This window comes from Emydura macquarii, unplaced genomic scaffold (genome assembly GCF_026122565.2).
Source record: "Emydura macquarii macquarii isolate MOO-44397 ecotype Brisbane River unplaced genomic scaffold, CSIRO-AGI_Emac_v2 contig_2205, whole genome shotgun sequence".
NCBI lineage: Eukaryota > Metazoa > Chordata > Testudines > Chelidae > Emydura > Emydura macquarii.
The window spans coordinates 25660847-25792605 of record NW_027132342.1 but is presented as its reverse complement, the minus strand read 5'-3'; the positions used below and the strand labels follow the sequence as shown (position 1 = coordinate 25792605).

General features: G+C 43.9%; 2 protein-coding genes across 2 annotated transcripts; one reads left to right on the top strand and one right to left on the bottom strand.

Moving 5' to 3' along the window:
- The first annotated feature begins 84040 nt into the window (after positions 1-84040).
- SNRPF (small nuclear ribonucleoprotein polypeptide F) lies at positions 84041-86441 on the top strand. The gene is made up of 4 exons (XM_067559781.1): positions 84041-84174; positions 84354-84479; positions 85439-85503; positions 86335-86441. Exons 1-4 carry the CDS (start codon positions 84172-84174, stop codon positions 86399-86401), a joined length of 261 nt encoding a protein of 86 aa, XP_067415882.1. The 5' UTR covers positions 84041-84171; the 3' UTR covers positions 86402-86441.
- On the bottom strand, positions 86435-131413 carry CCDC38 (coiled-coil domain containing 38). The gene is made up of 15 exons (XM_067559782.1): positions 131325-131413; positions 130920-131011; positions 122297-122471; positions 121632-121699; positions 120514-120677; positions 120336-120416; positions 115952-116193; positions 115380-115505; positions 112097-112190; positions 110751-110814; positions 110235-110386; positions 107798-107933; positions 100034-100239; positions 91221-91314; positions 86435-87299 (listed from the first exon to the last, which is right to left on the bottom strand). The coding sequence occupies exons 1-15, from the start codon at positions 131389-131391 to the stop codon at positions 87189-87191; spliced, it is 1872 nt and encodes a 623-aa protein (XP_067415883.1). The 5' UTR covers positions 131392-131413; the 3' UTR covers positions 86435-87188.
- Positions 131414-131759: the final 346 nt, after the last annotated feature.

Genomic DNA, 131759 nt, shown 5'->3' with positions numbered 1-131759 from the left:
TGTGATAATCCCTGCACTAGAGTGACAACATAAAACAGTGCTCATCAAAATGCACCTATAAATTATTCCCTTCATCCCACTCCTGCAATTCACTTCCCCTTCTGCTAAGTGTGAACTAGAAATCATTAGGATCCTCCGTCTCCTCAGCAGCCACCAGTTGGATGAGACACAGAAGTCTGGATCCAGTCCTCTCAGAGAGGTGACAATCAGTCTGCAGCACAGCACGGGGATTGTCATTCAGTAAACACACAACAGATTAGATTGGTGGGTATGGACAGTGAGTTCCTGTCCAGGCACACATGCATACTGCACACACCTAGCTGGGGGTTAGAGAAAATGATAGTGGTGGAAATGAGAAACCTCCTCCTATGTTATGTAAATCTGCACTGAAAATTAGATATTAAAAAAATATCAGTCTAGTTATATTACAGAAATAGAGATAATTTAATACTTTGGAGAAAATGGTAAATTTCTACAACCAGAATGATAACAGGATTAGATACTTCTCAAAGAGCATTTTGATAACTCATATACATGAGATGATTATAAAACCTATGATCAATGGGGCTGTATATATGAAGCATTTTTTTAATCTGGGTGGAGGAATGCTGAAAGGTGATCTTAATATGAGTGCAGTTGTTTTAAAATAAAGTTATCCAAGTTCAAAGTGCAAAGAAAAAAATCTGAAAAATTTCATAACAGTTGCAACATGCTCACTTTCCAAGTTAGATTCAGTTAAGGAAAAAAAGTGATTGTTCAGAAGCCTTCCATGCTGGTTCTTCTGAGAATGAACATCAGAAATTGCAACCAAAAAGGTAACTATTTGAGAAAAATACATATTTTGTCAAGAGCCAACGCTGGTAGGCTAAAAGAATATTCCCCCATCCTCCACCATAAATGCTGGGCCCAGAAAGCTTCTGTAAAGACTGTAGCTCCCAACATGGCATGCCACAACTGTCCTCTTCCACAACTCCACCCCAAATATCATAATTAATTAATTGTCCATTCTATTTGTGTATTTTCTCTTCAAAGATCTATTCTATTCCAACAATGTTGAAAAACTGGTGGAAAGGGTTCAGAAAAGAGCTACAAGAGTAATTGAAAGTCTGGAAAACATGCCTTATAGTGAGAGATTTAAAAAGCTCAATCTACCTAGTTTATCCAAGAGAAGGTTAAGAAGCAGCTAGTTCATGGTCTGTAAGTACCTGAATGGTGAAGAGATTTCTGATAGTAGATGGCTCTTTAGCAGAAAAAGGCATAACAAGATTAAATGGTTGGAAGCTGAAGATAATTTGCATCTAAATTTGTCTAGCAGTGCCAGTGATTAATCATTGGAACAACTTTCCTAGGGACATGGTGGATTTTCCATCACTATAAGTCTTTAAATCAAGGCTGGAGAGCTTTCTAAATGATATGCTCTACCTTAAACAGAAGTTATACACTTGATTCAGGAGCCAGATGAGGCTCTATATGACCTGTGGTGTACAGGAGGTCAGACTGCATGACCATAATGGTTCCTTCTGATCTTGGAATCTATAAATTATATCATGGCAGATTAGTTCTAGGAAGAAGGGGAAAGCCTTTGAAATTTACAGGTTCTACTGCACAATCTGTCAGAGTAACCAGAAAGGAACCCACCAACCAAGAAACATTTCCAGTGTTTCAGTTACAGTTTCTTGCTTAATTTGGTCACTGGCTAATTTGATCCTCCTTTTAAATTGATCTAAACCTCAGGAATCAAAAAATCACTTCTATATTTAAAAATATAACCTCCACCCTTTTTTGGGTGCTAATGAATGATGTGACTACTAGCTATAGAAAGTTTCCATATGGGGCCTGATCCTGCATGACTGAAGTTAATGGGAGTGTTGCCATTGATGTAGATGGCAGGCCCTTAAGAAATAAGGAAAACCAAAATCCTAAAGAAGTGTTTTCCTGGGTTTTTATTTCATGTGATATTAAGAGAACTACATCTCATGATTTTGTCATTCACACATGGTAATGGACATCATCAGTGGTATCATATGCTAGACAAACTGTGATATGTACCCCGCTGGCCATGTAGGTTTGCACAGAGGTAACTGGAGGGCACTTCCTAAACAATTCTATTGATGATGCAGAAGAAGGATTACTATTTTTACTTTGTTACATTGCAGTAGTGACATTCTGTAACAGCAGACATAGCTGCCGCATCAGAGCAACATTTGTGACATTGTGGTGTCACATCCAGGGGCGGAGATGGGGGGGCATGTAGGGGCATTGCCCCCCGACTGCATCTTTCCACTGCCCTGCCGAATCTGGTCCTTCAGCGCAGCTCCTGGGCACACAGCCCCGTCTAATTGCACTGGAGAGCATGTGTAGGGGACATCTTGGGGAGAGGGTCTGGAAGAGAGGGATTTTGGGGGGAGGGGAGGAGGCTGGGGTTGGGGGAGCAGCAGAGGCACAACTGGAAGGTTTCCTGTGCCCTTCCTCAGCATCTGGCTTGCAGGCAGCAGGGGGGTTGCTATTTTGCAGTGAGGACTATCGGGAACCACTCCCTCCCATGCACTGAGCTGTCCCCTCTTGGTTGCCAGTGGAGGGGTGTGGGTTTGTTGTTTTGCAGTGGGGGGTTGAGGGAGCTCCTTCCCCAGGGCACTGACCTGTCCCCTTCCCCCCTTCTGTCTCCGTTGTCAGTACTAGGAGCCACATCCCCTCCCACACTCCCTCCATTACAGGCAATGCACAGTGCTCTTCCAGCCAGCCATCCCTCGCCAAGGTGGAGCATGAAGCTGCTAGCAGGAGGATCCTCAGCCTGTCTCCAGTAGCTGGGCTTGCTCAGCCATTTTGCCAAGGGGGTCTCCCCTGACAAACCCAGGGTTCCCCTGACCCATTCCCCCCAAACTTGGGGTTGCCAGAATTTCTGGGACTATGTGCTGATCTTGCAATTCTCAGGTGCTGCTTGGTTGCCATTGCTGCAGAACTGCTTGGGCTGTAATGGCACTGATTTTGAAGATGCACCCCCAGAGCCCAAGTGGTGGCTGGGCAGTGCCTCAATGAGTCTTTTGGCACTGGATAGTCTATTCTGTTAAAGAAGAAAACATTTTTCTGAAGCTCGGCTGCAGCCCATATGTGAGTTTACATATCGTTTGTGGTGGCTGACCCACGACTGTGAATTTGGGGGTGTTCTGATGGTCGTGCTTAGGGATATTTTTGCGATTGGCATAGCCAATGACCACCTGGATGAATGGCTACTGGTGGAAGATGCTAGAATGCTAACGTTTGATGCCACAGTTGTTAAGAGTGAAGCATTTGAGAGGGCTTGGGCTGAAAGGGGCTTTAGGTCTCAGAGAGCTGCCACCTTTCTGTCTACACTTAAGTCAGCTGCTCCTTCGACTTCCAGCACCCAGTGTCATGTGATTGTTCCTACCTCTGCTCCATGGCCTCAGCAGTGACAATCGCCAGCACTGCACTATTTCCGCTGTGGCAGAACAGGTCAATTTCCCTGCCTGCCCAGCTAGAGCTGTAAGTGCCCGGCTTGCTGAAAGGAAGCACACTTTAAAGAAGTATGCTGAAGCGCATACTGTGAATGCGAAGCTGCATGAGACAACCTATACCAGGAACCCTACCCTGATGTAGCCTTTAATACAATTGTCTCAGGTGGCAACGTGCTGGCACTGGTATCCTGTATTGTAGAAATTACTAGAACACCACTGAACTGCATGGTCATACGAGTGCTGAAGTTAACCTTCTCCCCTGTGGGTTAGTTCCTAGTCTGGACGTTTGCCTGACTACAGTGGTTATAAGAGCTTGGAATCTATATACTCTACAAAAGGTATAGCCTTGACTATAAAGTTTGACATTGTTAAAAGGTGCTGCTGTGAATGCCGTTCCGTTATTGTCCTACGGTCTGTCCTCACCACTTGGTATTATGCATGAACTTGCACAGGATACGTCATGTGTGGTTATGTTGGCTAGATTAAAAGGGGATACCCAACAGATCATTCAGACACACCAGGATTTGTTTAACGGTGATGGTGTTCGGCCCCTGGGCTACGCATACTCCTCACAGTTGGATTAGAACGCCAAGCCTTTTGCACCACCTGCCTGTCATGTACGTCCTGCACTTGTAGATCCAAGCAGAACTGTAGTGCACAAAAGATCATGGTATCCTTTGGGACATGTAAGAGTCTATGGATTGGACCTGACCAAGGATGATCGGATACAAGAAAAATGGTGACATTCGACTGCACAGATTTTAGGGGCACTTAAATGTGAAATGTGAGCAGTTTCAATTGCCAGCCTTCAAAGAGGTGACATGCTGGTAAGTAACTCCATGAAAAATCTATGCTGGTAAGTGAATCCCTGATTTTCTCTGTTGGATTACCAGTCTGGTTATTGGGAGATAGCTGCCAACTTTCAGCCAAAGCTGTTATTGACTTTCAGTGCACGCACGCACGCACACGCACACGCACACACACAGAGTGCATGTTGCTATTTAGATGACATGCTCGTCTTTGCTAAAATCCTTTCTAAGCATAATGCTATTCTGAACCAAGTGCTAACCCGACTCCAACAAGCTGGCATAAAGCTGCATGCGGCCAAGTGCAGTTTTGCAAAAGATGCTGTAGAGTTTCTAGGCTCTGTCGGCTGATGGCACGAAACTGGCCACCTGAATGGCTACAGGTTGTTGCTGCACTACTGTTACCCACTAATCATACTGATTTATGTTTGTTCCTTGACCCAGTTCAATGCATAGATGGTCATGCTCTGCCCCATTTTAGAACTTTTTTTGCCAAGCCACTGGGGGATTTAAAATAGGGCCAGGGACAGTTGGTTTAGACTAAAGAGGCAAATGAGACTTTTCAAACCTGGTGTCAAGCCCTCTGTCAGATCCAATCCCAGGCTTATTTTGATCCATAGAAGCCTGTAGTGAAGCATGCGATTGAGGTCTGGGCACAGTTCTGCTCCCAGAGGGACAGCATGTTATATTTGTGTCCTGTACTCTCACCCTGATGGAAGCAAAATATTCTCAGATTGAGCTAGAGTTCTTGGCAACGGTTTTTATTATTGCATGCTTCAAAGTCTACTTAGTGGGATGACATTTTACCTTAGAAAGTGATCATTTGCCTATTCTGAGTCTCTTTTGTAAGGCCATTGATCTGCTGAGTGTGAGGCTGCAGCAGTGGATTATTCAGTGGCAGCAGTATGACTAATTTTGCACATATCAAAGGAAGATTTAATTTACTTGTTTATCCTCTTTTGAGAAATTCTGTTGGGTTGGTGACCTCAAATGCAGAATTGGCAGATCACTCCATATGTTTTTTTATGAAAGATGTGCCAAATGACTTAGGGTGGACTGCTGACATCACTCTTCAAGATACTCAACTGTGCAAGGGGATACGTGTTGTGCAGGCAGGTTGGATGGACCCAGTCCTTAAGAGAACTTTGCCTATATTCTACAAAATTCATTCTGAGTTCACAGTGAAGACCTGTGCTGCTCAACATATCTTACGTAGGGGAGCTTGGTTGATTATCCCAGCATCCCAGCAGCATTGCAACAAGCAGTCCTGGTTATGGTTCTTGAAAGATATTTGGGAGTTATGAAGATGAAGGAACTTCTGTGTAGTTATGCTTGTTGGCCAGGGCTGCACTCAGACATTGAGTGTCATGTGAAGGCATGCTTGGCCTGCACAATGCTTAGTCACTGATGCTCCACTGGCCCGTCTGAAACCGGTAGTCATAGACAGATCGTGGCAGAAAACTGCAGTGGATATTACTGGCCCCTAAACTGCACTGCACCGTTGACTGTTATAGACTATCAATCACATTACCCCTTTGCATTCATGATTTCACAAAGCCACCTCAAAGGAGGCCATTTCTTGCCTAACCTCTTTATTTGCAACATGTGGCATACCAAAGAGTCTTGTTTCTGATAACGGGACCCTTTCTGTATCAAGAGAGTTTGAAGACTGACAAGTATTGGTACAGTACATTATAAATCAGCTGTGTACAATCCTGCAAGGAACTGCATGGGACTCTAAAGATGCATGTGGCTTGCATCTTGGAGGAATATCGAGATGCACACTTCCCTGTTGCACTGAATCATGCTTTATATGATATTCAGGGTACACCTCATGAAAGTACTGGCTAAACCCCATTCTATCAGCTCTTCAGCTGACTTACGAGGATCAAGTTGTCTATGCTGATGAAAACAGTTCATCCCATGCTTCCACCATTCTTGAAGGAATAGAACCCACTTCATTTGGTCCTCTGAGACCCAATCCACTTTTGAGCAACTGAAAAAGGCATTCACTTCTGCACCCATCCTCGTCAGAGGTCCCACCAGCCATTTACAGTAGAAGCCAATGCATCAAATTTTGCCATTGGATCTGTTATTGCAACAAACGGAACCCCATAACCAACTCCATCCATGTGACTTTCTTTCCACTGGGGTTAGTTTACAGGACTAAAACTACAATATTAGGTATACAGTAATGATAACAATCAAGACAGCATTTTTACAGTGGCATCATCTCCTTGAGGAGGCCTATTTCAGATCCTTACAGACCACAAGAGCATAGAGTATCTCCATATAGCCAGACACTCAATCAGAACCAGATCCATTAGACCATTGGTCCCTCTTTTTTTGCCCGATTCAACTTCGTGGTGATCTACTGTCCCAGGGCCAGGAATGGAAGGATGGATGTACTGTCCTGCAAGGGTGAATGGGTTGAGCCTAGCACAGAACCATTTTCTACAGTGCTCAAATCATCCAATTTGTAAATAAAACAGTGGTCAGTAGCCTGATGTCCTGTATGCTCCAATGGTCAGTAGCCATTCTGTCTCTATTGCCTCATGATCTGTTTGCCTATCCACGTCCGTCAGACCTTAGGTAATGTGGACACACAGGATGACTCAATTCCAGCTGCCACAAGGAACACATTTATGTCCCAGAAGGACAGCCTACACTCCAGTTTTTAAAACTGTGTCATGACATGCCGCTCGCCAGGCACTTTGGCTAGTGTAAAATATGGGCCTTGATTTCACAGATTTTCTGGTGGTCAGGTCTGAGATCTATGTCAAGAGCTATGTAAAATCTTGTGACCTTTGTGCAAGCACCAAGAACCCATGCTTGAAGCTACCCTGTCTACTCCAACCCTTGCCCCAGCGTTAGTCCCCCATGTCTCTAGATTTCATTGTGGAGCTGCCCTGCTTTCATGGGTGGATGGTGGTGCTATTCATGGTTGATCTCCTGACCAAGATGGCACTCTTTATATCTTGATGCACAATCCCTACTGGCCAGGAAATAGCGTGTCTCTTTTTGGAAAAAAAAAAGTCTTCTGGTTCTACACATTGCCATTTGGTATGTCAGACTGAGGTCCACATTCATCTCCTGCTTTTTGGCATGGATTTTTTAAAAGCTCTTTGGTATAGAGCCATTTATATCACATCAGCATATCAACCTCAGACTAATGGGTGGACAGAATGGATCAATCAGATCCTGAAGCAATATTTCTGGTGCTTCCTGAATTATCATCAAGATGACTGGGTCTCTGCTACCCTACACAGAGTTGCATACAATAAGTTAACCTGCATCTCCACATAGCAGTGCCCATTCTATGCCAGTTATGACTTCCATCCACACTATCAGCAAGCTGTGTGCTCAGTGCGTCCTCAGTACCTGCAGTGGCAGCTCTGGTTAGCCATCTCCAACAAGAACTCAGGGAACATTTACAGACTGCTAAAGAAGCTAATAAGCATCATGCCAACCAGGACTGCCACACCATCCCACACCTCCCCATAAGTCGCAAGGTCTGGCTATCAACCTGGAACCTCAAGTCAACCCACCCATCAGCCAAATCGGATCACAATCTTTTGGCCCATTTCCAATCCTGGAAAAAATCAGCCTGGTAACATTTAAGTTGCAGCTACCCAAGTCACTGAAGATTCAGAACTTGTTCCAATGTACCATCCCCTTCGACCCCCACGGACACGAGGAATACTGGTCTGGCAAATCCTTGACTCCCGGCATATTCAAGGTAAGCTCCAGTACCTGGTGAATTGAGAAGGGCATTGTCCAGAATAGATGACCGAACCTGTGGAGAATATCCATGCACCAGACCTGATTCAGGACTTCCACTGAACTCACCCTGAGAAGCTAGTCCCGAGGGCCTCTAGACCATAGTTTCTCAACCTGTGGTATGTGTACCCCTGTGATATGCGAGACACAGGCAGGGGGTATGCGGCGAAAAACCCAGTGAAGGGATGCAAGCGGCAGCCACTGACTTCTGGGGAAGCCAGGTGGCAGCCACCTGCTTCTCGCTAGGTCCCAGTTCCCAGCTGGGAGGCAGGTGGCAGCTGACGGCTTCCTGCCCTGTCCTATCTCCTAGCTGGGAGATAGATGGCAGCCACCCCAGTCCTGGGAAGCCGGCTTTTTGGGATGCCGGGCGACAGCCGCTGGCTTGGGTAGCAGCCGCTGGCTGTTTGGGAAGCCACCCACGTCCCACCCGGTCCCAGCTCCTAGGTGGGAGCCCAGCAGCAGCCCCCTGCACCTGGGGTTCGCAGCTGGGTGGCTGCCACCAGCGCCCCAGCTCTGAGCCGAGAGACAGCCTCCCGCACCCTGGCTTGAAGATGGGCAGCAGCTGCCTGCCGCCTGCCCACATCCCCAGGTCCCAGCCTGTGCAGAAGCTTTCTCCGCCCCAGCTCGGAGCAGGTGGCAGTCGCCCACCTCCCAGGCTGGCAGCCAGATGGCAGCCGCCTGCAACTTGCCCAGGTGGCAGCTCCCCTCCCCAGCTCAAAGCCCCGTGCCCAGAAAGCCAGGCAGAGAGCCCAGCAGTAGAAGGCAGGCTTACTTGTTAATTTCACTGCTCTAGCTGAGCAGTGAAATTGACAACTATGACAGCCCCAGATTATACCAGTATAGAAATGTTAAGAGAGGCCCACACAGTGTGATTTGCCCCAAGCCCACACCCCCCTAGGGACGGCCATGGGGAGTGCTGCTATCCAATCTGGTGGGCCGCTACTGCCTGCTCATACCTCACAAGTTCCTGCCTGTGTGAGGAGAACACCACCTGACCACGCCATCAAGCCATAGTGATTGGCTGGCGTTGACCTTTGGTCCTATATGGAGGAAGGGGAGAAGGAAGGAGGGGAGAAACAGCAGGGGTTTTGTGATCTGCCACAGCCACACAGCACTGCAGAACTCAGAACTCTCCTGCTTTATGAGAAATACAGTCGTCCAATGGTAAAGGGGAAAAGATTGTATTTCTCGGAGTGGAAAATTGAGTGTTGGGGTACTTATTAACATTTTCAGTAGTTAGGAGGGTACTTGCTACTTAAAAGGTTGAGAAACACTGCTCTAGACAGCAACATTGAGGTGGGGGCTCTGTCAGGAATAAGCACCTGCAGCTGAACCTGAGACGAATTAGCTCAGTCTCCAGGCAGACTAATCAACAGCTGAGCTATAGCAAAATTGCTTGATTGATGGAGGGGAGCTAGCTGGCCTGCTTTTAAGATTAGCAGCAGTAGCAGGTCACTGGCTGCTCTAAGTTTACGTCTGCAGCCGTGATCGCCCCTGTGCCTGCTTTGTCTCCCAGCCTTGCTCCTTTCCTGCTCTGGTCCACTCCAGCCCTACTCCTTGTCTGGGTCCTGACTCCAGCTCCGACCACTAGGTCTGGCCACCACTGCTCCAACACGTAGGCCTGACTGACCACACCCCAGTCACTGATACTCAGGACCCCATTTGTAAACCTTGATGGTCCGTCATGACCCAGTAAATAGCTTTACCACAAAACACACCTGGCTCATTAAATATTTCTTACCCACAATATTCAAATTAACATCATAAATACTAAAGAAGTACCTGGTGTGTACCATAGCAGGAGCTCCTGCAGCGTCTGTCCCACAGGGCTGGCTGGGCTTGGCTCCACTCTCTGCTCCAGGTGTTGCAACCTCCAGGGTCACAAAGCTGCTTGGCTTTGGCTGGCCCCTTGTTAGGGGGACTGAGCCAAATGTGTGTGAATGGTAATAGGCATTATGACCTGGCACGTAGGCTAACAACATTGCTCATTCAAATTTGGCCCAGCCAGACCCCCCCCCATCATGCTGGAGGGGCAGATGAACCAAAGCGAGTGGTGCTGAGACTCCATGTGCCTGGTGTGGGGAGCTGAGCTGAGCCAGTCCCCTGGGACTGGAGCTGCAGGAGCCACTGCTGAAGGATAAGTGAAGGTTTGCCTAATCAAACCTTCCCCCAGGGCCCCTCATCCCCATGGGGGCCAAACATGCCACCTCCTTCGCCCTCCCTCCACCCAGGTCTCCCTTGCAATTCTGACCCATTCTGGCAACCCAAATTTGGACCGAGGAACCCTGCTCTCTCCCCAATGGTGTTGCATTTCACACAATCCATATTTATGCTCCATTACTTTGAGTACAACAATTGTTTCAAATCATTCATATTTGTGTCTTCCTGTTCCATGATTTCAAACAGATAGACTAGCAGAAACTCTGTAGGACCACCTCGCTATGTCCAATACTTCAGAACTGAATAACAGACATACTGGCTCTGACCAGTGATCCATCTAGCCCAGCATCCTGTTTTCTACTAGTGGCCTAATGCCAGATGCTTCAGAGGGAGTGAACAGAACAGGGGAATTATCAAGTGATCCATCCCCTGTCACCCAGTTGCACCTTCTGGCAATTAGTGGCTAGGGAGACACAGAGCATGAAGTTACATCCCTGACCATCTTGGCTAATAGCTATTAGAATCATAGAAATGTAGGACTGGAAGGGACCTCGATAGACCATTTAGTCCAGTTCCCTGCGCTGAGGCAGGACTAAGTATTATCTACACCATCCCTGATAGATGTTTGTCCAAGCTGTTCTTAAAAACCTCCAGTGACAGAGATTCCACACCCTCCCTAGGTAACTTGTTCCAATGCTTAATTACCCTGACAGTTAGGAATGGTTTCCTAATGTCTAACTTAAATCTCCCTTACTGCAATATAAACCCATTACTTCTTGTTCTGTCTTCAGTGGTTAAGGAGAACAATTTATCATTCTCTTCTTTATAAAAACCTTTTATGTACTTGAAAACTCTGTCCCCACTCAGTCTTCCCTTCTTCAGACTAAACAAACCTTTTTTTTTTCTCTTCAATCTTTCCTCATTTTCTAGACCTTTAATCGTTTTAGATTAGCTCTTCTCTGGACTTTCTCCAGTTTGTCCACATCTTTCCTGAAATGTGGTGCCGAAACTGGATACAGTACTCCAGTTGAGCCTTATCAGTGCTGAGTAGAGTGGAAGAATTACTTCTCTTGTCTTGCTTTCAACACTCCTGGTAATACATCCCAGAAGGTTGCTCACATTTTTTTCAGCAGTAATACATTGATGACTCATATTTAGTTTGTGATCCATTAGAGCCATTAGACACCCCCCCCCCCCCCAGATCCTTTTAGGCAGTACTCCTTCCTAGACAATCATTTCCCATTTTGTATTTGTGCAATTGATTATTCCTTCCTAAGTGCTGTACTTTGCATTTGTCCTTATTGAATTTCATCCTCTTTATGTCAGACCATTATTTGCAGTTTGTCAAGGTCATTTTGAATTCTAATCCTGTGCTCCAAAGTGATTGCAATCACTCACAGCTTGGTGCACTCTGCAGACTTTATCAGTGTATTCTCTATGCCATTATCCAAGTCATTTATGAAGATATTGAACAAAACTGGACCAAGGGCAGATCACTGCAGGACCCCACTCAATATGCCCTTTCAGCTCAACCATGAACCATTTAACTACTCTCTCAGTATGGTTTTCCAACCAGTTGTGCACCCACCTTATAGTAGGTTCATCAAGGCTATATTTCCCTACTTCTCATAAGTGAATGTCATGTGAGACAGTATCAAAAGCCTTATTAAACTAGAGATATATCACATGATTACAATGTGGTGGACATAATGGATCTATCCTCCATGCTTGTATTTCTTATACAATAATGGACTTGCAAGAGCAATTACATAATCTGAATATATTTGTTAATGACTTAGGCCTAGATCATCTCCCCCAGTTCCACACAAGAGGGTCTTCTTTGCACATGGGAACGTCTCCTTCCCCCTCCCCCAGGAAGGGGGCTCAGTGACCTTGGCAACAGATGTAGCAAAAGGGTTGGAGAGTCAGCAGGTGGAGGGGCAGGAATGGAAGGGTCTGTCACAAGGCCAGGAGAATACATATTGTCTCCTCTCAAACACGGTGTAAATTAATCAGAAAAAATAATGCAACCTTGTGCTGTGTTGGAGCTTTGGGGCGTGCTGGTGTTTGCCACAGCCAGGGAAAGGCCATGGTAGTAAGGTTGCAATGGAGCTGTGCTGCTAGGTTGTGGTAGGGACCACGAACAAGCAGAACCAGTGCAGGGGCAAAGGGACTCCACACAGATGGCTCTGACCTCTTATGGTTTCTTGGGGATTTCTACAGATTGTAGGGGTTTCTTTCCATGTTTGAGGGTGAGTCCTTCAGCTGTTGCTGGTAGGCCAAATCCTGACCTCCCAATAGGATGAGCTGAGGGAACGCTGAGGGCCTCTTCAAGGACATTTCTTCCCCTTGCGCCAGCTTCCAAGGGCAAGGATGATCTGGGGCTGACATTGTAAAGTACGTATGCTAAGCTAATTTTAGAAAAATTCTTCTCTGAAATACCAAATCTATTGCACTATTAAATCCATTTGAACTGTGTGCATATTTTTGCATAAAATCTCATAAAAAGTGAAAGAGAAGGTTTACTTTTTAACTAGAAGTCTGTTCAAAGATCGCCCGTCTCTGTATTGGCATCTGTATAAGTATGTGTATTCCTGTTATAATTTAACAAAAGGCCTTTGGGCGAGGTGCAGTTTTACAGACATTCTGCTTTAAGTAATCAGATATAAGCACTGTCAGGGGTGTCATTTTGCTTCGGCCAGTGAGTTCACTCCCAGTTCTAGAGAGGAGAATGGTGGGGAGCTCACTATCGTAGCAGAAGGAGTGCTGTTATCCAAAGGGAACATCACTGTCTAGTGCTAGAGAGGGTGGACAAGACATGAACATTCTTTTCCAATGAACATAACTGCAGGATAACTAGTTTTAATATAGATGTTTTCATTGTGATACACAATCTCCTTAGTCCACAAGAATGCCCATGTGTTTTTTTTCTGTCCTACATCTATGCGACATTCATTCCGCTGTAAACAGAAGTATCATTTGGTATAATCAAATTCATTCGTAGATGTTATAGCAGGATGACATACCGCAGTGAAAATGTACTAAATCTTCGGGCCGCACGCTTAGATGGTCTAGATTGACAAAACTCCACAGAAGTCAATGGCATTATGCTGGTTTACAGAAGCTGAGAATCTGACCCAAAAGGTAATCAGATATTGCAGCATCAGGCCATCTGCCACTAAATGGATAATGTCTTATAAAATTTGTCTTAAGCCTCCAAAACCAAAACATTTCCGTCAAAGTCATGCTGATCAGCTCTTTTGCACTATTCCTGAATTTCATTTGCAAAACATGAGGAATCCAGATTCATTCCCTTCACACCCTGTTGTAGATTATTCCATGTTTGCATTCTGACAGAATGAAATTCACCTCAGTGAGGAAGAAGGCCCGCCCACACAGTGCCCTCTGGAATGCTTGAGCACCCCTTAAGACCTGCATTAAGGGCTAAAGTGATGCACAAGGCCTTCTGCACTGGGGTGAATTTCAGCCCTATGCCATGAAAAGCACACCAAAGAGATTTCTGACTCACATTATGACTGTGTTTTTTGTAAATATTTGGTGACTAACATAAAAAGGGTTTTAAATGCTGGGTGTGTGGGTAAGAATGTCAGTGCACAAAGTATTGGGAAATCAAGGGGTTAGGAGCTTCACAATATCCATTCCTTTCAATAATTAGACTGAAATGATGTGTTGCAATATGCAACAAAAGGATCACAAGACTAGAGTTCCTGAACTTGTGAAGTCATGAGGTTGGGGCTCGGTTTATCCTTACACTGAGTGTGCTAGAAGTTGAACACTTGTGGTGTCAGTAAGAAAAGACTACTTAGGACCTCTGAGTGAGGATTCCCACTCATCTACAGATGAACGCTCAAGGGATGAGTAGCAAGGAGGTCCCTAAGGTCTAGTCTACACAGATATATAAAAATGAAGTTTATGACTCCAATTGGTTTTAAAATTGAACCTGGTTAGAACATCTCAGAGAATTGCCCAATGTAGACAGGGCATATGAAACTACATCTTTGTTCCACCTCATATGGGCAAGCAATTCCACTTTGTTCATAGTGGGGTGGTCAGAAGGAAGAGTCTTTCTGGAGAAAATCCCCAAATTTTGGTAGTTGTGGGTCCTGTATAGATGTAAGCCACTGCTGATGTGAGGAGAAGAATATGATCCTCTGACTACAAATTGAGGCTTTTAGAGTCTGTATATAAGTAAGTTATTTTACAGAGAAGTTTGTCACTGGGACTAGAGATTTGCCTATTTTAAGAAAATAAGAACCTGAATCAGATTCCACTGAAGTTTATGGGAGTCTTTCCAGCAGTTACCAGGGGCTTTGGAACAGGCCCTAAATTACCCAGCACTTGTGTCTGATTTGAAAGCCCATCTCTAATCTTTTTTAAAAGCCTTTGGTTCATAACCCTTGGTTTTTTTCATTTTTTGCAAACTAGAAAAGTTGGAAGAATTTCAGTAGAGACAGTAGAAAAAGCACTTTACTGACTCATCCCATTTTGGGACAGTTTCCTCTTCAGTTTCCTGTGAGCAAGTTGGCTAAAGGATAATGCAAAGCAGTGACTGAAGACTCACACTTCCGCCATTAGTTCTTTTTAAAAGCAAAAATGTGTTTTGATATTAGTCAGAAACCTGCTAATAAATGAAGAAAAGCAGAAAGCCTTACTTTTCACTATATCCTGTGATCAGCTTTTTGAGCCAAGTATTTGGCATGCTGGACTAGCATGCATAGCAGAATGAAAGCACATTCATAGGATTTAGTGTAATTGGAAGTCAAGTCACAGTAGCATTATGGCAATGATAGTGCTATTACTAAGAAGTCTGTAGTGAGAATGGAATGCACCCTGTTTCTGCCTGCCACTGAGAAAAATGTAGGGATTCATCGGGAAACATGAAAAGAGAGGGGGAAAAGGAAATCCCAGAGTTTTCCCTTCAAAATCTTAATATACTCTATGTAGAATCGAAGCGGAGGCAGTGTGGGTGTGTGAATTCTTCTTCTACCCATTGCATGGGACTAGAAAAAGGGATGATCCTTTTATCAATCACACACTCACCCACTTCTGAAATGGGCTGCCAAAGCACTATCAGTCCATAGAAGAATCTCCCTATAGCCCCAGGGCTCTCCATTCCCCAAAGGGGGATTCATCTCCTGGGGGGTGGATGCTGGCAGTGTTTCCATCACTGCTCTCCCTCAGTGTTTATGGCAGGGAAGGATAAGGTTAAAGTTTGCAATGGCCTCCATAGGATCCCAACCAGAAGGGATGTGCCATAGCTACAATACCTCCTTGGCCAGCACCGCTAAATGTTTTGTCTATAGTGGCCTCTTACAGGTACCCACTTAAGAAGGGAGGTTTTCCCCACTACTTCCTATATCTCTCCGGCTTCCCAGTAAACTCTCTTTCTACTTCCACCATGTTCTACGCCAGCAGAATCCAGCATGAACTGTGGGTGAATCAGGCCCTGTGTGCCCACGGCTAAAGAAGCAAACTAACCATTTAAACAATGCTCTCTTCTGACGCATGTGAGAATTTAGGCTCCATGTTCATTCTGAGTGTAAGGGTTGACTAGGTATTTTATTTCCCAAACCACAGTGGTTTGAAAACCACACCAATTATTTTTCATGTGCAGCTAGTTCCCTCCCCCCCCCCCCACAACTATAGCTCTAGGCATTTTCCCTCTTTACCACACATTTTGGACAAGCAGGAATAAAGGGGAACCAGCTAATTTGCACATGGATCGGGGGGAAAAGGAACCAAAAAAAGAGAGAAAGTTGTTAGTGGGAAGTAAACATGATTTGCAATAAATCCACAGCTTCTTCACTAAATTATTGCAGTCACCATTTTCTTTGGCTCTCATGTAACTTTACTCCCACTGGCTCCCTTGTTCTTCTGCATTATTGACCTCTAAATATCAAAAAGATTATGAAATGTAGGTGCCAAAACAACCTCTGACACTGAAACTTTTTAATTCACTGCTCTGGTCTCTAGTGCTTACAGTAAATTATTATTGGAATTAACCCATTGGCTCATTACTGAGCCCTGTTACCATCCAGTTTAGCATCCAGCCAGGAGAGGGCTCAATAACCACCCCTACCTGAAGCACAAGAAAGTTCTACTTGAGAACAGAGGAGACCTGGCTCGGGAGAGTTGGAAGCAGCCTTAGAGCCAGTAATAGCAGGCCAGAGACAGCAGTTTAGGTGTTGGCTGTACAGGGAAGTCCAGATAGAGAGCTTGGAAGCATGCAGGATCTTATTTAATTCATAGCGGGCAGTCAGAGCTAGAACTGGAGGGCTTAAGAGCTGGAGAGAGACTCACCCAGTTGGTGGCAGGAGGCCAGGAGTAGCCTCAGCAGGAGGACAAAGGGCTGTGGTGGAGGGGTTACACTGGGATGTCATTCCTCTTTACTGGGCTGCCCTAGGAGCAGGGTTGGCAACTGTAACTTAAGGTCACTGTACCCAAGATCATTGCGTCTTTGATTTCTGGCAGCCTTAATAAAGGAATCCCCCATTATTTCTTGGGCATCTGGGAGCATTTATGGGAAGCTACCCAAGAGCAAGAATCTGAAGGGCCTCAGGCTTGGAGCACCTACAGAGCTTCCCTCCAAGCATATGGTAAACCCTGCATGATGAGCATGTCCACGATACACTGTTGAACTGGGAAATTTTTCTGCTGGGGCTACTCTTTTATGTGAACCAATAAAAAGCCTCCCTACTACACACACTACTCTGCAAAGTCTATCAAAATCCTCTGAAATTACTCATTGCTGTGCAGATGAATTCATTTGTCCACTAGTGAGAGAAAGTGACACCTACTGTCAGCTACGAGTCAAAAACCCTGGCAACATTCATATATTATTGTAGTACTAAATATCACAGCCAGGGATAGGCAGACAACAGGGGAATGCTGGTCACACTCTCTGTGTTGGCGGAGGAAGCAGCAATTTAGGGTCTGCTATTTTGACTCTACCCCACCACAGGGATTCCTCTTGCACTTGGCTGATCTTCATGGGGTCAGATACTTACACTGGCTTTACAGCCAGAACTTGCTGAAGTGTGGTGCAAAGCAGCCAAGGGACTGATCATGTATTGGGACCTCTGAGTTACCTGGAAGATATGTAAGCTCACATCTAGGTGCTGGGGGGCTATTTTGGGGACTGAGAAGTAGAAACGCTGTGCTCAGTTCTAGTCCTAGTCTGCCACTGATTCAGTCTGTGGCCTTGGACAAATCATGTAACCTCTCTGGATCAGATTACTCTCTGGTGTAGCTACCATGATTTCAGTTAATTTAAACCAGGCTTGAATTTGGCTCTGTGTCTGTTTCTCCATCTATGAAAATGATTAATTGGTTAATGTTTGTATAATTCTCTGAAAACATGAAATATTATATATGATAAAGCAGTAGTTACCTACTAGGTAGGCATCTGAGGAGACAGCGTGCATTGATTTATCCCAGGCAATATATGAAATATCTGGCACTGGTGTACTATACCCCCCATATGTTAATTTTAGGCAGGAGTATGTGAATAACTGGTGTGTAGGGCTAAGAGTTCTCTTACTTGATCAAGAGACAACCCGGTCTTCAGAATTTTGAGCACAGGCATGTTAGACATGCTTATGCATCCCAATCCACCTATCCCGGTATCAGTATCCTAGCACAGCTGTTACTTAGGCTATTGGTAGCCTTTCCAGACACACTGTATGTCTTGCTTTTTGATGCTATACAATTGCAGAATCACGCCCTGAGCATTACTGATCTCTGATAAATCTACAGAGGATGGAATTTGAATGATCAAAAAACAGAGATTAATTATCCTTTAATGGAGTAGCATCCAAAGACAGCTATATAGTCAATGATAAAGATTAATCTGGGTTTAAAATTTGATGTGCTAAACCAGTGATACTCAATTAGATCTACCCACTGGCCGATTTGAGAATTTTATGATGAGGCCATTTGAGCAGAAGGCTGACAAAATTAAAAACAAACAAACAAAGAAACCCCCAAAACTTCAACTGCCAATAAATAAAGACCTTGATTACAATATAAGTATTAGCATTTCTTTCTTTTAACAAAGTTTATAAATCAACATTATTACCTGTGTTTGCGGCAATCTCTAATGGGAAAGACATCAACGATCTCTGGCAAACTTTTGTGAAGAGTGGCTTGTAGGATGTCAGGGCAAGGTGCATGCACTGGTGAAGATGCTCATCTGTCAGGTGATTGTGGTGCTGGTTTTTTATAATGTTCATAGTAGAAATCCAAGATTCACAGAGGTACATTGAGCCGAACATCACTAAAAGATAGCCAGAATCTATTTTGAAACTGGTCAGCATATAGAGTCCAGAAATCACAAAGTCCCTGTAACCGGTCAATGCAAGGCCCCCCCTCCCGCTGCTGCTCTGGTCCTCTGCCCCACAAACTACTCGCAAATCTCAGCTTTGTGCTGCCATTGCTGCTCTTTATTCACAGGCTGTTGCCCATCACCATCTATTTGCACACACAGTCCAAGCTTACGGGCCACACAGTTCCAGCCACTAACACAGAGCAGCTCACCTCCAACTGTGGCTTCTCCCTCTCAGGCTGGTCACTCGCTCCCCTCTCCCCCCCTTCTGTGAACCTTTATAGGCCCTGCCTAAGAAGCCTAGCAGCTGCTCCCTACTGGCCCCCTCAACCCCCTTTAATTAGGGCTCCCAGTGGCAGAGGGCTGGCTTAGCCTTAAGTTTTCAGCCAGCACCCTCTCACACACCTCCCTGCTTATGAACCACCAGGTTTGGCCTTCCACACCCCTCCATCCTCTACCCAGAGGATCCGAGCGGGGAAGTGTCAGCCTTTCTTTTGGATGACTCACAGGGGTAACATTTTTAGGTTCCTTCATCCCCCAGCCACAGAAAGTACACTGCTTGGGAGGCAAGTGGCCCCACAAATCTGCTGCTACCCACAGGTCCTCACACCAATCGCTCCTCTGGGGTCCCCTTATGCCCCATATCTTTCAGTGGGGGTCCAGGATCCATCTTGACCTCCCCAAGAACCGCCAGGGTCTTGGGCTTCTTGGGCTCATGCAGGGTGGCCTGGGCTGCCCCTTTCAGGGACTGCATTGGATGGGGCTCTACCGGTCCTCTTCCCCCTTTCACAAGGTCTGCGCTGGCTGTTTCCCCCATCCCTTTCTCCCTGCTCTCCTTTTCCTCTGGGCTCTGTCATCTAGAGTGTTCCCTTTCCTCTCTGGGCTCTGGGGACATCCCTGTCACCTTTTCCCCTTTCTGGGCTCTGGTGTCAGGGATCTCCACCTTCACCAGGGTTCCTTAGCTCCTGAGGCTCCACCCACACCTTCTGGGGGCCTCTCACTTTTCCCATTCCCTTGCTGGGTCCCCATCTCCAGTTTACCTTCCCTCTGGGGAAGGAGTCCCCATCTGTGCCCAAGACCACCGGGTACGATAGTACGATACCCCAACCAGTTTCCAGTCAAATCTGCCCTGTGTCTCCAGGGTCACTTGGGCCACCAGGCAGGACTTTCTATCCCAATGAATACATTTCAGGCTCATCTTTTCCCCTGGGAGTATCCATTGTGGCTTCACCAGCCCCCTTTGGACGAGCGAGCAGGTGGAGGCTGTGTCCACTAGATCCCTCCAGGATTTTCTCCCCATCCTCACGGGGATGGTGGGCAACCTCAGGCCCTTTCCTCACCCTCCGACCTCCGACCAGCCCCTTTTTTTATGCCAGTGTGGACAGCTGGGACAGCAGACCAGCTGCCTAGTTCCACTGACAGCTCCTCAGGGCCCCTCTTTCTTCCTCTCCAGGCCCTTCCTGGGGGTTGGTCCCCTGTGCTTCTTGTCCAGCCCTGGTTCTTTATTTTTTTGGGCAGACTGTGGAAAAATTGCTCCAGGACTAACGCATCCATGATCTCCCCTATAGTGTGGGTCTCAGGTTGCAGCCAGCGCATGCCCCAGTCTATAAGTTTCTGGGCAAACACTCAGGGACGGACAGTCCCTTTCCATCTGGCTGCCCGCAACTTCTGGTGATACTTTTCTGCAGACAGACTGACCCGATCGAGGATGGCTGCCCTTACCGCCTCGTAGACCCTAGCCTGCTCCTCCCTCAAGGCCATGTAGGCCACCTGTGCTTCGCTGGTCAGGTATGGTGCCAACCTTAGGGCCCAGGTTGCTCTGTCCCACCCAGCACCCATGGTTACCCACTCAAATGTCCCGAGAAAAGCATTCGGGTCATCTGCTGGGCCCATTTTACAACAAGCCTAGCAGCTGCTCCCTACTGGCCCACTCAATCCCCCTTTAATTAGGGCTCCAGAGGGCTGACTTAGCCTTAAGTTTTCAGCCAACAGCCTGTCACAGTCCCATTTCTCTGAATTTTGCCTTCAAGACATCTGAGCTCTGGAGCCTCACAATTTCTAATTTAAAGACACTTTCATCAATTGAATCAAGAATGTTCTTTGTTTCAGAAGGGCAAGGTCCATTGACAGAGACAAATGGATCACGAACAAATAAAGCGATTGGAGAATTTTAAAATTCCAAAGGATTTGCAATTTTAAAGTGATCAAATTGCATTTTAAAATTTTTGATCAGATTGTTTAGGAATTCTTTCATCATTTTCAGTGAAGTTTCATCATGTAGCAACAACATGCAAGATGTTAAGTACAAGCTCTTTCTTGTGACGTCTGTCTGAAAGATTTCAAGATTCTTCTAAAGGCACACACTTTTTCAAAGAGATCCCCAACAATGCTTGCATGGCCTTGCAGCTGCAAGTTGAGGGAATTCAAGTGACCAGTAATATCACACAGAAATACCACCTGTAACAGAGGGGATGACATTCATAAATTGCAGGAACTCACAAGCCTTTTTGGTCTTGTGGTTTGAAAGAAATACTATTATTTCTTTTTGAAGCGCACAAAACCTCTCTAACATGCACTCCCTACTTAACCAGCAAATGTCATTGTTCTACAACAGGTCGCTGTTTGTGGCTGAAATGTCTTGTAGAGGAGCTCTAAAGAGACGATGCTGCAAGCTAGAGGTTGAGTGTATGTAGTTCACTAATCTCATCACAATATTCTTTTTTTCCCCCAAGTCCACAGGTAACTTGCCGCACAAGTCTGGTGAATGATGCAGTGAAGTGTATTTAATGAAGGGTGTACTGCTGTCAAAACTGAAGCTTGTCCTTCTCTTTCCCTGTCATGGAGGAACCTCTGTCTGTCACAAGCAAATTTACTTTCTGCAGATCTAAACCACTAAAAAAAAGCCTTTCACCGTTTCAGAAATGATCTCTCCTGTGAGGTAGGTTTCTAATGGTATTAAGCACAAACATTCTTCCTTGAAAATGTCACCATCATAAAATGTAACATACAGCAATAGCTGGGCACGGTCACTTAAATTGCCTGATTCATTCCACTGCAAGAGACACATATTTGGCATTTTTTAAATCGGAAAGCAGTGCTGACAAACAATCCTGTTGCTTTTTCTGTACAGTTGCTGATGTTGTGAAAATGACATTTGAAGTGTGATACAAAGACTTCAAATTTTGTCACATCTTGCAACACTGTCAGGAGGATAGGCCAGGCTGAAGTTACTGTGCTTTGATTCAAAGTGGCGCCTCATGTTGACGATCTTACAGACTGATAAAGTGGCTGGCACATTAAACCCAAAGGTTTTGAGTTTAAATGAAATGAGACAATAAAAAGAAAATCCGCTGTCCAGTTTGGTTAAAATCTGTTTTCACTGATGATTTAGCAATGTTTACTCTCACTTGCATTCATTTTTTTCTCCATTTCCATCACTAATGAAAAAACGGGCCCTAGAGAAAATGGCACCTTGGGAAAACTTGTATTTTGGTGCCCTTTCTTTGAGTTCAGCCCCAGGAATCAAATTTAATTATAAACTTTAAGGTGAGCTGGTAGGCCACACAGAAAGTCTTGAGAGGCCATATTTGGTCCGTAGACTGTCTATTGAGTATCACTGTGCTAAACCATGTCTGAACAAACAGAACCGACATCCATTTTATAGTCCAAGATTTCCTGACCTATATTCAAGTGATGTAAAGGTTAAAGTGTGTATTGTGAGAGACTAAGTATAGTACTTCCTGCAGAGCAGGAGACATGGACCATGATACTGTGATGCACTGGAAGACTTAGCTACAGAGTATAGCTAATCTATTTTGATCTCTCATTGTAGTTAGATCTCATGACACAAGTTATTGAATGTGAGTGTCACTAGGCTAGCAGAATAGTTTCTAGTCTATAATATAACCCACAAGGGGAATTTCTTTTCCCATACATCCAATATATGCATTTAAAAAAATTCTCTGGCAGGTTATGTAGTCAAATAAATCATTTTCTCATACATGGTATCACCATGTGTTAGCTTAAAGCTCCTCACAAAATGCACTGAATCTTTGTTTTGATAGCACATTATTATAAGCCCCATAATGGAGTATAGCTGTGGTTATAAGACATACAATATGGGGCCTGTATGGTAGTGCAGTGACCGTTCATGGTGTTCAACCTTGGATCATTAGATGCTTTCAAATGTGGCATTTTATAGATACTTAAATGTGATGGGCTTGATTCTCCACTGCACCCCAGCTCTACTCAGGTGCAGTGGGGAGGAAGACTGTCAGGGAACCAGACACAGCTCCCTGATTCTCAGCTGCCTTGCCTGGCATAAATTAAAGTTTTAGGGGACTTTATGTCAGTAGAGAATAGGGTGGAGTACAGTCACTCTGCCATTCCTCCATCCCTTATCTTTATATACTCCCATCCACTCCTCCCCATTTCTGGGCCATGCCAAGGGCATTCCAAGCACGCTGTGAAGGTCAAATCTGGGCCCCTAACCTTCCCACTGCAAAGAAAACCCTGCAATCACAACTAAGTACTTCCTAGCTTTCTCTGAAGCTGTCTCATTAATTAGCCCATCCCAGCCTACCTGTAGAAATAACTGTCAGATTGCTTAATCTTTCATGCCCCATGGATGTTCTTAGATAAGCCTTGATTTACTTTAAGTTTGCTGAAACGCCTTTCATTAGCAGTCAGTTACAAGAAGATAGGGGGAAAAAAAAAACAAAAAACAACCCAACCCCAAACAAAAAACCAAAAAGAACCATAGTGCTGTTTCTGTGTTAGGGAAACTTGCATCTAAAAGACCTTTTGTGACCATAGCTAAGGATATGGGAGTCTTTGCATCCAAATCATCCTTAAAGATTTGCTTGCAAAAACTGGCAAAGAGCTCAATCTTGTTCTCAAAATGAAGTTGAGATCCTCAGGGTAGCTGCTTGCTACGTTTCAGGTGTGCCTCTTTAGGTCTTCACTGCTGAAGCTTTTCAGGTTCTCAACAGTCAAAAAAAAGCAATCCTTTCTCTGACTCCCTTGTACTCATGTATCCTGTTGTCCCATTGTGTTAACATTGTGTGTAAGATAGGGTTGAAAACCCTCATATTCAAGTTCTGTTTCAGGATCTGATGACCTTAATCTTTTACAGTTCCATCTGAAATTACTTTCCCCCCTCAAGACAGTTTCTCTCTGAACTGAGCAGTTATTCCTAACATTTTAGCCTGTGAATAAGCAGCTTGCTACATGCAATAAGTCAAAAAGACAGTAATTCTTGATAAAGCATCTCAAAGGCCACCAAGTAAACCACAAACCATTTGAATGTTAAGATCAGGACTCTGCAATTTTTTGCTCAAAATGTTAATTTTTGATAAGACAGTATACCACATCTCGGCCAACACAAGAAACAAAAACTCTGAAACTTTTGTTTGCAAGCTATCACCTTCCAACTTCCAAATTCTGGAATAAGATTGTGTGAAGCTTTGATCTCATCTTAAGCATCCAGAGAACCCTCTACCTGATTTCATAGTACACAGATTGACTCTACCTCTTGCTGTCCATCTTGTGCTTGGCATTTTAATGTAATGCTAATATGCTTATAACACATTCCCATAACTAGTAGAAACCAAAGACGGAATAAAATCTTGGAACAATTCCAAAAACTAGAACTTGGCATGACCATTGCATCAGCTTCACCAACAAGATTCAGTGAGTGGGCAGCACATGGGATGAAAGATGCATACTGATTTACCTGCTGCATTCAATTTTGAACACTTTTATATACTGCAGCCATGTTAGCTCCATTATCACAGCTTTGTTCCTTGCAATCAGCCATACCTAAAGTATCTTATGTCAACTTCTCTAAAATAGCCTCCCTAATACCAAAACAGGAGAGGGTGAGAGATCAATGAAATAGACAAAGCTCTCAACAGCCTTCCCTCCATCTTTTGAAACCTCAACTTCCCTTAACACCAAAGACTTTTTTCAGTTCAGGAGAACTCTGGAGTGCAATCAGACAGAGAAATATTTAGTTATCCTAACCAAGCTTAAACTAGTCTGCCATACTTTTCTGGTGATCCTACTGCTAAATTAATTTTTAATTTGGTTGGAACAAGTTAAACATCACCTGTGTGGTACCGGCCTTAATAGCTTCCATATGATTTTGCAACACTATTATACCTTATAAGCAATTCAAGTAACAACCCCCCCAAAAAGTTACCAGTATGAGGACTGTCTAATTTCTTTTCTGAACTTCATCTCAAAGATAAACATCCCTCATCCAAGTATAGCAAAATAGCCAAGAGACAATGCAAAGGACACATGTCCTTCTGCATCCGATAGCACGTTTCATACCTTTGTCAATTTTTGACCCTTTTCCAACTGTTCTGCAAATTCCATCATGTGAAAGATTACCTCCCCAAGTTCCTTGGAAGGTTCACGTTGGCACACTCACTGCTAATGTGGAAAAAGTTTGTGAACCCAGTCTCGTGGTTTGCAAAGGAAAATGAGGCATTTGGCTGGAAAAGCAAGCAAGCAAAACAGAACAAGGAGGCAAGAATCAAATAGTACATCCCAACGCAGGTGGACAGACCCTGCTAGCTCTGTTTGAGCAAGTGCACTAAAAATAGTGTGACTGTTGCAGGACTAGCCACCTGAATCCAAGCCAGCCTGACCCCCCGAGTGCAAACTCAGATGGCTAGCCTAAGCCAACATCAGTGCCGCAACTTCCACACTACTATTTTTAGCCCGCTAGCTCGTGCTGAGCAAGCACATCTCCCAGTTCTAACCCAAATTCAGCATTTGGGGTCCTAAGTACACCCAAGATCGCTGGTGTAACATCCCATTAGGAGTTGTGACAAAGAACTGCGATTTTAATACTTGCATTCCTTTCCCTTTGCTAGGCGAAAAATCTTGTTCTAAGTTAACAATGGGACCATTTTCTATCCAAAAACAGTTATCAGAATCCATCATGTGTGGCTAAGTTGCTACAATGAATGAATGAGGATAAGGTCAATCAGGGCCATGTGAAGGGAGCAGTTACAGAGATTACTTGGATTCTATGATAGAAGAAAACAGAAAGTTGTAAAAAAGAGAGGGCTTTACATGCCTGGCTCAGTTCCACTAGAACCATGAATCCCCCTTTACACAGCCCTGGCCCCTAACTTTCTCCTGAGGCACATATTCCATGACTCTGACATTATCCCTTATCCTGGTGGTAGAGGAATTTTGGCACAGAGGGTAGCAGAACTGTCCACCCTGCAGGAGACTCTCTAGCCATGGTAAGTGGCGCCAAGTGAACTTCACGGACTAATGTATCTGTCTGTGTGTAACGCCACATCATACAGCAGAGTCTGCAGTATTTTGTGGCATGTACAATACATGACAGTAAAATGATAGGTAGCTCACTGTGCAGCTGAATATGTAAGTACCATTAGATATTCTGCTGATCACATGCTGTTACCAAAGAGACTTGGATGCTGATTCTAGATGTTCTCTTGGGGTGAAAGAGAAAGCAGTTTTGTTTCGTGTTGGCACAACCTTTGCTGAGAGTCATTCCAGACTTGTTGGATGAGTGGACTGAGGAACTAAGTAACCAGCCTTAAAGGGTTCAGTTGCTCCTTCCAGAAACTGAAGGGCAAACTCTCTGTCTCACAGCCTGGAGCACCAGGGGCTGCTATTTACAGCTCTCTTTGCCTAAGGCTTGTCTACACAGGGGGTTCTCAGGAGAGCTAAGGTGAAAGTTATGAAGTTAGTGCACATAAGTTAAAGTGCACATAAACTAATCCCTTTTCCCCCGCTCTCCCCACAATGTGGACACTCATTCAGAAGTAAAATGGCCTTAGTTTGCTGTAATTTAATCCTCCAGTGAAATTATGGAGAACTAAAGCCACTTTATTCCTTAGTGAGAGTTTCCATACAGAGTTTAACACACTTTAATTTATGCATGTTGATTTGGAAGCAAGATAATTTAAGGGATAGGATCTCAGGAAAGGAGGAAGAGTTAGAGCTCAGGTTACATTTATTGTATTAATTCTTGCATTTTTACTTGAATATTAGTTATTTTAATATTCTTACTGTTAATTGTGTTTTTAAGTTTGATTTGGCTTGAATTGTTCTATTTTTGTAAACATCCCAGTAGTAGGAATTTACAGATTAAAGGATTATCTACACCACATCACTGACTCAATGAGGGACAATCCACTATTATGGACATATCTACTCCCTATTAACCGCATCCTATGTAAATCCTGCAATAAGTGATGTTCCAAATTACTGATCGCTTGTTTTTTTTTCAAAACAAACCCTCGACCCCTGTATCCGCGTTACTGCAGATTATGTATTCCTTGCACTTGTTAAAACTTCTTACAGAATTCTGCTCTCGTCAATAATCTGTACACTATACCCGAATGTCCAGCAACTCTTTGTGTAACCTCTGTGAATTGTTTGTACTTTTAAACATTACCTTTAATAAAATGTATTAGATTCTGTAAATAAGCATTATCTATTTACATTTTCCCCAACCTGATAGAGACTTCTTTAGCTTAAAATAGCTGTAATAATCTTAAAACCTCCAAATGAACAGGCTAGCATATAATGAGACTAGCATAGAGAATAAGTGAGAGTGGGATACAGTCTAATGTGACTGCTGTGGCAAAGTGACTCACTAGCCAGAGCACCCACTTGTGGCTTGGGGCGGCATTGCAAGGTTTCATCCTCTAGTCCTGCTGACCAGATCTGTTGGTGATTTCCTTTGCCTTGTGACTCAGTCCTTCGGCTGTATCATCTTTGCTCTCAGCCCTTTTGGGGTAAACCAGGGTTGTGACCAAATAGTCCCAGGACTGATAATCTTTCTGGCTCTTTGTATCTGGGGGCTTCTGGCTAGTCCTCCTGGTGAGGACTCCCTCTAGCCTCAGTCACCAGCCCTGGGATGCTGCAGGCAGTGGTTAAGGTCCATACAGCCACACCCCTTGCCTCATTCCTGTGCTACTTCCTACACTATGTCCACCTTCTCCTTCTCACTCCAGCCCCTAATTTCAGTTCTCAAAGCAACAGAGGAAAAGAAACTAAATTTACACAAATCAGGAACAGCTTCAGTTTCTCTGTCCTACCCAGAACCTCCAACTGTCTGTCCTGCTGCTCTGTGCTCAGTCAACCTAAGGTAGCTGGGTTCTGTGTGGTGCCCCTGCTCTGGAAGCTGAGGAGAAGGCTGCCCCCCTCCCCTGGCTGGGACCTTCTGAACTGAGCTTCTCCCTTTGTAAGTTTCCTCCTCCAGGATTGGCATGCTCTCAGGGGGTCACCTGAGCCCAAAGCTGCTCTTTAACCCCTTCTTGCCTCGTGCACGGTTTGTACGCCCAACCACGCTACCTCAGAGTAGAGTCCTGCATGGATACAAAAATTGTATCTGCATCTGATCCACGACCCGCAAACAGGGGCCCACCAACATCCAGACATGTTCAGGCTTTTGGAACCTACCATATTTGTAAAGGTTTGAACTCTGAAGAAACCTACTCAGCCTGACTTCATTCAATCCTACCTGAATGGACACAGGCAGGAAAATGTTCTTCTCTGAATATTAGACACTTACAGAATAAGCCACGCAGCTCCCTTAGATGCATTTATCGGAGAGGGGAAACGTTTCCCCATGAAATGGTCTGATGAATGTAAATTGAATGCCATGGCACACAGGGAATATGCCTGCCTACATCTATGAGTGGAGGTTTTGTATGGTGAAATCCATACACAGGACCACTTCCATTAGGCAACCCTTTCCTTAAGTGACCACTTTAAAGTAAACCCAATGTTTAGAGACCTGGATGGATACAAAATTTGTATCCTCATCCAATCTGCGATCCACAAACATGGTCCACAAATTTGCAGGGCTCTATCGATGTTCCAGAATAATGTTGTCCACTTGTAATTAAAGGCTACCTCCACTGAGCAACTGACTTTTCTGATCCTTTGGGCTGTTTCTTAAGACCAGTTTCATTGTACATACATTTTTGGTTTGTTAGGGGGAGTGGAGAGAAGAGAAAGAGCACACCAGATGATAATTAGAAGTGACCCGAAAATACCTGGCAGGATGCAACTTCATTTTTAGGCATGACACAATTCTAACATTCTACAAGAATTGCACATAATAGTACATAGGCTATGTTAATCTAGAGAAACTCTTAAAAATGCCTGAGTTTATCTCTGAACAAAGAGGTGTGTGTATATTACCCCCCCCCCCCCACACACACACACACTTCAAATAGAAAATGCCAAGAATTGTTTTGGCTCTCTGTTAGTGTTGTGGTTGACTTGGTTCCCTGACAGTTTTGCTGTTGGGGTAGAGGTGGTATCCATGCCTCTGGTAGCTAGGAAAGCTGTCTCTAAAAGGTATGACTTCTTGATTCTGTAGTTTGGGAGGTACAACTTTCTGATTTATGGAGATTACCGTGCCTGCCAATGGCTTCAGCACTTTCTATGCTACCTGATTTCCAAGTCTTTTGAATTTTTAGTCTCTGAAATCATTGAGAGTGCAGCCTCTTGTACACCACTTCCAGTTGGGTCAGAAATATCTATAACCAAGAGGATGTGATCGGGCTTAACTTACCGGTACAGCTTCCCTAGAGAAATCAAACACTAGTGTACCCCACCTCCACTAAAACAGTCTGTGTGGGCAGGAGAGTAGAAGTGAACAAGCTTTCATCTGTGCGTGTCTTCTTCTCATCATTGTCACTATTTTCCTGGGTCCCAGTCCTTCCTGCCTTTTCTAGGTCTCCCCCTAGGTCCCCCATTTATTTCCCTTCCACCATGTTCTGTATATTTTCCCTCATCCTCTAGCTCCCCAGCTGGTCTCTATCCCTCTGAGTCCCCAGTCTAGCACCACTCTTTCCCTCCTTCTCTCTTTCCCTTCCTTGGGTTCCCCCCTCCACATCTCTTTTGCCAAATTATATTATGAGATTGTGTGGGAGAAATTATCGCCAAAGAATACAAGACAATTAAGTAATAAGGGAGACATTAAAGCATGACAGATTGTACTTTTCTGGGCAATTATTGCATATTCCACTTTGTGCTATAAGGCATGAGTCCAAAAGTCAAATCACTTTAGGCACAAGAAAGTAGAACACTATTTCCCCCTCTCCCCCCCTTTAAAAAGAAAAAAGGAATTTAGCTCTAGTGAAAAGTGCCCTGTGAGAGCTCTGAAATCCTCTATCCTCACAATAGGTACAGCAGTGATAGCGGTAATGCAAGCATCCCATACTGTGCCTCACCCTCAAGTCACTTCTGGAAGGACCACTTTGAAGGGCAAGAGGGCAGTTTAGGCCCCAATCCTGCAAAGACTTACACTCATGTTTAACTTTCGGCACTGTAAAAAGTCCCGTTGAAGCCAATAGAACTATCGCTGTGGGCTAAAGATAAGCACATGCATAAGTCTTACTGGGGCCTAAGACTTCATGCCCAGTTTAGAGCAAACTACTCAGCTAGTTAGTGTACTGGTATGTTTTCACCTTAAAAGGTCCGTCAAAATATAACAAAAAGTAAGGAAAACCATTGACAGCATGCGTAAATACTAGAGAGTTTCACACACAATTTCCCTTCCTGGGAGGGAAAATGAATGAACCATATGTGACAGATGTTAGTCATATCAATTAATGCACTTTGAGAAGGCCCTTACATACCATAGTGAGGGGCACCGTATGAAAACTTGAGTAAAATACAAATAGACTCATGCATTTATTGGCATGAACTGTTTAGAGCTGTCCAGAAAGCTCCAATTGTTTCTGGTATTGTAAAGTCATTTGTAATACAAATTAACTATAGGCCTATAAGAATTTACACACCTCAAGGGCAGACTTCTGAGTTTTAAGGACAATGGGTTGGATTCTCCTCTCAGTTTTACACTGCTGCTCCACACATTTCAATGAAGTCATTCCTGCTTTACCCAGAGTGAGTGCGACGAATCAGGTCCAAAGTGTATGTGCTAGAAACATAGGAATAGAGGAGGTCAATTATTGATGTATCATGCTACACAGAAGCCACTACTCTAAAGACTATAGCTGGGGTGCAGTAGAAGAAGTGAGGAGCAGTGAGCACCTAATCTGAAAGTGGGGAACATGTTTTGCAAACAGTTCTCTGTATCAACAATGTTTATGAATCCTGTTCATCTGCCAGTTGAAATAGAGGAGCTCCTCCACGAAGAGGTGGAACAAGCTTTCAAGGCTTTGAAACTAATGTCTGGTCTACACTACAGACCTGCATCAGTATAACTATGTTTCTTGGTGTTTCACACCCCTGAGTGACATAGTTATACCTACCTAACCCCTCTGGGTAGACAGCGCTATATTGGTGGGAGAGCTTCTCCTGCCAACATACCTCTCAGGGAGGTAGATTAAGTAAGCCAATGGGAGAGCTCTTGCCCATCACTTTAGAGTGTCGTCATTAAAGTGCTGCAGCTGCGCCAATGCAGCATTTTAAGTGTAGACGTGCCCTAAGGAGGGCTCCATGGAAGGATTGTCATACTGCAGTGGTTTAGGTCACGTTCACAGCAGCTGTCTCCATTTTATGTTCAAACTGTTTTAAACACATACATGTGGGACAGATTTTCAGAAGTAGTCACCTATATCGTGTCTGCCAAAAAGTTTATCTGAAGTAGGCATTGGGCACTCAGAGCAGGTAGCTGTTTGGAGAAGTGCCCACTTGTGCACACAATCACTTGGTTTGGGCATGCAAATGTGGACGGGACGCAGAAGACATGCACAAATTCTGCATGTTCAATTTAGACATCCAGCCTCTGCTAAACACATTGGGTTTGACAAATTGGCATACAAAATAAGTTGTTTCAAAGCAGAAAACTCCAGTCAGCTCTCCTGATTATTCCTAATTGTCTACTTGGGGATTTGTTACACCTTCCTCTGGTGCTGGCCAGAGTCAGAGACAGGATACTAGACTAGATGGACTGGAATTTTGATTCCACATAACAATTCCTATGTTCTTTAATAGTTCTAAGAAGGAAGACACCAGAAAACTGAAGAGAAGGAAGTTTAGCGCAGGATTTAAGAAGAAATTAGGAATGATCCAGGAATTTATTAGGCTTATAAATTTCTTCTAGGCTTGTAATCATGATGATAGGCAAAATCTTAAACACAGTCATAAGGAATGAGATCACAAAACATCTGAAGAGAAGTGAGCCAATTTGAAACTACTCAGTGTTGCATAAGGATAAATTTAGAAATCTAGTAAAAAGTTTCACGCAAAAACCACAGAGATCAGATAGGGTGAAGCAGTGGATGTAATTTATTCAGATTGCTAAAAAGATATTGAATCAGAGTTATAAAATAGACTAAGACACTCAAGCTGCACTCATATGGTATCATCTTTCAATGGATAAAGAATGGATTTGGTGAGAGAGTGCAGATTCACAGTAGTTTAAGACATTAGGAACTACAAAAGGACCAGTCCTGCACAGTGCAGAGAACACCCAGGACTGGATTAAAACATTGACACTATTGACCCATTCCTAGAGTACTAACTCCTGGAGTCCTGTGACTGCTTACACAGAAAAAAATCTCAGTTTTCATTAAAAAATGTTTCCAGCTCTCATGGTTGCAGAGCTAGTCTTGAAAACATGAACCAAGTGGTTCACAAACATGAACAAAGACTCTACAGAGGGCTTGAAACAACAGCTCTGAGAAGTGTCAACTGCCTCTGCCTGGGTTGTTAATTCTGAAACCTGCTGTTCTGGAGGACCCTGTGCTAACTAGGGTTGCCAGGTGTCTGGTTTTTGACCAGAAAATCCGGTTGAAAAGTGGACCTGGCAGTGTCAGTTCAGCAAAACTTAGGGGAGCACAGTGGGAGGGCGGGGCCTCAGAGGGAAGAGATGGAGTAGGGGCAGGAGAGGCTCTGGCACTCAGTGTCTGTTTTTTTCAGATTAGAAAGTTGGCCACCCTGGTGCCCACACTACCCTAACAGAGGGCTCTGTGTCTGGGGTGCCCTCACTGTAGCTAGCCCCTCATGTCTCTGCAAGAGTGTTGTCAGAAGAGGTCCCCATAGTCAGAAGGGTGAGTAAGGGCTGAGTTCTCCCTCCTCTGGGGCATACCCCAGTCTTCCTGAAGAGATGGAGCAGAGGTTCAGGTAGCGCAGAGGCTCACCGGCCCATGCAGCTTTCGTAGGCTCCCACCAACCCAACAACACAGCTCTTGTGTTAGTAGCCCCTATTGGTATGGTGTAGTGAAGTTCTCAGATGTGGCTCAATCCTGTGAATCCACAAAACTCTGGGGGGTGGGGAGATAGGTGGGGGTCGCCCACCAGATTTAGCAGATTATTTGGTCCTAGAATGCCAGTTCCTTTCAGTGTGAGCTGTTGACAGAATCAGAAGCCACTTTGATTTTGATATATGCCACATGAAGCAGGTGATTAAATTATTGGTGCAGCTCAGCCAGAAGCTGGCACATACAGACAGTATCCATTGTCGAATGCCCAACAGTGAAACCAGATTGTTGTTGACAAACAATGTTTGGCTGCCTCCTACCACGCAGGATGTGGGCAAAGACCTTTCCTGGGAATGATAATGAGAATGGCCTGTAGTTGATTCACACTGAATCAAAGGTCCTTCGCCCCCTACAGGAACACTGCGATGCCATCTTTGCATTTTGCTGGTACTTTGCCAATACCTTCTGCTGGCACAGGCCGGTGCTCACTGGTTCCAAGACACCAAGCTCAGGCTGAATACTATCAGGTGCGGAGCATCTTCAAATTCGATTCATTTGAACGGAAATTGAGGACACTCAACACCTCCCCAAAGGTGCTCAGTGTCTTGTACTGGGCTCAGCTGAGCACATTGATGTTGCCTAATAAACTCAATACTAAGTAAGGCTTGCAAGAAGATATTACGGTATGGTGTCCAGGATCCAATGGCACTGAAGTGGATGGATTGGCCAACAAGAATGCAGGAAAGAGATCCTAAAGTGAGGTATAGAGACCAAGTTAGATTAGATAGGACAAAACTCATGTTTCAATTTAGACAGGTTTAAAATTGGATCAGGCCTTCTGAGACTCAACCTACGTTCCAATTCCCGTTCAAGTCAATGGGAGACTTTCCATTCAATACACTGGCACTTGATTTGGCCCATAAAGTACATCTGCCTTGAAGAGACATTCTGGAGAACAAAGAGGACAAGAAGGGGATGTAAGTGAGAATGGACAAAAGTATGAAGCCATCAGTATGATACAGAGCTGAGAACGGAAAGACCATCTCCATCTGGGGGCGGAGGGTATGGTAATAATCAAGGCTGGTTAAATAAAAATTTTCTGGTGAAAAATGACTTTTTTAACAGTATAAATGTGTCACTTGGGATTTTCATTTTTGTCTTTCTGAGAAAATAATTAGAAATGAAATGTTTTGTTTAAAAATCACTTTGAAGTTTCACTTTTCACTTCACATCAAATGGAATCAAAATGGAATTTTGGGGGGTTGTTTCCACCCTTGTCTCCTTTCCCCTTCCTTTGTTCCTTCTACTCCACCACTACACCAAGGGAATTTTTTCTCTCTAACTTTGTGATTTGAACTTAGTCTTTCCTCCCAGCTTGTGTTCTGCATTAAATTTCTCTCGGGGGTGAAGTGAGGAGGGGGGAGAGAAAACAAAACCTGAAGAGCGTTTGTTGCTGTTCATTCCATTTGAACTGAAATGAATTTTCTTCATTTTGGATTGACTTGAAACTACATTTTCCCATTCTGAACAATTTCAACAGAATGTTTTGACCAAAATGAATTTTTCATTTTGTTCTCAATTTTTCAACCAAAACATTTAGCACTTTGCATCTTCATACCACTGCATAGTATTAATCCCCACAACACGGTAGGAAGCAGGTAAGTGCTGTATGTATTGTAAAAATGGAGAAAGAAAATCATTGAGCTACCTGAGTGCACACAGCAAGTCAATGGCAGAGCCAGGATTACAGATGCAGAACAGAAGTTAGGGGGAAAAAAACTGTGGTACTTTACGTGGGATTTGTTAGACTATATTTATAATACAATACCCCTTTCTGTGCACACTCTTAACTGCCATTACTCTTTATTTCAAAGCATAAAAGAGTCTTCACCCACATAATGAGCTACATTTCCAGTCTTTGGATTGATTATGTCAATGAATAATGCTTACACCCTATGCTTACATCCTCCAAAGAAAAATGTGGGTTTGATTCCAGCCTTTGATACACAGGGGCACTGTACTTTGTAAAAGTAACATTTATTGCAAATTCACAACTGGACTGCATAAAGCACTACTTTGTAAAATCAGCTACTGCAAGTAGCAATGTTTGTTTGCCTATCTGAAAGCTCTATGTTTTGGGATTTATTTACTTAAGTATAATAAATTCAAGGTTTCTTTAAAGTAGTCAAATAAAACCAGTAAAGAAACAACAACAACATTTTAATGTTTCCACGGAAACACTTACAATGTTGCTGTGACACCTGGTTTTTTTTACATTATCAAAGGCTCTTGGTGTAAGAATTTTACTTTATAGGAGTTAAAAGCTTGTGGTAGCTTGTACCCAAGACCTTGTATAATATTAACTGAATTATGTCAAGCATTTTCTGTCAGCTATGAGATTTGTCATAAATCACAAGAAATCTTGTAATAATCTAGTCCTGGGTTTTATGTCTCCAAAAAGCCCCTTTCATAATGTGAAATACTGACTCTTATTTTCTTTAATGTCTTTTTTTCCTCCCTTCCCTTGGGCTATGATTTTTTTCTTTCTTTCTTCCCTTTCAGGAAAGAAAGAGCTTTTCCTTTGAATGACTGGAGAAAATCCAATATTTAGTTCAATTCCATGTTTGTCTCTTCTCTGTGACTCTGTAATGGGACAATTTCCCAACATCTGCACAAGTGTTTTAACACCTGGGGCCCCATTTCAAATTTGAACACCTCCAGTCATTCCACATTTCAGCTGCCAAACCAGCACTTATGAATCAATTGAATCAACTGATCATGAACCAATGCTCGAATTGAACATCTGGAACTGAATATTTCTGTACTACTTGCACACCTGAATCCAGATTTGAATCCAAACATTGTGGCTGACCCATATCTCTAAAATGACTTAAATCAACATTTCAGATCTAGACATCCCCAAATGTTGTTGATTCCTGCAGATTCCTCTAGCGTAAGGCTAATTCATGGCTGTCAGAGTCATTCCTATATTCTCTAATAAGGCCAAGTAAGAAGCCACCACCTTTCTGAAACAAAGGATGGCGAAAAAGTAACATCTGCACAATATAAAGGAGAAAGCTAGATTGTGCAACCCTCATACTGGTGAGTGCTTGCTCACACAAGTAATTCCTAGGCATGTTCACTGATATAAGGGCCGCGGAGTTGAGTCTATAGTCAAATGCAGACCAACCAAAATAAATGAGACTTGTAGCATGTCCTAAAGAAAGCTGCAGAGAGGATTTCCTTTGGAAGTAAGTCCATACCTGAGTACCCTCATCAGGAAAGTCCTGCTTTGAGCTGAACCAAACACAGATTTGTGCCAAATGACCATAACTGCCAGACATTGACACAAAGCCACCTATTGGGCAACCTCACATGGCTAGAGGTCACTCTGTGGTGCCATGCTACCAATTTCTCCCCTCAGGACCCCTTAACTTACAGTTCACAGGTAATTATAGCATTCCCCTCCTGGGTCCCATTTATTTAGTCTTTACATATTGGCCTTCCACATCCCCAACTCTCTCCCTTAGGTGGGGCATCCCCAGCCCTTCCTCCCAGAGCTAGGCCCCAACTCCTAGTCTCTCTGGCTTTACCTGTGAGGAGCTCAGCTCTCTAGATTTTAGTCCCCCATATCCTTCTCTCAGTCAGGCTCTTTAGTAGCAGCTGGGCCCATTGCTATCCTAACTGAAGCTCAGCCTTCCGGTTCTGGCTTCCAGGACCAAACCTTTCACTCAGTGAGAGTCTCTAGGAGGAGCATCCTACCCACTGCAACTCTTCCTGCTACTACAACTCCCTTAGCTTCTGGGTCTTCTCTACAGAAGCATTTCAAAGTCTCTCCACAATTTCCCGTGCTTCCTTCTTTCATTACAGCCTCCTGCTGTCCTTTATATGGCGATCACCCTGATCTCTCCCAACTGTGACTTATTTTGTAATCAGGTTTGGCTAGCTCCAGCCCTTAAGGGGCAAGCCCCCATATTACAAGAGCCTATCATAAAGGGCTTGATATAACAAAACTGAGACCTTATGCTTGATCCTTTGGCATATTGATAGCCAATGCATATCATAGGGTTGCCAACCCTCCAGGATTGTCCCAGAGTCTCCAGGGATAAAAGATTCATCTTTAATTAAAAGATTATGTCATGTGATGAAACCTCTAGGAATATGTCCAACCAAAATTGGCATCCCTAGGAATAACCCATTTTCCTGCTTCAGTACAAAAGAGCAACTATATTTTGCAATTGTTGCAGCCTCTGAACCAGTTGCAAGGGAGGGCTAATTAGTCTGGCTTCCACTAGCCAAAAGGAACACAGGAAATTTGATAAGGCGTTTGTCTGAGCCCCGCAAACACCTCCTCGATTTTGGCAAGCAAGATGTTCTAAAAACAATATGAACCCAGAGGTTTTTCGGCCTAAGCAAATAATTGACTATCATAAGCAATCAGTTAAAAGCGCAGTACCTTATTGTTCCCAGAGAGCTCTAAGGTACAGTACATTCCAGTGTCAAAATATGAAACCAATAAATTAATGAGTCCATCGGTTGTAGAAATCTCCAACATATTCTCCATAGTAGAAACACATGAGAACTCAAGTTGCATCTGGCTTGACTTGATTTATAATAAATGCAGCTTGCTGTGTCATATCAAATAAAACATGTAAGCATTGCCATGAAAGTTTACCCAACATTTACAGTGGAGCAGTGGAGGGAAGTCTGTCTTGAGGTCTAATATTTCTTGCTTATAAAACAACAGCTGCCATTTTTCAAGTTTATGTTGGCTGCAAAACATTGGGGAGCAAACACATTCTTCACCAGTGGGAGAGTGCATTTCTGCATTTGAGTCATATTTTAAGAACTCAATCATAGCTAAGTCTTCATGGAAAAAATGAGCATTGGCATTCTCCTTTTGACTTGGCCAGGTCCAGAGGTCTCTACAATAGCATTCACAGATGAGGAATTTTCCATTCTGTTCCTTTTCCATGCTAAACCACACATCTTATCAGCTGTACAAAAATGTGGTGGTCTCTCCCCATCCCGTTCACAGATTTAACAGCAAAAGCTGTAGTGAAAACCTATATTATTATGAGTATTTTGATCAAATATATTATACTACATTTACCAGGATACCAGTATATTATCCTCAGTTAAAATTAAACTACAATTGGAAAAATACATGACATCTTGTAATGTATAAGCCTTGCTTTTTCATTGCATTTGTGTACAATGGCCCTGCTTTAGCTGTCTATCCCCACTCAGAAAAGCATTTAAGCAAATGCTTCAGCACTTTGTTGAATTGGGACCTTAGGCCTGACGCAGCACTGAAGTTCCACTTAAGAATTCAAGCTGGCTCTTAAAATGGAAATTAAGTGATATGCATAGGCCTTATGCAGACGCTCTGCACAGGGGTGAATTACACCCTCTCAGAGCTGGTCAAATACTGTAGAATGGATTTAAGCCATTTTTGCTTGTGAATCATTTGTGAACCAATCTTGATTTCTGTGTACAAACTTGTTAATTGTAAATATTTGCTGACTAGCTGGGCAAATTATTTTTAGACTGTGGGTGGCTTACAAACTCTTCACTACAAGCACTGACTAATCATTATTTGCAATTCATGATGCGTGAATGCTTACATGGTATTGTGTCTGATCACTCACTGAATGACTAACCTTTCTAACATGAGAATGATGGATGGTGAATAGTGATTAATGAACACCTGGTATGAATCCTTGACACTTTTGGGATCCACAAATATTCTGAAGAATTCTGGCAGTTGCCCAAATTTTTGCAAATAATGACAAGTTTGCCACCATAGTTAGCAGTGAATTTAACATGAATGGTTTTTCACCTATATATTTTCTTGAAGCTGTTTTCTAATTATACAACCAGCTACTTGTTAATTTGAAAAATTCAGTAATCCTCAGTAGAGCTCCAAGTCAATGTGAATCAGTGAGGTTCTCCTATGCTTATAATAAAAGTTTTAATCTGTATTTTTCACTACTCCTGAACTGGTGAGAAATATATTTTAATCATAAAAAGTTTCTGGCTTCAGGGATAGATATCTTACTGACTCATTCTCGGTTCCCCATAGTGTTTGGGGAAGTTCTTACTCTCGCTGTCCTTTTTTCCATCCCAATCCATGTGGGTGAAGTGTTTCCTAGAAGGATCCCCCTCTGTCTCCCCTAATGCATCTTTGGATGGTAGTGCTCAGTAGCTACACTAGATGGTCCACGGACAAGGGAGATTTGGTAGGAGAAGGGATGGGAGGGAGCACTGGTTTGACCAGTACTCACCATGCTCATCAGCAAGATGAAACCTTATTTCTTCCTCTGCCTTCCAAGTGCAGCGCTTGATCATTCCACACTAGCACCAGTAATGTCAGCTAGAACAAGCGTCATAATGGAAGAAGCCCAGCCAGAATGTTGTATCAGCTGAGGCCTTGTGTTTTGATGTCTAAGTGAGGCAAGATGCATCTAAAAAGGGCAAAGGCTATTCTATATTTGCAAGCTTTGCAAGAAACACTGAATATACTCTTCCTGTGACAGTGTATTTTAAGTCAGGCTCTTTTATTAACATTTACAACAGTTAAAACTGAAAGAATTTAGTTTACTTTTTGCCATCTAACATTTGGCTGTTTGTTTGGTGGTGGGAGAAGAGGGATTTATTTGGAATATCATTCAACAGGGAAAGCGAAGCTAGGTTGCTTTGATGCAGGGCTGAAACCTGCTCACTTCATTTGTACAAGGTGCCCCACTGCTTTCAATGGAACTACTTGGATAAGTAAGGCAAACAGGATTTGCTTCAGGGTTGGTTTTGCCTTTTAATGCTCAGGTGCCAGCAGAATGCTGCAGTGTTGGATTGCAAATAGGGGAGGGGGATGTTAATTTTAGCTTTCCTCCCCTACCTGACCCCTTCCCCAAAATAAATTCTTATTCAGAGAAAAAAATGTAGGTTTTGTGAAATCTTTTATAGGCTAAGAGGATGATTTTCAAAAGCATCTAAGAGATTTAGGAGCCTAAACCCCATTATCAACGATGTTATAGGCATTTAGGAGCCTATCCATTGACTTTCAATGAGATTTATGCTCCTGAATCACCCTTGAAAATGGGGCTAAGCGCTCATCTATATGGGCCATTATGATGGAATAGCTATGCCTGAGTAACTCCTGATCAACTCAAAGTGTGGATGCTCTTATTCCAATTATCTTAATCCACTTTAATCGTCTTTAAATTCACACCCTACTTAATTCTGGATTACCTTGCATGTACAAACAAGACGTTAGATGCTTTTGAAAATATTACCTTAAAAGCCAGATTCTGATCTCTCTTATGTTAGATTTACATCAGTGTAACTCCATTGACACCAGAAGAATTAGCCCAGATTTGCACCAGCATAAGTAAAACCAAGCCTGTCCTTCCACGTTAGCAAAGGTATTTTTCTGCACAGCCAGCTTACGTTCCATACTACCCTGTGAAAGTAGAGGAATGACATGCATTTTAACATCTGTGAAGGCATGTGTGTGAATTCCATGCAGGATGGGACTAGGAATGCTGTCCACAGATTTTCTTGTGCGGATATGCACAGGGATATTAAATGCACCTGAACTCTACCTCTGCAGGGACATCCCATATTTTTCTTTTTAAAAAAAAATGATAAAAGGCTTTAACTTGCAAAGAAAACCAAAGGAAGAGAAAAATGAAAGGTTGATGTTGCCAGATGGAATCTTGTGAGTTTTATTTCGCACACAGTAGGCACAACAGCTACAGTCTTTCTACGTTGCTCTACAGGAATCAAGTTCTTGGTACCTTGATTAGAATTACATCATGAGAAATAAATAACTGAGATAGAAACAGAGATAACAAATAGTACAGAGCAATTACAATAAAGTACTGCTTAAGGGGAGAAAAATAGTTCCAGAGGCTGTTGAATACAGTAACGCCAAAGGCTAAGAGAAATTAACTCAAACAGAAATTATTTTGACTGCTGTTGACCTCACAATCAGTCAATATAATATTTTTCTTCCCCACTCCCATTGGGGGAGGATTACTGACTGGAGCAATCTTCAAATGCTAGAGAGATGGGGTCATTGTTTTACTTTGCCTTCTGCAGAAGTGCCCTTGAAGACCCGCTCCTTCACACTGGCGTGCGCCTCTGACAAATAAGACCCAGATCCAGGAGAAATGAGGATATGTTTCACGAAGTGCTGCAGTCAACAGATGCAGCACATAGCAAAACAAGAGCATGGAGGGAGACAATCAACAAGAGACTCAGGCTGGTAGCCAGGAAAGGACTCAGCAGCAGGAGCTGATGATAAAGCTCCTGGAGGGCCAGACAGAGATGTTGAAGTCCCTTATTAACCTTCAATGTGAGCACTTTCGTTCCAGACTGCCCCTCCAGCCTCAGCCACTACAGAACTCTGGTTCATGTCCTCCCCAAATTCCCCCACCATGTTCCTCACATGTTTCCAATCCCTCACAGTGCCCCATGCACTCCACACCTAGGGACTGGTTTCCCAATGAAAGCTCGAGTTACACCCAGCTGTGAGAGCCCTACCCACATGATTGTTCTTCTTTGCCATGTCCTCTGGTTGACCAAAGTTTGTGTTTGATCCTATTAAACTTGAGTCTTTGAAATTAAATGAGCCTTTATTTGTGAAACACATACATACATTGCTTAGAGCGAACACTGAAACACCGTGGCTATAGGTAGGAATATTTGCTCCTTGCAATTAATGCTCAGGAAGCAAGCACTACAGGGGTAATTCAAGGTGGCAATTAAACACTGCCTGGCCCAATGCATCACATAAAGACACATTACTGGGAATCATTATCAAAATGCTCCTTCAAAGCCTCCCTGATTCAAATAGCCTCCTGCAGCACCCCTCTGATTGCCTTTGTAATTGGCTGCTCAAAATCAGCAGCCACCCAATCAGCCTCAGCAGTCCACCACTGAGGAAGCTTTTCCTCCTTCAACTCGTAAATATTATGGAGAGTGCAGCAGACCACAATGACCCTGGGAATATTTTCCTCATTGAGGTCTAACAGGCCAAAAAGAAAATGCCAGTGGCCTTTCGATCACCCATAGGCACATTCAACAGTCATTCGGCACTTGCTGAGCCTGCTGTTGAAGCGCTCCTTGCTGATGTCCAGGTTTCCGGTATAAGGCTTCATGAGCCATGGGAGCAAGGAATAGGCAGGGTCTCCCAGGATCACTATGGGCATTTCCACATCCCCCATTGGAATCTTCTCGTCTGGAAAGAAAGTCCCAGCGTGCAGCTTTCTATACAGTTCAGTGTCCCAAAAGATGTTTGCATCATGCACCTTCCCTGACCACCCTGCTTTGATGTCAGTGAAATGGCCCCAGTGATCCACCAGCACCTGCAAGACCATGGAGAAGTAGCCCTTTCGGTTGATGTACTCTGTCCCAAGATGGTCGGGGGCCAAAATTGGAATACGTGTTCTATGTATTGCTTCAAAGCCATCAGTTATTTCCTGCACATTAGTGAGAGACACAGTCTTTCATAGCAGGAGGTGATTAACGGCCCTGCATACTTGCATCACAGCAACAACCATGAACTTTCAACTCCAAATTGATTCGCGACTGACCAATAGCAGTCTGGAGTTGCCAGCTTCCACACAGTGTTCACCACTCACTTTTCCACAGGGAGGGCAGCTCTCATTCTGGTGACCTTGTGCCGAAGTACAGTTCCAGGAAGGTGGCTTTGTGCATCTGAAAGTTCTGCAGCCACTGCTCATCATCCCATACATGCATCACGATGCAATTCCACCATTCATTGCTTGTTTCCCAAGCCTAATACTAATGGTCCACTGTGGCAAGCTTTTGCGTGAATGCCAGCAGTGATCTTGAGTTATCTGTATCCATGGCAGACAGCAGGGCAGGCATCACCAATTCACTCTCTGTCGCTCAGCCCCTGAAATACTGCAGGACCAGCTGCGTTGTGATCATAATGCTCATCACCACAATGGTCTGCAGCTCAGGATCCATGCCGTCAGGCAGAGATGGCGGGTGCATAGTTTATAGGGGCTGTTCAAAAATGGCGCAAAATGAAGTCAGAAGCCCATGGAATCATGGGATGGAAAGAACTGCATCACGGGATGACAAGCATGTTCCTTTGATGCACCGTGATCCGTTCCCTAGTTCCCAGCGGCAGAGGGTGACAGAGAGTGGCAAGTTGCAAAGTGGGATAGCTACTCACAATGCAATGCTCTCTGTCAACGCCAGAGCAATGACTGTGGATGCGCTCAGCTGACAAAAGGAGCAACGTGTGGCCATGCTCAACCAATGTTATTAAAGCAACTTATGATCATCGACAGAACTGAAGTCAACTTAACTCTGTAGTGTAGACATGGTCTAAGTTTGCTCTAAGTGCAGACTAAAAGACATAGGTGTGTGTGTCACCTCCCTGAAGAATCCTTAAGGAACTGGTTGAAACTGACCCAGATCAACAAGGTGGTCAGAGAGACAATGTTAGTGCCAATATCTCATGGATTTCTCTCTCTCTCAGCTGGGAAGTAGAACACAGGCCCCAGCTCAAGAACAAAGGATTGGAATGTGTGAGGAGGGGTAAGTGCTGATTCCTAGAAGAAGCTGCAGGGAGCTCTTGTCTCAGCTGGAAACTGACTAAGGAGGTCAGAGAGAGAGAGAAAATGGAGTTTCACTACAGCTTGTCTGGGGCTCTGGGCTGACCAGAATGGACTATGCTTTAACCTGCATTTTTTCTGTGCTCATCTAGTGACTTTCAATGCTGTGTTCCAGTTGACTACGAAACCAGACTGTTTTGAAACAATGCTGCCTGAGCATCACTGTAAATACTTGATGAGATGCATTAATCCCTGAAGAGTGTACAAGTCTCTACCAGGAGTCTGGCTCACTTGGACTCATTGAATAGAGCTTCTATTTGAGTGTCAGGGCGTGGGCGGGCACGAACCTGCCCACAGCTGAAAGCTCCTCCCCAGCCTGAGGGGAGGAGCCACTGAGCCTGGCTTAATTAATTACGCAGGACAACGAATGAAAACACGGGTGTGAAGGTCAAAGGGCTAAATGGATGGAATCTGATGGTGTCACCACCGAGAACCCTGGACAGTGCCCACTGCTCCTTGAAGGTAGCCAAGGAGTCAGCGAACGTGGCCCAGAGGAACTCTGCCCGGATGCGTACACAGACAAAGGAACGAAAGTAGGCCCCACAGCTGCACAGCGCCCCCCTCCCCCAGCCAATCTCCTCTCCCTGGTGTTGTAGATGGCCACTTTGACCAGGGCCAGGAGGAGGTTGTGAATAGAGCTCATGGTGTGAAGCAGAAGTGCTGAAACCCAGAGGTTCAATCTCCAGAAGCGGGGAGACCACTTGCCTACCCAGCAGGAAAAGTAAGACCCTTTCGGAGTCTTGCACATGGGAGGGGTTCCTGCCAGAGACTGTTCCAAAGCTGGGGTGTAGCACTGATCTTGTGGATCTAGGACAGTAAGCACTTAAGTACAGAGCTCATCACGGTATGCCAGTCATGTTTTTGGAGGATATAGTGAACAAAATATTTCCTGCTAGTTTTTGTTTGGTTAATTAAGAAACTGATTCTTTTTTCAGTTTTTGAAAAACATTTTCAATAAAAAAATATTTGATTTTTTGGGGGAAGGGGGAAATCAGAATTCAAAAACCAAAAATATTTACTGAAAACTGAACCAAAAACAAAAAATGTTTATCAAACAGCAAAATTTTTACTGTAAATTTTTGGTTTAAAAATTGGGAAACTGACCAAAATGAAAAATTTTAATTTTGCGCCACAAGCCATTTTTCACTGAAAAAAATGCTTTGATGAAACAGCTCGTTAGTGGAGTTCCCTTTCTTTTTAGATACATGAAGTTTGAAAAGGAATTATTGTCACAGCGTCATGCCCCTTCCATTTCTCTTTTTAATTGGTTCTATAGTAGAACACTAGTTTTGTTAGATTTGTAGTAGAACATGCCATGGACCAAGTTCTACCCAGAGTTATATTGGTGTAAAACTGGAGTAATATCATTACAGCCCATGTAAATCCAGAATAAGAGCAGAATTTGTCTGATTTTCAAAGGTTGCTCCAACAGTGGTAATGGCAGCAAAATTCCCACTGTAATAGGAGCAGCAGACAGTATGTCTGCCTGGTGGTGTTTATTGATGGCTGCATTGGAGTGTCATAACATACCATTTTATTAAGCAATTGCTTTTGATATGCACTTGGAAACAGAATCAGTTTGAACAACAAAAAATAGAATCAAAAGCTCATGCCAAAAAAAAAAATCCCTCTTTCAAGGATGATATGTCGAGAAATGTTATACCTCTGTTTGGAAGGATTCAGGTAGCAAGATACCAGTCCCACCCAAAAAAAATCCTCACTCAGATACACATACTTTCCCATACATACTTTGGGTAACCAGGATTTCAGCAATAATCCTAGCTGAGCCAATGTAATTGCAGAGAGAGTTTGTAATTACGGTGTCTAGCTCTGAGTACTACTAAGATATTTTATTTACTTTCCATATAGTCATTTTCTTCTATTAGGGCTCTTGTGTTTAAGAATACTCCTCATTTCATAAAGAAAAACAGTTCCTTTATTCAGTTATATTGATTGACGTTTGTATTTATTAGTGTACTTTTAAGATTGCCAGGGGTGACCAGTTTTAGATAGGTGCTCATATATTGTAGATAGGTAGAAGTGGAAATAATAAATATTAGAGCATTGCATATCAGGTGAAGCTGTCATTACAATTTACTATCATTATGCTGGTCCGCTGTCAAGTTGAATAAAATATTCTAGAAGTTATAGTAAACAATGGAAAAATGAGCTAAGTTCTGGTAATTATATACATTACTAACAAAGAAGAGATGGCTTCTTTTAATGTTAAAATAGAAACACGGTGATATCTAGTATCAGAAATTGGTTGTAAGTTGAATACTGATATTATTAGATCTGACAAGCATTATGTAAACAGAATTAGATTTGACTTGCAAAAACTTGATTTTTATTTTGTGGTCTTTAGCAAATAATACTAATGTTTTTTGTTGATTCCCAGCTGGTGAGGAGCCAAAAAGTTGACACAGTAAAAATCCTGATGATTGTGAGTGGTTCTTTTTGCAAAGTTAAAAGATAGAATTGTGATCACTTTGGTGTGCTGGAGTTTGCCTGAATCTTTGGTTTAGATTGGTAAAATTGACCCCCTCCCCATCCAACATTTGCTTTGAGAGTCAGTGAACCCAAAATGGAACTTAGTTGAAACCCGCTTAATTTCAACACATAACCATCAATTGGCCCAAGCTTGTTGGAAACCGGACCCAGATTTTCTGAAAAGGTTCATGAATCCTAGTAAATATTTGGACACATCTGAGCTGAGTTTCACATTTGTAACAAAACCAGGTGAGTTTCATATGCTTTGAAGCTTTGTGACAAATGCTGCACAGCTTTTAGATAAACATGTTCTAACTTCTCCTCTAGTTGCAGAGCATTAGTCTTCAATGTTAGCGCCTCTTGTCATTGGTGTTTCTTTACAGCACTAAGCTGTTTGCAAAAACCACAGAGGGCCAAACTTTCTTCTCTGTTACACTGCTTGTAAATCCAGAATAATTCCATTAGTTCCACTGAAGCCATATTTAAGTGGTCTCAGGCTGGCCTTCTACAAAAAGGTGAGTCACCATATGACAGAAAGCAGATAATGATAGCCCAATTAAGTTAGGCTAAGGACTTCACATCTGAGCAGGAGTGCAAGGGGAATTTAGGCAAGCAGAATGTAACTCTCCATGTTGGAATTTAACCAGGGCACTATGGTTAACATCGCTTCTCTATCAAAAAGGGCTATTCGTTACCACAAGTGAGTGGGACCTTATTTCTCCATCTCATTCAAAAGAGCATTTGCTCACACCATTTTTATTATTTATTCATAGAGGATGACATTGAAATTCACCCCTGTGCAGAGGGCCAGCACAGGCCTATGCATCACTTAAATTCCTCCTAAGTCCTTGCTTGAGGACTTAAGTGGTACTTAAATGGTGACCAGACCTTGTGCTGGCCCTCTCCATAGGGATGGATTTCATCCTCAGCACTTAGAAGCATGCTAGGTACCACACAGAAAAATAAAACAGGCTCTGTTCCTGCCCTTTAGAGCTGTCAGCATAGACTGGGACATTAGTTCAAATATTGAGTTAGAGGGAGAGCATCGCCTACTGAATTTCCGAGACCACCCCCCACAGAACCGCGGGTTTTTCCAGTTTGTCCCACCCACGTAATGACCAGGCCTGAACATGCTTTACTTGTGAGATCTGAGGAGCAAAAAGCTGAGGCTGAATTATCATTATCCATAGTGTCAGTCCAAATTTGGAAGCAATGATACTGCTTTTAAGTGCTGGGCTATGCATGGATGCAAACTGACTGACTTCGTTTGCAAAAACTTGATCTTTACTTTTATGATAGGGTTAAGGGAAGGGATGGGGAAACGTATGGTAGATGCAAAAGCTTTTGCAAGTTAGAGAGAAATTTTTAAAAAAAAACATTTAGTTACTTTCAGTAAAATGTGTCAGACAACACGCTTAGACGTCGTTTCCTGATCACAACACAAAACAATACCCTAATGTGGGGATTAAGATCTAGAGGTTGCAGTATCCTTAGTCATAGCTGCATGAAAAAGCCAAGGGTGCCCTAAAAAAACTAGGATTCTTCAGCTTTGTGCAACACACACATTGCTTGAAATTTATGCCAGTATGGCCCCCTTCCCAATGACCATCAGTTCCAGCACGTATTACCCTTAGTGAGAACGCTGACGTAACTAGGATTCCCTCATCTGTATTTCCTTTTCAGAGAGAAGTGAATCTCTGCTCTTTGTTATTTTGCCCTCTTTTCCTTTGCTAACTTATCTGCAGATATTTGGGGAATGGCGTGTGGAATAAACCTTCTAGCTGAAGAATAAGACACAAAATTTGAATTAGTTACATTTGCGCTATCCACTCAAAACTATCCAGACTTTTGTTGCTAAATCGGATCATTAAGGCTAAAAGACTCATACACTGTTTTCATTGTTCTAGTGAGAATTATTTGCTATGTACTTACAAAGAGCAGCCTGAAAAGTATTTTCCCCCTCTATATAATGAGCAGGGATTTTTGTGTGTGTAAAGATCCCTACAGACTACAGATGTGATTTTGCAGTTCTTGCCTCAAACTGCTTAACAGAGAAATACCTTAATCCTGAAAGGTATCTAAACTATGATAAAAGGGGTTAGAAATGACAATGAGACTTTAGGGCTGGCCCATTTTCTTGAAACTCATTCAGTCAGTTACAATGAAAGAAATGCTTTAACTTCCATAAAGAGTGTTTAATGGTCTTGGAAGGAAGTGCACAAAAGCTAAAAACATCTCCTGGAGAGTTTAAACCCCACCCTCCTTTTCTTTTAAGATTTTGCCCCCCTTGAAAAATACTTTTAGAGGCGCATGTTCAAGTGGTTGTAGAAGCTTTTCATAGGTAATTAAAAAATTTTCTGTAGAGGCACCATATTGTAAAGTCGTGGTGGTAGGAAGGGGTCCTTCCCCAGAAACTGATCTTTCCATTTTAGGGCACACACAAATACCTAGTAACTGTGTATATACCAATAGACATAACAGCTACATCTCCCTGTGAATAGTTTCCTAAGGCTCATCAGATGATTCACTGTTTGTCACATCTGGAAAGGTGGCCATTAGTACTGGTCTTGCACTGACCCTTTGTCTTTGTGGTTTTGTGGTGTTGGTCTCCATGTAGACAGCTATATTCTACCACACACGTTTGGCTTCAGATCTTGGATGTCACTTGCTTGCAAATCATTTGTCTGTAGCACGATGAGATGGTTATTGATGCAGATCATTTGATTTGAAATGATAAAATAATAGTGTCCTTGGAGGCTGCAGTCAAGACACTAATGTTAGTTGCTCAGAGATGTAACTCTACCATCTTTGCTATTTGGGTCTTTTTCATAGACTCAGACTCTAAGATCAGAAGGGACCAATATGATCATCTAGTCTGACTCCTGCACAATGCAGGCCACAGAACCTCACCCACCCACTGCTGTAATAAACCTCTAACCTATGACTGAGTTATTAAAGTTCTCAAATTATGATTTAAAGACTTTAAGGTAGAGGGAATCCACCAGCCAGTGAGCCATGCCCAATACTACAGAGGAAGGCAATAAAAACCCAGAGCCTTTGCCAATCTGCCCTGGGGAAAATTCCTTCCCGACCCCAAACTTGGCGATCAGTTAAACCCTGAGCATGTGGGCAAGACTCATCAGCCAGTAACCCAAGAAAGAATTCTCTGTAATAACCCAGAACCCACCCCATCAAACGTCCCATCACAGGTCATTGACATATCTACCACCAGTAGTCAAAGATCAGTCAATTGCCAAAGTAGGCTGTCCATCATACCATCCCCTCCATAAATGTATCAAGCTCGGTTTTGAAGCCAGCTAGATTTTTTCCCCCTCCCCACATTACTCCTCTTGGAAGGCTATTCCAGAACTTCTCTCCTCTGATGGTTAGAAACCTGTGTCTAATTTCAAGTCTAAACTTCCTGATGTCCAGTTTATATATATTAGTTCTTGTGTTCACATTGATGCTGAGCTTAAATAATTCCTCTCCCTCTCTGGCATTTATCCCTCTGATGTATTTATAGAGAGCAATCATATCTCCCCTCAACCTTCTTTTGGTTAGGCTAAATAAGCCAAGCTCTTTGAGTCTCCTCTCATAAGGAAGGTTTTCCAGTCTGTGGATCATCCTAGTAGCCCTTCACTGCACCTGTTTTAGTTTGAATTCATCTTTCTTAAACATGGGGGACCAGAACTGCACACAGTATTCCAGATGAGGAATCACCAGAATCTTGTATAATGGTACTAACACCTCCCTATCTCTACTGGAAATACCTCATATGATGCATCCAAGGACCACATTAGCTTTTTTCACAGCCACATCACATTGATGGCTCACAGTCATCCTGTGATCAACCAATATACCCAGGTCCTTCTCCTCCTCTGTCACTTCCAACTGATGTGTCCCCGTTTCTTTGGGTTGTTTTTGGCTCAGTCCCAGCTGAGCTTTGTATTTTCCCTCTGTCAGTCATTTTGACCCCACTTCAACTTGGATGCCACAAAATGAACAAGACACTTTGAAATGAAGTTTGTTTTCCAGTTAGAGCTGTAGTGTTGTAAGATGTTGAACTACCAAGTACAGCCCATCTATTTGAGAGAGCAAATCAATTTCAAATGGTAGTTTGTAGCAGCAATCCAATGCCCTTCAAAACTAGAGGCTGATGGCCTTCAAAAACAGACTGATAGCAATATGAGTAACTTCCAGGCATCTTTAGGGAAATGAATGGTTTCCATCTTAGAGGGAGCCTCAAAAGGCCAGGAGATGATTATATCCAAATGGTTTCTCTCTCTCACACCCCACCCCACCTTTCATACCTAAAATAAACATAATATGTTTATATCAACAAAATATGCTATTAAATAGTCTTACACATTCTTTTCCTTAGCATGCAAGCAAGCTTTAGTCTTTGAAGAATTCTGTACTGTACGTTTTGGTATGTGGTATTCACGGGAGAGCAGCTGTGACAGATGACAAAGTTTGCTCTCTAATTTATTCTCTATATTTGGAGGCAATTCTTGGAACAGAGTAGCTCCTTGGGAACTGGATATTGGTGCATGTGCTGAGATTTCTGAAAAAGAGGGGATTGACTGAATGCTATTTGTGAGTGTCAGTTCTGGGACCGGTGGTGTTTGTGTACATAAAGCAAATATGACTTAGAATACACCCAAACTCCATATCATGGATTTCTTTCACATGAAAGTCAATCTGCAAGGACCCAGAATTCTGCTACCACCTGGCAGAGGGATGATACTGGTGTCACAGGTGGGACACTGATGTCAGAAGAATAAGACAAAGTCATATACTGGAAAGCACCTGAAAAAACTGAGAACAAAAATTTGGCCCAGAAGGTTTGCAAATTTCTAGGCCAGATTATAACTATGAAATGAATCTGGAACATTTCCTTACAAATTGGCTGCTTGAGACAATGAGAGCCAGAACCTCCCACTGAATTCAGTTTATAACAATTCCTTCTGCAAGAGACTAATACTTCCATTTTATATTGCCTTATCTAAAAAAAATAAGCTCCCAAAACCAGCAAGAATGGTGGGGTCTATGCACAGAAACCTTTGAATATTAGCTTCTGTTCCAGTTTTGATGTGACATTGCATTGTATAACAGGAGGCACTCACCTTTTGAGCATCACCTACTGCTGTGTGTAGTACTGCAGTCCTTTGCCCCTCTTGGGACCCCTGTAGGTTATTAACCTTGCTTGGCAGGTCTTCAGTGTCACCTCATAGACAAAATGAACCCCTTCTTGGATAGCAAAGAGTCTGACAAAATCTGTCTATTTGCCCTCATTAGGGTCTTCAGCCCCAGCTCTGGGTCCTATAAATTCAGCCCTTTGCTTGGGCTTCTCAGCAAGCCTTGCCCCCTTCTTGGGGTTTATACCACTTTGCTGGTGGCAGAATCTGGGCCTCCCCACTACTCTGGGTTCCAACCCAGGAACCCTATAAACAGCAGCCATGTACTGCTGTAATCAATTAATTGCTGCTACTTCTCTGGGCCTCTTCCCACCTGGCCTCTTTATCATCACCCTTAGTTCAGGGTTAAAGTTCTCAGGTACTCTCTCTCCCAGCTTAAGCAAATGCAGCCAGGACCAAACTCTGGCTATCCTTTGAGTGCCCTTGGCCAAAGAGGAGCACCCTTCCTTGCCCATCTGCCCCTAGCCACAAACTGACCTGTTAAGGCCCTGCAGCTCCTTTTATCTGAGCATGCTGGGCTCTGATTGGCTGCTTCCATTCAGTCTAGGCAGGCCTGTAGGACCCATTTTGTGGCTTCCAGGGACAGTGTGTAGTAGGACTGCAGGTCCACCAGCAGGGGGCCATGAAGGCTTGGTACACCCTGTCACAAATTGGTATTAGGAACTGTAGCAATCTGAGGTTTATCTAGCCTTTGCTATATGCACCATGGGAAAGCAGACCTCATGCTCTTCTTAAAGGGCTGGACTGTTCTGTCACATGCCTTGGTTTTCATTACTCTGAAAAGACTCATTGTTTGTAGATCTAAGCTAAGGACAAGGAGACTAAGCAGGATGACATGGATTCTAGCACATTAATTTTAAGACGGTTTTAAGCTTGCTCAGGCACGACCACCTCCATGCAAATATCATCTTATCTTGCTGCAGTCATGTGCAATATGTTTTTTCATGAGTATAGGCAATCATGTCCATTTGTGTTTATTTCAAACTCTTTTTATCAAATGGCTTCTGCTCTGGAGTCGAGGAGCATCTTTGGTGAGAAAGAGCCGTCTGTTCTCACTGTGGGTGAAAATCACCACCGTCCAGAAGGCCAGAACAAAATGAGCCATAGTGTTGCCCAGGCCGTGCTGGCACACTGCACAAGGGTGTGAATGTCATGGTCTGCTTTAGCTTTGGGAGATAAGGCTGTACTTTTTTAATGACTTTGTAAGTGTGATTAGAGCAGTGATCCCCAAACATTTTATCCTGCACCTCTCCTCACCTCTGTCTGCCCTCTCCCGCTAGGGCTGGAAGTGGGGCCACAGTCAGGGCCAGGGGCTACGGCTGGGAGCAGGGCCACAGTCTGGCGGGGTGGGGGCTGAGGCGGTGGAGGGGGGGAACCAGGTGCTGCGACTAGCAGCTGAGGTGGGGGCTGGGCATTGAGGCTGCGGCCAAGGGCACTCGCTCCCCGCCCCTTAAGGGGGCTGGCCCATGCCCGGCCGCAACCCTCTGAATGTTTCTTCATGCCTGCCAGGGCAGCGTGCCCCACAGTTTGGGGACCTCTGGATTAGATAGATCCAATCTTGTTTCAAATCCTAGAACAGATTGGCGCTCAAAAGTGTATTGATTGCTCTTGCTGCTATATCACAATCCAAACATATCTATTTTGCTATTTACTCCGTCGTGGGGCAAGCGTGCCCGTCCCCGTTTGGGGCAGGTAAAGGTGGCTATAGCCCTGCGGCTGTGTGCCCCAGCCCCCTTAGCCTTGGGGGGTGCAGCTTAATGGCCAAAGTCAGTGTGGCTTTTCTCTCCCTCAGAACTGTGTGGCCCAGTAGCCAGAGTCAATGTGGCTGCCCCTTCATTCAGGGCGGTGTGGCTCAATGGCCAGGGGCACTATGCTGGCCCTGGTTCGCAGGGCAGCAAGGCCTAAGGGCCGGAGACAATAAAACGGCTCATCCCATCAAGGTTGCGCAGCCTAAGAGTCAATCTGGAGTCAATCTAGTCATCCACCTCAGTGGGATAATGTGGCCTATTGGCACGTCAGGGTAATTGGGCATGCCCTAGGGATGTGCGGCGCCTGGGGTAGTGGGGCTCAAGCACTCCCTGCTCCTCCAAGTCCCAGCCCAGGGCCCTGACAGTACCGGGTATACTCGCCACCAAGTCACCAGGATCCTCCTGAAACTTGCTGACTTGTTCCCCGATTCTCCCCCTGTAGCACTATTCAAGTCCCCTGGGTTACTTCCCTACTCTGTCTCTAGTGGTGATGATCCACAATTCTCTAGGGCCTCTAGGGTCCTCAGCCAGTGCCGCTCCTGGTGGCTCAGGTCCCTTACCTGGGCTCAGCATGCCTCAGCTTTGGGGTCGGAGTCTGCAGCAGCTGCCAGGAAAGAGCAGCAGCCTGTGTCCTCCCTCGTCAGCAGCCAGCCCTGACTGAGCTGCTTTTTTCCCCACTCCTTCTTGTACCCTGGAGCATGCCCAGCTAGGTCAAGGCAGCATGGCCTCCTTGGCCCACAGGGTAGAGTTAACCCTTAGAGAACCAGTGTGAGGCAAGCGTGCCCCTTCACATACTCTCACTTCAGGCTGCTTTTCTCATTACTGCATTCCAGGTTCCTCCTTCAAACTGAATGGGGCAGATCCTCTGCCATGGCTGAAGAGCACAGAGTGCCCGTTAGGGGATGGAGGGATACAAAAGTGAAGTAAAACTTACCATTGCATTTAACAGATTCATTAGTCCCAAGGGGCTGAGAGAGGGAAAGCCCAGCTGTGCATCCTTTCCTCCAGCCATGCCTTCTGTGCTGGAAGCAGATGGTAGGTGGCTAAAAAGCTGCTACACTATCTCTATGCCACAGATGAATTTCCCTATATTGGGTGCTCCTCTTGTGGCTAGTTCTTGTGGCTAATGAACCAAAGCAGCTCCACTGCACCCCAAACCCTGGGCCAATATGTTTTGCTAACTTTTATCAAGATGAATCTCATTCCATTAGTTCCTGTCCATATTGATACATCTGCACTTACCTTGGTATAAATTTCTCTGTTAGCACAGAGGATTGCAACACCTCCATCATCAGCTAATTTCATTGCCATGCTGCCTACAGATCTCCCTTTCCAGCTCATTAATAAAGATATTAAGATCTCTCAGAAACTTTCAATATCATATACTAGGGGTTGTTGCTCCAGTGTCTATGGAAAATTACTGGAGTGCAAAGAATGTCTCCATTGTGGCTGGAATATCTGTGCATCTCCATAGTTCAAGTCCTGCTTATGAGATACGAACTGTACTGTGATTTTGAACAACTGTGCAGAGACTGTAAATCCCTATAGAGAGAGGCAATTCTTCCTCTGTGTTTGCACATCTCAAGGAAGATGAGTTCCTCACGATTGCAGTGTTTTGTGGTTTAGATTACTTCAAGAGGTGTGATCCAGGAACATTTCATTCTTACCCCCAATACAGCTGATTTGTAGCACTGGCCCACGTTAGTTCACCTTCTCACCACCCCCAGTATTAGCCTAAAGAATTTTTCCTTTAGCATCATCACTGCAAGTTGTATCTCACTGTCATTTATGATATTTGTCATGTACTGCCATCCCTCCCTCTCTTCTGTAACTAACTAACTGAGAAGTTTTGCACTAAGCCGTAATTACTACTAACAATAATTCTTCTAGTTCTTACTACCCCATTCCTTTCATATATAGATACTTCATCACAAAAATATTAAAGTTCTAATATATTTTCTTTTGCAAAACACCTCTATCTGTTATATTATTTTAGTGGCTGTAAATTCATACTGTACAGGTGGAGTTACAGTAAGCAAAAGCTGCCTCTACCTGTTTTCTTTAAAGCCAGCATAACAAGCCTGGACAATTTTGATCCCAGGTTGTTGGTTTAAATCATATTTAGAAATGGGTTATTTTCCTTTGAAAAGACAGAAATTTGCAATTACAACCACTAGCCACTTTCAGAGATGTTTTTAACAGAGTTACAGCAAACTTTGATCATATTCCTGTGATCTAGGTTTGCTGTAACACTACTGAAAATCTCCCCGAGGAAGACTATTGCATCCAAAAACCGAAGAACTTCTCTGGTTTCAAAGGAGAATCCAATTCTCTTCTTTGATATGCATAAAAAGCTGGTTTTCTTAATGGGCTGCCAATTTTGCAATACAGCATGCAATATAACGAAGATATGGAAATGAATGAAGATACTTCTGAAAACAATTTGACATTTCTCTACAAGTATAGGCCAGAATTTTCAAATGTGGGAGCCTAAAGTTAAACACTTAAATCTATTTTTTTGCACCTAAATGAAAAGTAGCCTAAATTTCTGAGGAGCAGAACATCTGCTGCTGCTAACTTCAGCATGGTTGCACTGCTGAAAAGGCGCTGAATTTGGGCCAGTGACTTTCACTGATTTATGTACACTAGATTATGAATATCTGCAGTATAAGAAAGAAAAAAGCTTTTCTTAAAAATGAAGCCATTTCACTCTGTGTGTGTGTGTGTGTGTGTGTGTGTGTAAAAGTGCTAAAATTGGTAGAAAACAAGATCTAGGTCATCAAACCTTAATTACCCCCCAGTGATGAGTCAAAATGGAGCCAGATACTCCAGATTAAATATCTCTCTTTTCTGTTACCAGCCTCAAAGTCAGTTACATGTACCATATTTCAGGCCCTCAGTCTCTGCACCAAACTCATATTGACATCAAGAGAGTCCAATATGTGACAAAGGCAGCATATGACCCTTACTGATGTCTCATGTAACCGTTCACAGCGGATTAGAAGCAAGAACATCTTTCTCATAAATAATGAATATTTTACTTTGCATTATCCTTGTTAGGTTCTTAGGGTGAAATTCACTCCTGTGAAAATTCCTTCCTCTCCCTGCACATTAAAGATTTGTGAAACAGTATCTTAAAGTTAAAGTGCAGGTATAGTCAGAAAAGTGGCTGTTTAAAAATGACCACTTCTTACTCAGCTTACCTGCTGCTGGTGTATGTTTTTGGATCACATCATCTTCTGTTCCTGACAAAAAAAACAGGGTTTACTCATTAGCATTACAAACTCAACACAGCTGTGGAAGAGCAAGTTGGATTCTATTCTGCCTCTTGCCTCCTCAGCAAAATCATCAGCTAAACTATGATTGCAGAGTCAGTATGATTGGTGATTACGCAACTGACAGGACACAACCTGACTTTCAGACTGCTGTCACAGATTTCACTTTGATAAATCATTTTCTTCTTCGAGTGCTTGCTCATGTCGATTCCAAGTAAGTGTGTGTGTGCACCGTGTGCACAATCCGCTGGAAAGTTTTCCCCTAGTGGTACCCATAGGGTCGGCTGTGAAGCCCCCTGGAATTGTGCCTCCATAGCACCCTATATAGGGCTCTGCCGACCCTCCGCCTCTTCAGTTCCTTTTTACCACCCGTGAAGGTCGAGGGAACAGCAGAGCTTCTCACCTGCAATCTTCTTCTTATCTTGTTCTTTGTCTTGGTAAGTGCCTGTAAATAGTTCCATAAGTGGTAGTTAGTATAGTAGTAGGATAGAGCATTCCCGCTTATCAGGTAGTTTTTTCCCTTTTCCCCCCCTTCCCGCTGGGAGGACAGGGCATGTCTGGCTTCAAGTCTTGTATGTCCTGCAATAAGCCTATGCCCAGAGACGACCTGCCTCTTCCTGCCTCAAGCACCTAGGACCATTGTTCCATCTGCAGAAGTTTCCGTCCCAGGACCCCAAAAGAGCGGAGCCAATGACTAAAATTTTGGCTCATGGAATCCGCTCTTCGTCCCCTGGTGAAGGACCATGAGCATTTTTACACACACTCTCCTCCAGGGTCAGTTGTGGTAGCTGCTGGAAATGAGAGGGAGCGGCAGGAAGAGCAAGGACCACGCCAAAGACGAAGGATGCCAAGAAGTTGGACCTCTTCGGGAGAAAGGTATATTCCACCAGAGGGCTCCAACTTCGTATTGCAAATCAGCAGGCCATCCTTAGCAGGTACGCCTTTAACTCCTGGCAGGCCATGGAGAAATTCCAGGAGTCAATTCCATCAGACTCCAAATCGGAGTTCTCCTCCATGGTGAAGGAAGGTAAAGCATTACCAAAGACACTGCTTCAAGCGGCCTTGGATGCAGTGGCATGGACAATGTCCTCTGGAGTGGCCATGAGACGGAGTTCCTGGATTCAGGCATCAGGCCTCCCTCATAAGGTGCAGCTCACTATTCAGGACCTGCCATTTGAGGGTCCGGCCCTGTTTTCATCCCAGATGGACTCCAAACTTCACAGCTTGAAGGACTCCAGGGCCACACTGAAGTCCCTCAGGCTGCACACCCCGTCGACCCAGAGAAAGCTGTTCAAAACTCAGCCCATGCCACATTTTTATCACAGACATGACTTGAACCAGCGAAGGGGAAGAAACAGTAGGAGGAGGCCATCTCAATCCTCCAACCAAGGCTCCGGCCAAGCAAAGCAACCTCCTGTCCTTAAACAAAACTTTTGAGGGTGCGCCCGAGGATGGCGCACCAATCATGATTCCGGATCCACCCCCTTCTTTGTTTTCGGTCTGTCTGTGCCACTTCTACCATGCATGGTCCCAGATCATTGGGTTCTACGCATGATAGAACTGGGATATTTGCTCCAATTTTCATTTCCCTCTCTCTCCCCCTCCCCATCCCTCTTCAGGGACCCTTGTCATGAGCAACTGCTTCAATATGAGGTGCAAGTACTCCTCCCCTCCCCATCCCTCTTCAGGGACCCTTGCCATGAGCAGTGGAGGAGGTGCTTCAGGCATTAAAGGGAAAGGGGTTTTACTCCCACTATTTCCTAATTCTGAAGGCCAAGGGAGGTCTACGTCCCATCCTCGACCTGCGGAACCTGAACAGGTTCATGAAGAAAAGAAAAGAAAAGGAAAGAAAAGAAAAGAAAAGGCCAGCTCCATAGAGATTGCAATTTCAATGGCCTTCTAACAGGTGTTTCTGTCAATAGGCGCTCTGTATTGCTTCATTTTGCAGACCACACACTAACCTATCATGTACGGTGTCATTTAACACATCATTAAATTCACAGTGCTCAGTAAGCTTCTTCAGAGCTGCTACAAATTGCACAATTGTTTCACCTTCTTCTTGATTCCTTTTATGGAACCTAAATCTCTCTGCAATTACCAGCAGTTTTGGAAAAAAATGTGCCTCCAGGATTTTCACAATGTCACTGTAAAATTTTGTCTCTGGCTTATCAGGGTGCACTAAGGTGCACAATAACGTATAGGTTTTAGCTCCTACAACACTTAAGAAAATGGGCACCTTCTTTGCGTCTATAATTTCATTTGCAATAACAAAAAGCTGAAAGCGCTCAGTATATGAGTTCCAATTCTCTAGAGTCTCATCAAAAGGTCCCACGGGCCCCGTAAATGTAGCCATTGCTGCCCCTCTTTTTTTCTTCTTTTTCTTTCTTTCTCTTGTCTTTTAGTGTCTTTTATTCATGTGTGTTGGGGTCATTCACACACATTTGCTGATGATTTCCATTCTCTTGCACTGCTTTTGTTTCCCCCTGTTCCCAGGCTAGTCTGCTTCACTTAGGTCAGAACAAAGCAAAGCCTGTTTTAGTTTCAGTTTGAACCATCACTGTAAGTAGCCCAGCCCCCAAAACAGCAAAAAGGTTTTTTCTTACATTGACTTTTACTTTTTTTGCTGGTGCAGCGCAGGTTGATCCCATCCTCCGTCACCACTTATGTTATGTTGAATTCCTTTTAATTGCTTATATTCAGAGAGAGAAATCAGCACAGGATCACAGAGATGCAACACAGGGAGCGTCTTTATTGAACTAACACTAAAACAAGTCAGGGCTGGCTGAGCTATCCCCTAATAGTCTAATTCTATTGCTATGGCAACAAGCTACGCTCTGTTGCTATGGCAACCTAGGCAATTAGGCAAGACATAAAATACACACTTCCGGCCCCTGGGCCTCCCACACCCCTTGGACGAAGAACCTGACTCCCTGGAGGGGGAAGAATAGATACAATGAAATAACAAGAAATTCCCCCAAAGACCCATAAAATGATAAACAATATAAAGAATTTCAGGGGCTGTAGTTATTGGCAGGATTTTTCACATCCCTGGTTGATGCAGCTATGTTGACCTAAATTTTAAGTGTAGACCAGGCCTTTGATTTGGACTACATGCCTACTTGTGGGAGTAAGAACACTCCTTACACATGGGCAGACATTGGGGTAAGCATGGGCGGGCCTTGCCCCCCCCCCAAAATGGATATGTCATAGAGGCGATGCATGGGGGGGGAATACCCAGATTTCTCCCTTCTATTTGGCCCTGCTTCCTCCCTGTGGAGAAACGTTTGGGAGGTGGGGGGCGGGAGAGGGAGAACAGCAGTGAGGACAGGAGCTCTGTGCATCCAGGTCAGTTTCCTATGTGGGCTGCATAAGGGGAGGGCAGGGAGCAGCTCCTGACCCTCAAAGCAGAGGACCAACTTGGGGCTGTTTCAATTTTACTAGCCTATAAAATAAGAGACTTGCCCTAGAAACACAGGCATTGACATAGGGGACCACATTCTAATTAGCAACAATAACATTGTAGTAAGTGAACTAAGATCTCAGCTGCTTTCCAAGTGTCTGTGCAGTGACAGCATTGACGGTGTCAAGCCCAGGTGAGTGACAGAGTGAACAGGGAAGTTTAAATGTGAGTGGAATGTGCTTAGGCAGATGGGCAAAGGGGACAGGCTTTAGCGATGGATTTGTTTGATGTGTGCATTGCATGTTTATGTTTCTCTAAGACCAGGGAGACATGATTCCTGAAGTGCTCGGTTCTGTTTAGTCAAGAATTTGTTTTTATGCTAATGTTGCTTTTTAAGGGCTAGCTGGTAAACATGGCAAATAATCACCAAAAAATAAGGGTGATTAAATAATGAACGTAAACTATATTTGTGATTTCAAATACACTATAATTTAAGTACCACTAACAAGCGGTAAGTTAGACCTATACCTATTATTAATAGTATTAAGCTCCTTGTGCCCCCAAATATAGGAGTCAAACTACGCCTATGCCTGTATACCTTTGTGTGAGCTACATGAACCTTTGGTCTGGGTGCATAGGCATAAGCAGATGCTGTGTTCCTGATTAATCCTACAGAGCAGGTGGGTGGAGAGTGCATGAGGAGGGCAAGAAATGAGAGCAGCTTTGACTCCACCTTTCCTATTTGCTGGCCAGTGCAGCTGAACCAGCCTAAGAGTGCCATAATTTGTCACTGCTATAAATCAGCTGAAAATTACTACCTCAACCCCCAGAGCAAGGAGGGAAGCAGGGGAGGAATTGGGACTCAGAGGAGGTGAATCTGTCTCCCAGCACCAATCTTGAGGGGGTGTGGCTTAAAAATCACCTCACCTATTGCTTTGGGCTGGCCAAAATCACAATCTAGCCCAACACAATTTTTATTTTAAAAGACAAACAGCCTGTAAGACCAGACGAATGCCCATATCATCACTGTGATATAGCTGAGGGCTTGTTTTTATGTCTTTTGTAAACTAACATTTTGACCTCGATTTCCTGATCAAACAACAAAAAGAAAGAAATTAGAGAGCAAGAGAGAAAACACACATATGCAATAAAAGTAGATCCAGAACCTTAAAGCTGGATACAATTAGCTTACTGGTAGACTCTGTGTGTGTGTATGTGTGTGTGTGTGCGTGCGCGTGTGCACAAACACAAGCACATACTGTCCTTGCATCCTTTTGAATAACTGTGGTTTCATTATAGTATCATACAACCCCCTACTGGCCTCATTTTTTTTCTCCTGTGCATTTCTTAGACTGCTGGCTCTCTCTCTCTCTCTCTCTCTCTCTCTCTATATATATATATATCCAAGGGAAAAGGATAAGGATAGTTTTATCAAGCAGCACTGGTTCTCTGTACTGTTCTGCCATTCATCTCTGCAGCATCAACCCTGTTGTCCTATACTATTTTAAGTCACATTAAAATTACAATGGTGACATTTGGCAGAAATTGACTATATCCCAGTCTAATGAGTTGTCAGAATTTCTGCAATGTCACTCGTCTTCCAGGCAGGTTATTATTATGAAGGCTGTCAGAGGCGGGTGAGGATGAGGTGAGCAATACATTCTCCAGTCAGCGGGGAGCTGAGACTCTGTTCACATGGGATCAGCAGGGAGCTGTGGGAACATGCCTACCATGCAAGCATCCACTAGGACTACCATTCAAGAGAACTCTGTGGGTTCATGGAAAGCTCAGCGAGGTTTCCTCTAATGTATGCCCTAATGAGCCTTAGGAGGGTGTTCTGCCTGCCTGTATGCTTTTAATGTGGTAAAGCGGAGTGGACATTCTCATACAATAGTAGGCTTAAATTCAGCTTCTCACCAAGGCCTAATTCAAGGCCAGAACAGCTTTTCTAATACCCATAGAACACAAGTACAGTAGGTCATTTCAATAACTAATTGGAGTTGACAGTTGCATATCTATCCATCTCTCGGACCTAGTGTCATTTTGAATCCTGGGGGGGTCTGTATTCCATTTACACTCAGCCACTTACGGAGGAAGATTTTGTGTTTACATGGCCCTAGAATCTCAAAGGATCAAAGGAAGTTAGCTGCCTTTGAGGATCTGGGCCACGGTGCTTCACAGGTTCAAAGAGCTTTACAAACATAAACAAATTAATCTTCACCACACCCCTGTGAGGCAGGTAGATCAGTAAGTGTTGTTATCCCTCAGTGCCTCCATTCCCCATCTGTAAAATGGGGATAATAATGCTCCTTTTCTCCCACCTTTTGTTTTATACTCTCTTCAGGGCGGACACTGTCTCATACTAAGATTGTACAAGGCCTAGCACAATGGGGCCCTGAACTGGTTTTGTAGCCTCTGGACTCTACCATAATGCCAATAAAATAATAAGATCAACGCTGTTTTACAGATAGAGATGCCAAAACCAGAGATTACCAAACTTGCCCAGAGCTACCTGTCAAAGCAGCACACAGGTGGGACTAGAAACCAGATCTCTCAATTCCCAATCCCATGCTTAATATGCTAGATTGTAGTGTAAACAGTTATGGATTTTTATTCTGCATTGGTTGATTTTATGTTGGAGTACAGTTCAGACATCCTTTATCATAAAACAGCATATCCGCCTGATAGCTCAGACACTGATATTGCCTCTGGAGCATGCATAAAGTTAGTACGGTTGACTCTTCCATTTAAAGAGAGGCATGTATCACCCAGATAAAACAGTTAACTCCAGAATTCCTCAGTGAAGCACCTCATTACTACTTTGGAATGCAATTCTAATGACACATTGAGCTGTCAGTCTTCCTTGTTAATATAACTTCATCAAGAATGTCAACAATGAAATCAAGCACAATCACTTTACATGTGGAAAGAAGCAATCACCCCTCCAGGAGTGGTTTGTACTAGCTTGGGTCCTTCTCACTTTGTGCTTGCTTAGGTCTACTTTTCATGCTGCTGCCCTTGAAGAGCCTCTGAAACCGCTGATATTATAAAATCATTTAGCTACATTTTGCACATCTTCAAAGCCTTCTTCATCATTCATTAAAAGTTAATTCCACACCAGATAAAAAATATAGAGTATGCCAAATTGGGGTGGTTAGCACTTTGTTGTGGAACCAAAGGAGACCTTATGGAATATAACGCTGCTTGAATTCAAACAACAAACCAATAGCATGTCCTTTCCTTTTCGACACAGGAGTGTTTTAATTGCTTTTGATTTTACATGGAATGTGCTCAAATATTACAGTGATAGGCAGCAGTATAAAAGCCTAAAATGGATAAAACAGAGACCAGATAAATGACCTATGATTTACCCAAAATATTGTCATGTAAGGATCTTATTTTGACATTTGGAATGTAAAAATATCCAAGATCCATTCTTTAAAAAAGACCCCATTGGTAATGTGGGAAATATGTTTTTTGAAAACCAACTAAATGCAACACACATTGGTAAAGAGAGCTCAATTTTGTTATGGTGTTGTGATCACAGAAGCTTTTGCTACCATGGGACTTTTAATTAGTCCCTCAAAAAATTATTCTGCTTCACTTATACAGAGTACAGTAAACAGTTATATAAGTGCATAAGAAATTAAATAAATAGGCTTTGTTCATACGTGTTGACCTTTAGAAGACAAAAATTATAAGAGAATTACATTTCTGTTTCCCCTTGGATTTATCATGTAGCAAGTCAATGTTCCCTCATGAAATATACAGTGATTATGATGATAAAAAATAAACTCAAGTGAAATTCTTCATTTCACACTTCAACAATCTTCCAGCCGTACAAACGCATTCATGCATGTATAGCTGTCATTTCCAATCCAGACAATTTTTAATAGCTTTAGTTATGCTGAGATGCTGCCAGTTTGAGTGACAACCCTGATACCTGTAACTAAATGGTTAATCTGTTCACCATTGTGAATGTAATCAGTGGTTTGAGACAATAGAATTCCAGATTTTTTGGTGTCTGAAATGAAATGGTTTAGTAACATAATACATATATTATATATGTATATTAAAATAGAGAGAGAAAATATATTTTTAAAATGACCAAAAAATTGATTTTCTTTTTGCCACAAGAGAAATCATTGATGGATGCTTTTCATTTGTCAACAAAATGATATATTACATGTAAAAGTTAAAGCCTTGATCTGATGTCACTGTTCCATTATGGGTTTTTTAGTATAATAAGTGTCACATTGCAACTCCCATATTCAAACCTCCATGCATGATGTTAGTGGTATTTATGCCTTGAAAATGCTGTGACCATTATCAGAATCTTACTAAGTGTACCAAGACATGATGTGCATTTCCAAAAGTGAGTGAAGAAAAAACAGAAACAGTAGAGGGTACATAGTTTCCCTTCTGTACATTTATATATGTTATACAGCTCTACTCAGGCAGTTTTAATTTGCTTGACTGGCACCTCTGAAGCACATTACTTGAGGTCTTATTCAACTTGGCTCATTACAGAGGTTACATTTTTCACTTGGATGAACTATTTTATACCAATAGATTTTTCTTCCACATCTGGCATTCAGGTCTTCCCTATTTTCCACTCAAACTGTCACATATCCTAATTTTGACCATTGCAAGAACCCTCCCAATCTCACTCAGTAACTGAACTTTCCATTTTTCTGACAGTGTTTCATGGCCATAAGAACATAATAATGGCCATCCTGGGTCAGACTGATGGTCCATCTAGCTCAGTATCCTGTCTTCTGCCAATGGTAGGTGCCAGATGCTTCAGAGGGTATGAATGGAACAGGGCAACAATTATCAAGCGATCCATCCCCTGTCGTCCAGTCCCAGCTTCTGGCAGTTAGAGGTTTAGAAACACAAAGAGCATGGAGTTGCATCCTTAACCATCTTAGCTGTTGATGAACCTATCCTCCATGAACTTATCTCATTCTTTTTTGATCCGAGTTATACTTTTGGCCTTCATAACATCTACTGGCAACAAGTCCACAGGTTGACTGTGAATTCTATGAAAAAGTACTTCCTTATGTTTGTTTAAACTTGATGTCTACTAATTACACTGGGTGACCCCTGGTTCTTATATTATGTGAAAGGGTAAATAACACTCCCCTACTAATTTTTTCCACACCGTTAATGATTTTATACACCTCTATCATATCCCCCCTTAGTCTTCTCTTTTTTAAGCTGAACAGTCCAAGTCTTTTTCATCTCTCCTCATATGGAAGCTGTTCCATACCCCTAGTCATCTTTGTTGCCCTTCTCAGTACCTTTTCCAATTCTGATATATCTTTTTTGAGATGGGGCATCCAGAATTGTATTCAGTATTCAAGGTGTGGGCATACCATAGATTTATATAATGGAATTATGATATTTTCTGTCTTATTATCTATCCCTTTCCTAATAGTGCCTAACATTTTGTTAGTTTTTTTGACTGCCACTGCACATTGAGTTGACGTTTTCAGAGAACTATCCACAATGACTCCAAGATCTCTTTTTTGAGTGGTAACAGTTAATTTATACTCCAGCATTTTGTATGTATATCTGGGATTATGTTTTCGAGTGTGCCTTACTTTGCACTTATCATCATTCAATTTCATCTGCCATTTTGTTGCCCAGTCACCCAGTTTGGTGAGATCCCTTTGTAACTCTTTGCAATCAGCTTTGGACTTAATTATCTTGAGTAATTTTATATCATCTGCAGATTTTGCCATCTCACTGTTCACCTTCTCCTTTTCCAAATCATTTATGGATATGTTCAACAGCACACGTCTCAATCCTTGGGGGACCCCACTATTTACCTCTCTCCATTGTGAAAACTGACCATTTATTCCTACCCTGCATTTCCTATCTTTTAACCAGTTACTGATCCATGAGAGGATCTTCCCTCTTATCCCATGATTACTTACTTTGCTTAAGAGTCTTTGGTGTGGACCTTGTCAAAGAATTTCTGAAAGTCCAAGTACACTATACTAACTGGATCACCCTTGTCCATATGCTTGTTGACTCCCTCAGATAATTCTAATAGATTGATGAGGCATGATTTCCCTTTACAAAAGCTGTGTTGATTCTTCCCCAACATATTATGTTAATCTATTTGTCTGATAATTCTGTACTTTACTACAGTTTCAACTAATTTGCCTGGTACTGAAGTTAGGCTTATTGGCCTGTAATTGCCAGGATTGCCTCTGGACATCTGGTACAGAGGCTGTTTTAAACAATAGGTTACATACCACATTAATAGTTCTGCAAGTTCATATTTGAGTTCCTTCAGAACTGTTAGGTAAACACCATCTGGTCCTACTGACTTATTGCTGTTTAATTTCTCAATTTGTTCCAAAACATCTGTAGGAGAGTTAAAAGCTAGACAAGTGGTCAGGCCTAAGCTACAGGGAATGGGGTCATGGCACAGACAAACCTTGTTTCTGTTACTTGGTGTAAATTCTAGCTAGAGTCTGTTATTTCTCTTCTTTTTCTCCCTTCCTAGCAATCTGCACAAGGAATGAGGCTGACAAATAACTATTCCCCCTCTTGCTCAAGGCCTTTGGCAGGAACAAAGCATTTTCTTCTTTCCCTCCCTTGCATATTGTATACTTTAAAGAATGTTAGTAGGTTTCAAGGTAATGTGCCTGCGCTCTGTGAAATAATCCTGTAAACAACAAAGAGGGGCGGGTATAATTGTATTCATTATGTAGTTGTTAATATTCATTTCATAGGTGTTAATGTAACCAAATAAAGTTACTCTATGGGGAGTTGCTGGAAATGTATACATTTACATACTGCTATGGATAAAAGGATTGTAAAGTAACCCCTTCGTCGCTCACTCACGGCGTTGAAGTGGAACAAGCAGGCAATAAATGGTTCCGTCTCCCCAATTTGCCCTTGGGACAACCTGTTTGGTGATTTCTAACAACATCCTCTGTTAACACTTCAGTCTGGGACAGTTTCTGAGATTTGTCATCTAAAAAGAATGACTCAGGTGTGAGAACCTCCCTCACATCCGCTGCAGTGAAGAGCAATACAAAGAATGAATTTAGCTTCTCCACAACAACCTTATCTTTCTTGAGTGCCCTTTTAGCACTTCACTCATACTGTGGCCCCATAGATGTTTGGCGGGCTTCCTGCTTTGAATGTACTTTTAAAAAATTGCCATTAGTTTTTGAGTCTTTTGTTAGTTGCTTTTCAAATTCTTTTCTGGGCATGAAGGAGTGCCTTTGAGACTCCATTAAATGTAGGATTGCCAATAGCATTAATTGCTGTGATGAAAACAACCTGTATAAGTAGCAGATTGGAAGAACCGAGTGTGACAGATACTGCAATTCCAAGCAATATCTTTGGGGACCATATTGTATTAAGCTTATGTATCATTGTGGGCCAGAGATTGTATGCAACTCCGGGAGAAGAGTTACAACAGCTCCTCCAAAAACTAAAACAGTGGGAGGAATTAAGATGTATCACTTATGTTGAGCGTACTTCCAGAGAGGTACCACCTTCTGGAAAGGCTTGTATATACTGGTCAAACTAGGTTTTTCAGAGACCAACAGGCAAAGAAAGGTCTTTTGATATAAAAAGGCTGGATTTAAACTGACTCAGGGCCCTCTTTCTGATCCAGCAAATAGATAGAACCTTCTGTCCAAGAGAGCCCCCAACAGTTGTGGAAGGGTTGAAAAGACTTTGGCCTAGTAGGGACCCTAAAACTCATGGTTGACCCCTGGTAAGCTTTTAGCATGCACATAGGAACTTTTATTGTTTGTATATGTTTTTCTATAATGCCTTTACGTTAAGAATAAAGGTGCTTCCTTAGGAAGAGCTGTGTAATAATCTGTAGGCAATACACTGTTCATAGTGCCTGGAGAGAAAGCAAAGTGCAGGCACTGGTCTTTAAGCAGACTGGTTTGCACAGTGTAAGACAGGGAGCTGTGCACCCTTAAAACCTCTGGTCAGAAGGGAGTGGGACAAGGGTTCCTTCCCAGAGACAGGTGATGGCTGGAGACCTGTGACTTGACTGGGCACTCCTGGAGTGGACCACATAGAGGGGAATACAGGAGCAGTTACCTTGAAACTGTGACACTGAGTCCCATCAATAGCTACAATGGAGACTTGCCATGTGGGATAAAGCTACTTGAGCCTGATGAATGATTCTTACTCAGAGCTCCCCACAAAGGCAAGGAGAAAAAAAACAGGGCTAGATTCTGAGCTGCACTTCCTGAGAGGTAAATTAAAGGAGGTGCAGCCTTAGGCAGCACTGGGGAGTCTGTGGTAGCTGAAAGAAACTCCTGGGCTTACTATAACTTATACAGGAGGCCTCACAGCAGACTAGAGTCTGGAGGTTGCAAAGGTGGCTTAAAGACAACTTTCCACCCCTTTTCCCCAGGCTACACCTCTTTTAGTTTACCTTTCAGGAGGTGCAGTTCAGACTCTAGCCCAAGAATTTAAATGCCCAGCTTATTAATTATTTCATAGCTGAACATCTGAGCAGAGACATACAGCTAATGGGTTTATCCCATAATCTCAGCCTGCCTCCCACACCTATCCAGTTTCCAAAAGCCCTGGCTGTCCACTACCCCACTGCCAAAACATCCAGCTTTCCTCCCCCCACCAGAAACAACTTCTGCACTGTTGATACAAAAATATCAATGACACATAAACACAGTGGCACTGTGAGGTCAGCATATAGCAAAATACATAATACAGTGGCTAAGGTACCAACAGTTTTACTTTCATATTTAATTCATCAAATGAAGCTGTCACAGAATTCCCAGTCTGCTGCACCAGACTGGTGCAGACTCTGGGGACCTTGCCACAGGAGATCATCCAGCTTGCTGTAGAAGGTCTTGGACTAAAGGATCTACAACTGTGGGTTCATTCTCCAGAAATATGGTCTCTCAGAACAAATGCACAATGAATGCTGATAGACTTTAAAAACACTAGGTTTTTTTGTCCAGCTAGACAATACTTTCTGCATATGCTAAAATCCAAACATATTCTGCTTCAACTTAATCTCTAGCAGCTTCTACATCCTGGCTTCCTCCTTTTATTTCCCCCTGCTAACATATTTCCCCAGATGCCTGGTACTCAAAAGATAAAATAGCTAAACAACCACTAGGGGGAGCAATACTAAAAGCAAATGTACGGGAATAATAGTGGCATACAATGTAAAGAGGTTACCTTTGATTTAGAAAGTAGGCCCTACCTTTAAATAGTAATTAGTGATTTTGGATGCTTTGATTTTTGGAAAGCTACTTGAGAAACTTGATAGACCTTTAATAGGGCTTAATTAAACATTAGCCACCCTACGGTGTCTAAAATTGATTTTATGCCAGGGGAATGACACTTTTCATATCTGGATTATCATCTTGTCCTTTAAATATCCACAGGTGGGAGGCACCCCAAGGCACTGCTATTCCTTATAAACAGGACTTTCCTTTCCTTCTTCATTAATTGCATCAGGTGTAATGAAAGGTTAGGGTGGCTGAAATATAACAGAAACTACTGATGTTCTCAACGTGGGCTGATAAAAGCAATGTGTGTCTTAGGTATACGTACAGGGCCCATCACTATAGTAACTCTGTTCTTTCAGCAGAGGTTTCCAAACCTGACAGAAGTACTCTGGGTTATTTTGGTTGCTGTGGGTGTAGTAATTCTGATCGTCTCTGTTTGGCTATTTGCAAAAAAATAAGCATTCCCTGACAATGGGTAGGCTGGGACTCATTCTCCTCTCTCCCTCTCCAGCTTTCTAAAACTTCCCTTTGGACACTGTCACCTACTTTGTTTCTGAGGGTCCTGAATGGAGAGATCTCCAATCTCATTGAAGTCAGCTGACTGAGGGGCCTCAAAGACTAGACCGGTGGTTCCCAACCTTTTTGGCTCAAGGGCCACAGATATAATTTTTACAACCCTGAAGGGCCACCAGTCTCTGCCAGCAGCCCCCATCCCTACTGCAGCCAGACAGAAGGAGTTTAATGAGGAGACTGCCTCATTGCTGATCTCCCATCCCTCTGGCTGCAGCAGGGAAACCACACACGTCCTGTAGCCCTGTGCGCTACACCTGGGTCTCTAGGCAGTGGCTCCCTTCTGCAGCCAGGGGGACAGAAGATCAGTGCTCCCCTCCCTCTGGCTCCAGCAGGGACCCCAATACCTGGGGACTCAGGTGGAGCGCTTTGCTGTGCTCCTTCTTACAGCCAGGGGGAAGGGGGAGCACTGATCTCCCGTCCCCTTGGCTGCAGCAAGGAGCCTGCACCAGTCTTGTAGCCCCGCAGCAACACACTCCGCCTGGGTCCTTATGCAGCAGCTCTCTTCCACAGCCAGTAGGAGGGGAGCAGTGGGCCACTTTGAAAGGCCCCGTGGGCCACAGGTTGGGAACCACTGGACTAGAGGTTCACACACTTTGTTGCTTCTCTGGGCAGAGCCCCTTGCATCCACCAGGGATTCCTTATATCGTTCCACTCCCCCCACAAGCTCCCTGTGCATCATCTTCCCATCCCTCTCTATTTAAGGGACTTCCTTCACCCCCCATCCCTTCCCTCATGATAGAGATGCTGTGTGCCCCTCATTCCCCACATAGCAGGGGCTCTGTGTGCCCCCATATCACCTTTTCTCCATACCATTGCCTCCCATTCTCCCCCAACACCAGGGGCTCTGTGTGCCCCCATGTTTCCTATTCTCTCCCCCACCTCCTTTTCCCATACCAGGTCCCCCATTCTCCTCCACTGCCAGAGGTTCTGTGTCGCCAAATTCCCATTCCCCACCATGGCAGGGGCTCTGTGTGCCCCCACATTTTCCCTTCTCCCCATACCACGGTCCCTCATCCTCTCCTCCACCCTGCCAGGTGTGTGCACCCATTCTCCTCTCTGCCACATGCCAGGGGCTGTGTGTGTCCCCTATGACCTCCAGCCCACATATGGGGGAATATGGGATCCTGGTATGGAGAATGGTGGGTGTAGGAGAATGGGGGGGGGGGTTTGGGAGAACACAGAGCCCTGGCATGTCCCCCATTCTCCCCCTCTGCCACACCAGAGAGTCTGTGTGCCCTCTATGACTACTTATTCCCCAATGCCCTCCTTTCTCCACTATACCAGTGTCCCTCATTCTCTGACCCCCAACCAGGGGTTCTCTGTATTCACCCATTCCTACTACCCTCCCCCATGACAGGGACTCTGTGTGCCCCACCTTCCCCTCACCATTCTTTTTATTCTTTTCTTTCTATCTGGGATACAAGATATTCCTGGTGTCAACATGTTAAACTGTAGTGGGAGGATGGGCAGAGCTGAGACGGGGGTATTGTTATGTGGGAAGGTGATAATGGCCTGCCATCAACCGGTTCTTTGGTTTATACAGACAATTCCAGACAGAGGTGGTTTGAACTGCTAGCTCTGCTCACCTAATGCCAAGGGTGCTGTATGATTCCACTTCCTCCCTTTCAGTTTTCTGATTTTCACCAAAAATCAACAGGGTTCTGCCCACTGATGCCTAGAATATTCCTTGACATTTTGGGATTGATTGGATGAGCATTCAAAAGTTGTGGCATTACATCCAAACAGACAAATGACATTGAGTTAAGAGTAGGGCAAGGCAAGCTAATGACTAGGACGTCGAAATGGAAGCCAATGGAGAGAGTAGGAAAGCAGCCTGAGATATGCCCTGGCTTTCCCTGCTCAAGAGGTAGGCTGTTGTGTTCTGTATTCATTGGAGTCATTCTGGGGGTCTCTTCCTTTAGCTCTTGCCACAGCTCTTTGAAATATCAGATTGGAGGTGAGGAATGCATGGAGGAAGAGACTATCATTGGCTCATTAACTGACATATACTGACATTAACTGTACCATCCAAGGTACAGCACCTGTACTTTATAGGAACCGAGTAGTATGTCTTTTGTGAGCCTTCTAGTCGCCTTCACTGCCCTGTTTCAGAAGCCACCAGAACCCTGCCAAAGCAGCAGTGTGTATCTATACCTAGGCCTTGCACATAGTTAATAAACATGGTGATTGCACCCCCACTTTGCCCATGTGGTTCCTTCATATAATATATGTTGGTAAATAGAAAAAGACAAAACCACTCCATATGGGGAGGGAGAATGCAGGGGGATACAAAGCCGCACCACCTTAGATGTTACTTTGAAAGGTACAATCTCTCCCCCAGTTCCCTGGGATGCACCCTGCACTGTCCTTTAGGATAGCGCACCCTGCTTCTTTAAACATTTCAGGCTGGCTCTGTAGGCCAGTTCAGGGAAGACAGAGCTATGGCCCTGCCTTCCCCTTAATCCCAAGGACTCAGGCCATGTCTACACTAGAAAGTGTTGTCAATGCAAGTTATAGTGATGATCAAAAAGTTGCTGTATTTACAATGGTTGTGCCTGTCAACACAGCACTCGTGTCGCCAAAGCGTGTCCACAGTTGGTGCTCTAGCATTGACAGTGAAAGCAGTGCACTGTTGGCAGCCATCCCACTGTGCAACTTGCCATCTTGTGCCACTAGGAGTTGTGGGACAGCGGAGGGGATCGCAGTGCATCATGGGTCCAGGCTCAACATCTCATGATGCAGAGATTTCCGTCCTGTCATTCCATGGGTTTCTGATTGCATTCTGCAGCATTTTTCAATGGCCCCAGTTTCCTCAGTGCCCACCATCTCTATCTGAAAGAACGGCTCCTGCACTGCTCTCCACTGTTGCTGTCAGTGTTCTGAACACATCGTGGCTGGTCGCGCAGTATATCATGAGCTCCCAATTGGACCAGGAATCTGAGGTGCCTGACCTGATATATGTGATGCAAACAAACGATACAGATTACTGTTTGCATTCATGGAGCATCTGCAAACGGTGTACCACATGAAACAAGCACTGAATGGTGGGAATCGCATCATTATGCAGGTCTGGGATGATGAGCAGTGGCTGCAGAACTTTTGAATGTGCAAAGCCACCTTCATGGAATTCTGTGTGGAGCTCGCCCCTGCCCTGCAGAGCAAGGACACCAGAATGAGAACTACCTTCTCGGTGGAGAAGCACATGGCAATTGCCATGTGGAACCTGGCACTCCAGCCTGCTAATGGTTGGTTGCTAATCAGTTTGGAGTCGGGAAGTCCACCACTGGTGCTGTGTTATCGCAAGTGTACAGGGCCATTAACCTCACTCTGCTATGAAGGACTGTGACTCTAGGAAATGTGCATGAAATAGTGGATGGCTTCGCAGCAATGAGATTTCCTAACTATGGTGGGGCAACAGATGGCACGCAGATTCCAATTTTGGCCTCAGAGTACATCAATAGAAAGGAATACTTCTCTATAGTATTGCAAGTGCTTGTGGATCACCGTGGGCATTTCACTGATATCAGGTTGATCAGGAAAGGTGCATGATGCACTCATGTTCAGAAACTCTGGCCTCTACAGAAAGCTGCAAGCAGGGACTTTCTTGTCAGACCAAAAGATTCCAGTGGGGGATGTGGAAATGCCCATAGTGATCCTGGGAGATCCAGCCTACCCCTTACTGCCATGGCTCATTAAGTCTTATATGAGAAACTTGGAGAGCAGCAAGGACACTTCAATAACAGGTTGAACAGGTGCCGAATGACCGTTGAATGTGCATTTGGCAGATTAAAAGCTTCTGACAATGCCTTTATGGCATCTTAGACCTAAATAAGGAAAATATTCCCATGGTTATAGCCACCTGCTGTATGCTCCATAATATTTGTGAAGCTAAGGGTGAGGGTAGACGGAGGTATCCATGGGTCTCTTGGCGGTGGAGGTGGGATCACCACTGGGGATGGCTTCCAGCTCCTTATAGAAGTGGCAGGTCTTTGGCTCTGCACCAGAGTAATAGTTTGACTCCCTGGCCTTTTGGTACCCCTGCCGCAGCACCTTGATTTTTGCATGGCACTGCAGTGTGTCCCAGTCATAGCCCTTCTCCGCCATTAAATGAGAAATTTGACCATACATATCTAAATTCCTTCAGTTGGAGTGGAGCTGCGATTGCACAGCCTCTTCTCCCTAAATGCAGATCAGATCCAGAAGCTCTAGTGTGCTCCAAGTGGGAGAGCGTTTGCTGCATGGAGCTCCCATGGTCAGCTGGGAAGATGCAATGTGAGCTTTCCACGCTGATCAAGCAGAAAGTGGAATTTCAAAAATTCCCAGGACTTTAAAGGGGAAGGGGTGGATGGCTGCAGGGCAATGGAGTTCAAACTGATGGCCAGAGTGGTCAGGATGGGCATTGTGGGACTCTTTCTGGAAACCATTTACTATGACATAACCATGGTGTCTACACTGATGCTTTGTTGCTAAAAGTTTGGCACAAAAAGCTCTACACCTCTCATCACAGTGGTTTTATTTTGTCACAAAATCAGGGGAGTTGGGTTGGTGAGTGTGGAAGGGGGATTGCAGTGTATATACCACCACTGTTTTGGCACAAAAAGCTGATTCTGGTCAACAAAAGTCTGTAGTGTAGACCAGGCCTCAGTGACATTACTGCTATTCAGTTTAAGTAAGGGATGCAAAATTAGACTCTAAATAGCTAGATAAGTGACATACAGTAAGACATGGCAGATATAGATAGATTAGCAATGATTTATGTGTATTTCTAGAGCACAAGTAACTTGACAGAGAAGGAGGAGGATGACTCAGTCTTGATGGATAAGAGAAGAGCTCTGCTTTTTAAATGCATGTTAGCTAGTTAACATGTCAGTGTCATGCACAGATAAAGTGCAGTATTATTCTTTTGACACACCAATTTTTTCCGTGTTAGCTACCATGCTGCTGACTTTATAATGAATTGTCTGACAGGTTACTTAAAGTGAAATCATTCTGCCACTAAAATTCTTTAGGTCTCCACACAATAATACAGCTGACAGGATTGTTTATCCTTGAATTTGATGTGAGGTTACTCACCTTGTGCAGTAACTGAGGTTGTTTGAGACGTATGTCCCCAGGGGTGCTCCACTGTAGGTACAGCAGCACCTTTGCATTTGGAGTCAGAGATCTTCAATAGCGGTGCCCATTGGGCTGCACATGCACACCTTTCCTGCCTTGCACAGTGTGTGGGAAGTATACATAGCACTGTGCGGTCCAACTGCCCTGTTTCTTACCTGCCGCAGAGCTCATATGTTATGCTCTGAAGCAGAGGGGTGTAGGGCGGGTAGTGGAGCACCCATGGTAACACGCCTCTCGAAGAACCTCAGTTACTGCACAAGGTGAGTAACCTTCCTCTTCTTCTTCGAGTGATGTACCCATGGGTGATCCACTGTAGGTGACTACAAAGCAGTGCCCCTAGTGGGAAGGTTGAAGCTTCGGAGCAGTTAGTATACTCAAGGACAAGACTGTGCATCCAAGAATAGTGTCTGCAAAGGAATCCTGCATGACAGCATAGTGTTGGGCGAAAGTATGTGAGGACACCCATGTGGCCGCCTTACATATATCAGTAATTGGAACATTGTTCAGAAATGCAATGGAGGTAGACAATACCCATGTGGAGTGTGTCCTTATTGAGGTAGAAACTTGTTCATTATGGAATTCATATGCGAGGCGTATGCATTGTGAAATCCATTTAGAAAGGTGTTGTTTTGATATAGCATCACCCTTTGATCTCTCGGTGGTGGATATGAATAGACGTGATTTTCTGAATGGTTCTGTTCTGTCGAGGTAGAAAGATAATGCACTCCTTATGTCAAGTGTATGGAGAGCTGCATCTCGTTGATTGCTATGTGGTTTGGGAAAGAAAATGGGTGGTGTATGGGTTGGTTCAAGTGAAAAGATGTTATGACTTTGGGAAGAAACTTGAGATGTGGACAAAGTGTGACTTTGTCCTGGTGAAACACAGTATATGGCAGATGGCCCGAGGGCTGAGATTTCTCCCACCCGTCAGGCCAAGGTGATGGTAACAAGAAAGGCAGTTTTCATAGCTAGGTGTAAGTGTGAGCATATTGCCATTGGTTCAAACGGGGGTCTCATGAGAGATCGTAGGACTAGCTCTGGGAGAGAGAGAGCAGGCTCTACAGCTCCCAGGAGGGACTCTGGAAAGCTTCAGGGTAACTGCCTTCAAGAAGGTCACCCACTGATCTCCCTCACGCCATGAGGCTGGGTGTTCCTTTCCTAGACCTGAGAAGAGCTCTGTGTTGCTCAAAAGCTTGTCTCTCTCACCAACGGAAGTTGGTCCAATAAAGATATTATCTCACCTACCTTGTCTCTCTAATATCCTGGGAATTACACTGCTACAACTACACTGCAGATTTCAGTAGCCTTTCCAAGTCCATGTTGCTTAGGCAGCTCACAAGTGTAAGAAACTTTTTCTTTTGCACTTCCCCTTACCTGAAGGGTGATCATTTGCCTGTATTCTCCACTATTTGTTACAATTCTCAGGTTACTGACAGGCATCTCATACTGACTGTGTGCTGCAAATCCCAGTGGGCAACCCTTTCTGCATAAACAGGAGTCTCCATGATACAAAATTGAGCCAAATAGTCTGACTGCATTTGAAATGCATGGGGGCTCCTGGCTCCCACTCCTTAAGTTCTTTCAGTATAGTCCCAGCTGCTCTCACCCCATGAGAGATAGAGGATAACAGTACCGACCACCCCTAGCAGCTCGCCTTGGGGCTTGACGAACCTATCCTGCCGGGCTGGTATGCTAGAGTCTGCTGTCTCTTTGTAGGCGTGAGGGAGATCAGTGGGTGACCTTCTTGAAGGCAGTTACCCTGAAGCTTTCCAGAGTCCCTCCTGGGAGCTGTAGAGTCTGCTCTCTCTCCCAGAGCTGCCCAGCAACTGGCTGGAACTTTTCCTGCTCTTAAACCCTTATTCCACCCTTGACATGATTGACAGGGCCAGAGGGCACGACCAGCCTTGCCCATAGCAGCTCTTTAACCCCTTTGTTTAAGGGTTTAAACACTTCGTCACACCTCCACAGCTAAAAATAGCAGTGAAGATACAGCAGCATGGACCCCTGTATGAGCTGTACAAGCCCACCTGGAACCCTGGGTATGTACTCACGTTGCTAGCTCACGATGGGGTCCATGCTGCCATGTCTTCACTGCTATCTTTAGCCGTTCTAGCTAGATTACTCGCCATGGTATGCATACACAAACTTCAATGACACCTTTGATTGCAATGTAGACCCACGCTAGGCCTAACATTTGTTGATATAGCTATACCCACAAAACTCAGCTAGTGGAGACACATCTTATACAGTGCTTTTGCCAGTTTAGCTTATTTCAGTTTGGTGAGTAAAATAAGCTATCATGGCACAAGCACTTTTATGGTGGTATAACTTAAGATTTTGCTGGTATAGAAATGTTGTAAAAATATCACACTCGTAACCGACGCTGCTTGCGTTTCTTCATGGAATGCCTTCTTGCCCAGTATTTTCAAAACCCAGGTTTTGAGACCTGAGAGACCTGTCAAGAGGCAGTATTCCCAAATGGTGGCTCATTCCTAAATTTGATGCGAGACTAGAGAACCTACCATTCTCTGATCATATAGATAAGCACTCCACTTGCTGTGCACTGAGAGGCTGATGGGAGAGGGAGAATTGTAGGAATGAATCTCCCTTTCCCACAAAGAAAAGCCTTTGCTGTTCCTTCCTCACACAAATTCATAGAGATGGGTGGTTGTTTTTATCTCCCTTAGTCTCTGATACTCCTCTAACCTTCTTCTATGATCCTTTGCAACGTAATGCTCCTCCACTTCACCCTTCAGTCTCTTATTTTTGTCCAGCCACCCTGTACTCTCCCATGTCTTCATATTTTCCCACCGGTCTTTGAGGCCTGTTTCTTCCTTCTCCTCCATGTCACTCTCTCTGGCTGTTTATAGCAGTGTCTGTTAATTGGGTAACAAACCCCGTAATAATTTTGGCCTTATTCTCGAAGGGGAAATGTTCAGATGAAGCTGAATCACTAAATGGAATTAGTGCTCCTTCCTATAATGAGATCAGCTAATTTACACAGTTCATAGCCCATATCTATGACAGACTTTAGTGAGTATTTTCCTCCACCAACCTGCTCTCTTTCCAATCTGATGCCCATTGGTCTTTTTGCTATCCTTGTACAAATGCTTGGACTGGGTTATTTAAAGAAAAGTCTGCCTACAGAGAGCATCGCAAGCAACACATTTATACTCTGACTATCAGAATAACCCAGAAATATACCCTGATTGAGAAGTATTTATTAATTCTATGTATTTATTTAATTTTTTAAAAGGCCAAACCAAGTTACAGTGACAAAAATAAATTTAAATAGCAGCTTGGTCTGTGATGGAACTCAGCCCCTACACACTCTCTTCCCACAGCCAACCGCATCAAACCCCACCCGCCACAACAGCCCACGCAGATAGCTGCACCTTGCAATGTGTCCTGAAGGTCAATGGACCAGGATTATTTTGGATCAGGGTGGGGAGCTTGTTCCAGAACTGAGGGCCCCTCATGGACAATGTTTTACCCCCAGACAACTCTGTTTTAAATCAAGGGGGATCCAGTTCAAGAGCTTCTGCTGACTGCAAGTGTGGCATGATGACGTGGGGAAAGAGTTGGTCTCTCAAGCAGGAAGCTCCCAAGCTTTGTTGGTTACAAAATCAAAATGACCAATGAAGCTAAAGGGCCAAATTCTGCTCTCAGTTACACCAGTAAAAATCAGGATTAACTTTACTGAAGTCAATGAAGCAACTTTGGATTTACACTGATGTAAATGAATGCCTGGAAAGGCCCAGTATCCTGCTGGAGCCCCTCTTCTGAGGACATAGCTCCATACCACCCTTTAATCAGATGTGTGCACCTTCATGTCTTTCTTTGGCCATGTCTACACTAGCACCTATGTCGGCAAAATGTTATCACTCAGGAGTGTGAAAAAACATAGGTGACATACATTTTGCTGGCATAAGTGCTCATGTGCACAGCGCTGTTGGCGGGAGACGCTCTCCTGCCGACATAGCTACTGCTACTCATTGAGTTAGTTTTATTATGTTGACAGGAGAGCTCTCTCTCTTCGGCATAATGTGGCTACATGAGCACTCTTACAGCGGCACAGCTGCATTGTATACAGCTGTGCCGCAGTAAGCTTTTAAGTGTAGACATGACCTTACTTTCCTTTGATTGCCACAGGGGCTTGTCTATACTGGATTTTCTGTACCAGTGTAGCCAAATCGAAGTAGTTGCACCACTGGTGCAACCTCCTAGCCTAGATACATTGTGCAGGTATAAAAAGTGACTTTCTTGAAATGAGAATAAGGTGCCGCAGTCAAAGTTACTATTTACAATAATGCCCCATTTGGGGAAGGAGGAGGTTGTTTAACTTTCAGATCGAGTTGAAAAAGGAACTTGGGTGACTCTGAAGTGAGTCTATGGCTGGCATAACAGGCTTATTGCTGGTAGTTCCTTTCTCAGCAAATTCAGCTTCAACCAGGAAATAATACTGAACAGCTCATCTTTCTCACAGCAATAAGAGCTGAACAGGAACTAGTCTTCTCTGGCTGATATTACAGGGTGATGGTGTATGAGTGATGTCAATCAGTGTTTGACTTGCATAGATAACATAGTATAACGTATTTCTGCATTGAAGTGTCACTGCCATCGGATGTCCTGCTGCATAATGTGTTTCCTTAGGAACAAAATGTAAGCAGTCGGGTGAGTTTCCCATCCCTGTGCATAGAAATAAAATAACATCCAAACACATAAAATTCAACGGTTGTATTGATGTAAAACAAAAGCTCTTTCCTGATTGTTTCCTGTTGAGTGTTTGCCTAAATATCCTGATCTAAAGGCAGAGAAGAATGCATGTTGTTACAAAACCAGGGAAAATACAGAGGACAAAGGGTGAAATTCACCCCTGTGCAGAGGAACAGAGTCAAGACCCATGTAAGCAAACTGTCTCCAAAACAGAATGATTGTATTCACACAGTAAACAGCAAATTTGCTGAAAATTAGCTGAGAAAAATGAGTCAATTTCCGGATCAACCAAGCTATCCAGTACTCAGAACAGTACAATGTGTAACACCATATACAGTGATGTATTCTATACTTTTGGCCAAACATATCTTTCCATCAGCAGCACAACACAAAATGGCAATAGACCCAACATACAGTTAGTGAGACCACTGAAATGTGGTTTAGTACAGTGTTTCTCAACCTTTTAAGTAGCAAGTACCCCCTAACTACTGAAAATGTTAATAAGTACCCCAACACTCAATTTTCCACTCTGAGAAATACAATCTTTTCCCCCTTTACCACTGGACAACTGTATTTCTTGTAAAGCAGGAGAGTTCTGAGTTCTGCAATGCGGTGCAGCTGTGGCAGATCACAGAACCCCCTCCTGTTTCTCCCCGCCTTCCTCCTTCCCTTCCTCCATATAGGACCAAAGGTCAACGCCAGCCAATCACTATGGCCTGATGACGGGGTCATGCGGTGTTCTCCTCACACAGGCAGGAACTTGTGAGATATGAGCAGGCAGTAGCAGCCCACCAGAGTGGATAGCAGCGCTCCCTATGGCTAACCCTAGCGGGGTACAGGCCAAATCACACTGTGTGGGCCCATCTTAACATTTTTATACTGGTAAAATCTGGGGCTGTCATAGTTGTCAATGTCACTGCTCAACTAGAGCAGTGACATTGACAAGTAAGCCTGTGGGTAGAGCCCGGCTCCAGGAGTGGGTAAGCCGCTGGGCTCTCTGCCTGGCTTTCTGGGCACCGGGCTTTGAGCTGGGGAGGGGAGCTGCCACCTGGTCAAATTGCAGGCAGCTGCCACCTGGCTGCCAGCCCAGGAGGTGGACCACTGCCACCTGCTCCGAGCTGGGGTGGAGGAGACTTCTGCACAGGTTGGGACCCGGGGATGTGGGCAGGTGGCAGGCAGCTGCTGCTCATCTTCAAGCCACGGTGCAGGAGGCTGTCTCTCGTCTCAGAGCTGGGGCACGGGTGGCTGTCACCTGGCTGTGAGCCCAGCTGCCACCAGGATCCCACCTGGGAGCTGGGACCAAGCAGGACATTGGAGGCTGCCGCTTGGCTTCCCCAGAAGTTGGTGGCTGCTGCCCACCTCCCTTCACTGGGTTTTTCACCGTGTACCCCCTGCCTGTGTCTCGCATACCCCCAGGGGTATACGTACCACAGGTTGAGAAACTATGGTTTAGTACTGATTATGAGACTGGGAGTCAAGAACTCCTGAGTTCTACCAACACTGACTCCTATGACCTTGGGCAACTCACATAATTTTTTCTGGTTTGGTTTCATCCTAATAATACTTACCTACCTCTCAGAGGAGCTGTCAGGATTAAATGTGAATGCTCCTGATCCTGCATTGTTTGACCCTCAAAACTCCTAATGAAGTCAGTCAGAGATATGGGTGCTCAAATATGGCTGCATTGGGCCTAATGTCTGCAGATGAGAAATACTATAGAAGTGTTAAATATTAAAATTATTATAGTAGTAATAACAGATACATATTTATAGTTAGCAATCATATCAAGAAAGAACTAAAGTAGTTTCCACAAAGAAAACCTTCCTAAGTGACTCAGCTTAACCTTACTGGTGTTTTGCCACAGCATACTGTGTTACTGGAAGTAGGCAGTCAAATTCTCTGGCTTCAGTTGTCTAAAATGTTTTGCTATGTAATATTTCCTAAATATGGTCGTGTTCATGCTTTTACTATACAATACTTCTTCCTCTATTCCTTGTATAAAATTTATAACACATTCAGAGTTGCTTTCTCAGCTGCCATAAACTGAATCTTGCTAATAGAAATGCCAAAATAATAAGCTTCATTTGTTTGATTCTGATATTGCTTCTACTGTCCAACAGACATGGCTCAAGGGGCAATCACATACATTTTGAGTGCTAACAGAAACAGAGAACTGAGCATGCTTTTGGTACTTTATAAATAAAAATAATCATAATCACCCAAATCTTCCTCACTCAAATCCCCAGCAGCTGGGCTTGGCACAGGAGGCCTCCACAGAGGCTAGGGAAAGAATCTTCCTCTATAGACTGTAAACTGACAGGTTAGCCACACTTGGTCACTATTGCAGTCCTGAAACTCCAGCAGCCAGAGGCACTCCTGTTTCCCCACTCTGTGGGAAGCAATATAAAAGAGGCTACTCTCTTCCCCGGCCCCAAGCCATTCTATGTGGAGATCCAGAAGGAAGCTGAATGTAGCTGCGCTGAAGCCCAAGGAGTAGAACTCTAGCACTCACACACCCAATCCCACTCACGCAATTGTGCAGTGTAAAAGCACCTGTCCCACTATATGTGGAGACCTCTGTGGTCTTGGAGAAGGGCACAGGATTTGGCTCCATAATACTACTATAATTTAATCAGGGTGGAACTATTTCTTTGAACAGTATGGAGGCAGAAGGAATTTGCCAATGATTTGGGGGATACAATACACAGAGGAATGGATACTGCTTGGAAGTACACACACCTTGCACACGAAGAATTGAATATATTGAGTGTTAAGCAGAAAAAAACCCATACTTAATGTGTACAGTAACCTCAGTCTCAAAAGGACCTCTATATATTGGGGCAAATTCTTGTCTGATCATATCCTGCTATGAGACTGAGATGCTAACTCATGGATTACTAAATGTTACAAAGATGGTATTTATTAGGTCTGAAGGGAGTTATAATTACAGCAACACAGCTAAAGTTTCATAAGTGTAAGCAAGTCAGGAAGGACACTCTGTGCATTCTATTGCCAAGAGAAGTAGTAGTAGTTCCATTGCCTGAGATTTAAAACTATATTGCAGCTTCCAATCCTGCACTGGCAGGGACATAGACTAGATGAGCTAAGTGGCATTTTTTCCATCTTTAGTTTCTATAATTCCACGTCCATATTAATTAAAATACCCTACCCTATCAATGACTCTTCAAAAAGAAATTCAGTTCACTGTGCTTTGCTCTATTTCAAAATATTGCAAGAAACACAGAATTGGAAAAAAACTGGCTTTGTATGAAAAGGGATTTCTCACTAGAGGGCTCCACCAGATACTTTCCAGACAGGCCTGATGTAAATTAAGCACTGCCACCTTCTGGATAAATATATACACTTGCACTACATTCACTTCCAGGATGAGAATGACTCTGGTTTGCAGTTTTGTAACCGTGTTGTTCCCAGTTTATCAGAGGCAACAGAGAGTAAGGTAATATCTTTCACTGGACAAACTTCAGTTTGTGAATCTGATGGTAGCCAGAAAGATAAAAAATGAAATTCTAAGCACCTGTATGTAGCAATGATCCCATTAACCCAAATCCTGCAATGACCTTTCACTTTTTTAAAAACATTTTTTGCTCAAATTTAACAGGTTCATTTTCAGCTTGGGAATGAATTTATCATTTATTTGGAAATATTTTGAGACAAAATGGTTCAGTAATTTTCAAAAGTGAAGAAGCACTGAAAACTTCATGATGACACTGGGTGTGGGAGTGCCCCGACAGCTTCTCACCAAGGGACCCCAGTCCACAACCAAAGGATCAATGCCATGAAACAAGCTTTGCAACCTGGCAGGAAGGACAATCCAGCAGCTAGGGTGCCTGGTTCAATTCCCTGATCTCTGCCACAGTCCAGCTGGCCTGGCTTGACCTTGGTCACCTCACTGGGTTGCTCTGTCTTCCCTAGCACTTCCCTCCCTCACAGGGATGCAGCCAATGCAGTGGTTCCCAAATTGTGGGATGCACCCCCCGGGGGTGTAAAGGAATGCTCAGGGACCCCTGGCAGGGCTGGTCTGGCCCCCATAGGGGGCAGGGAGGGAGTGTCACCCAGCTGCACTCTGCCCCCAGCTCCTCTCTGGCCCCACCCTCAGCTGCAGCTCCAGCCTTCGGCCTGTGGCTCTGCTCCTAGCTGTGACCCTAGCTGCAGCCCTGGCCTCACTCCTGACCCAGCTCGCTACCGCAGCTGTGCTCCTGGCCATAGCCCCACTCCCAATCACAGCCCCCAGCCCTGGCCCACACCTCATGGCCCCGACCATGGCCCCCAGCTCCACCCGTGGCTCCTGGCTCCTAACCGCAGCACCCAAGGGAGGTGCAGAGTGAGTAAGGGGGTGGACATGAAGGAAAGGTTTGGGGACCACTGAGCTAGGGTGACCGGCTGTCCTAATTTTATAGGGACAATCCTGATATTCAGGGGTTTGTTTTATATAGGCACCTACTGCCCCCACCCCGACTGTTCGCACTTGCTAGCTGGTCACCCTAGATGCAGCACAGGAAACACACACAAACAGAGAGGGTGAGGCACCCCCAAGCTGTGGCAACAGCGCTTGAGTCTCCCCACGGGCCCTGGGGACAGCCTGTGTCTCCCCCCACCGCTCCCCATCATAAAGCCTCTAAAGAGCCGCAGGTTCGAGCCCTAGCCTGAACAACACACGCGGGCGGGGCGGAAAGTGGTCGCTAGGCTACCGGGCAGGAGAACGCACCGCCCCTACCGCAGGGGAGGGGGCGTGGATTTTCACGCGTCGCTAGTCTCGCGCGCCTGCCAGTCAGGACTCGGCTCGTCCGTTCGCGCGCTAGGCCCGGTGCCCAATGGGAGCCAGGCTTCCGTGGGGGTGGAAAGGCAAGAGGTCACTGCGCGCTCTCGGAAGTGGAGGCGCGGAAGACGCGTCATTTCCGGCCTGTCTCCGACTCGGGCGGGCGCACGTGTGGCGGCCCGGCGAGTAATTTTTGTTTTTACCGCTGCCTTGTGCCAGGCCGCGTTACCATGGTGAGGGGGCCGCTGCCCGTCCGCGTGCGCCGCGAGGGGGGAGGGGGTGCCAACGGTGGCGGGTGAGGGGCGGTAGGGGACGGGATGGGGCGGGGCGGGTGAGGCCCGGGGCGCGGCTGCTGTTGCGGAGCCTGGCCGCCCGCTCTGACCCCGCTGTTGTGGTGACTTGCGCCCCGCAGAGCTTGCCCCTGAACCCCAAGCCCTTCCTGAACGGGCTGACGGGGAAGCCGGTGATGGTGAAGCTGAAGTGGGGGATGGAGTACAAGGGCTACCTGGTGTCTGTCGATGGCTACATGAACATGCAGGTCAGTGGTAGCCGAGCCGCGACCGCCCCGCCCCGCCCCGCCCCGGGGGGCTCTGCTCCGACAGCCCCAAAGGGCTGCGGGAGATCCGCCCCCTCGGGCAGCCTGGGCTGGGGAGGGGGGGTCCGGGGTTGTCTGGGGGGGCTGCGTCGTCTGGGATTTTTCGGGGGGGAGGGGAGTGGGTAGAGCTGGAGGAGCGGTCCAGGGTTGTGCGGTGGGGGCAGTTTAAAGGTGTGTGTGTGTGTGTGTGTGTGTCAGGGTTGTTCAGAAGGGACTGGGGGGAGCCGGCTTCAGAGGGGGCCCAGAGCTGGGGGTGTGTATGTGTTACAGTTGTCCAGAGGGGATGTGAGATCCCACAGCTGAGGACGGGGGTTAGAATTATTATGGGGAGAGTGGGGGGGGGGGGGGAATGAGTGATTTGCCTGGTATCAAATAATAAGTCGTAGGCATGGAGCCCACTGCTCCTGTTCTGCTCAACCCTGTGCCCAGCTACCTACCTAGCTCTCCAGTGCTCGTTGTGCAGGGCAGCAGTCTTCTTCCAGATGAAGGTAAGATTGGATTGACAGCTGATCAAAAGGGCTATATATCAGCATTGATTTATTAGTGGTGTCATTGGTAGTAATTAGCACTTTGAAGTCTAAATGATGACAAACTTGTTTTTAATTTCCTCAAGAGTGCACTTCCACAAACTTTAGTTTGTAGACTAGTTCTAGAGCAGTAGACAATACTTTGCTATATATTAAACGTTTCTGGTCAAATTCTTACATGAAAAGTGAAATATGCTAAGCTAAATTCATAATAAAATGAAGTGTTCTAAGGAGGTACAATTACTATTGAACAGACTCAGTCTCCAAAAAGGCCCATTAACCCCTGTAGAATGATCTTAGCCTTACAACAGTTTGATTGCAGGCTGAAAATTTTCTCCAAACAATTGTGCTAATATTTTCTTCCTTTTCTAAAAGCTTGCAAACACAGAAGAATACATAGATGGTGCATTGTCTGGACACCTTGGTGAAGTTTTGATAAGGTAATTATCAACTTAGAGTATTTCCTAACTTACATAGTAGACATGTTACATTTGTAGGTGGACATAACTGTTCAACTCCTAATACTCAGCCTAAAACAATCAGAAAACTTGCAATGTTAAATACATTAATTCTAGTATCTATTTATTTCTTAAAGGATTATACTAAAAACTATATATTACCGGGAGGGAAAGTAACACAAATACATGTTTCACAATAAAAGGCATCATTACAAAAGGAATTGGTTCTCTAGGTTCTTATTGGTTATTTATATGAATCGCTTGTCAGTAGCTGAGGAAAATGTTACTACTAATATCAGGAAGTTAAATAGGCACTTCAGTTTCACAAAAATGAAGGGTCTCTAAATAGGGAGAGGTATCAGCAGGTGGCAGATAGTGTGTGTGTGTGGGGGGGAAGATTTCCAACTGGTATGTGACTTACTGTCAGAGTACTAATAAATTAGTGTATATGTATTAAGGCCTCGCTCCTGAAAACACACACGTGCTTGAAGTTAAGCATGGGCATAAGTTTACAGGATATGGGCTTAAAAATAAATTGGTCTAGTATATAATGAATTTGTCATGCTTTTAAAAACTTTTTTTCTCTGCTGTTATAATGGACAGTTAGAAAATGAACCATCTGAAAAGCCTCTGGAATGTGGGATCACCATCAATATATGATGACTGGTTGGCCTGATAAAGTTGATGTTTGCTTTTTTTAAAAGTAGCTGGTCCAAGTTCAATTTTGAAAACATTTAACTTAGTTTAAAGCTAGCGTTAAAGGTAGAACAAAAACATGATTAAACTTAAGAGAACTTCTGGTTCTATTTACAGATGTAATAATGTCCTGTACATCAGAGGTGTTGAAGAAGAAGAAGAAGATGGAGAAATGAGAGAATAAATTTGTATATTTTTGGTAAATAAAGATCAGTTTTTCACAACTTGTGTTAAGGAGTTTTAAGTTTTACTGTACAGATTTCTATAAAATTCTTAACTTGTTATTGTTTACTACATTCTCATATGGAGGAAAACTTTGAACTATATAAACTCATCTAATTTAAAGTCAAACCTTTTAAAGATTGTTGCAAGATTAATGCTAGGGAAGAAATCTTTCAATCTGAAATAAGATTACATAGCTGACAGTATTTTAAGATGTCATTTCATCTTACTGTATGTTCTACTTTATTCTATTCTTAAAGGTGCACTCCTGCATCTTAATGGTAAACTTTGTCTTTAAAGTTATGCATATCAACAGGATAGTAGCACATCACTTTATGAAGGAAAGAGGACATCCTATCTCTTTCATTGTACTGCAATCATAGAGCAGCTCATAAGTTGATTGGGATCTTTTTACTGCTGCAAACAGCTGTCTTTCTAAGATGCATACACTGGAGTGTAATGAAGGAGCTGTGGGAATGGCATTTTTCTCTGTTAGTGGTAGTACATGTTACAGAATGAGCAGTGAAGAAATACGGAGTGGGTGGGGAGGGTCCACACACTATATACAAAGTAGGTTTACTACTTACATACTAAGGATCCCTGCTCATTAGTAATAAATCCTCTTTGGTAGTAAATTCTGTTATAAACTACAATCCAGAATATTAATATTTTGCTCTAGATGAATTGAGTAGGAAGATAAGATACAACACAGTATCATTGTCTTTAAGGAGGTACAAGCACTTTTAAACTCAAGTGAAAAACAGTATGTCGTCCTGTGTTTTCGTGCTGATATCTTTCAGGCACACCTCCTCCTGTCTAATCTCTGGAGGCTGTGAGCGAAATACCAGTTTTCTTCCCATCTGAAATGTAGAAAAGTTTAACATTGAAAAGTATATGTCTAGAATTTATGATGAAAATATGAGTCTTAGAATAGATGATAGACTATACAATCATAAAGACTATAATGGGGTTCACAAAAGAGCTAGATAAATTCATGGAGGATAGGTCCATCAATGGCTATTAGCCAGATGGTTAGGAATTGCTGTTTGCCAGAAGCTGGAAATGAGTGATGGGATGGCTCGCTTGATGATTACCTGTTCTGTTCATTCCCTCTGAAACACCTGGCATTGGTCACTATCAGAAGACAGGATATTGGACTAGATGGACCATTGGTCTGACCCAGTATGGCCATTCTTATTAATAGATTATATAGGGTTGCACTGTGAAATACTGCCACAACCCTTGTTGGGTGTAGAGATGCATTATGCTACAATGATTCCAAGAATCGTTTTGTCCTGAAGTAGTCAAAGTCTCCTGCAGCATGACTGCTGTCCTACCTATAGAGAAAATGTGGTCTCAGTGGCTGAGGGGTGACACAATGGAGGAGATCCTCAGCTGTTGTACATTTGTATAGTTCCATTGAAGGCAGTGGATCTATGACAATTTACACTAGGTGAGGAACCTGTCCCAAGATCTTCTCTGCCTAGCTCTGGCACAGCATAGCCCTACCCTTGCTTATAACATGCAGATTCTTGCCTAAGATTATAACTAGACTTCAAAATTTAAAAAGAATAAAAACTCTATTTAAGTCTTGGAAGTTTACAGCTGCTTTGCAGAAGATCATGACCTTTCTGGGGCTGTGATGGGGCACCACGACATCTAAGAATTTAATCCCCTATTGATTTAGTTCAGAAAGGTGCAGTAAAACCAGAACCTAAACAGCGGGAGGTGTTTGTGGAGCATGAACAAGAATTTGTAGAGGACAGGGTGTGAGAGTGTACAGACTGCCAGAAACTGGAGCACATAAACATTTCCTAGCATCAGTCCCAGCCTGAGGCTACTGAAAGACTCCTTTCCCCATTCTGGCAGAAGCAACTCCCAATCCTAGTTTGTTAGCAGGCCTGACAACAGTGCTGTTACCAATATTAGAGGTGGAGATCAGAGAGAGAAATTAGGGCTGTAAAATAATTTAAAAATTGTGATTAATTGCAGTTTTAATCACACTGTTAAACAATAATAGAATTTATTTAAATATTTGTGGATGGCTTCTACATTTTCAAATACATTGATTTCAATTACAACACAATATAAAGGGTACAGTGCTCAATATTTTTATCACAAATATTTGCACTATAAAAATACTATTTTTCAGTTCAACTCATATAAGTACTATAGTGCAATCTCTTTATCATGAAAGTGTTACATAACTGCACTCAGAAATAAAATAATAAAACTTTAGAGCCTCCAAGTCCACTCAGTCCTACTTCTTGTTCAGCCAATGGCCAAGACAAATTTGTTTACATTTATGGGAGGTAATGCTGCCCACTTCTTATTTACAATGTCACCTGAAAGTGCTAACAGGCATGCACAGGGCTGTTGTTGGCGTTGCAAGGTATTACATGCCAGATATGCTAAACATTTTTATGCCTCTTCATGCTTGGGCCATCATTTCAGAGGACATGCTTCCATGCTGATGACGCTCATTAAAAAATGTGTTAATTAAATGTTACTGAACTCCTTGGGGGAGAATTGTATGTCTCCTGCTCTATGGTTTTATCTGCATTCTGTCATATATTGCATTATGGCAATCACAGATGACGACCCAACACATTGTTCAATTTAAGAACACTTTCACTGCAGATTTAACAAAATGCAAAGAAGGTACTGATGTGAGATTTCTAAATATAGTTACAGCACTTGACCCAAGGTTTAAGACTCTGAAGTGCCTTCCAAAATCTGAGGGAGACGAGGTATGGAAGATGCTGTCAGAATCTTAAAAGAGCAAAACGCCAATGCAGAAACTACAGAACCCAAACCACCAAAAAAAAAAAAAAAAAATCAACCTGTTGGTGGCATCTGACTCAAATGATGAAAATGAATGTGCGTGAGTCTGCACTGCTTTAGATCATCATCGAGCAGAATCTGTCAACATGTAAGCATGTCCTCTGGAATGGTGGTCGAAGCATGAAGGGGCATACAAATGTTCAGCATATCTGACACGTGAATACCTTGCAACGCTGGCTACGAAAGTCCCATGTGAATGCCTGTTCTCACTTTTAGGTGACGTAAATAAGTGGGCAGCATTATCTTCAGTAAATGTAAACAAACTTGTTTATCTTCGCGATTGGCTGAACAAGAAGTAGGACTGAGTGGACTCAGAGGCTCTAAAGTTTTCCTTTTTTTGTTTTTGGGTACAGTTATGTAACAAAAAATCTATGTTTGTAAGTTGCACTTTAATGATAAAGAGATTGTACTACAGCACTCGTATGAGGTGAATTGAAAAATACTGGTTTTTTTACAGTGCAAATATTTGTAATAAAAAATGAAGTGAACACAGTACATTTTGTAGTCTACTGTAATTGAAATCAATATTTTAAAATGCAGAAAAACATCCAAAATATTTATAATAAATTTGAACTGGTGGTATTAACAGTGTGATTAAAACTGCAATTAATCGTGATTAATTTTTTAATCAAGTTAATTTGTTTTGAGTTAATTGCTTGAGTTAACTGCAATTGACAGCCCTAAAAACAATCAATTCTATTGTTTACTCTAACTTGCACTGCTTCCATTGTTGTGACTCACTTAAGACTACAACTTGCGAACACATATATGCAGTGTTTTACTCATGAGCATTACCCCAGTGCACAAGCATTTGCAGAGCCTCTGTGAAACTCATTTTTAAAAATAGAAAAATGTGCCTGTAAACTACTGACATAAGTAGAAACACTCACAGCCATTACACCTGCCTAATTTAAAAAACAAGACTATGCTTCAAATTGTGTCCCTCTGAGAGTGAGATTAAATCATGCGCAATTGGGAAACTGCACAGATATGACTACAACAGTCAATTTTTCCATATGAACAGAGGGTCACATTAAATGCTCACACAACAATGGCTGTGTGACAGTATAACAAAGTGAAAATGAATTATACTTAGATGCACATGTGTAGTTAGTGTTACTGCATTTGCTTCATTACATAATTAAGATGTACCTTAATATGTACAATAAGAGGGAATAAATAAGGTTGGGGTGGGAATGTTCACTCAGTTTCCTGATTTTACACTTTTTTGGTAAATAGCATATTGTAACTGAACAGCTACACAACTCATTCTACATTTACAGGCCTACTCAGTTTGGGTAATGATGCTAGCAGAATGCAGAGCAGTACTAGCATCCCGACAATATTAATGAGACTGTATTGTGAATTGTATATATTGCAGTTGTATTGAGGCCTTGCAAATAGTTCAGGTATCAGCCTCTTGAAATGTGAATTCTATGCTGATGTCTGACTGCTAATGATGTGACCTCTTAATTAAATAAAAGGACCTTGAGCTGGATTTTACCTTAAATTTCCCATAACCACCTTCAAGTACTATTTTTACTGAAATGTTCAATTAGTTAGTATTCAAAATACAGGCTGGATATTTTCAGTTAATTCACTAATTGGCTACTTGCATATTTTAGTGTTTTATAATTGAGTTTTCACCAAATACTAGTTAGCTCTTATTCCACATGGTCTATCTGATGTCAAATAAGGAAGGATAATGGATTACTATTTTTAGCAATCTACTACTACTGCAAATTTTGTAAATTTATTTACTGAATAGACAGTAATGATCAGTAGTGTTTTTTGTTTTAGTCATAACTGCATGCAAGTTTCTCTCCTGCATAGGAAATGTAAAACTAATTCTAATATTTCACTTTAAAAGTGCTTAAGAAAAATACACATGGTCTCAGGGCAGCTTGACTTTTCAGAAAAAAATAAACAATGCAAACCTTCTTCTTTGGTGCTGCAATTGCTCTTTTCAGAGAACATTTCAGTCGTTCTTCCTGAAGTTTCATCTCTTCTCTCTTTTTTTCTTCACGTAACCTACAATGGCGAAAAATGAAATATGCTGGTAACTCATCATTAATCGGAAGGAAAAGGCCTAAAACTTTAACACAAACTCTTGTTGCCGCTTTAATGTTGGAGGCAACAAACAGTAGTTTTCAAACAGGAATTCATTATCTTGGTTCAAGGAAGTTGTTTTCCTGAACTGTCTGCAAAATGACTAAGAAGGAGAAGGAAGTGGGGCAGGTTTTGCAGATTACAATTTTTAAAAATAATCTGGGATCCTATATAGTTTCTTGTTTTTTACTAGGGTACTACTACTGTTTCAGATATCACATGGGATGATCCTGTTTAGGAACTGATGGAGGCAGAGGTTATATCCTATAAAAGAGCCTCATGTATAACTTGCAGGGCAGGGGAGAAGGAAAGGGTACCATGAGTGCAGACTGGGGAAAGCTGATGGCTAATGTTATTTCCACATAAGGTAGCCATTGCCTTAATATTTTTTTTTTTTTGGCCTCTTTAAGACAATTTATTTTTAAGCTATACCCCCTTGTGTTGTGAGTACATCAGCTCTCACAAGCTATGTGATGTTGGTCCTAATCAGCACTCAGCTGGGACATTTCTAAACAACAGCTGCATGACACAGGAAGTGTCTTGACAGAATGAGACACTCCGCTCTCTCCCTATCTAAATTGAACTAATGCCACAGCATGGTGATAAGAGGTATTGTGCTGCTGGCATTGCTGCTTTTGGAGACATAATGCAAGACTATAAGTGGTGAGGACCTTAAAGGTCTCATGGCACATTTTTGCAAAACAGAAATTAGCCGTACACTGACCCGTCCAAATTCAAGGTTGAATAATCACATTGACATTTCAAAAATAATTTAAGTAATGGCACTGTGCACTGCTAGACTGTTGCCATATTCCATCCCAGAAATGGCTGTACATGTATATAGCTAACAGGTCCCAAACATTTTAGAAACTATTCCTGAATTCATTTTATCCACTTCTGGCATGAAACATGGTAACAGTTTCACAGTGCATAGAGACATTATTTAGCTTAGGACAGGAAGCAAATACTACCATATCCTCTTGAACCTGCAAAGTAGGTGGGGAGGAGATGGGAAGGTGGCAGGCAGATAGAATATAGTTACCCAAACTCGGCTTTGGTCAGAACTAGCTAACATTTACTTATCTCTTTCAAAAAGGGCTATAAAATCTTTGCCATGTATACTCAAGTGTGGGGTTTTATGTCTTCTCTGAAAGGGGGCACATCCATCCAAAAGTACAATGTATCCCTTCATATCATGTTGGAGAATTAGTTTAGTACTGACTCAGAAGAAAGAATGGCCACCCAGCTAAATTACCATTCTGTTTTTTTCAGGCATACTCTTTAGATACTGTGTGCTTTATTTGTTTATTTTTCTGCAGTGGGCTTAGAATAGACTGCAAAATGTAACTTACCAAATTGTTGGAGAATTAGTTTAGTACTGACTCAGAAGAAAGAATGGCCACCCAGCTAAATTACCATTCTGTTTTTTTCAGGCATACTCTTTAGATACTGTGTGCTTTATTTGTTTATTTTTCTGCAGTGGGCTTAGAATAGACTGCAAAATGTAACTTACCAATATTAGTAGAAAACAAAGAGGCTTTACAAAATTCTGGTCACACTAATTTAGCTAATGCACAAAAAGTTTTGTATGCTATTTAAGTAGGTCATATGCTGATGAATCCCATAAGGGGGCAGTACAGTACAACTGTTCACTATATTAGACATCACACCATAGTGTTAATGCAAACATGTTCAAAAACAAGATGAGGTTTCACCAATGTAGCAGAATCCTTAATTATTGCTTAAAAACCAGCCTTCCAATGACCTCAGATTTACTCACTTCACATAGCAGCCTCTGATCCTGCAAACCTTATGCATGCCCTATGAAGAAGTTACTAGGAATGAGAATGCAATGTCTCTCAGTCTTCAAAAGAACAAACCAACTTTTGAAAGAACTGAAACCAAAAAAAATTATCAAGTACCAAAAAACTGGAGGTAAACTATTTACATTACATCGGATACATTTATTCTGAACTTTCATATAAAACTCCTTAAACTTGTAATAATTTTTGGTGACTAGACATGATTGTCAAGGCAGGAACATAATATGTTTGCCAGGTCTTTTATCTTGGTTTTTGCTGGGTAATTTAGAACAAGGACAAAGCACACTGTAACTGTCTTGACATTTATTTAACTTTGGAATTCAGCTAAAACAGATGCCAGTTTCTTTTTCCAGATAGTTACTGCCTCATGGCACTGTGTGTATTTTGTAGTATCACACAATAGCCGTAGCTTTATTGTCATATTACCTATGCTCCCACAACCCAAGTCAATGCAATTGGCACTGGTGTGACCGCTGTTTGAATACTGAGTCCAGTTCTGGTGTCCACATTTCAAGAAAGATGTTGAAAAATTTGAGAGTGTTCAGAGAAGAGCCCCAAAAATACTTAAAGGATCATGCCTTATAGTGATAGAATCAATGAGCTCAATCTATTTAGCTTAACAGAGAGAAGATTAAGAAGTGACTTGGGTTACAATCTATAAGTACCTGCATGGGAAACGAATATTTAATAATGGGCTCTTCAGTCTAGCAGAGAAAGGTATAACATGATCCAATGGCTGGAAGTTGAAGCTAGACAAATGCAGACTGGAAATAAGATGTACATTTTTAACGATGAGAGTAATTTAACCATTGGAACAACTTACCAAAGGTCATGGTGGATGCTCCATCACTGACAATTTTAAATTCAAGATTAGATGTTTTTCTAAAAGATCTGTTCTAGGAATTATTCTGGGGAAGTTCTATGGCCTGTGTTAAACAGGAGATCAGACTAGATGATCACAAGGGTCCCATCTAGACTTGGAATCTATGTGATTAGTTCTTCAACAAAATGGGACCACTCGTGTGTGTGTTAGCAGGATCAGGAGGGCCTTAGTCCCTTGCTTCTGTGAAGGTAGTGCAGCAAAGGCAACATGCTCAGTCCCTCTCCTCAGGAAAAGAATCTCTGTCTTACAAAGCCAACTCTCCTGCTGATTCATGGCAAGGAGCATATCTCCTCTGAAAACCTTCCTCCTGGGCTGAGAGTGCTTAGTAAAGGTCTGATGCATGCTAAAGGTAGAAACAGCATTCTTCCCCTGCTAGAAGAAAACTTAGTGCACCAGAGATCCCATGGCAGTTTAGAACAAGTGTGAACATTAGGCCTTGAAGGACAGTTCCAGCTACAAAGAAAAATTTGCTGTTATTTGGAAAAGCCAAATTGTGTTTGTGTGTGTGATGTTTTGAATGTGGATAACATTCCCTACTTTTAAATGGGCCGTTGGAGTTCCAGAATGGACATCCGGCACCCATGGCTGGGGAGTAGCCATATCTCCCCTTTGTTGTTTTTGTAATGGATCATCTAATAGCAAATCGTAGTCTGAAATGTTTAAATGTGACCTTGTTTCAACAGATACATGCAGTGTGTTGACAGAAAAGAAAAACCTCTTTGCTACTTGTATTTTTTATTGCAATATTCATACAAAATGTCAACTATAATATGCCAATACTGTCTATCACAGTATAAATATTTAACTCATGAATTAACTTCCCTAACATAAACAAAAGCATTTTTATTACATAGCAAAACACATGTAGACCTGTTATTGCACCCAAAGTAGAAAAAAAATTGCAGAAATGCTTAGAACATAATAATATAATTGGGGCCTTTTATGAGATCAGCATTATAGTAAAATAAATTTTTCGGAGAGTTCTAGTATATTAAACAGTTTATTTTATGATCTTTGAAAAACATGTGAGTGATCGCTTTAAATTAACTGGTTTTCTGACATGTGGTAAACCCAGCTTTGGAATGTAGTGACATCCAAAGAAGGAGGATTTGGCAAGACGTTTGCTCCCCTCAGAATTCCAGCTCTATATTATCACACTGGTACTATTAGCATATCACACATTGTGCCTAACACTATCTGTTTAAAAAAAAATAGTAACAGGAAAAACAAGAAGAAAAAATTGATCAATCCATTTGTTTCCATTAGAGCATAGCTGTGTAAGTATAGCCTGCAGGTAACAAATAATAGAGGACCAACCAAACACTCCCATGTGCAAAAGAGCAAAAAGTTGAACTATAATGCACTGCCTAGTGACTATAACCTGATGGTGTTTCTCGGTCATTCCATGACTATAATATGTGGGTTAGGCTCTGCTCCCTATTCCCATTGACTTCAATGGGTCAGGATCAAGCCTTTAGTAACTTCCCTGGTTGTTTCTTGGTACTGTTCTATGACTAGATTGCCCATCAAGTCATACATATTTGCCCATTTAATAGAAGTAAAAACATCTCAATTTGCTAAACCCAAAAGATTAAGCACTGGTTGACATTAGACACCATATGAGTCCATAGAACCATAGGACTGGAAGGGATCTTGAGAGGTCGTCTCGTCCAGTCCCCTGCACTTATGGCAAGGCTAAGTATTATCTAGACCAGTGGTTCCCAACCTTTTTGGCTCGAGGACCACAAATATGATTTTTACAACCCTGAAGGGCCACCAGTCACCGCCAGCAATTCCCCTCATCCCCACTGCAGCCAGAGGGAAGGAGTTCAGCGAGGAGGATCTCCTGTCCCCCTGGCTGGAGCAGGGAAACCATGCGCTCAACCTGGATCCCTAGGCAGTGGCTCCCTTCTGCAGCCAGGAAGATGGGAGATCAGTGCTTCCCTCCCTCTGGCTCCATCAGGGACCCAGTGCCTAGGGACCCAGGCAGAGCACTTTGTTCTCTGCTGGAGCCAGGGGAGGGGAGTGCTGATCTCCCATCCCCTTGGCTGCAGCAAGGAGCCTGCACCGGCAATGTGCTCTGCGTGGGTACTTAGGCAGCAGCTCCCTTTTGCAGCCAGCGGGTGGAGAGCCACGGGCCACTCTGAAAGATTGGCCCACGGGCCACAGGTTGGGAACCATTGATCTAGACCATCCTTGACAGGTGTTTAACCTGCTCTTAAAAATCTCCAGTGATGGAGATTCCACAACTTCCCTAGGCAATTTATTCCAGTGCTTAACTACTCTGACAGTTCAGAAGTTTTTCCTAATGTTCAACCTAAACCACCGTTGCTGCAATGTAAGCCCATTGCTTCTTGTCCTATCCTCAGAGGTTAACGAGAATAATTTTTCTCCTGCCTCCTTGTAACAATCTTTTTTGTATTTGAAAACTGTTACCATGTCCCCCCTCAGTTTTCTCTTCTCCAGACTAAACAAACCCATTTTTTTCAGTCTTTCCTCATAGGTCATGTTTTCTAGACCTTTAATCATTTTTGTTGCTCTTCTCTGGATCTGGACTTTCTCCAATTTGTCCACATCTTTCCTGAAATGTGGCGCCCAGAACTGGACACAATACTCCAGTGGAGACCTAATCAGTGCGGAGTAGAGCAGAAGAATTATTTTTCGTGTCTTGCTTACAACACTTCTGCTAATACATCCCAGAATGATGTTTGCTTTTTTTGCGATAGTGTTGCACTGTTGACTCATATTTAGTTTGTGATCCACTATGACCCCTCTGATCCCTTTCCGCAGCACTCCTTCCTAGGCAGTCATTTCCCATTTTGTATGTGTGCAACTGATTGTTCCTTCCTAAGTGGAGTACTTCGGATTTGTCCTTATTGAATTTAATCCTATTTATTTCAAACCATTTCTCCAGTTTGCCAGGTCATTTTGAATTTTAATCTTCTGGCACTTGCAACCCTTCCCAGCTTGGTATCAAACTTTAGAAGTGTACTCTCTATACCATTAGCTAAATCATTGATGAAGATATTGAATACAGTTGGACCCAAAACTGATCTCACTGGGACCCCACTCGATATGTCTCTTACTAGTTTAATCTCATTTTGTGCCTTGGCCTTTCTAATTTTGTCCCTACGTTCTTGTGTTATTTATTTATACTCATCCTTTCTAATATGACCTAGTTTCCACTTTTTGTAGTTTTTAAGTTTCAGATAATTGACGATCTCCTGGTTAAGCCAGGGTGATCTCTTGCCATACTTCCTATCTTTCCTACACAGTGGGAGTTTGCTCTTGTGCCCTTAATAATATCTCTGAAAAACTACCAACACTCTTCAACTGTTTTTCCCCTTAGACTTGCTTCCTATGATATCTTGCCTACCAACTCCCTGAGTACCATATAGTGGTACATTTTCACATCAAGACATGGCCTGATCCAAGGGGCTTTCAGGCTTAGACGGACAAGACAAAGAAGCAAGTCAAGAGATGCAGTTCAAGAAGCAGCAAAGGGAAAGTGTTGGTAACGACAAGGAAATTCTTGGAAGAAATGGGTTGGAAAGAGGAGGAGGGGTAGCCTCATAGAAGAGGAACTTGGATATTGTTCCAAGCTTAGAGGCAGCATAGTAAACAATGCAAATCTTAAAAGTGGGGAAGAAACAAAAGGAATCAAACTGAAAGGATTAGAAGGAACAGCTGGAGAGGGCTGTAGGAGGAAATCAGAACATTTGTTCCTATTATGTAAAGGAGAACAATGGATGAATCAATCGAGAACTATAATTTGACATAATATAATGCTCCTCATAGGATGATGTTCCCATTTACGAGGGGGGGAGACTGGAAGACAGATTGTGACTCTCAGAATCACAATCAGCATCCCAAGCTGCTTCATTGGCACCCGTATCCCAAACCGAACCTATCTGAGAGTTTTTCTCTCCGTTTCCACACATTGGCAGCAAAACAATATGCTAGGCCTATACCTAGCATATTTCCTCCAGTATGCCACTGTAGCTATCCTAGCCAGTACCCGGAGCCCACTCCCCACCCATCTGCAGGGGATGGAATATAGCAGCTCAGCAGAGACTGCCCTCTTCTCCATGCTGCAATCTATGGCGTGGGAGCAAGCACAAGAGACTGAGGCCTTGTCTACACTTGAACACGGTTAAACGCGGTTTAATTACATCAGTCAGGGCTGTGAAAAAACCACTCCTCTGAGTGGCGTAGTTAAGGCAACCTAATTCTCTGCGTAAGAAGAATTCTTCCATCAATCTAAATACCCCCTCTCAGGGAGGAGGAATACCTGCGCTGACAGGAGGAACCCTCCCATCGGGATAGGTAGTGTCTACACTGAAACACTACAGTGACATTTTATGTCCCCTTATTCCCTTGCAGCACCACGCAATCCAGGCCATAATTTTGTACTACAGAAGCTGATTCATTGCCAATTTGGAAATAAAATCAAAATATACGGATTAATAAAAGGGTGCATCCGTTACGTACAGAGAGATCAGCCTTTTAAACCTTTAAAAGTTTTGGGGAAGACTTCAAAATCACTCAGCATTGGCCTAGCTCTGCCCCACTAAAATCAACAGGCATTTTAGCACTGACATCTATGGGAGCACAGTTAGGCTAGGGGTCCAGTTTAAAAGGGAATCTGGCAGTGTCTGGTCACAGAACAGCTGACCGGACGCTGAAAGTCCGGTTACGTGTAGTAACTGGCCACTGTCACAGGGGGGTGGGAAGAGCAGCTGCTGCTGCTGCTGGAGCCTGGAGGAGCTACTCTGTTTAGCAGCTGCTGCTGCTCTTTCTGCCCCCAACCTGACGGGGAGAACTGGCTGGTTCCTGGACCCGGCTACAAACCAAGTACTGGCACCGCCACCGTGGTCAGGGGGAGGAGCGGATCCTGTCTGCCCGTCCTGCAGTGCCTCAATTTCCCCACACCGGCCTCTTGATCCGGGAATGGAAACCCGCCCTGCTGTGTCCTGATTTCCATGGCCCCTCGTTCCAGGGACCGACACCCCCTGACCCGATTTCCCCACCCCTGTCCCTCGCCCAAAGATGGACTGCCTGGCCTGCTGTGCCCTGATTGCCCCACCCTGGCCTCTCACTCCGGGGACTAATCCTCACACACACACACCCTGCTGTGCCCTGATTGTCCCACCCTGGCCCCTTGCTCCAAGGATGGAGTAAAAAGCAATGTTCTAGCTGTCTGATGTTGAGAACACCAATTAAAAGGTTGGCAATCCTAATACTGAGTGTTTTTGAATGCCGGTCTTTTTCTTTATAGTGGTTTTCCTGAGTGCAGTGAGAAATCAACCATTGCTAAAATGTATTGATTATAACGAAGCTAGGAACAATATATTGTATTGCTAAGAGAAACACAATTCAGTGCTTGGAAGCATCTCACAGGTCTTGTTTTCACTATAAAATAAAGGCATGTTCTTAACTCAAGATAAAATGCCAGTGAAGACAAAGCAGTTTATAGTATTCACATGAGTTAGCAGGTTGAGGAAAGGACTATGGGGAGCCTGGTCTTTACCTTAACCTGCAAACGCATGTGAAAACTACCAACTGCTTTGTTTTCACTATGGATTTACCTCAAGTTAAGAACCTGCCTTTTTTATTTTATTTTTTTTGGTAGTGAAAACAATGATCTAAATGTCTGATATTGAGAATACCAAAGATGCACTATGAAGGCATGTGCAATCATTTTTACTGCCTTAAGTACAAAACATTATGCTGCTCCTAATGTGATGCTATGTAGATAAACATCGATTTTATGCACATCCAAAATATGCAGAATAATTTGTTCTCAGAACTTTCACATTTTGCAGGTTTAAGACCAATATTGTTAGTTAAATACTCTAAGTCCTTAGAAAGATTATTCAGAATACAAACCAGGAAAGAGCTTGCTCATTTTATACATGCTGAACATTCACTTTACCTTTGCCTTCTTTCTTTCATCTTAGTTTTCTCAATTGCTTCAATATTTTCTCTTGGAACTGATTCTAACAGTTCACACAGTTCCTCAATTCGATTCTCTATTCTTCTCAACATCTGAATGGACTTAATGCTTGATATGTCTACTTCTCCGACACTAACTTTGTATACTTCTGCAACCTTTTTAGTAAGGGAATGCAACATTTTGTCCTTAGATCAAACACAAACAAATCTGTGAGTGTCTATAAAATATTGCACGAGTGATATCTGAATATAATAGCATTTCTGTAAATTCCACGAAAGCAGCAGACAATATACACATGTATTTACTATCAATGTGACAGTCACATGAAATCACATCAATAAGAGGAGAACTTTTGTGTTATGTGAATGGTGAAAAAACAGAAGCATTTTAACCTTATGAAAAACAAATAATATGCAGCCATGGAACTCAAGGAAGTTCCACCTTAGTATTTTGGTGACAAATACCTCTGTCTATCCTTTCCTGAGCTACGGCCCCAATTCAGCAAAATATTTATGTACATGCATAAATGTGTGTCAATGGGACTTCTCACACGCTTAGAGTTGGGCATGTGTTTAAGTCCCTTGCTGATTGTGGCCCCTAAGGGGAAACCTAGGGGTTACTTGCAGCAGCTACACTGAGGTGAAATTACAATTTATCCTGGTTACACTAGGATTTTATAATGTTATCTCTCGGGTGAAAGCTATTTCATTATAAACATGTATCTTTTTTTCTGGTGTAGGCATGGTCTTGGACCCAAGATATGGGTTTCTTTCAGAAGAGATAAAAAGTGACATCATCATAGTGGAGCATCAGCTCTGCTATAGTAAAAGCTAAGACCAGGTTTCTGTTTAAAGGTAGACTCCTTCCAAGTGCTCTAAAATCTGCAGTTATTCAGACTGCCTTGAAATATTGTATGCCTCATCGGGGTGTGGGTTAGTGATCCAAATTTAGGGTCATCTGAGTCTTTGACCAAGGCATTCCTGAGACACAGCCTCCTGAAAAAAATAGCTTTTCTTAAGGTTGACATATTTCATCAGCCTTTTTTTTTTTTTTGCCCAGCCCTAGAGATCAAACTATGGTGTTTGGAGCTGCTGCAAGTAAAAGGGGAGGATTTTGGAGATAGGGGAGTCTCACGTGAGGGAAGGTGGTGGGGTTAGGGAGAGCTAAAATCCACCAGCTGCATGACCTTGGGCCAGTCACTTTCACCTCTCTGTTCCTCAGTTTCCCATCTGTAAAATGGGGAGAATGATGGAAATTTCTTTGAGAGCTACTGATTACAAAATGCTATGTAATGGTTAAGTCTTTTTGTTATTATTTAACCACAACAGCATATCAACTGCAAACCTAGGCAAGAACTACAACTGCCTAAATGCCCACTAACTCCTACAACAAATATTTTGTTCTTTCTGTTTAAAAAAAGAGCCTAGGAAATTCACTGACACAACTTAATTTACACAGAGTTAAGATTTCCTGGTGGTATCTCATGCCGTTTGTCAGAGTCGCTAGGTAGCCAGCTGAGACCAGAGCAGATGTAGGCTGCAGCAGGGGCTGGCTCATGTGGAAACACACAACCACAGAAGTAGGTGCAGTCTACTGAAATTACTGACAATAGCAATAGCCAGGTAGTGACACTGAGCAGTCTGGAGAGACTGCTTCCCTTAGGAGCCTATATGCCTGCCTTGAGATTACTTGGGTGGGCCCCCCTCCCTGGATTGGCTGACCCTTGGTTGCAGGTAGTCTCTGATCACTCATCACGCTCTCTGGCTCAGGGATGACTCCTCAGGCTTAGCCAGACTTGGGCTCAAAGGTAACTCAGTGTTAGGCAGGCTCAGGCTCTGAAGTATCAGATGATTCCAAAAAGTTGCATTCAGCAAAACTCATTTTCTGAAAAATCAGTAAGTGAAGAGTTAAGGTATTTCAAACACAAACTTCTGAAAACCAGGACATACAGAATTACAATACAGGCTCACAAAATCTTCTCTCTCTCCCCCTTCTTTGAGCAATGCCCCAGTACACCCAAAACACACCTACCTGCACTCTGACTTTCCACTGTACTGAATAGGTGCTATCTTGTACGATAACTAATGGAACTGGAGTTGGCAGGCTCACGTTCCTTGTGGGACTGTTATTGACTGGACATCATGGGGAACTGGGAACGGGTGGAATTAGGCTGGAAGAAACTCAGCCAGATGAATAGAGCAGTGCACAAGGTTCAATAAAGTCCCACTTGCCCAATTAACCTGCGTTCAGCTTCACTCTTTGCTGATGAAACGTGGTGGCAGCATCGTAGCTGTGTGTTCTCTGGGGGTACAGCTACACTGCATTTTAAAACCCCTGGCAGCGAGACTCAGAGCCCAGATCTACAGACTTGGGCTTGCGCTACAGTGCTAAAACCATCTGTGTGGATGTTGTGGCTCAGGCTGGAGCTCAGGCTCTGAAGCTGTCCCCTCCTCCCCAGTCAGAGACCTGCCAATTCCCATGGATGTGAAAGGGGTACAGCACTTTAGAGGAAACATACATTTTCTGTCCACACCTGGCTGCAGTAGTGAACCCATATGTCAGCTCACAACACAAGATGTTGAATGGGACTGGGAAGATCCCCAGCAGCAAGCATTTGACATGCTGAAACAAATGATAATGGATGCCCCTGTCCTGACGTGCTACCAGTCAGCAGAGGGACTGGCACTTCTGTGATTAATTGGAGAAAGGACTCTTTTGCAGGAGCCTTATGCCAGCAGAGCTCTGTCAAAGACTGAACAGAGGTACCCCAAATACAAAAAGACCTGTGGTCCTTGCAGTGAAGCGATTCCATCAGTACACCTATGGCCATCAAAGTGCAGTCAGATCACAAACGCCTGGAGATAAATGTGGCAAAGCCTCTTCTTAGTGATCCAAAGAGATTGCAGAGCATGTTGATGCACCTCCAGCGCTATCAGGTAGAGATTAGACTTTGATGATGCAGAGAAACTGTCTGCTAGCACAACAGGGGTTAAAGAAAACCTTTGGGCCCTGCTTTCCCTGCCCCTGTTATATTTTCAGCCAATGCCAGCTCTGGAGGGGGGCAGAAAAGGAGAGAATCTAGCTCAGTTTGGGGCTGACTGGTGAAGAGATAGGAGCTAGTTGCCTCCCCACCTGGGAGGAAGGGTCACTAGCTTGCCAGCAAAGGCAGCCACCAGGAAGTAAGCACTGTCTCCTTAGCCAAGGGAGACTGCGGAAGAGACCTGTCACGTAGGAGCATGGGCATCAGAACCAGGGCGGGGGGGAAGGGGCCATGCCTGCCCAATTCTTAACATGAGCGTAATTTGGGTGGCAGGGGGCCACATTGCCTCCACAAACTGCAAGTCTTAGGTAGGCTCAGAGTGGCAGGGCTGCGCTTCGCGGCAGGGGAGCTGATAAGGCGATCTGCTCCCCTGCTATGAAGCACAGCCCTGCTAGCGATGCCAGCATGGGTGACAAGTGCACCGCCTGTTCAGGGATGCTATCTCCCGGCCCCACCCCTTCCTCCCGAGGTGTAGCTTCACCCCTTCTGCCCCTCCTCCAGCGGAGTCCCAAATCCCATACTGCCCCCCTCCCACTGGAGCCCCAATCCCTCTACTGGGCCGGAGGAGCTGGCTTGCCAGCTGGCTCAGGTCACCAGCCCCAGGTGACCCCAGCCCCAGGACAGATGGCCCACCCCGAAGCACTGGCTGGCCCCAGCACCTAGTGGCCTGAGCACCAGCCCCAGCCGCCCTGAGTCCTGCTGGCTGGCCTGCCCTAACCCCAGCCCCTGCCTGCTTCGGGGGACAGGCTGAGCAGTGCCTGGGCTGGTGCCATGGGGGAAGAGCAGGATGCAGCAGGAGGGGGTAGGAGCCTCAAGGTAGAGCGTGGGTGGGGCCGTACCTGGCTTTCAGGGGAGGCTTAGCTTCCCCTGGCCTAACATACCCAACACCCATGGATGCCAGCCTCTTCCCAGAGGGGCAGCATGAGGCCTGGTCCCATCCCTGCTCCTCCTCTTCCTCCCAAGGCCCCACCCACTGGCCAGGCAAGAAACCAGAGCCAGGTCATGGTAAGAGTCAACCAGGGAGCCCGGGCCACTGTGGGGAGTCCCGGATCCTCCACCTCCCCAGTTCCCTGGGTGGCTTTTACCATGGCCCAACTCCAGCTTCTAGCCTGGCCATGGGCAGGGCCACAGAGGGGGTGGGGCTTAGTGGCCCCTCCACTTCTACTGAGGTTCTGGTGCTGTTGTCTAGGAGCTTCTGGCACCTGAGGTAACTGAGTGAGCGAATCCCAGAGGCATTGTGGGGTTTGGCCTCACCAACTTCTGGCTGCCCCAAAGGAGCCTGGGACCATGGCAGGGCACCACACAAAGTCCGTGATAGGGCGCTGTAGGGGGCAAGCCACCTAGAGAATTGGACTAGAGGGGCTAAGGCCCAAACTGAAGAGACAATGGTAGGAAGTAGCCCAAGGCAGTGGATTTAGACTTCTAATTGGGAGGGGAGGGCCTGGGGGAAGGAGGGAATGCACACAGGGCCCTAGGCTGGTACCCAGTAGAGAGGGAGGGCCTGGGTCTCCCTACTTTCCCCCGCCTTAAAGACTGGGGCTCCTCAACCAAGCAGGGGGGCCGAGAGCCAAGTGTTCCAGTCAGTAGGCCGCCTGACCCTCCAAGCCCCTATTATGCAGATATTGTCCAGGAAGATTGCTGGTGTTAGATGACACGCTGAGCAGGGCATATAAACCTAACATCAGTGAACTGGGATATTAAATCCATTAACATGCTGCATTCTCCGTATTTCAACAGTGAAGCTGATGGAAATCAAAGAGACTACGGAAAAGGGCATCCAACCATAGGGAGTCAAGCGATACTAGCAGGGTGGCCAAAATACAAAAGCAAAGAACCTGCAGGAGCAGAACCATATTGTCAAATTAAGGATGAGCTCAGTGTGCAGGATGGAATCATATTTCAAGGAGAGAGAACTGTTTTCTTCACCTCATTATGTAATGATTTTAAGCAAAAAAAAAATCATGCTTCACATGTGGGCATTGGCAGGTATTTTAGATAGGCTTGAGTGTGTGTTTATTAACTGGGAATGAATACACAACTCCGCTCCTTGATAGAAGGGTGTGACACCTGCCGGTCATGTGATAGCCACTAACAGAAAGAGACTCTATTACCATATGAGCTGCCCACCTGACCATGGGAAAAGGGGCAGCAATCTTATTTACTTTCAGCGAAAGGCAGAACTTGATTTCAGTGGAGTACTACTATTCAAACTTTTGGGAGGTCAGTACCCTGCCTGATACAAGACAAATGTCAGTGACTGGCAAACTGAAGACCCACATGATGAGATATGGCATTCCAGACACTATTCATCAACAATGAACCCCAACTGCTTTGAAAGAATTCATAGAATTGACACACAAATGGGAGTCTGATCACCACACTCCTCCCCTGCATGCCCACAGAGTAACGGTAAGGTGGAATCAGCTGTGAAAACAGCTAAAAGACTGTTATCCAAGGCTGTTTCTTCTGGGTCAGACTTCTTGTTAGCGTTTTTGGCACACAGGAATACCCCATCACAGGGATGCCCAAAGAATCCAGCTCAGGCACTGATGACACAAAGGACCAAAACTCTGTTACTAATTACGGGAGACCTATTGTAGCCAGATGAATGGGGACATTTCTGAGAGTAGATGACCAAGAAACAGAGAAAGTGGGCACTGGAATTAGATAAATCAGCCAGGGACCTACCAGCCCTCGAGACAGGCTCTCCTATGAAGATCCAACCATTCAGGAGACATCAGAACAAGTGGACTAAAGGAATCATGAGGAGTACAGTGACACCCAGGTCACAGGGGATGGCTACACAAGAGAGACAAGTAACCCAAAGGAACGGGAGGCACTTATCAGCCAGCAGACACAACACCCAGAGAAAGCCTACAGAGATCATCACAGACTGGAGACACAGAGAATAATCCAGAAGCCAATCCCCACAGGGAGGGAGGAGATGGCACAGAAAGATAGTTTACAAGACTCGGACACAAATGACGGGGACACAGAGAGAGGCCGCTCCCTATGTGGTCGCCTGCTGAAGAGACCAAACTATCTCAAAAACTATGTAGCCAGCTGAGTCTTTGGTAAAAACAAGACTTTAAAAACAAATAATTGAAGCTCTGCCCCCCACCATGTCTCTCTTCAGCCAGAGGTTGTGTGCATGTAGTTAATGTTTATATCAAAATATTTGTAGAATAGGGAAGATGTACACCAATGATCAGTGGAATTGGAGTCAGAGGGCCCACGTTCTCTGGAAGAGCTATTATTGAGGGAACACCAGGGCAACAGGGAGTGTGGAGTTAGGCTGGAAGCAACTCCGTTACCAGGAAAGAGCAGTGCACAGGGTTTAAAAGTTTCGCTTGTTCAACTTAACCTGCATTCAGCTTCATTCTTTGCTAATGAAACACACCTGGACTACACTCAAATACTTAGCCTATTCCATGGAAGGAACACCACACCTACTACATTTTACAACCCCTTCAACGCCTACATCACTCTTAGCACATGATACCCTCTAACACTGTACTTTCACTTACCCTTCATTAAACCACCCAACTACTGACAAATCCCCTGGCAAGAAGATCCCTGTGCCCCACCAGTGATACCACCTATACAACACAATGCTGAAATGAGGCATGCTGGATCGCTCAATATACAAATACACCCCTTTCCTTTGATCACACACACACACGGGGGTCAAGGAGAAGGGATTACCCTCACAGAGGGACATATTTTTCCAGATTGCAGTTTATCACAATCTCAGCTCTTCCAAGCTGCTCCAGCTAATCTCTCCACCACTCAATACAGTTTACACAGTGAATGCAGCTGGAGTGTATATGCAGTTAATTCCTAATGTCTATTACCAGTTGGAGGGAGGAAGAGTTCAGGTTCCATGGGCCTGTACCTTAACACTTCATTTACTGGTTTTCAGAAATTTGAATTTTGCTTGCTGAACTCACCTTTCTGGAAGAGCACAATATCACTGGACATCCTTAACTCTGCATTAACAAAGTTATTTTTCAGTGAATTAGCATTATTATCTTAAAGTGCATTTATTTACCTATGTTCAATTCCTGAAAATAGGTTGTGAACAGAATAGATTTTAGAAGCCAGGTAACACAACTCAGGTTTGCACTGAGAATAAAGCAAAGATTTCTGTTACTGTATCTTCTTGATCTCCGTGCATCTTCCTGTAGCACAGCCTATGTGATTTTTTTATTGCAGACTCAGACCCGAGCCCCAATACCAATGAACATAGCTCATATTTATATGAAATAACTGCACAGTTGCATATAATGTATGCTACCTTTATCTACCTTTGCGTTCAGATACTTCAAGTACATAGTCTGAGATTACCCCTCCCTGCACAATGTCACCTACAGTCAGATTTACAGTACCATAGCTAGAAAGAAGACTTTGCTGACTTCTACATCAGCAACTTGAATTGCTGCAGATAGTAATGAAGTAATAATAATTATAATGGAGTATTAGACACTACACAACTGATACTGTTTCCTGAACAGGAATAGATTAGGAGAGAGGGGAAGAACCATTATGGAACATTTGACACTACTTTTCAGTTCAAAGCATAATAAAATCCCCATTTTACCAGCTTTTTTTTTCCTTTTTCTGTGATAGGAATACGATTTTTTTGAAGATGTAATTGTAAAATTCATTCTCTTGATATAAAACATGTTTCGCAAAATAATTACCTGAATTTCTGGATTAAACTCTCCAAAAGAAAACATTTTAGCTCTTATTGCCAGTTCTGTGCGTTTTTCCTCTTCACTGATACAGGCAACTTTAAGCATTTCTTTCTGTCCTACAACAACACTTATTTTTTCATCTCTGTGGGAAAAAGAGATCTAGATCTCAGTCATTTATTCTGTGGATTCGTTTTGTTGTGCAGTAACCACCACTCAGTAGATTAAAATGTTCTTTCAGAGAACTGCTAAAATCTTAGAAGCTGGCTAAGCCAGGCAAAGGAAGACTTCAGAGCTCCACTGTCTAGACAACAAATCAGTTTACCCCTTGGATGGGGAAAGAAAATAACAGGAATTTTTTTTTAAAATGAGTTGACAATTTAAAACATTCTGTGCAGCTAGAACAAATCTTGGCATTATTTCAACTTCACTACAGTGACTGTCATCAGGCATTATCAATCGATACTATAACAATAAGCACCATGCACTACAGAAGTTAGACAATTAAATGGAGAAAATGAACAAAAATCCTGGATTTTAAAAATTTTTAAATTAATTAAAAAATAAGACACAAATAAGCTGTGCATTTGTGAAAGGATATGAACACAGCTCCAGTGCACCGTTGGACAGACAGCCATAAGGTATCTGTGATTAGTAATATCATCTTTAGCTCATAGAGTACTTTTCCTCCCAAAACACAACAGCTATTTAACAGCACCCAGAAATATTACACAACTCTGTGGGGCAGAAAGTGAAGAAGAATCTCTTATCCAGCTGAAAATGGGAATGTAAGTAAAGTAAATTTAATTACCCATGTTGAAATCCAGCAACAGTGCCATAACTACCACACTGTCCAAGGGTGATTCTGATTGCTAAAGGAATGGGGGCATGGCCCTGACTCTTCCTGCTCCCCTTTTAGGTTGATGTGTATCTCCCCAGAGGCACTTGCATGAGGGGAATATGGGGAAGGAGGAGGAAAAGAGCCTCCTCATGCCCTTCTATAGGAATACAGGCCCTCATTAGATTTGGGTGAACTATGGTTTTTAACTGAGTTGGGACATTATCATGTGCAATAGGCCCAAAGCGTTGCCAGCAGATTGAGGAAAGTGATTATTCCCCTCTATTTGGCACAGGTGAGGCCACATTTGGAGTTTTGTGCCCCCCACTACATAAAGGATGTGAACAAATTGGAAAGAGTCCAGTGGAGGGTAACAAAAATGATTAGGGGGCTAGAGCACATGATTTATGAGGAGAGGCAGATGGAATTAGGCTTGTTTAGTCTGCAGAAGAGAAGAATGAGGGGGGATTTGATAGCAGCCTTTAACTACCTGAAAGGGAGTTCCAGGGAGGATGGAGCTAGGCTGTTCTCAGTGGTAGTAGATGACAGAACTAGGAGCAACGGTTTTAAGTTGCAGTGGGGGTGGTCTAGGCTAGATATTAGGAAAAACTTTTTCACTAGGAGGGTGGTGAAGCACTGGAATGGATTACCTAGGGAGGTGATAGAATCTCCATCCTTAGAGATTTTTAAGGTGTGGCTTGACAAAGCCTAGCTGGGATGATTTAGTTGGGATTGGTCCTGCTTTGAGCAGGGGGTTGGACTAGATGACCTCCTGAGGTCCCTTCCAACCCTAATCTTCTATGATTCTGTGACCAAAAAGAAGAGTTGTTCTGTTAAACATATAGTGAAACTTCAAAATACCAGTGTTATCTTATTTAAGATTTGGGCTGAAATAATAGAAATAAAACATGGTTAATTGGGTACCAGCTGCAGTAAATAATTGGCTACATAAGAAACTGCTTCATCTGGCCTTAGCCTGAAGCCTTTAACTTCTTAAATGGTTCATTGCTAATACCTGCCTGATCATGTCGGCAGACCAATATGTGTCAAAGCACCCCCAGGGTTAGTCCATTTGTAAGGTATCTTGATCAAACACTTATAAATGATTCCTTAGTGCTTGGATGTAGTATTGCTTATAGCAATCTGTAGTAGATGCTTATTAGTGAGGCTTTTTAGACATGTTTAGAGCAATGGTATAAATAACATTCAGCCTCTGTATGTAAAGGAATTTATGGTTAAATGAGTGTCATGGTAATACCTGCATAAATAATAATTCCAACACCTTCTCCTCCACTACACTAGGGCCAGGGACTATATGTCTTTTAGTAATTACAAATGGGACATACACAGCATATTTGTCTCACCAGTCTACCTATTCACGACCCAAAAATACCAAGCTGAAATTGCTATTTTCTGTTATGTATCTATCTTATTCAGAAATTGCATTTCTTCAAAATACTTTATGAGCCATACTTAAAGCATGACTATGTCAAAAGTGTTTCTACTTTGCTGTTCAGCGAACAGCTCAAGTAACCAAAATATTCAGCGGTGAAGAGGTGCCAACTAGCTCTTGAACTACATATTGTTCTCTCTAGTTCAATAACTTACAGTTTTGCCTTTATAATTTCTGCCATCTGTTCAATTTCATCCAGAGTTTCACCTAAGTCTTGGTTATTTTGGATCAATGCAAGATTTTGTTCCTCCAGGTCTGTGAAGATCTGAAGTAACTGTTTTGGATCTGTGAAATATATTTCTGGCTCCTAAGAGGAAAGAAAGACACACAGCATCTGTTGGAAGATGAGCTACACACATTAACGTCAGTTTTGCTGAAATCATTCTTTCTAAAATTTAAAACCACAGAAAAATGTTAATGCCATCTACAGGACGGAATCTTAAGGAGCTGATTAGGAAAGGTTGATGGTTGATTTGAGCCATTGTAGCAATGCAAAGCAGCTGGAGAAGAGCTGAGAAACTGGCAAATTGGTTGAACACATGCAACCAAGTACACAATTTGGCCCAGAATTTCTGCAGTTTTTGTAGAAGAAAAAGTAAGTCTTTAAAAGTAAAAAAAAGATCTCATTTTCCAGAGGACAAATGTTCAATCGAGAAGTATAGTTTCATTACCATATCAATGTCCAAGTCTTTCAAGGAATCTTCATGTATTACACAATCACTTTCACTTTCCCACCTGATATAAAAGCGAAGGAGAAAAGGATTCAGTTCCTGGTTTCTAAGCCTAAAATCCCAATCCTACAAGAGTTTCCTGATTTCAGTGGGCAGAAAGGGAACTCCCATCACTGCAAAAGATGTTTTCAACTCTTCGAAGACTTAGGCCTTAGTTTTTTCCACATATGCACAATAGTCTTGTTTTCTCAACACAAGAAAGCATGCAGTGGAGAGAAGGGAGTAACTGAAGATTTTAACCAAAAGGATTAAATTTCATTTTATAAAGCAACTCTCACACACATTTCTGCAAGGAAACTGTTTCAATCCGCTGTCTTGTACTTACAGATTCTTCAGGACTCTATAGTACCTACAAGAATAGTTTCTGCCTTTTTCAATAATAGCTGCTGTATAAGTGCTTCACAAAGTTATATGTTATATAAATGTATTAATGACTGTGTAGGATAGGCAAATCAAGCAATCATTTTGAGCTCAACAGTTCACACACAGCCTCAGATATATATTTTTTAAAATCGGGACAGTCCATCAGGTTCCAGCACATAATAAAGGGCAGAAACAAGGCACAATAGATGGGCAAAACAGAGACATCTATCTGCAAAGAAAAACAATGTTAACTAAAAGAGGATGAAAAGGACAGTTAACTATAAGATGCAAAATTACAGTTCTCAATTCCGTCCTACTCCGTTCCTCTTTGTTTCTCCTAGTCCTCTCACCTTTCTGCTCCACTTCTCTGTAACCACGGGTGCACCTCCTGCTGGAGACCCAAAGCTAAATCTAATTCTGAGCCTTCAGCCACAAGACAGTTATTTTAGCTGTCCTATCACAGGCACCTTCACTTGATATTGCTCTGGCTCCAGATGTTCACTGACAAAATTTTCATTCAGCCATCATACTTCTCCTAGTGTGAACAATAAACTCTTGGGCCTTCATCCACAAGTCAACTTAATACGAAGTTGTTGATTTATAGTTGTTCGCATCAATGATTGCTGAATCTTTCTATCTACCAGATGTCAATGCTCAGAGCAGAGGGTGATCTGGGGACTGAGGCGCACATAAATGTGCATCCTTCTAGTTGGCTTTGGCCGTTGGTACCACCACCAAACTGTTCTAAGGAGGGTGGGAGAATTATTGATAAACTCCCTCACTGTGGTATGTAGATATCTGTTACAATTACATTTCTTATTTTCATTTTCTCTCGTGTTTGATATATTTTCTTCCTATCATACACTGGCAGATGGAGAAAGCAAACTGAGAATGGAGAAAGCAAATTTTGTCTGGTACTATACCTTGATGATGTCTTTTTTTTATCAGCCAAGACGGATTTGCATTCTTTACCCAAGTCTGTTTCTGTTAGCTTTCTAGAAAACCTGCGTTCATTTTCTTCAAAATGTGACGAGATAAAAGGATAAATTTGAAAGTAAATTTGCAAACAAATTATAATATTATCTATCTATATGAATATGAACTTACACACTAAGGGGTATATTCTTATTTTGATCCTTGGAATGTTATCCGCAATGGTCTCCATACATTAGGGAGGTGTATTTTGCCAGTTTGTCTATAACTATCATATAGTTTCTTTCTAAATATATATCAGATAAATACAAAGAAATCCTGTTTTCATAGCTTGTAAATGAAACCAATGTTATTTTAAGGCTTTTGAATAATAACTTCTTACCCACTTTATATGTCATTTATGACGTGTTTTCCTTGCTTTGGACTTGAGGCACCAAGAAATTTTTCCTTTACACTGTGGTTTAGATTCTTTTTTCAGTGCCTAGCAGTGAAGCAGCTAAACTTCAGCTCCATCCATATGTAACTTTCTAATCAATAAATGTTGACATTCATCTCATTATACTTTTACAGTTGTTTAGAGAAGGAACAGAGTATTTAAGTGATTTGCCCATGACCATATAGTGAGTCAGTAGCAGAGCTATATAGCTTAGAGTTCATAGCTTTTAAGGTCAGAATGGACCATTAAATTATCTAGCATGACCTCCTATATGTCACAAGCCATTGAATTTCACCCAGTTATCCCTGTATTGAGCTCAATAACTTGGGTGTGACTAAAGCGTATCTTACAAAAAGATGGTTCTATTCCCCAGCTGGTTGCTTTAACCACTAGAGAATATTATCTGTGAACTCCTCAATTACAGTACTTTTAACTAACTACTCAGTCACAAGTTTTCTTTGTATTAACTTTCTATTACAATTTTTATAAAATATCAGAACCCTGAAAAATGCACTAGAAAAGATATCTCATTCAAGCTTCATTTCATCATAAAATTCAAGTCTTGTCTGCATTGCATTTGCATAAGTAAAGGTGAAATAGTAGGTGGTAGCCTTGTTCCATCAACACACAATCAACACACAAGAAGAAACAACACTTTCTGGGACTGACACAGAAGAGGTCGGATATTTCACATATCTTGGTAGCATAATAAGTGCAACAGGTGGAACAGACAAAGACATTACAGACAGAACAGTGAAAGCCAAACGTGCCTTCATAATGATAAAACTGATCTGGAGGTCAGATATCTTGACCTCCAAACAAAATTTCAAATGAACACCACCACTATATAGTCAGTCTTACTATATGGGATTGAAACTTGCAGACTTGTGAAGACCTTACCATCTAAACTCCCATGTTTTCATAAACAGCTGCATTAGACAACTCCACAGACCAAGAGCTCGGAAGGAGGACAAAACAGACACTGATAGGACAGGAAATTACAGGAAAAAAAAAAAACACCGGAGATCACTAGGACATACATGGAGGAAAGACCTGAACAACATAAACAAGAAAGATTTTGGAAAAGACAAGAGGTGATGAAATAGACTAAGGATAACAGGGAAATGCACCAAAGCAGCAGATCTGAAAGCTATCAGATTGACATGGGAAGAAGCTATGACTGCAGCAAGAGTCCCTCAAGGAAAGGCAGGAGTGGAGGTCCTGTGTTCCGCATGGAATAGAGAGACATAAATCAGTAAAGCAAGTCAGAGTAGACCAGCAATGAGTGCGTATTTCCTTCATTCTGGTAGATGACTGAATGAATGAACTTCAATTAAACTGCAGCTTCGATCAATATTTTCTTTGCAACTCTTTCATGGTGAAATTCATCCTGCCTGGCCCTTCCTGAGTAATCAGACTTTGGGTAGGGAATTCCATGGCAGCAGCAGGGAGGGAAAGGATGGAATCCATACCCAAACCTGCAGACAGGCAACAGGGTTATAGTGCAGCATTTCTATGGCCACTCTTCTAGCCTGTGGGCATCAACAGTGACAACAGCCCCTTTTAACTCCTATGAAAGGGTGTCGTGAGACTGGATCAGCGTACACACCGATCTAGTGGTCCTTCAGCTGCCCTACCCCTAATGGGCTCTTCTGTGTCAGGCTATTTGAAACTGTGTTCTGGTCGACACTACAGAGTTAGGTTGGCGTAAGGCAGCTGACGTCAGCATAACTCTGTAAGTGTCCACACTACAACGTTGCTCCTGCTGTTGTAAGTCGCCCACTAACTACATTGACCCAATAACTCCACCTCCGTGAGAGATGTAGAGCTTAGGCCAACGTAGTTAGGGCAACGCACTGTCACTGTAGACTCTGTGTTACTTACATTGACTGTTGGTTGTCAGCCCCGTGTGGGGCTCACAGCGGGAGCCCCACTGCTGGAGGCTGTCCGCCCTGGGGCGGGCGGGGGGAGGGGTTCAAGCTGTGAGGCCCGTGTGGGACTGACAGCTCCAGCTGTCAGCCTTGGGGAGGCGGTGGCATCCAGCTGTCAGTGACCCACAATGCCCCACGCAGTTAAGTCAGTGGAAGTGCTCCTGGTTAGGATGTGCACCCAGGCCCACCAACGGGGGTGGGCGAGCGGGGTTGGGGGGGAAAGAAGGCAATTGCCCAGGGCCTTGGCGATTTAAAAGGGCCCAGGCGGATGGGAGGATAGATACGTATCTCCTCTCCTCCACCCCCACACAGACCCCAAGGCCCCCACTGCTCATGAGCTTATTTATTATGGGCCATGCAGGTTCGCGGGCAGCTGAGGAGGTGGTATCTGCTACTCAACTTCCCGGGCTCATCAGTTATATCCCTGGGAAGTCCAAGGGACCTGGGAAACTGAGTAGCTTCCCACTCCTCAGCCATCCGGGAACCTGCATGGCACATAATAAAGGAGTAAAAACTTCTGTCAGAAGCCCACTCAGTCCTCAGCTATCGCTTTCTAGGGAGGCCATTGACTGTTCTACCCTGGAGCCTGGAATTGCTATCAATAGGCCTGTGTGCGCCACTGACAGAGGGGGCATAGTGTGGACAGGAACCACCACAGGAATTACTGGGGTGACTGTATGTCGACCTAACTTAATTTTGTACTGTAGACTTGCCATGAGATAGAGACCCCCCTCTGCACTCACATCTCTGACTGCTTCATCCTTGTACCCTCTGCCCCTGCTCCTCACAGACACAACCCTATCGAGGGGAGGACCTTCTATGAACCCTCCATGATTGTGTGAATTTTACCATCAGTGAAAGAGGAATACCTTCTCCCTCCCTCCCCCCACTGCATAGACCTCATACCTTTATCATCATGCACAACTGTTCTCTGGTGACCACTTTCATTTGCAGTTGATATTTTCCTATTGTATCCAGCACTTTTCTCAATGGAACTGAAGCGCCTGTCTGTATTTGATGCACAGATTCTGTCTAAAGATATAAACAGAACTATAACAACAGAAGAGCCATCCTAACAGAAATGTGTCTTGACTGGCAGCAAAATAGTTATTGCTCTGATTTATTGTAAAAGCAAGAGAAGAATATAAGAATAGGATCTAAATAAAGAACAATGTAAAGGAACGTTTTATCTGAGATACAGCTAAACCAAGAAAGCTCTTCCAGCTGCTACAGGGAAAAAGAAACAAAAATATGGGAAATGGTCTTTAACCGTAAGGTCTTGTCTACACAAGAAACTTGCACTAGTTAAGCTAAAATCAGTTTTTAATTCAACTTAGCTTAATTGGTGCAAACCCCTGTGTAGACACTCAAACTGATGTAGCCTTGTGTGGGTTTAAATTTTCAGCCTTCACTGTATTTATATAGATTGTGTTTTATATTTTCAGACACACACTTTGCTTTAAAAAAATAAAACATACATCGTGCTTGGCGTGGAACTGAAGAACTTATAATCTTTTCTTTGGGTGCACTTTCTTTTTGTGGAGTGAAAGAACACGTAATCATGTCTCTCTGCATGCTCGCTTTTTCTCTCTGTTTGTCTAGTCTTGCTTTCAACTTTTTTGTTCTCTGTTGTTCTTGCCATTCTTTAGGAGAAAGGTTCATCAAAAAATCTTCATAATATAAACTCTCCATGAGAAGGAATTCGGCATTTGCAATTTCACTACAAAAATATGTCAGTGCGCACAGTTAATATACAAGCAGATATACAAATAAAATATATAGTTGAAATCATATCAATTTAAAATTACATTATCTTAATCACATATTACACTGGCATTTTTCAAAATGTGGTTAGTGAGAAACCCTCTCACATCTGGGTCAGGAGGTTATTTCAAAGTTTCACGTCAGCATTTGGGCTCAGACTCATTATAGACGCTATGGTGCAGAACTAAAAAAAGTGTGTTGAACTGTTAGTGGCTTTCTGATGAGACACTAAAGAAAAGTTCTTTCTGTGATCTCTAATGAAAGTGAATGAAAAATTTCTTACCTGATCATTTCAGCTTGGGCCACCAACCCATCGGAAGAGTTCTTCCAAAGCAGAAGAAACACTCCAGCAACTAATTATTAATATTTAGACAACTACCTGATATATTAATTCTCCCCAATAAAATTACATGTCTTAGTCTCCCTTTAGAAAAAAGTTCAGTTTGTATTCTAGTCATTTACCAGACTACCAGGTGGGTTGAATGGGGAGAGAAGCTGCTAGCAGAAAGAAAATGATCAGAATAAGAAATTTTTCATTTTCTTGCAAAGTTTCTCTCCTTATTCTTCAGTAACGGGAAGTAGCAAGAAATGTAGGGGGGGACAAGTAGTGTTTTAATTATTATTATAGTAGAATAATAGGCAGGAAAGGAAGTTCCTCTCATATAAAGCAAGGAATTATGTAGGAACCAACCCAGTATTCCTCCTGAAGGATGCCTCTGCAGAGGAATGGAAACTTATAAGGAGAGCTATCTCAGATACTTTTCCGATACTTTTTCCCCAATGTCCCTAGGGACTTCTGTGAATACTTTCCCAGATGCCTAGCATTCCAAGTGGTGCAGGATTTTAACACGTTGCCTATAGCAACTTTGAGATCTGAAGGCCTTGCCATTTTGGATAGAATGAGATGAACAGGATACAAGTGGCATGTGTACTCCATATGCTTCACAAATATCTTTAGAGCACTAGAAATGCTCGTTTATGGCACAACTTTCCAAAAGAGTGCTAAGGGTGAGATCAAAATGATGGAACAACTATGATCAAGGAATTGTGGAATGAGGAACTTACCTTGAACAGAAAGCCAGAAGATTAACCTTGTCCTCCACAACAACAGTGCCTTTTTCGTACAGAGGAACCAATTAAAAACCCTGCTTTTCTGAGGAACAAATTAAAAACCCTGCTTTTCTGAGGAACAAATTAAAAACCCTGCTTTTCTGAGGGAATGGTGACTAGAAAGGCCAGCCATTGGCTTGTCTAACCTGAGTTTGATACAGAGCACTGTGAAAGCCTCTGTGTAGGAGTAGAAAAGCCCCAGCTGACATTCCCCATGGGCAGAGGAAAGGGAAGGCAAAGAAAAAGGTGTCTAAACCCTGATTTTAACTTCATTCTTGTTCATTGACTTTAGTAAGTGGTGCCTTGCAAAGGGGCTTTTGCCTTTCTGTGATCTGGAGTTGGTAAGGTTTGCAATACTTACTCCGATCACCATGAGGATCCCTGTGTAGCAATCCTGCTTTTTCCTCCAGCGAGCTGAGGACACACTTCTGTATCTAAGGGCAGGGATAGCTTTTGGATCCTTTCATGGATTTTCTCCCTCAGGACTTACCACCTGAGCTAGCTGGACAGCTTCCTCCTCTTCCTTAGACTCTCTCTCCTTGAATGCTCAGAAGCTCCTGACTGTGCTTTTCTGCATTAGAGTTGTGGATCCTTAAGGCAGGGTGCAGACCTGACATGCTGGTCTGACTCTGAACCCTGTGCCCTGGACAGCTGGCTGGGAAGAGGCAGGGCATAATTCACCATCAGTAGAGCCTGTCAAAGCTGCCTCACCTGAGGAACTCCACTTAGATGTAGTCTGGTGTTTGCAGAACTACTCTGCCATGCCTGAGTGGGGGGCACAGAAGTCTCAGAGAGGAGGTGCTGCAATGGCAGATCCAAGTGGTAGAAACCACCATGCAGCCAAATACCCAATGCAGAGGAGGAGGAGGAAGAAAGATCGTGTTATTACTGCATGAAAATGAATAAAATGAAAGTTATAAAACAAAGTGATGTGGAGAAAATGAACTGCCAACTTGTTCCACTGCTGGCGGCAGAAAATCTGGTGGCCTGAGCTGAAGTGCAGGGGGCTGGAGACCTACACCTGGCTAACCGTCTGAACCAAAGTAGGCTGTAAGCCAAAGTCAGCCTTCTCAGAATATCAGCTAGCCAAGTAAGAACATTCCTTGACCTGAGAGAACGGTACAAGAACACACAGACCTCTTAAGTAACTATGTAAAATGTTCCTAGGAGGATGGTACAACAACCCACCCTCTTAACAATAAGGAGGGGATGGCAGGATAATGGATGAGGATGGTCTTTTCAAACCAGCAGGTGCAAGGTATAAGGGTGGTAACGAGCAACATCTGGAGTGTAAATAGGTAACTTGTTTGTATCAATGTATAAAAGGAGAAGTCATAGGAAGGGCAACTTTGTATTGGTCTGGGGGACAACACCATGTTCTGACTGAGCTGGTACCTTGTCGCAGGCATATATGTGTTAGTGTACCTACAGCCTCTATGGGGCACTAGTACCATGCTTTGTCAACAAGCGCTTTTACTGGCCAAATATCTTCACCACCGAACCAAGTCTGTGGTCTTTCTTTATGAATAACGTTGAGGTCTGCCGAATCTGCAAGGTGTCCTCTCTGCTGGTGCAGCTAACACCAGAGCTCCACAAACTGCAGCACTAACAATACAGGGCTTAGCCCTGTAGCCTCCAGCAGCAACACTGGCCCACATCCGAATTCCACAGGTGGGGGGGCATTAACTTATTAGTGATGAATGAGGACAGTTGTTCAGCTGAAAGGTCTAGAGTTAAAAGAGGTAAGTCGGGAATAACTCCCGTGTCCGGGCCAACTTTCCATCTCTAATTTAGATAGTCTGACGCCCAAACTTGGGCATGAGATTTTTGCTAAAGTGCACAGTAGCAATTGTGGCTTTTATCCTGCAATAGGGCTCTGCAAGGGCACCATGGGAAATTCACTGCAGGATCAGGACCAACATTTGTCTACCCAGCCACCACACCACCGGTATAGGCTCAATACTTCATTAAGTTCTCTCAAAAAACTTTACAATGTGAAGTGAAGAACTATATAAAACTAAATTATACTAAAATATTTTGACAAGTGGTTTTATCTTCCAACCTAAACCTTTTTTTCAGTCAACTATACAAAATGACTAACATTTTGACTGATTTAAAATGAAGCACTGAGAGACAAATTCATCCCTGGTGTAACTCCACAAAAGTGAATGATATGCGAGTAATGGGTTATTTAACAGTAACTAAATTCCCATACATTACTCTGTGTACAGATCTCAGCTGAGTTACCTGGACGCCAGCCATTGTTAAGCAGAATTATGAAACCATTCTCAGTTTTTGCTTCAGACACTTTTCACAGGAAAACTTAAAATTTACACAGTAAGTGGAAAACATTCACAAACCAGATCCAGGGCAGACTCACCTTTTTACCAGTTTTGCTAGCAACACTTTGTCTTCACCCTCAAACTTGTGCATGTCCCAAGCTAAGAGAACCCGTAATATTATCCTTATGTATACATATATGTATACGCGTATGCACACGCACACACACTTTACTAAATGAAAGAAAATACTAAAAAAATATACACATACACACTAGAGAAATCCAACCTAGCAAAAAAAACACCTGACATTGAGTGGCAGGGAACACCATCATCCCTCACTGACCTGATCAGGTCAAATCCTGGGACTGCCTACTGTCTCTGTGCAAGCCTAGTGGCCTGAAGGTGCAGTTATCTGTCTCCCCTCTAGTCCCCACTACTATCTTTGGTTATTGGTCTGTCAAAATGAAGATGCAGTATCATACTCTGTACTGCATTCAAGCAGCTGGGTCTGTGAACCTGTCTGATGCACTAGTTTCATAGGAATCAACAGGTGTGAGGACAGGCCTAAACAGCACCTACACAACCGCAGGATGTGGTGGTGGGTGAACCTCAAAAATTAGTTCCCCCACAGAGTTCTTCAGAAGAGGATGATCCGCACCACTGTTACCATAGAAACAGAAGTATGTCTGTAACATAAAAATCTCACCTTTTAATAGTGAAGAGTTCATTAACAGCAGACTTTACATCTGCTGCCATTTCCATTTTGGATTTTGTTTCTTGGGCTGCACTACAAAAGTAACATGGAAATATTACAGAGATGTATGTGTACAAGTTTCAGTAGGTTAAAAATTAAAACAAACATTAACTGTAATGGAGATTCTAACATTTTAAGTGCATCTGCAGAACTTCGGTCGTTTTCTCTGAGAAATTCCTCAAACGCAACTGTATCTTCTTCTAGTTTTGCTTCGGCAGAGCTGGCCTCCTTCTCTTTTTCAGCTGCTAATTTTTCCATCTTCCTTATGGTTTGTTTTTTTATTTTTACTGTGTACTAGGAAAACAAAGGAGTGGGGAAATGTTATGTACAAAATGCTGTACAAATGTATTTTGCATTTGTATTTCATCACTTCAGGGAGCAAATTAAACTCAGCAAGACGTATTTAGAGAGATAGAAATAGCTGCCCTAATTGAGACAAGGATGTACAGCATGAATTAATGTCCAAAAATATATTATTTCAAATCTAAGCTTACATATTTATCAACAGTGTCAAGAATGCAAAATCAAGAATCCCACAGTTATATTTTTTACCCCACACTACATTGTCCTAAGGCCCCTTTATGTTGTTTTGGTAGTGGCAGAGCTTCCCCTAGGCCTATCTTTAGTGTAATGGAATTCCTCAGGCAGAACAGAGCCGGCAAATTGACTCTGTGCTGGTCCCCAGCCCAGAGGGAGAGCTCGCAGTGCTACTGGAGGCATGCAGCCTGCCTTGAATGTAAGTTAAAAGATAACGGTATGGAAAAACTTGCACTGTCATTGTCTGTGATGTATCTGCTCTTCAGATAGACTTGAGAATTTCTGTCTCCAGTGACATCAGTTTGGCAAAACTTCCAAGCAAGTCCTGACTTGGTAATTGTGGGGAAAATAGCAATCCATCCAAACACCTTTATTACGATAAAGGTGAACCTTACTCAACTTTTTACCAGACTTAGGGCCAAGTTGTTTAAATACTGAAACATGTGAATAAGCTTTACTCACACGAGTAGTTCCAGTGACTTAGATGACACTGAGTAATCTTACTGTGTTTTCAGGGTCAGACCTGCAGATTACAGACTAGTGCGGAATCTCAGGTCAATGTGTCTCTTACCATTACAAAAATTCAGATTTAGAGATAAACAGAAATGTTCTAATCTAGTTACCTGCACTATTTTTATTTCACTTAGTTTGTTTTTACAACTGTATTGTTCAGAAAACACTAGCCGTAAGAACGACAACATTTTAAGGTACCTGCAGCAGAAACAATTCCTTCTGTTCACTGATGTAATCTGTTAAAGACTGTTTGTCACTTTGGCAACCTTTTAAGAAAATTTAAATGTAGTTAAAATTAATCTGATGATGTTACTATATTCCTCCAAACTCCATGGTAGAGGATCCCATAAATTACATTGGCATTCAAAGATTTTCAATATATTTTTATATCTTATTTAGTTTGATAAGCAAAAAATGACATTATAATAAGTCTTACTGGGATTAGTTTCAAAGAATTAATTGAGTAGACATCCCAATGCTCTAATTTTGAAAACAGTACATCACATAAAGGAACAGCTTTTTGCAGCAGACTGATTCTTAGGAACAGACTGTGTGGTGCTGGTGATGAGATGGGGAGCGAAGTAAAGTGGTAGTTTATCACAAACATTTGCACTCTCTTTGAAATGTAGATGTATGTCTAAATTCTTGTCCAGAATCCTGAAAACTTACCTGCACACCCAACAGTCAGATCCTGCAACCAATCCCTTTGCCTATATGGAGCCCCACTGAAATCAGTGGGATTCTATGCAGGTGCAGGGATCCAGTGACAGGACTTAGTCCTAAATGACAGATGAAACTCTATGCCAAGGTGAACAACCCTGACATTTGTATAACAAAATGCAAAGCTAAAAGAGTATACTCACATTTTGCAAAAGTAAGAGCCCAGTTGGGACCAGAAGTAATATACCCTTTATCTATTGTAGCCCGGGTCTCTCTTTCAATGACTGAGTTCATCTTTTTCACCGAGTCTCGAGACTTTGCTCGTGATGAAAATGTGCTCTTCTCATGGGCCTTCAAATTCTGTTCTGCTATTTTATCCTGCATTTTCAGGTAAGTGCATTTATCAATGACACTATAAGCTCTTCGGGAAGGGATCTATCTTTCTGTAAAATACCACACATCTATGGCATTGTATAAATAATAACTCAGGGCCCTATCCCACCACTCCATTTCCATTTATTACCAAATCCTGTAAAGACTTATGCGTGTATTTAACTTTACTACCATGGTAGCTCCACTGATTTCAATGGGGCCACTCACAGTGGTAAAGTCCAGCACACGTGCAAGTCCGCAGGCCTGGGGCCTTAGTCTGCAAGTAGTCCATTGATTTTAATGGAACTACAATGCAGGTAGAGTAAGATACTCAGTGTGAGTAAGGGTGATAGAATCTGGCCTTTAGCTTGTATACAGCAATGGCCACAAATACAAACAGGTGAAATGAGCCCTTTTTCCATTTGCTGAAGCACTCCAGAAGAACAGAGAGCCTGTGACTATTCATCCACATTATAGTTGTATTAGATATACAAATTAAGAAGCTATGTGAATTCATCTTTGAAGTACATTGCATAAAAGTCACCAAGAGAATAAGCTTTCACACGTTTCTTTAAGTTATTTAATTTACTTATTATTAGAAACACAGAAATTAGAGATGAAGAACTAGTATGTCATTTCATCGGTGCAAGATTATGCCCTATGCTGCAGTACATTATGTAGTATGTACTCCTAACAAATCATTTGACCTTTGACTAGAAAGAACAGGGTTACTTACCAGTAACTGTTGTTCTTCGAGATGTGTTGCTCATATCCATTCCATTATAGGTGTGTGCGCGCCCCGTGCACAGATTCCCGGAACTTTTTTCCCTTAGCTAGCTCTGTAGGGTCGGCTCAGGCGCCCCCTGGAGTACCGCGCTCATGCCGCGGTACATAGGGCACTGCCGACCCTGCGGCCCCTCAGTCCCTTCTTTCTGCCGACTCCGACAGTGGGAACGGAGGGTGGGTGTAGAATGGATATGAGCAACACATCTCGAAGAACAACAGTTACTGGTAAGTAACCCTATTTTCTCTCTTCGAGTGACTGCTCATGTCCATTCCATTATAGGTGATTAAATAGCCATACCTTGGAGGTGGGTAGGAGTCAACGGTGAGTTGCTCTCATCAGCACGGCCCTGCCGAAGCCCGCATCCTCTCTTGCCTGCTGCACGATGGCGTAGTGGGACGTGAAGGTGTGGACCAACGACCAGGTCGCTGCTCTGCAGATGTCCTGCAGGGGCACTCTTCCCAGGAAGGCCGCCGATGAGGCCTGGGCTCTGGTTGAGTGCGCTGTCACAGCTCCTGGAAGCGGCACCTTTGCCCGCTTGTAACAGGTCCTGATTCAGGCGGTGATCCAGGTGGAGATGCGCTGGGTGGAGACAGGTGAGCCCTTCATCTGGTCCACCACTGCCACGAACAACTGTGTTGACTTCCGGAACGGCCTGGTCCGCTTGATGTAGTAGGCCAGGGCTCATCTGACATCCAGGGAGTGCCATCTCTGCTCCTCCTCCGAACGGTGCGGTTTATAATGAAACTGAGACACCACCTTAGGCAGGAACGCCGGGTGGGGCCTCAGTCGGACCTTATCTTTATAGAAGACAGCGTAGGGGGGCTCCGAGGTCAAAGCTCTTATCTCGGAGACCCTCCTTGCTGATGTAATGGCCACCAGGAAGGCTACCTTCCAAGAGAGGACAAGCAGTGGGCATGTGGCCATGGGCTCGAAGGGGGGTCCTGTCAACATGGCAAGGACCAGGTTTAGATCCCAGGGAGGCACCGGGTCACGGACCTGGGGATACAGCCTCTCCACCCCCTTGAGGAACCTGACTGACATGGAGTGGGAGAACAGGGTACGCCCTTCCATCGGCTGGTGAAAAGCCGAGATAGCTGCCAGGTGCACCTTTAGGGAAGCCAGTGCTAAACCCTGGAGCTTCAGGTGGAACAGGTACTCCAAGATCGCCCGGGACTCCACCCAACAGGTAAAATGCTTCCACTTGGCCTGGTACACAACCTGAGTGGAAGGTTTCCTGCTGCCCAGCAGAATCTGTTGGACCTGCGTCGAGCCGGCCCTTTCTCCCTCCGTCAGCCACAGAGTCTCCATGCCGTCAGTTGGAGGGAGTCCAGGTCTGGGTGTAGCAGGCGACCCTGGTCCTGTGAGAGGAGGTCGTAACGCCTTGGGAGCGGGATGGGCGTGTCGATGGACAGGTCGAGCAGCATAGTGTACCAGTGCTGCCGTGGCCAGGCTGGTGCAATCAATATCATGTCCGCCCTGTCCCTCTTTATTTTCAAAAGGACCCTGGGCAGGAGCAGGATGGGGGAAAACGCATATTGAAGGGTCCCCTTCCAGTCTATGAGGAACGCGTTGGAGAGGGAGCCCGGCTCGCGACCCCGGAGCAAGCAGAACCTCGGGCACTTCCTGTTCCAGGATGATGCAAATAGGTCCAGTTGGGGAACCCCCCACTTTCAGAAGATTGAAGCCACCACCTCCGGGTGTAGTGACCAGTCGTGGGGGGATAAGAAAGACCTGCTGAGGCGGTCTGCCTCGTCGTTCCGGACCCCCAGGAGGTGAGAGGCAGATATGTGAAAATCGTGCCTCACCGCCAGGTCCCAAAGAAGAATGGCCTCCTGGCAAAGAGCCAAGGAGCGCGCACCCCCCTGTCTGTTTATATAAAACATGGCCGCCGTGTTGTCTGTAAGGACCTGGACCATCCTGCCCTTCAGGAATCTGATGAAGACCTTGCAGGCCAAGCGGACCGCCCTGAGCTCTCTGACATTTATATGGAGAGCCCTCTCATCTAGTGACCATAGCCCCTGGGTGCTCAGGTCCTTGCTGATGTGGGCCCCCCAACCCTCGTCTGAGGCATCCGTTATCAGGGTCACTGAGGGAGCCAAGTCTGTGAAGGGGACACCCCTCAGAACCTCCCCGGGGTCCCTCCACCAGTCCAGGGAGGACAGTACCTGGACAGGGACCGTGACCACCTTGTTCAGCCGGTGTCTGGCCAGTGCATAGACTGAGGCCAGCCACCCTTGGAGAAGCCTGAGCTTGAGGCGAGCCAGCCTCACCACATAAGTACATGCCGCCATGTGTCCCAACAGCTGAAGGCAGTGCCTGGCTGTCGTCGTGGGGGACCTGTGCAGATCGCTGATTATGGCGATCATTGTTTCGAACCGAATCTGAGGGAGGAAAGCTCTGGCCTGGGTGGCGTCCAATGTGGCCCCTATGAACTCTATGCACTGCACCGGGGTAAGAGTGGACTTCTGCTCGTTTGTGAACAGCCCCAGTCTGGTGCATGTGGCACAGATATGAGCCAGGCTGTTCCTCACATGGGCCCTGGACTTGCCCCGGATCAGCCAGTCATCCAGGTAAGGGAATATCTGGACCCCTCTGTGGCGCAGGTGGGCCGCTACCACTGCCATGCATTTTGTGAACACCCTTGGCGCGGACGAAAGGCCAAAGGGTAGGGCTGCAAACAGGTAGTGGCATCCAGCTACCATAAACCTTAAGAACTTTCTGTGACCTGGAAGGATAGTGATATGAAAATATGCATCCTTCAGGTCGAGGGCAGCATACCAGTCCCTTGGATCTAGGGCAGGAATAATGGAGGCTAGGGAAACCATATGAAACCTGGTGCGCCTGACAAACTTGTTCAGACATCTGAGGTCCAGAATAGGCCTCAGGCCCCCCTTGGCCTTGGGGATTAGGAAATATCGTGAGTAGAAACCCCTCCCTCGTTCCTGTGGAGGAACCTCCTCTACCGTACCAAGCGTGAGGAGGGAGTTGACTCCTGTATGAGGAGTTGGTCATGAGAGGGGTCCCTGAAGAGGGACCGGGTAGGGGAAGAGTTGGAGGGGAAGGCCGTAAGTGGTAAGGCATAGCCCCTGAGGACTATGCCAAGGACCCATTGGTCCGTGGTAATGGCTTCCCATTCGGCGTAGTAAGGCCGAAGCCTATGGGCAAATAACTTGGAGCGATCCAGTGGGGACGGAGGAGTGCCACTCTCATGCACCCCGTCAAAATCTTTTATTGGCAGTATTGCCCTTGCCTGGGCCTTGCTGAGACCCCGTAGAGGGCCCTTGATGGTCGCGGTGACCGGGCGCCTGGTACCTCTCCCGACCCCTCCTAGGCTAAGCGGGTCTGGGAGGCAGCCTTGGCGGAGGCTGCGGTTGCCTCTGGACCTGAGGGAGGGCCTGGTGCCTCGAAGCCTGGGGGGTGTGTAGCCCTAGGGACCTCAGGGTGGCTCACGAGTCCTTTAGGGCATGGATCTTTTCATCCATCCTCTCCGAGAAGAGGCCGGTGTAATCAAAGGGGAGATCCTGTATCGACTGTTGGATCTCCTGGGACAGGCCGGAAGCTTGTAGCCAAGAGCAGCGGCGCATGGCAATGGCCAAAGCGATCGCCCTGCTAGCAGCATCTGCTGCATCACCAGCTGACTGAAGTGCCGCCTTAGCCACCACCATGCCCTCCTGCGACACTGTGGCGAAGTCCACAGCGTGGTCTGGGGGCAACCCCGCAGAGAACCTCTTCAGAGAGGACCAGAGGTTCAAATTGTACTTGCCCAGGAGGGCCTGATGGTTTGCAACCCTCAGCTGTAGGGCCGCCGTGGAATACATTTTACTCCCAAAAAGGTCCAGCTTTTTGCTGTCCATGTCTTTCGGCGTGTTGCCTTGGCCTCCCTGGCGATCCCGCTGGTTCACTGCATTCACTATGAGCGAACCTGGGGCGGGGTGTGTATAAAAGAACTCAAAACCCTCCTTAGGTACATAGTATTTGTGCTCAGCGCCTTTCGAAGTGGGGGCCACTGAGGAGGGGGTTTGCCAGAGGGTCTTGGCTATCTTCATCACCCTCTCATGAACGGGAAGGGCCAGGAGTGATGGGCCTGCCGTCTCAGAAACCCCAAAGAGGGGGTCCTCCTCCTCCGACAGCTCTTTAATTTCCAGACCCAGATTGTCCACCACTCTCCTCAGGAGGTCCTGGTGGGCCCGAAAGTCAAAGAGGGGGGCCTTATGGTCTCTGGCCGCCACCTCATCCGGAGAGGAGGAGGAGGATTGAGGAAGGGCCCCTGTAGAGGATCCTTCCTCTGGGTCAGACCCCTCCTCTGAGGGGTTGCCCTCCTGTGGACAGGTTGGTGGGGGTACTGGTTGGGCCACCAAGGAGTGAACTGAGGCGGTCCCCTGACCCATCTGTGTACCCCAGGGCCCCCAATATGGCCATTGCCAGGGGCCTTGGGGCCATGCAGGTGCAGGCGTGGGGACCTGCTGGGTCATTTCCAGGTGTCCCCCCTTGGATCCCGAGCCGCTTGACCTATGCTTATGGGCCCTGGAAGGGGAGCAGCTCCGGGACGATGAAGACCTCCGGTGTCGGTGTCTGTGGTGCTGACGAGGAGAGAAGCTGCTGGAGGAGCTGTAGCTGGAACGACCCCTCCATCGAGAAGACTTGCGGCGACACTTCCCAAATCTAGAGCGGGAGCGGTGACACCTGTGTCGTCGCGATGCTGATCTGGAGCACGACGTGTCACGCGGTACCGAGGCACACGGTGCCGAGGCGCGCGGTGCCCGAATGCACTGTGTTGAGGTAGACGATGGGATGCTCGGTGCCGAGGCAGGCAGCGTTGGGGATTGATGTTGAGCTGGGCTCCACACCGGGGTACCGGAGCCCAAGCTAAGGTCCCCACTCGAGGAGGAACTGTAATGCCTTCGCCTCGAGCGTTTGTCCCTTGACTGCCCTCAGTGCCGTGGTGCCAGGGAGCTCAACGACTCGGAGTCGGAGCTAGGAGGGGAGCCCGCACTCTCTACCCTCCTTGACCGTCTGGGGGGAAACCTCAACTCCCGTCTCTTCCACCCACGGGGGCAACCCAACACGGGTTTACCCCGAGACACTGGTCCCGGAACCCTCAGCCGAGGGGGGGATGGAGGCGTAGGCAGGCCCATGAGGGAGCGTGCCACAGCGAAAACCTCCGGAGTCGACAGCCCTTGCAGAGGCGCTCCCCCACCCCCAGGAGTCGGTGGAGGCTCTCTGCGAGGAGATGCCGGTGCCGGAGTACTCTCCACGGCACGTGGCTGGGGCATCTCTTGTTGTACCCCCTGCTTTCCTGGCAGAATGGGGGGGTCCATGTGTGTGGCCTCCCGCTGCTTCTTTTTCTTCGGTGCCGATAGTGGTGCCGGTGCCGGTGGAGCGTTCCACACCAACGAGACACTCGGTGCTGCAGGAGAACACGATGGCTCAGCGTCCGGGCAGAGCGCGGACTCCATAAGGATCGCCTTCAGTCTCGAGTCCCTCTCCTTCTGGGTCCTTGGCTTGAAGGACCTACAGATCCTACATTTCTCTTTTCTGTGTTGCTCCCCGAGGCATCGGAGGCAACGGTCATGAGGATCACTCACAGGGAAGGATTTTGCACACGCGGTGCAGGCTTTAAAGCCGGTGGAGCCAGGGATGGCTCAGTTCTAGCCCCTAAGGGCACTATCTCTACAACTTAACTACTTACTAATCACTATTAGAAAAACAATGAACTAGAACTCGAATAATACAGCTATAGCACTAAGGGATGCTACTTGCGTTGTATGCAAGAGGCAGACGTTCCAGCAACTGTCACAGGCGGAAAGAAGGAACTGAGGGGCCGCAGGGTGGGCAGTGCCCTATGTACCGCGGCATGAGCGCGGTACTCCAGGGGGCGCCTGAGCTGACCCTATGGAGCTAGCTAAGGGAAAAAAGTTCCGGGAATATGTGCACAGGGCGCGCATACACCTATAATGGATATGAGCAATCACTCCAAGAGAGAATTATATAGTTAATACACAGTAAAACACAAGAGTTATATTTGTGTGTTTCTTTGTTTTCTGTGTTTCTATTTAGGGTCGGCTTTTGGGTTTGGATTTTTTAATCCTTTGAAGCTTTCATATTCTTAACAACAGCCAGAGAAGAGTAGAAAGCCTAGCTGAAAAGCAACTAACACATCAGCTGTTGCTGGGAGTTAGAACGACTTGAACTATAATTCTATGCTGGACAGACCATTGGATGCCAGGACACCATAAAAGCCCTGATTCAACAAGATACTTCAGCACATAAGTCATCCCACTGACTTCACTGAGGGCACGTCTACATTGTCCCACAGTTCAAACTAAAGGGGTGTGAATAGCAGTGCATAACAAAGTGCTGCACTGTAACGCCCCCGTATTGACACTGCAGGTACAAATGGATGGACCCCGAGTTCGTGCTAATGCAGGAAGTTTGTCTCCGCAGTGTTCACACAAGGGAGTTATAAGTGCAGTACTTTGGTGTGCCCCCTTTAGTCCAAACTGCAGGACAGTGTAGACATGCCCCAAGACTATTCACACGTTTATAGTTAGGCACATGGTTAAGTTCCTTGCTGAACTGAGGTCTAAATCAGTAGGGAGCTGGGGGACCTACAAAAAAATAGAACAAGACAAGACTTGGGGATAAGGGGTGGGTTTGGAATGCTGGCCTGAGGGAGAATGTTTCATTTTCTATTCTGCTGGGTCTGTGGCATGCAACGTTTCCACGCACAGTGCGAAGGGGGCCTAGACTTCCATCGTTTTTACTTTGGTGAAGTTATGACAAAAATATTTTACACTGGGAAAGTAAGTTTTACACAAAATCCAACTGGTCTGAAATAACGTTAGTCCAAGAGTGTATAACAAATTTGCATTCATTTTCTGGATTGGTTTCAGAAATTTAGAAACCCGTTTAGTTAAATTAGTGCAATTTCTGTGCTGAGACCAGCCCAAAGGCTGTGGTCAGCCCTGATGGGGTCACTGACCTATAATACCTTTGCAGTCAGGACACTAGCTTAAAAGTGCTATTCAACAAAACACACTAACAAATAACAAATCTCAGGACTCCCATAGTTTTTTTTTAATGAGGGTACTTCAGATCATTTTGCGAATATTAATAAATTAAGCCATACAACAAAACTGGATCGCAAGCAAATATAATGAACCCCATTTTACAGATGAAGCAGAGAGGTAGGTGATCTACTCAAAGTATATGGCAAAGTCTAGAATACAACTCAGAACACTTGACCTCCAGTTTTGTGCCTTACCTACTAGCCCATACTTCACCTCCTGGGCTGAACGTTCTAGAAATATGCTATTAAATTACTATATCTGGGGCGCTCTTTTGAAAACATGTCCCCCCTTTGAGAAACTACTGCAGGAATACTACATATACACCTCCAGCATTAAGAAAGAAATTTAAAATGCAGTATTTACCACCACAAAAGTTTTTAACAACTTGTACTAAACTGATTTTGCTTCACATTATCCCTAATTTGGGGGGAGAGTTTATTTATGCAGACTTTTCTCCACTTTAATTGTTTTGTTTGGTGAAATGAGTTGCTTTCCACCCTAAACAGGTGAACAAGACAACTATAGGTAAAGTACATTACATTAACATATGCAGACTTAGCATGGGCTCTGGTAATTAAAACTGACCCAAACACATACCTTTTCTTTGGCCCTACACTCAATGTCTCTGTAAAGAAATGGTTTGCAGTCCACAATTGTAAAGGGAGTCTTCTTCTGATCATCATCATAGTCTATAAAATATGAAAGAAAAAAATTATATTCTGCTATCTTTTAAAACACCACCATGTAAAATTCAGTCCAAAAAGCTGTTTTAGTGGAACATTAAGCTTGTGATTCAAACCACCCAAACGCATTAGGAAATCAGAGTGTGGGCTCCTTTGGCACCCTTCACTCTACCCTCTTGTGTATATGTAATTTATAAGCTCTGTACAATGAATTTCACCATTAGGGTATAACAAGCCCCTTCTCTGCAGTTGTTAAGCATTACACAAAATTCACATACAGTGTTTTTAAAAAAATTTTTAAACAAAATATTTTTTTTACCAAAACTAACGCTCTGAAGTCTAGGAGACTGGGACTGGGATGGTGGAAAAAAGGCTACTGACGCCATTCCTACTTTCTGAAATTCCTTCCGGAACTGTTGAAATAGACAAAATGTTTTTAAAAAGCATTAGTGTTATAATATTAAATCTGGTAAACACTTTAGGCCAGTTTGTCTTTTGGTTTATGCATATAGACAAATAGAGTGGTAAGGCACATAATTAAATACTACCATGCACAGATACAGGTTTGGGTCTTATGCACATACCTGGGTGTACCTGAAAGTTTTCTGTGAGTAAAATATAGAGGCCTGGTGAACACTGGACCCAAAATATTTGTGGGCCAACGGAAGCAGTATTAGCAGTACATACCACGATGGGGTCTCTCATCAATTCCTATTTTAATGCATAAAATAGTGTCATCTGAGACTGCCAAGCT

What these genes read in the sequence shown, in the direction of transcription:
- CCDC38 (XM_067559782.1), bottom strand. Translation starts at nt 131,391, where the DNA reads ATGGCGTCAGTAGCCTTTTTTCCACCATCCCAGTCCCAGTCTCCTAGA. An exon ending in GAAATTATAAAGGCAAAACT is followed by an intron (nt 107,934 to 110,234) that starts GTAAGTTATTGA and finishes TTTTTCCCACAG; the next exon opens with AGATGAAAAAATAAGTGTTG. An exon ending in TTGCAGCACCAAAGAAGAAG is followed by an intron (nt 87,300 to 91,220) that starts GTTTGCATTGTT and finishes TCTACATTTCAG; the next exon opens with ATGGGAAGAAAACTGGTATT.
- SNRPF (XM_067559781.1), top strand. An exon ending in ATGGCTACATGAACATGCAG is followed by an intron (nt 84,480 to 85,438) that starts GTCAGTGGTAGC and finishes CTTTTCTAAAAG; the next exon opens with CTTGCAAACACAGAAGAATA. An exon ending in CTTGGTGAAGTTTTGATAAG is followed by an intron (nt 85,504 to 86,334) that starts GTAATTATCAAC and finishes TTCTATTTACAG; the next exon opens with ATGTAATAATGTCCTGTACA.